The sequence below is a fragment of the Leuresthes tenuis genome, unplaced genomic scaffold (genome assembly GCF_036924035.1).
Source record: "Leuresthes tenuis unplaced genomic scaffold, fLeuTen1.0.hap1 SCAF_7, whole genome shotgun sequence".
NCBI classification, from domain to species: Eukaryota; Metazoa; Chordata; class Actinopteri; order Atheriniformes; family Atherinopsidae; genus Leuresthes; species Leuresthes tenuis.
This window is the reverse complement of record NW_027325361.1, coordinates 33,188,054-33,289,301: the sequence shown is the minus strand read 5'-3', so window position 1 is coordinate 33,289,301 and position 101,248 is coordinate 33,188,054. Positions and strand designations below refer to the sequence as shown.

The 101,248-nt window shown below is 40.5% G+C and overlaps 2 protein-coding genes across 2 annotated transcripts; one reads left to right on the top strand and one right to left on the bottom strand.

The window, feature by feature from the left end:
• Nucleotides 1-38,463: 38,463 nt before the first annotated feature.
• Nucleotides 38,464-73,965, top strand: slc1a7b (solute carrier family 1 member 7b). Its single transcript, XM_072390202.1, has 11 exons — nucleotides 38,464-38,797; nucleotides 55,961-56,040; nucleotides 60,388-60,603; nucleotides 64,463-64,505; nucleotides 64,583-64,814; nucleotides 64,906-65,005; nucleotides 65,625-65,858; nucleotides 66,612-66,806; nucleotides 72,117-72,251; nucleotides 72,389-72,488; nucleotides 72,934-73,965. Exons 1-11 carry the CDS (start codon nucleotides 38,657-38,659, stop codon nucleotides 73,192-73,194), a joined length of 1,737 nt encoding a protein of 578 aa, XP_072246303.1. The 5' UTR covers nucleotides 38,464-38,656; the 3' UTR covers nucleotides 73,195-73,965.
• Nucleotides 73,966-79,211: 5,246 nt separating this feature from the next.
• On the bottom strand, nucleotides 79,212-93,817 carry podn (podocan). The gene is made up of 11 exons (XM_072390291.1): nucleotides 93,785-93,817; nucleotides 93,208-93,456; nucleotides 93,000-93,093; nucleotides 86,410-86,474; nucleotides 84,058-84,167; nucleotides 83,810-83,966; nucleotides 83,521-83,636; nucleotides 83,223-83,436; nucleotides 82,586-83,029; nucleotides 82,057-82,205; nucleotides 79,212-80,044 (listed from the first exon to the last, which is right to left on the bottom strand). Exons 1-11 carry the CDS (start codon nucleotides 93,815-93,817, stop codon nucleotides 79,888-79,890), a joined length of 1,788 nt encoding a protein of 595 aa, XP_072246392.1. The 3' UTR covers nucleotides 79,212-79,887.
• Between the last annotated feature and the right edge of the window lie 7,431 nt (nucleotides 93,818-101,248).

The window sequence follows — 101,248 nt, the reverse complement described above, 5'->3', positions numbered from 1 at the left end:
CAACTTTGGAAAGTTGCATTTAAATTAGATATATTTGTTAAGTTATATGCTACTGAATCAACTAGATGGCAAAGCATAGTAATGTACCAGCTATGGGGCAGATTAGATATGTTTATCTTTTTAAAGTTATTTTAGACTACCTCGATGCATTGTTACCCCACACTGTCCCACACAAACAGTCTTCGTCCCACATCTGGTGAATTGGAATCTGGTAACCCGAGCTCCACAGGGCACTGTTTTGGCTCCTTTTCTCTTCACCCTGTACACATTGGACTTGAGATACAACTCGCAGTCCTGCCACATACAGTATACGTATTCTGATTATACTGCTGTTGTGGCCTGTGTGCATGGTGGACAGGAGAAGGAGTACAGGGACCAGTTTGTCCAGGCTCCTACAGTTTTTGTCTGTAGTGCAACTCCCCCAGCAGACAAAAACTGTAGGAGCCTGGACAAACTGGTGAAAAAGGTCAGTTTGTAGTAGGCAGAAGACTAGACCCTCTCGGTGCTGTGGTGGAGCAACGGATGAGGAGGAAATTATATTCTGTTTTGGAGAACAATAAACATCCTCTCCATAGCATGCTGGCTACTTGACTAATTTGAATTTCCCCCTCTGGGGGTTGAATAATGTCTTTTATTCATCAGATAACAAACCCTCCAGTTTCACTGCCTTTAGAACTCATTTCTACATCTAAGTGTAACGAGTTTGCAATATTCTTTAATGACAAAGTTCAAGGCATTAAAAATGCAATAATTTCACAACACACAAATAAAACACAAATAACTACTCTGCAGCCAGGCTAGACTTCTAGAGCTGACACATTTCACACCTGTCACTGACAAAACAGTCGAAGAGATCATCTGCAGTCTGAGTTAATCAATGTGCTGTCTTGATGAGTTGCCCACTAGATTTCTAAAGTCTCTGATTAGCATTTACCACAACTCACTCATCTAGTTAATATCTCACTTCAGACTGGAACATTTCCAAAGGCCTTAAAAACTGCTGTCATTAAGCCTAAAGAAGAGCAGTCTTGATGCTACAGTACTGTAATAATATCAAACCTGCCATTCTTAGGCAAAGTCCTAGAAAAAGTTGTATACCAACAGCTTACTGACTTCCTCCTGTCTAACAATGATTTTGATACTTTCCAATCAGGCTTTAGTTCTGCTGGACCTGAGTGCTGCCTTTGACACAGTTGACCATGCAATCTTATTACAGAGGTTAGAAAACTGGGTGGGAATTTCTGGTCGGTCTTTAAAATGGTTCAAGTCCTATCTCGAGGACAGGAGGTATTTTGTTGAAATTGGTAACTGTGTCTCAAACCAAATAACTATGACCTGTGGGGTTCCACAGGGGTCAATCATGAGACCCCTTCAATCTGTACATCCATTAGGCCAGCTAATACGCAGCTATAATGTGTCCTACCACAGCTATGCAGATGACATTCAGATCTACTGATGGCAGGAGAACATGGGCCTGTTGATACATTGTGTCACTGCATTGAACAGATCAGTGTGTGGATGGACAACAATTTTATCCAGCTAAACTCAGACAAAACTGAAATCATTGTCTGTGGTCCACAGAAACAAAGGGAAAGTGTTATCAGTCACCTTGAGACTTTCTCTCTAAAACCTAATAATCAAGTTAGAAATCTAGGGGTAATATTGGACTCAGACCTGAACTTTAACAGCCACATTAAATCAATAACATCAGCAGCTTTTTACCATCCAAAAAACATTGCCAGAATCAAAGGAATAGTGTCTAAACCAGACTTAGAAAGACTAATTGATGCGTTTGTCTCCAGCAGGTTAGACTACTGAAACGGGCTGCTCACTGGGCTCTAAACGGGCTGTAAGACAGCTGCAGTACATCCAGAATGCTGCTGTCCAGACTAGCACCAGGAAATATGACCACATTAGTCCAGTGCTTAGGTCTCTGCACTGGCTTCCTGTCGCTTAGAGAATAGACTTTGAAACAGCTCTGCTTGTGTACAAGTCTCTTCATGGTGTAGCACCAAAGTACATCTCTGACATGTTACAGCCATATGAACCAACTCGGACTCTGAGAACCTCAGGGAGGGTTCTTCTGCTGGTGCCCAGCGTCAGGACTAAACAAGGTGAGGCTGCATTTCAGTTTTATGCTCCTAAAATCTGGAACAGTCTTCCAGAAGATGTGAGACAGGTCTCAACTCTGACAATGTTTAAATCCAGGCTGACCAATGAAAGTATTTTATCTGCACTCTTCACTTTTAATTTAATTAATCAATTATTATTTTTTATGTTTCATGGAAAGATTTTATTTGCCTTCTTGGGATTTTATGTAGCTGCAAAGCACTTGTGATGAATTGCCTTTACAAATAAATTTGCATTGCGTTGCCTATTTTTCTGTTCTATTCTACTCTTTGTCTGTTTAAGTCACCACCAGTCGGTGTGTAGCATTTCCCTTTAGAGACAGGGACATTATAAGCAACCACATAATTCATGTCTCCGGAGCACATCTCTGTGATCTCTGACGCTTTGCAGTAAGAGGTATTGCATCACTTCCTGTTACCTTGATTGTGTTCTGTGGAATTTCTTGCTCCTTTTGGACAACAAAAAAAAAGAAAATCACTCAATTTCTTCTTAAAACGTACACATTTTTTCATAGTCCTGAAGGTTTGCTGGGAAAGGCTGGCAGAGGAACCTGTCTGGAATGATTTCAACTCCCACCTCCGTGAGAAGTTCTCTCATGTGCCAGAGGAAATAGGGGACATGGAGTCCAAGTGGACCATGTTCAAAACCTCCATTGTGGAAGTGGCCGTGCGCATCTGTGGTCAGAGGCTTATTGATGCCTGTCACGGCGGCAACCCAAGAACCCATTGCGACCCTTGCGGTTTGAAGAAGGAGGCCTTCAAGGCCTGGTTGGCTCGGGAGGCCTCCTGAGCGCAGCAGATAGGGATCGATGGACTAGAAGGGCAGCGGTGGCGACTGTGGAAGCAAAATCTGTGAAAATGAAGCCATCAGAAAATGATGGCATGCCCTCTCCAGGTATGGGGAGATAACATACCCCAGGTGGAGTAGTTTAAATATGTTGGAGTCTTATTCATAAGTGATGGAAGGAGGGATGGTGAGATCAGCCGCAGACTGGGACAAGCAGCAGCAGTGAGGCAGTTGCTGTACCGAGTCACAAAGCAAAGCTCTCGATTGACCTATGGTCATGAACTCTGGATCATGACCAAAAGAATGAGGTCACGGGTACAAGCAGCTGAAATGGGTTTACTTCGCAGGGTGGTGGGTCTCACGTGTCATGATAGGGTGAGGAGTTCAGCCATCTGGGAGAGACTCAAAGTAGAACCAATACTCCTCCACATTGAGAGGAGCCACTTGAGGTGGTTCGGGTACCTGATCAGGATGCCTCCTGGTCACCTTCCTATGGAGGTTGTAGCTAAATGATATATAGCTGGCACACAAGGTACCAACAATAAATATTTATAGCGGACACACGTAGCATGATGTGATAAGATATAAGGATTTATCCGAAAGTTCTCACTATCTGAATAAACCTTATTTTACCTCGTTTTAGGGCACCACCTTCAATATAGTGGCATTTGCGGTTTCGAGCAGACTGCTGGTCATGTTGGTTTTGAAAAGACATACCTCTCTGGGAGTTTGACCGAACACTGTGGTATTCAGTATGGCAGTAAGACGGTTCATTGCGGGGCCATGAGGGTTTCCAGTAGTTATGCTGGAAGTCTTTCTTAGACTGTTGTAGTCGTGGCCAGTGGGGGACGTCTTTTGGAGGTCTGCCACTTGGTATCTCCTCTATCTCCGGGGACCAAGAACCTGAGTTCTGGGTCAGTGCGGTGATGTGTTCTGGCTGTTTGGCCTGTCTATGTTTCTGGAAACCTAGAGTGGCTCATTCACATAGCTGCTGAGTTGTAGCAGTGTGAGGGTTAGCTATAATGCCTAAGCGATAGCTGGCAGCCGGGTGAAGGTTTTGAATGAAAAGAGTTTTAAAACTCATGTCTTCCTCCATTCCTACCTCGTTGCGGAAACCAAAATAGGCCTTGAGGAGGCGGTAATAATACTGCTGAGGCAGCTCATTCCGTCCCTGTTTAACCATCATAGCAGCGCTTAAGCCAGACTGGGTCGACTCATCTGAAAACTCTTGTTCAAGAGTTTGGCAGAGCAGTTGATAGTCATTCCATATGTAATCAGGTTGACATTCAATGAATCTATTGACCTTGCGGCTGGATGTAACCTTAATCAAGTAGAATTTGTCATGAACGGATGCATTTGGGAACCTTTGCAGATAGAAATCAATGTCGTTCAAATATGCTCGGGTGTGATATCCCAGGAGTGGGTTCAAACCTTAGCACATTACGAGCAATCTTGTCAAGCTCTTCGTCAGAAGGAGCTTGTGGAATGTGGGGTCCTGAGGTAGGAAATTATTGATCCGGTTTACTTGGATCAAAAGGGATCTTTTCAGATCTGAAAAAATTTGTTGTCGTAGAAGACGGGGGTAAAACAGTTGGGCTCTTGTAGGCCCCTTTCTTGTTGGGAAAAGGGTTCCTTCTGTCTCCCTGGGGGAAACCATGTGTTTCATGCTCACGTCCAGTGTAAAAGGACTGAAGTAGGCCTCTCTTTACACTTTCTGATTTATCTGATAGGTGTTCCAGCTGTTAATGAACTGTGTTTTGTTCATCTTTAGTTTTGCCTAACTGTTTTTTCAACAGCTGCCTTTGTTCAATTCAATTTTATTTATATAGTGCCAGATTACAACAATTGTCATCTCAAGGCATTTAAGTAATATAGTCCAATTCAAGCCAATTGGAATTCAATTCATTGTAATCATAATCCAATTAATTCATATAGAGCCAATTCAAAAATGAATATCCTAGCTAAGGAAACCAACAGATTGCACCGAAACTTGTCTTCAGTCCAATCTCCCGTCCTGAGCGTGCCTGTGGCGACTGTGGAAAGGAACGACTCCCTTTTAACAGGAAGAAACCTCTGGCAGAACCAGACTCAGGAAGGGTGGCCATCCGCCTCGACCAGCTGGGGTTTGAGAAGACAGAAAAGAGGGAAAAGAGGGGGGGAAAACACCATAACGCCATTCAAAGGATATCTGTTGGAATAGGGAAACATAAGTTAATAATCACAATAATGTCACATGTACATAAAATCAATTGAGAAATTAAACAGGGGGAAAAAGAGAGCAAAGTGAGGAAAGGTGTGACAGATGAGGTCCCCCAGCAGTCTAAGCCTATAGCAGCTTAACTATGGGATGTTTCAGGATTACCTGAGCCATCCCTAACTATAAGCTTTATCAGAAAGGAAAGTTTTAAGCCTAATCTTAAAAGTGGAAAGGGTGTCTGCTTCCCAGACATTTACTGGCAGCTTATTCCACAAGAGAGGGGCCTGATAACTGAAGGCTCTGCCTCCCATTCTACTTTTAGAAACTCTGGGAACAACATGTTGGGATCAAAGTGCTCTGTTGGGGAAATATCCAACTATGAGATCTTTAAGATATGATGGAGCTCGGTCATTAAGAGCTTTATATGTGAGGAGAAGAATCTTAAATTCTATTCTGAATTTAACAGGGAGCCAATGAAGAGAAGCTAAAACTGGAGACACATGATCTCTCCTGTTAGTTCTCATCAGAACTCTGGCTGCAGCATTTTGGATCAGCTGGAGGCTTTTCAGAAAACCATAAAACCAAATATGCAAATAAAAATCAACAAAAACATGCACAATAAAAATTGACCCCATAACATAACTAACATGTGTTATGATATCTAAATATGTCACAAACAATTGTTGATGAGTGGAAAACATGTAAACCTGGCTCATTGGGGTCAGTATTATTTGACACCTTTACCAGATAGCAGAAATATTTCTGGCAAATTGTCTGATTTTTAGGAGAAGTTAAATTCTCTATTCAGACACAGGTCTCTGCACAACTACCACATAAAATGCCAGTCAAGACATTATCTTCTCCAAAGACGCATGCTACTACACTAGAAGATATGACACCTCCACCCAACATAAATGCAACAAAGGAGAAGCCGACAGCCCTGCCTCCTCCTTACCTCATAAACTCCTTATGAGGCATGCATGCTATTGGATGCACTCCAAAAACAAATGCCCCACACTAAGCTTACTACTTCAAAGGTATTAACCAACACTCAGAATATACCTCCTATGATGGGTAGATTAGTAGTTATTAAAAATGGTATACTGCAAAGAGCTTTATTTCCAAGAGAATGACTCACAAACACAGGCAGAAGAATAACTACCGTATTTTGCGCACTATAAGGCTTACCTGATTATAAAGCGCACCCTCAATTATGGGGTCCATTTCTGTACTTAAACCAAACATAAGGCGCACCTGATTATAAGACGTACGTATTACCTAATGTTCTCTGATTGGTTTATCGCACGCGTAGTGCATGTATTACATCCCTGTGTCAGCGGGAAATGGTCCGACGGTCAATGACAACACCATCGGTCGTTTTTACACTTATAAACTTATAAATTGCATGTTGATCTGCATCACCCATCTCAGATTGAAGGACAGGCACTCACTGGGACATGGGCAAAAGCATTAATGATGACACGATTCAATCGCTAAGTATGAGCTCAATACAATCTTCACCCCATTCAGAGTGAATGGCTGGGATCTGCCTGACCCTGGATTCACACCGAACAAGGCGAGCAACGGAAATGGCCAGTTGCCATTCATTTCCATTGTACCAGAGCGAAGAGGAGTGGAAAAAATTAACGTGGCGGTGAGCGGCACGAAGGGAGAGCGGTGAGTGATGCGGAGGGGGCTTAATGCCCCGATGAATGCTCGACATTCCCCACGGTAAATTGTTTTGTGTGAAAATTTAAGGCTTTTAGGTGCGCCTTATGGTGCGGAAAATACGGTATATGAAACGGTGCGACATAGTACTAATCCATTCACCACTAGTACTCTAGTGGAACCACCCATCTCCGAATACTCCAACTGACACATTTGAATCACAGTCACTAGAAACCCAATTACATGCAGCACCATCTGAACCTGTCTGCATGAATAGATCAGGGGCCCCAAATTGTGGTCCCTCTGTACATGGCCTAACTTCTGTATTTGAGCAAAACAGACCACGTAAGTGGACAAACCGTACTGACCAGTCACGATACCATAATCTGCCACATGTCCCTGCTTAGAAACCGGATAGTGATAACATTCACTCTTGCACAGACAGTCGCAGTCATCATCGGATACCATTGATAAAGGCAACTACTGTTGATGGTTGCACTACTACCACATAAATTCTCCTTGCAGGACACTAATGATTAAATCCCAGTTACCAGATATAAATAAAGGGGGTGCACAATGGACTAAAGCATTTCTAGAAGCATGTGCTGGAATAGTCCCTGCCCTAGATGATTTCACACCATTATTCGCCTCATGCACGTCAATGGGTATATTTGAAAGAAATTCTGATACGATCCGAGACACTACGCCCCAACATCAGCTTGTGTACTTGTTATGGCCATTCATATGAGAAAAGTTCCCTATACACATGAGGTCAGCTGAATTCTGTCGAATACCACCTAATGGAGCTGAGAGAGTGTCAGCCTATTTACTCCAGGTAAAAGAGCGATGGCAGGACAGAACTGGTGAAGATCCAGCTGTAAGTGACACCATTGAGATGCTATTTAGAGGAGCAGTGGAAGCATCACTGTCTCCCTCTGTGTAATCTATCTCAATTGGCCAATTCACAATTGAAATAAATAATAGACAAAGTAAATCACAACAAGGCTTATGCTAAACAAATGTCTCAGCAGGCCCCAGCTCCTGCTATGCATTCACACTCTCCACCTGTTTCTTATGGGCCATACCCAGGAGCACCTCCCTACCATCACCAACCTGCTGCTCTACAGAGCAGACCTCCATTCAGCAATAGGGAAAGAGGAAATCGCCACAACAGGGTCAAACCCACCCGAAGAATTGATGATCGGTGCTATCAATGCGGGGGCTATGGCCATTGGGCCAAACAATGTCGGGCCCAACAGTACTCACAACCACCAGGGGGGACTCCTCAAAATATGTACAACACTCCTCAATAACAGGTCCCCCTCAAGCCCCTCCACATTCAGGCCCATACCAGAATTCTTGGCATCAGACCCCTGGCTCCTACCAAATGACCAAATGCCTAAATAGGGCTCCCGAAGACTAACTGCAGGTGACTCACTGTGTTCTAAGGACTTGTTTCTTGTTTCTTGAGCCTCTAACTAACAGTCAACGACCAAGACTATACGTGTATGATTGACACAGGAAAAGAAGAGAAAAAGGACAAAGTGCTTTACAGAAAGGTTTAAAGTGAGTTAGATTATTAGGATATTAACAAAAACACAGCAATAAAAGGTGCAACGGGGGTCAGATATCACCATGGGCTTTCTTAAAGAGGAAAACTCTTTTAGAAAACTAAAAGAAATTTAAAGACAGCTGCAGAGAGTCTGAGTCATAACAAGTCAAGGTTTATTTTTATGGCTACAGTGATCAGAGAGCGGTACAAACGAAACAATATATCAATGCGATTAGCAGTTTCTAACCCTACAGATAAATATTAATTTAATTAAACAGTATAACATTGGATAGAATGAGTGAAATAGAAATAAAAACACTGATTACAGTTAAAGTGATGCCACTCAACCAGATTAACAAACTGAGAAAAGGAGTGGGTTTTCGAAAATTTTAAATAATTGGAGGTCGGAGCTGCTTTGATTGGAAAAGGTAGATCCTTTTATAAGAAAAGTTTTTGTGACCTCAGCCGGCACCCCCTGTTAAACACCTAAATCATCTCAATACGGATGAATCCAAGCACATTTCCTTTGTACATCCCAATCAACGTAGAATTGAGCGCACATGTCGGAGTACCCTGCTCCTCCCTGTCCACGCCCCTACTTAAATATGCAAATCATATTTAAATGAGTCCTGCACCTGCGATTCCCCTCTCTGCACGATCAGAAAATAAAGAAAAAAAGGATGAGAAAGTCGGGAAAAAATAAGAACTTCCCAGAAGGCGAAATGGAGGTGCTACTTTCTGAAGTGGAGACGCGCAAAAATGTGCTTTTTGGCACGCTGTCCTCCAGCATAAGCAACAAATGGAAGAGGACTGGGTGGGAGAGCATGTGTGAGGCTGTCAATGCTGTGGGGTCAGAGAAACACACACAAGCAGATAAGTAGTCCAATATTAAGGTGGATATGAAGCTGAGAATGGCTGCCCACGCTAAAGTGTGGCCAAAACAGGTGGGGGGGACAGGAGAAGAGGAGCCCACCCTGTTTGAACAGAGATTCTGCGCAATTATGGGTGACACTGCTCTCTCAGGGGTGGTGGGCGCAAATTTGGGTGACGTTGATTACCCCCAAGGTAAACACCTATGTATTTGTGTAACTCACAATAAATTTGTTCATGCAGTAATAAGTAAGTAAAAAAGTAAACCTTATTTATATTTATATAACATCTTTCAGAGATAAAAATAAAAAAATCACAAAGTGCTTTTCAATCAAATACATAAAAAATAATTATAAGAAAACTGACGTGGAAGCCGACTGGAGGGCCGGCACAGATGTGGAGACCGGCGGATAGGCCAGCTCAGACGAGGAGGAGCCCAGCAGAAAGGTCGGCGAGGACAAGGCTGCGCCCACCTGGGCTTCCGTGAGCGATGACGAGGATGACGGTGAGCCCACCTGGGCTTCCCTAGGCATCGGCAAGGATGACAGTGCGCCTATCCGACCCACCGCCAGTGATGCCCACAGCCCCCTCCTCAAGGAACAGCTTCCAGACGTTCATAATATTGGGTGGGTGGGAGGGAGGGGCTCTGTACGCCAGTGCAGGTTGGATCATGAGTGGGTCCGGCTTGGTCGTGGCAACAGGCTTGGTCGTGGTCGCAGGAACTAGGGTCCGGGTCGCAGGAACTAGGGTCCGGGTCGCAGGAACTATGGCTGTGGTCGCAGGAACTATGGCCGTGGTTGTGGCAACGGTTGTGGTCGCAGGAACTATGGTCATGGCAATGGTCGTGGTAGCAGGAACCACAGTAGACGGCTGGAGCCGTACCTCGGCGGCAGCGGGTGGCTGCGGCAGGACGGCCTCGGCGGAGACCGGCAGAGACGTGGAACCTGGCTGGAGGGCCGGCAGAGACGTGGAGACCAGCGGAAAGGCCGGCCCGGACGAGGAGGAATCCGGCAGATAGGCTGGTTTGGTCGAGGAGGAATCCGGTGGATAGGCCGGCTCTGGCGAGGAGGAGCCCGGCGGAACGGCCGGCTCGGATGTGGAGGAATCCGACGGGAAGGCCGGTTGGGGCGAGGCGAACACCGGCTGGAAGAAAGCCGGCGGAGTCTTGGCGGAGTCAGTGGACTGTCCCGTGGCGGAGTCAGCGAGCTGTGGGGGCGACAAGACAGGAGACAAAGCTGGGGAGGCAAAAGGAGAGGTAAGTGTCCCTCGGAGAGCGCAAGACACTCAGCAGACAAACTCACCTAAACAGTCCTACAATCACTCAAAATAAATAAATGAATAAAAAAAATAATAATAATTGCGGCTGTTGCTCAGGAGGAAGAGCAGTCGCCCATCAATCAGAAGGTCAGTGGTTTGACTCTGGCTTCCCTGGACTACATGTCAAAGTGTCCTTGGACAAGACACTGAACCCCATGAATGTGTGTATGAATGGTTAGAAAGCACATATAGATGTATAGACTTAAGACGGGCTGTGTGAATGTGGCATGTAGTGTTAGAAGCGCTTTGAGTGGTCAGCTAGAAAAGCACTATACAAGTACAGTCCATTTACCATTTAAAAATGCCTGCAAAAACAAGGCCATACAGGCCAACTCACCTAAAATGGCCGCCTGGTTTGAAAAGGCTCACATGGGCCCAGGGCCGTACACAGGGCCCAAAAAATACTGAGATCATGAGTCAGAACTTCTAGACGGATTCGGGGGCCTGCTCCCCCGGACACTTTTTTAATTCCGTTATTTAAATCTGGCCAGTGTCAGAGTCTGAAGGAGCAAAAACAACATCATAATGACTTTTAGTCTTATTTGTTTTGTTTGTTATCAGAGAACATCACCCTCAACCTAAATTATTTGCAAATGAGTTACAATGTAAACCTGGAGAATTAATTTCATCAAGTCATGGATTAGGAATAAAAAGGAATGAACTGTCCTGGGACAGAGGGATAATATATACAAATGCTTCATATTTCCTTCAGTATTTAAAATAGATACCCAAGCCCTATTACATTATCATGTATATAGTGCCTAATCTGTTCACTCTTGTTAATGAAAGCCAGATTTTCAACACATTTCTATTGTAATCTTACACAATACTTCAATTATCATGCATTATACATCTGACTTTTAAAACGTATACAGTTCTTCCTTTTATAGTACCTGCTCTCCCTCTATCACTGCTTCTCTTCTTGCTGCTTGGCCCAAAGATGAGCTTGGTTTGGCTCAGCCTTTTCCTCCCTATCCTGTTTTCACTTTAGTGAAGAATATAAACAGTCAGATACTAAACTGATAGAAATGAAAACAATACACCATTTCAACATCATGTAGATGTGTCAGAAATCTTAAAAAACATTGAGGGCGGTGCACAGCTTTTGAAATTTGAGGTAAAAATAGGGCATTCTGAGGCTTTTTGAAGGACCATTGTGGTGACTCATGAAGTAAGGGCAAGTTACCACAGAAATGTATTTATTATTATTTTGAAAATGAACTGGATGTTTTATTTTGTTTCTGCGCATAACTTCCGGTCCCACACAATCTGCTCTGTGCCGTGATGCTGCGTTGTGCTCCGGCAGAAATATATAACAGGTTCAGCATCCAACATTCAGAAATCAACACTGAATAAACATTTAGTTTTCAATCAAAGACGTTGCTGACATTTCAATCGCAAAATGAGTGTTGACTCAACCGGTGGAAATTGATTGATGACCGGTACTGACTGAGTTAACCAAAATTAAACTTTGATTCATGTTTCCTTGCTATCTGAGTACTACGTTGGGCTGCAATAAAAAAAATATTTCCACTTTAAAATGCTTTTTTTTCCCCTCACAGTCGTCTCCCACTTAAACTGCTCTCCACCTACATTTTTAGCTTGATGTGCTCCTCTTCCAGTGACTGCTATGACTGACTGACTCACTAACGGTAGCGATAACAACATCAAAGTCCGACTTGTGTGCAGTAGTTACCATAGATAGACAGTGCGTGTTGCTGATGACGCGCAGCACGTATGCCCAAACTGAGCCACTGTTTTATTAAACAGTCATGCTACTCTTGGCTCTTCAAATACAAAATCATCACAATTTAAGCAAAATAAATAAATAAATACAGAGGACACGACCTCAGTGTCCTCAATGGTAGATACGGCCTTGCATGCAGTGTTGCCAAGTGGGAAATGTAGTATTATCGTACCAGAGACATAAACTTATCGTATTTTGAGGGAAACTATCGTACACCTGTCATAACCAAAATAACAAGTCTATTGATGTTGATTGAATAGCATCTAATAGGCACTCACGGCTTTGCATCAGCAGCCCCACAGTTGCGTTAGGCTAAATGTCCCCAGTAAACAATGACGAGTGGAAACTAATGAGCCAAATCATGAGGAATGGAGGCCACCTTCTGTTAGGAACTTCTGAGGCAATCGCATGCATGTCACTCGTAGCTCACATAGAAAAGCACGATTGGCTTGAAACTTGTCACATGTAAATAGAAATGCCTTCAGGTTTCACAAATAAATCCAACAGACAGTTGCGACAGGTTGATTACAACCACATATTCACAGAATGGTCAAATGATTGTAATTTTGGCCTTTTTTGGGATTATTGATCATACAAAGGGCAAAATTATCATACAAATACGATAATTATCGTACACCTGGCAACACTGCTTGCATGGGCCACGCCCTCCACTTAAATATATACTGGATTTCTTCCTTGTTTCTTCCTAGAGTCTGTTTACCCTAAGTGCTCCCCCTGCTGGGCCCCCAGCTACTATTGCTTCTTCTATTCCAAATCCACTGACTCCCTCAACAATGAGACAACCGACAACATATCCTCTACATCCTACTTCCACTGGACATATCCTAACTCTCCATCCTCACTGCTCTTCTTCTGCCCCCAACTCCACATACCTAAGGTTTTTTCTTTTCATATGCTTCTGCCACTATTTCCTCCCAAGGAACAGTCAGCTTTTTGAAATAGACTTTCATTCTACTCCTCGACCACAAGACTATATCGGGCCTTAGATTTGTAGAGGCTAATTCTTGGGGAACAACAAGCTTTCCTCCTAAATCTACCTGCATCTCCCAATCATAAGCATCCTCCAAGCTGCCTTGCCTCTTTATTGTCATATTTCTCCCCCTCTTGAACAAACTGAATTGCCACTCTTTTCACCTTAGACCCTCCTAAATTCACCTGCCTTCATTTATCTTCAATACCTGCAGCTAAGCTTCTTAATACTTGGTTATGTCATCACGTATACCGGCCTTGTGACAGACTAACCTTACAACCTGATAGAATGTGCTTTAGAGTTGCAGTACCTGAACATAAGGAACATAACGAATCTCCACTTACCGAGAGTTTTAGGTTCTGGGGAGTTGGCAATACATCATATGTTGCCCCTATCAAAAATCTAATACTCCCTTCCTCCATACTCCGCAGCTCTTTCCAACTAAGCTTTTCTTCTCTACACCTTCCCAGTTCAACCACTGTCCCTGCTTAGCCTGAGCCACTGCCTTTGTACCCCTTAACGTTTCCTCCTGTCTACGAACCTGCTCAATAACTAGCTTTCTTTTCTTCATGGGACCTGCTCTACTCCACACCAGTTTGCCTGGGCCAAGCCCCAAGCCTCCCCGGCCTATTTGAACATTACCCACAGCTTCAACTTTCCTGGAAGCCCTGATTTATCTATTCTATCCTGTCCCTCAGCAACATCTTTCCAAAACTGCACTGTCTGCTCTCCATCATTTAAGTCTGCTCAGTACTTTCCTACTTAAACTCTTTACTACCTTTTCCCTAATTATTGGAATTTTTCATCTATTACAAACTTTCTATCACGTAATTTCCCTCTACTTATTGAGATACTTCTAGACTTAGTAGGTTTGATTTTGATACTAGCCTACTTTAGATTTTTATGAAGTCTCTCAAGTATTCTCTTCTTAGATGGCACTGTTGTAGTCACTGACATCATATCATCCATGTAGGCCCTAATTGGTGTAAGGCGCATGCCATCCTGACGTCTCTCTCCACCTACAACCCACTTGGAAGCTCTAATAATTATCTCCATCGCCATTGTAAATGCTAATGGAGAAATTGTACACCCTGCCATAATACCTATTTCTAGCCTCTGCCAACCTGTTGTGAAACCTGCTGTACTTAGGCACAGTCTAATATCCTGGAAATATGCTCTTATTAAGTTAACAACTACTACTACAGGCACTCTAAAATAATCAAATGTTTTCCAAATAAGGATGTGTAGCACTGAACCAAATGGATTTGCTAAGTCCAGAAATATAACACTTTTTTTATCACTCTTGGCTCTCTGAATGTGATGCCAAATCATGCTAGTGTGCTCTAAACACCCTGTGAAACCTGGTATTCCTGTCTTCTGCACAGTAGTATCTATTAAGCTTTTCCTTTCTAAATAACTAGTTAATCTCTGTGCAACTACACTAAAGAAAATCTTCCCCTCTACATTTAGGAGCGAGATCATCAGGAACTGACTCAGGTCCGAGGACTCTTTCTCCTTTGGAATAAGAACTCCTCCTGCCCTACGCCATGCTCTAGGAATAAACTGTTTCTCCCAAACTATTCTTAATTGCCAAACTTTAGAATATCAGGTGCACTTTTATAAACCCGGTAGGGGACTCCATTTGGCCCTGGGGCTGACGAAGCCTTTGTATGCCTGACTACTTCCTCAACCTCTTTCCACCTAGGTGGTCTAACATCCATCTTATGAGCTATCTCTCCTAATGGTGGCATGTCAGATGGAAGACCCACTACTCTACCCTGCTCAAGATCTGAATATGTATTTCTTAGATACTCATTTTTCTCAATTCTTCCTGCAAAACATTATTTCCCTCCCTCTCTTCCTCTGTTGCTCTTTTCCACTGCTTTCTTAATTTTCTTCTTTGCTTAACCAATTTCTCCATTTCTCTTCAGCATCTAGACTTAACCAAATGTACTCTTTCAACCCTCTTTCTATTTTGCACCCCAAATCTTTCTACACCATAGGAGTAAATTATATCTCCCATCTTCTCTAGTCTATCGCTTGCATTTCCTCCTAGCTTACTTATTACTTACAAATCTTTATTGACTGCTTCCGATTCTTTGTTGCTATTTGCCCTAGGTCACTTAACTCTAGCTTTCTGCTCCATATTTCTCTCTCTAACTGGCCTATTCACCTCAGTATCAGCTGCATTCCTTCTTAGAACCTCCTCCTCCACCACCTCCGTAGCTGTGTTATTGATATCCTTCGGACTGTGTTTTTCCACCTGCTGCTGGACTTCATCTGACTTACTTGATTGACTGATCGATGCAGCCACACATCCCTTTCTTTCCTGATGCAAGGCCTCTTACTGACGTTACTTTCTGCCAGCCACAAGGACAAACCGGAAGCTTATTTCCCTCTGATCTACCACTTTTATTTTGTCCAGTTACGCTCTCTTTGCTCTGAGGACTATTCAGCCCAGTTCTAGGCATAGAGAATAGGTTTGTGCCCCTATCCTTCACTGAGTCACATCTCCAACTCATAGTCATGTTTGTTCCAGTGTCAGTTGCCATGTAGTCTGCCTGTGAGTCATCTTCCGCCCCTGCTCTCGCTGACCCTAGTGGTATTCTCCTTAATTTTCTTGTAGCTTATGCTGGTTGTAACAAAGCTGCTAGGCCTCACTACTGCTACCATGGATTGCTAGCCCATGGTAGCACCTTTGGGGTCTTTGCCTCATGTCAGCTGTCTTTTCAATTTGTCACATGGATTTTCCCTTGTTGTCAGCTGCCCTATTCAAAGCAGTCACTAGCTAGGCTATATTTAAATTCAAAGTAAACACAAGAAACTTGTGCTACAAAAGAAAATGGACCAGACTCAGTGAATAATCCCTATATAGTCGAGTGAGCAGTACTGACCAACATGTCATTGGGATTATCAGGTGGGAACCTAGATACATCTTTGTACATGAGCCTTTGTACATACCCTTGGTGATGCTGAGATTTTTTTTTCAGGATGATGATACATGTTGCCACAAAGCAAAGCCCATTAAAACTTATCTTAAGGAAAGACAATTTTACTACAAGAAAGGAAAGCAGTCCAGATCTCAGTCTGACTGAAAATTTGGGTTGGAACAGAAAAGAAAATGGTCCGTGACAGGGTCCATCCTACAAAGCTTTTTATGAGTAAAGTCCAAGTTTTGTCTGGGGCTCTACATTGTACAAAGATTTGTACTGGTGGTGTGGATATATACATATGTAGGACTGTTGACATCCCAGATTAGTGAGATATTTCTGATAAAGGTCACTATGGAAATAGAGTACTGAGGCTTTAACAATGCGGATTTTACCTTGAGCTGTGTCAAGCTTTTATTTTGGTTGAATGTAATCTTTGGAGACAAAATTTTCAGTTGCTCCATAAAAAATTAACCTGATCATTGTGGTCATCAACAAAAAGTATGACCTGCTAAGCCAACACCTGCCATTTACTATCAAGTGTTTTTTAATGATTTTTTAATTTACTGGTTTAAGACTAAGACAATGATAATTCCAAAAAGATTGCTTAAAAATGAATGGGACACTAGGTAACTAAATGAAAGAGTAAAGGTTACAAGTTACAAACCCAGTGCATCAATATAAAAGAAATGTAAGTGTAATTTGTCCTCTCCTTCTGATACTAGTCAGTTTTCAGTAACCTGGCTTCTTTTTCGCTGGATTCAGAGGCACAGGCATCAGCAAAGCCAAAGCCCACAGTGTCAGTGTTCTCATCATAGTTTGCAGTACCATTGGTTTTTTTTTTTTTTTTTTTTTTTTAAAAGGAGAGATTACTGAAAGAGAGGGAGTGAAGAGAGAGGACAGGAGAGAGCTTGAAAAGACAGACACCAATAGCCAAAAAACAGGTAACCAACTGCAGCATCTGGAGAGAAAATAAAGCAAACTGTGGCGATACACGGGATCGTCAGAAGCATGAATGAAAACATGAATGGAAAGAAATGCACAACAAACAGCAACAACGTCATAGTATATGAGAAAAAAAAAAATGTATATCGCCATATATAAAGCTCCCACACCCCAGAGGGGTAATTCAGTTAGTTGATATTTTGAGAGAGCAGACATTGTATCATTACTGATGTGGTCTGACAGAAGATTTCTAAACTGATTAATACATAGATTTTTTTGTTGTTTGTTTCCATTTCATGAGAATAGTTTAGTAATGTGACTTCTGAATAATTTGTAATATGTGAGTTACTTTTTTGGGTAAATAGACGAGCCTGCTGAATGAAACCGGGGGTTCATGTCAGATGACTCATAGTCCGTTTGTAACGCGTGTGTGAGAACCCAATTGCAGTAACCCAAACCACAGGACTGTTTAGTAAAGTCTTTAATCTCTTCTTTAATTCCCAGTAAGGGAAAAGGCAGGAAGTCAGGCAGGCAGTGAACCAGAGAGGTTTAAATACAGGCTTGATTACTGATGAGGAGCACCTGAGTGCACAGGTGAACAGAGTTGGCTGATGAGGTGGGAGTGTCCGCCAGGTAGAGTGGAGCAGAGGGGTGGAGAGTGGAAAATTACTGGCAGAGCAGCAGAGGAATGGGTTGTGACACAGTTAGAATAAATTCAAAGCTGTGTGTCAACATATGCTCTAATGACAAAATCTCAGATAGAGGGTAGCGGCTTTTCAGCAGTTTCATGAACAAACTTTATTTTTGTTCAAAACCGTCTCTGCCACATGTTAATGCTCATCAGCTGAATGCAACAATTCCACACATGCACTCAAAAGGGATGTCGATATAAAACTTTAATACAAACACATTTTGTTGAGAATACTATACACTATACCTGAATAAATACACAACTTTAAGAGCAAAATTCTATATTGTGGTATTTTAACAGAATTATTTCACACTGTACTCAGCATACAGACACAAAACAGTGATTCATGGCAGAAAATTATGATAATAAGCAAAATGTAACTTTTACAGTGCTGCCACAATCAGAGGGAATGGTCAGACTAGCAGCTACAGTTGGACAGTTGATAGATATTCCTATATTAAGGCAAATGGTGTCAGGGAACGTAGGTGAAGGTAGGACCCAGATGCAGTTCTTTAAAAATAACAAGATTGATTAACAGAAAAGGGGAGCAAGAACAAAAGGCGCGGCAGAGCCGGATCTAAAAAAATACTAAACTTTAACAAAAACAAGACTACGGATAAATAACTTAACTGTGGCAACTGTGGCATGAAGGGTAGGTGAGGATTCCACAATGAACATGGGTGAACCAGGACACTAAATACTGAGGAGGGTAATTAGTGAGTGAGTGCAGCTGAGGACAATGAAACAGATGACATGAGTGAGACTAAGTGACCAAAAACATGACAAAAGACCTGAAACAAGATTATCAAAACATAAACTGTGACAAATGGCATATTTGAGTTAAATAATCAACTTCTATAGTGATCTTCCTTTTTCTTCAATATATATATATATTTCTGTCCATTAATACTTGAAGTTCATACACTATACTGAAATCACTCTCCCCCCACAAAGAAGAATTTAATTTAGTGAATTTAAAGAAATCCACTGACAGTCCTTTGCACATTTTGACAAGAGAGTTGGTATTTTTCAATAAAAAATTATCATAAAAATTGACCTTGTAATAGAGCATTAAAGCTTTCTCTTTGTTATTGAGTTATAAAGATATCTACACTGTTACCCTGACCATCGCAATCCTTCATAACCATAAAGACACGCTGTATTCTTTTTGGAATCAGTCTCACACACACCATCCATCTGCCTTGAATATTGAGACCAGAGGACTAAAGGCTGAATATTCTTTCACTAAAATGAGTCCCAAACAAATGTCTCCCTAAATGGAGAAAATGCTACATTCCCCATCTGAAGCAGCACGCTGCAAAAGCATGTTGCACTTGCAGACCTCCTTGTTTAAACTCAAACTGGCTTTAAGCACCAGAAAGGTGAGAAGACATAATCTTAAATGGAAATACGCACATTACATGTTAACCACATTAGAACCCAACTAAAAACTTTGTAACTGTAGTAGTCACCCTGTTTTTCAATATAATGTAAGTGGCATTGAGTTGTACGTTTAATTTCCTATACAGTTCCCTTACTATAGAGTATATTTACTTTTGAAAGTTGATTTTAATAACTGTGTTGTGTTTCCAAGGACACTTGTAATGTTATTTAATGGCACTGTTGTTAATTGACACATTTATTAAATGACATAGTTATTAAATGCAGTGATTTCTGTGCACTTACTTAATCTGAAACATGCTGTTTTTTAAGCATGTTTTTTTTTTCCCTTCTTGGCTTAGCCACCATGCTTCAATGCTGCCAAAGTGAAGTGTTGCCCGTGATCAGCCTTAGAAGCAGAAAGCTGATGTCCTATTTCTTAACAGATCAGTGCAGCTTTTGACTGTTAAAGGAGCTTGAACAAGAATGTGTTCAAAAAGTTTGAATTAGTTTTTTTCCAGAATATCTGGTAAAATAAGACATATATTGTATATACTATATATTTTCCAAGTTATAATCACAATCTGCACCGCTGTACATACTTTATAATTATATTCTATATACATATTTATCATATATATATATATATTATATAGTTCACTGTACAAACCTGTAGCAAAAAGCATTCATGCCTACAGATATTTATATATCATTTTACATACCTGCACTTGTTGTATATATCATATGGTGCAATGACAATGAAGTTCCATCGAATCATATCTAATAAAGGCTGAGTTGGTCACAACTTCTTATTTCTTAAAATCCAGAAGGCATGACAAAAGTCTTCCTTTTCAATGTCTGACTTTATTGCCTTTGTGTTGATGTCTGATAGAAAACGAGGCCCGTCACCTGATGCAATTTCTTCTTAAAATTCTAAGCAGATGCTTAATGAATCTTAGAAGAGCACAAGAAAGAAGACAACATGTCTGAACCCAGTGTGCATCTAAACTGGTTCCGTCTGTATATTTATATATCCTGTTCTTCTGAATGGGATATTGCAAATATGCTGCACAGGATGCTCTTCTAAATTGGTACAAACATCCACTAGAAAAGAGATGAACTCAAAATTTTATGACCAAAGGTTAAGGCCGCTGTGACATCACAAAAGATCTTTCTATGCTTTGAATCTGAATCAAACACCGTGTAACATTTACTTTCATTACAACAGTGGCGATCAGAGCATGTTAGGTCTGAACCTGTGGTTTGTGTCAGTACAGTAGGTCTCTGCTATAGCTATAGCTTGCCAGTCTTACCTCAATTCATTTGCACAGAGAAGCAGGCAGATGGATCACACTCTGGAGACTGCTGACTGGAGGTAAAGGGCAGGCAAAGGTTTCTATACTGCAATTTCAACAACGCTCCCCTCCTGATGACATCACGACCACATTCTGTCATCTCTATCATGTTATATAATCATGGAACGCATGAAACAACAATCAAGTTAAAGCAGCTATGCCTCATGCAAACAGTTTTAAAGAAAGCACAAAAAATCCATTTCTGTTACAATCAACAGCCTTTCTTTTTTTTGTTTTGGTCATTTCTCCCCTCTCACTCTGCTTTTTTCCTGCTCTCTGCATCAGTCACTAATTATCTGATCAGTCTCACCTCCTCTCTCTTCTTAAGCAGATCTACCAGCCCAGTTTGCTACCAGATTGTCTGCAATTCTGACCTCAGTTAGCATTGCTCCAGTATTCCGTACCTGATTCCTGTCTTCAGTTTATTGTTCCCGGATCTGGAGCCTCAAGTACAAAGACTTGCGTGAATTTCCTACTGAAACATGGCGTACGCTCAAACCAAAATGCCCTCCAACGTACAAAAATATCCGGATGTATCAATGTGTGCGCACGCATGAATCCAAGCACATTACTTTTGTACATCCCAATCAACGTGGAATTGAGCGCACATGAGTACCCGACTCCTCCCTGTCCACACCGCTACTTGAATATGCAAATCATATTTAAATGAGCCCTGCACCTGCGATTCCCCTCTCTGCACGATCAGAAAATAAAGAATAAAGAATGCGTAAAACGGAAAAAAGAATAACTTAACGGAAAGTGAGATGGAAGTGCTACTTTCTGAAGTGGAGGCCCGCAAAAATGTGCTATTTGGCACGCTGGTCTACGATATAAGCAGCAAACGTAAGAGGAGTGGGTGGGAGAGCGTGAGCGAGGCCTTTAATGCTGAGGAGTTGAACAGAGAGGCGACACAACTATGGGTGACACTGTTCTCCCTAGGGTGGTGGGAGCACATGTGGGTGACTCTGATTACCCCCAAGGTAAATACCTACATTTGTGTAACTCACAACAAACGTGTTCATACAGTAATCTAGAGCAGAAGTGCACCGGGGAAAAGGTGAGACTCATTGAGACATTTCACAAGCACGAGGTTATTAACATGTGCACACAGAGATGATCAGGGGCTTGTTAGAAAGATCTTAAGCTGTTGTTCAACCAGCAAAAAAACAGCAAGTTACTAACTTTAACCACCAACTATGATGCTGTGAAGACGGGATAGACATTTTCTGCGCACATGCTCAATGCACTTCATGGGGAATAATATTAGGACAATTACACGAATAAAGTTACTCACCAAGAAGCCCACCGTCGCGCACAGTGCCAGCTTGTAGTCTGTTCCCAACAATGCTGTTACTCAGAATGTATGAGTCGTGCGTTGAACCAGGCCACCTCGCCACAATGTTTGTTAAGTGCATTTGCGCATCACAAATTATCTGTACATTGATGGAATGGAATTGCTTGTTGACATACACAAATTCATCCTGTGATGGCGCTTTTATATGTGTGTGCAGTCGATAGCTCCGATTACATTAGGAAAACCGGCTGTCGCTGCAAATTGCGCTTTCATGTTGGCCTGTTCAGCTGCCTTGTGGGAATTTGATATACCTGGCTGAGATGCGGATAATCCCGTCCACCACGGCTGGCATGGCTCGGCTCAGGGTCGACTGGCACAGTCCCGATCGGTCGGCCAGCTCCCTTTGAAATGCCCCGGTTGCCAGGAACCCCAACGTGGTCATCACCTGTATGGGAACAGGCAGCGCATGGCTCCTCGCTGTGTTGCGCCCCAACGCCGGCCGCAGCTCTGCGCATAGCTCCAGGAGGATTGCCCTCGGGAACCTAAAACGGCTGATGAGCCACTTGTTCTCATGTTCCAACAAATCATGCCTGTCTCTAAATACACGCTCTCTCCTTATTGCACCATTTGCTATGTCTTCCAACACCGCTAAAGCAGCCTTTGTTTTTAATAGTATGCATTGCACCACTTTGCGCATACTTTTATATTCACTCTAACTGTAATTGCAAACACATGGGTCTGTTAATTGTTTATCAGTGATAATTGTTCATGTGTCTCAGATGTGCACATCGCTCATTCTGAGGACAAATTGTGTTTACATTTATTCATTATAGCAGTTTCCCAACATCACCTGTAAGTGTCGCCAAAGAAACAACCGCTGTAGAAAAGTGCGTACGACAGCCCTGAAATTTGCGTGAGGCACCGCACATTTCCACGGTCATTTCGCTCTTGATACATCTGATCATTGACGTGAAAAATTGTGTACGCCACTTTTTTGTGCGTACGTACCCTTTGTACATGAGGCCCCTGGACCTGACCCTGATCCCTGCTTATGAATTCCTTGTCTTTGAGTTCATGAAAACCTGACCCCTCAACTATTACCTCTCTTGGATTTTTTGATCACCTCTTTACACTTGGATGTTCAGTGGATCAACCTTAACTGAGTTATCTGACTGTTACTGTTTGCAACTATTCATCGGCCTCACCTGACTTTCTGCCCTGATTCTTTCTGAAGGAAATAGGATTTGGAGTACCCTGCATTCCTCTATATCTCCCCTACCATAACTTGTTCTCATTCATGCAAGCCAGGATCCACAGATCTGCCCCGTAACCTGATCACTGTTTGGACAATTTCCCTCTCCCACTAGCCTTTGCGTCTGCTCACCTTCGGCTTCCTTCCTCTCCAACCCCTGCTGCAGCATCACAACCTTTCAAAAATACCCATCTGGTTCCCCATCCTTCACTCCCATATACTCTGCTGGGATTATCCATCTCACCAAGTCATTGTTACTCCTGCTGGCCACAGTTGGATCCTGCTCAATAGTTCCTGAACTCCTCTCTTCACTTCGAATCCTATTAAATCCATTGCCCTTTATTTCTGTGTCACTGGCCTTCATAGTCCATCATACTCAACTTTCACAGTTTCAACATGTGAGCTACAGACACTGTTGGTTTAGGTGTAATTGGTGCTTTTTGGCTCAGTCGGAGGCATGTGAGCAACTGCATATGGATTTTTAATGAATGAATGCATGTCAGCCTCTGAGAGGTTTTCTAATCTTGTGTAATCCCTGCCTGATGAAACCAGATAGACTGGAAATATTGGCAAAAGAGAAGGATTAGTGACCATGTCTGGCAAAACATGTGATCCCAGCATGAGCACATACTTTCCTCACATATATGCAGTTTGCACACAGAGAGAGCAAGCCAATCAACTCTTATTCCGTTAGTTTTCCAAAGCTTGAGAGGAAGTGAATATCTGAGTTCTTAAACGTGTTTAACAGCCATAGAGATATGACACTTTTCCTGATCAGCACTATCTTTTTTAAAAGGAAATGATTATTCAAAGTACACCATATGCCTGATTGTAGGGAAGCACTAAAAATATTCAGCAAATATATTCTATGAGACCTGACAACGGCATGATCTCCTCATGAGGACAGAATGTGAAGGATAGAATACGTGAATCACTTGAGTTTTAGGCAAACTAAAGATTAAGCTCCCCTCTGGGTGAAATTATTGAATATGAAAACAATATCTGCAGTAGAGAAGTCAGGGGTGGACTTGGCAGTTGGGCGTGTATCTTTTCAACAAGTATGCTAGCTAGGAGACACAACTGTGTGCTCTCTTCTGTACCCAGAAATCTAGATCATTAGAATATAGGTAATTTTTAAGCACAAGCCGCAGAAAAACTTAGTTGAGTTTTTGAGAAATATGTTGATTCTCTTTCTCAAGACATATGAAAAGACAGATATTATTTATGTACTCTCAATGAAGCAGATGAATAACACAAAAACAGATGACTGTAATCTGAATCTTGGTCCATTTGAAGTGTCAAAAAATTAATTCCTATTGTCTTTTCCCGGAAAACTTGGGATTGGTATGGGTTAAGGAAAGATGGTTGGAAAAATTCTTAGAAAAAGATAACCACAATGCACTGAAATTAAAACTCAACCACATTTACACTAAGCTTTGATGTGGGTCTGCAGCAGTGACACTACAAATGTTCAATAAATATAATATAAAAAATGCTTTTGATACTTTGTCTAACACAATCTTTTCACATTGTTACACCATTGTTATCTTGTATATATCCCATTGAAAATAAGATAGAATATTACTTTATTATTAGGGTTTGTAATTTACAAATGAAAAAAAAAATTTAATTAAAGAAAATAGTGAAATACAGCGCTGTCACAGAATGCTTAAACACACCCTACATTTTATCCACAGAAAACCCAATACAACTGGATGAAAATAATCTAGTGCCACTATCAAATATGTGGCGGCAGGGAATTGTGGGATGGAATGAACCTTTTTTTTTTTTTTTTTTTTTTTTTTTCACATTAGCATGTTCTTCATAAAGATGTAATTTAAAGATGTTTACAGTTTAACTTATGTAGTCATACACCTTGTTGGCAGATTGCTGGAACATCATAAAGGAGTTAGGTAAATACTTATTAAAACTAATAAAACTTACAGCTGAAATGCACATGTACAAGAGCTTTTGTGTGGCATAAAAGTGTTTACTTGTTAATCATCTGGCATGACTTAGGAGTTCGATCTTCAACTACTAAACACACAGTGTCTGACCACCTGTACCACATGGCTGTGTATATAAGTAAGTTACAAAAAGCACTAGTAATGTGAAGGTCTATATTATACTATATATATATATATATACTATATTATCTATTATACTTTTTTTTTATTCATACTGCCAATCTTAGTGAAATCTAGGCTAAATGTGAATGCTCAAGGACTTCAAATAGATGTCAGTGTACCAAATTTACATCTTTAAAATGTTCACTTTTGATTTGTTAAACCTTACATCTCTTCATGATAATCTGTCTTCTGCAAGAAAAAATCTCAAGCCTTTGCATAAGGCTATAGAGTGAGAACTGGCTGTGATATTACAAAAACTGGCCTTAAACAAGAGTGGAAATAAGATGTTAGAAATGAGGAATTGTATGAATGGAGAATAATGATCACTTTTCTAAATGATTTAGGAAGAGGGCCTCTACTAAAATTTCGATCTAAATAAATTAGATTTTAATTGCGAGTTCCATCTATCCAACCCAACACTTCATCCTACAATAAACTTGAATTGAATCCAGTGAACTTTATGAATCAAAGAAGTCTAACCATAAGCCTTATCATGGTGCACCAATCTGTGAATCTTACATTCATGTTTTGAAGAAACTTGAAAGTAAACTGCAAGTTGACTGTAGAGGATATCGCAGTTAGAATCAAAACAAAATTACAAATCTTATATTTGCAGTGTAGCTGGTAATACAAGTGCTGCTTGGCTCAATGGGCTAAACATTTGAGCTTTTAGTGTAGAAAATGTCATATGTGCATATGTGCAGTAGCAATTGCTCTGGTTGGATTTTATGACTTTGTTGTTTTAACCAACTATTAATTTCCCCAATATTACACAATGACAAAAACAAACTAACAGATCAAGGCTGAGATTGCAATCTTTTAAAATGAAAAACATTGTTTAAAAAAAAATGTTTCTATGCTTGTTTAAAAGTTTTGCTGCTTGAATGATTTGTCCTTAGAATTCAGAAAGTTTTCAACATCTGCTCTGAAGACTAGAAAAATGGGAGCAGCTTAATGAGCTTTTCAAATGTCAGTTAATGTCCAGCAAAAAAATACCCCAAATCTCTACTGAGAATGAGGAAATACCATCGATTTAAGGCAAGATGGAGACATAGGTGGAGGCAAATTAAACAATATCTTCCCTCAGTCACCAAGACCTCACAGCAGAAGTGTATAAGTAAGGAAGTAAGTAAGGAAGTAATCTTTATTTATATAACACCTTTCAAAGATAAAAAAAAAATCACAAAGTGCTTTACAATCAAATACATAAAACAAATTATCAGAAAACACCACCAATAAAACAAATGAATAATTATAAAGTCATAAAAGACCATAACAAGATAAAAATAAATAAAATATAGGTGGAGACATAGGTAAGTTCACAACTGTCTAACTAAATGCTTGCATAAATAAAAAAGTTTTCAGCTGCTTCTTAAAAGAGTCAGAGATTCAGAGCACCTCAGTGAAAGAGGCAAGACGTTCCAGAGTTTGTGGGCCACTGCTTGAAAGAACCTGTCACCTCAAGTGTGGAAGTGTGAGTGAGGAACAACCAACAACCTCTGAGTCTGCACGTGTTTTTGCCCATTCAGTGTCTAAATGCAATGCAATGATCAATGTTTCGGTCTTATTGGAGTTGAGTTCTAAGTAATAATAATAATAATTAATTTAATTTATATATGTCATCATCTGACTTGGTTTGGAGGTGTGTTTCTGAGTTTCAGGCTGGGTGAGCAGGTTTTCTTGTTTACCAGGGCGGAGTCTGGTTGCTGCCTGCTGGCACACCCGTGCTTCATCTACAGTCATTAAGATCCAGACTTAAGGAGCAGCAGGAGCACCGGTCTTCGCAAGATCGTTGTACCAGTTTCCGGGGTAATCAGGCCACATTATTCTTGCTTAAGATTAAGCTGTTTCTGTGTTCTTACCTTGCTTCCATCATTCGAGCGACGTCCCCCCGTGAGATTCTGTCGGATTACCTGGTCGCCATTCTCAGCTTACCTGCAAACTGTACCTTCATCGAACCCACCTCCGTGTCCACTTACCACCTGCCTGCTCACCCGCCGTTTCTCCAGGATCACAACCTCCAGCCAGTCAGATTCTGCCTCCCCCTTCAGTCACAATAAGGCAGTCCTCACTCCTGTTCTCTCAGGAAACTACTCAGTTTAGGACCATAAGCTAACTTCTCTTTCTCCATCCAGTTACACCTGCCACATAGTCTCCTGCGCCATCTATTTCTTTCCATTCCCCAGACGCTGGACTCCACGTTTTTCCACTGGCTTACGAAAAAATAAAATAATTGATCTTTTCCATTGAATCTTGCTATTGAGTCCTTTTCCTGTTTTGGCTAATGCCCCATGACAATATAGCACTTTTCAAAAACCCAAAGACACTTACAAAGGAATGGGGGAGAGGTTAGGGGAGAGAATTCCAGAGTCGGCGTGCTGTTCGGGAGAAGGCTCTTTCGCCAAAGGATTTGAGTTTGGATGTCGGTACTGTCAGAGAGAGAGTGGAGGAAGATCGGAGGGCATGGATGGAGTGGTGGGGGATGAGGAGGTCAGACAGGTAAGGGAGAGCCAGAGGGTGGAGGGGTTTGAAGGTGAGGAGGAGTATCTTGAAGTTTATGTGCTGTTTAATGGGGAGCCAGTGGAGAGAGTGGAGAACGGGAGTGATGTGTTCACGGGACCGGGTTTTGGTAAAAAGGCGGGCAGCAGAGTTTTGGACCAGTTGGAGTCTATTGAGGGAATGGGAAGTGATGCCAGTGAGGAGGGAGTTACAGTAGTCGAGACGGGAGGAGATGAAGGTGTGGATGAGGGATTCAGCAGCAGGGGGAGAGAGGCAGTGTCTGATTTTGGCGATGTGGCGGAGGTGAAAGTAGGAGGTCTTGACAACAGAGCTGACATGGAGATCAAAGGTGAGAGTGGGGTCCAGGATAACGCCGAGGTTGCGTGTCAGGGGGGAGGGAGTGATGGTCGAGGTGTTAATGGTCAGTGAGATGGGTCTGGTTTTGTTGAGGGTGGATTTGGTGCCTATGAGGAGGAGCTCTGTTTTGTCACTATTGAGTTTGAGGAAGTTGGTTGTCAGCCATGTTTTTATTGTAGAGATGCAGGTTTTGGGTGGATTTGGTGCTGATGTAGATCTGGATGTCATCGGTGTAACAGTGGAAGTCCAGGTTGAGTTTGCGGATGACCAAGGGGGAAGAGGTAGCAGATGAAGAGGAGGGGGTCCGAGGACTGAGCCTTGAGGGACCCCCTGCTTGACTGGAGAGAGGGTGGATGTGTGGCCAGAGAGGGAGATGAACTGTTGCCTATTGGTGAGGTAAGAGGGGAGCCAGTCAAGTGCAGTGCCCTCAACACCCTGTTGGTGCAACCTTTGAAGGAGGATGGAATGGTTCTAGAAATAACAGGATGTTGAGGGCACCGGAGTCTGCAGAGGTGAGGAGATCGTTGATGACTTTGACAAGGGCAGTTTCGGTGCTGTGAAGTGGGCAGAATCCAGACTGGAGGGGTTCGTAGAGGTTGTTGGACTGGATGTGGATTTGGGTGGGGATGATGTGTTCCAGGGTTTTGGAGAGGAACAGGAGGTTAGAGATGGGGTGATAGAGAGGTTGGCTGGGTCCAGGGTGATCTTTTTGAGGATGGGGGTGATGGAGGTGAGTTTGTAGACAGTGGGAAAGTGACCAATGAATAGAGACTGGTTGAAGAGGGTGGTGAGGTGAGGGAGGAGGACAGGGAGGCAGGCCTTGGTTAGTGTCATTGGAATGGGGTCGAGAGAGCTGGTGGTTGTTTTGAATGCGGTGATGACGGCCAGGATGTGGAAGGAGTAGAAAGGGGAGAAAGCAGTGAGAGGAGGGAAGGGCAGGAGGGAAGGAAGGGTGGGCGTCAGTGGTAGGGGTGGAGAGGTGGGGGAGGAGGAGTTACTGACGGTAGCAGTCAGGGAGCTGTTGATTTGAGAGAGTTTCGTGTTAAAGATGAGGAGGAAAGAGTTAGAGGTCAGGGGGGCAGGGTGGGTTGATGGCCGGTGGCTGGAGGAATTTGTTGAGGAGTCAACCCACTCCTGGAGGAGTCAGCCCACAGGATGTTCTCCTGAACAAGGAGAAACTCACTCAACCAGATTAACAAATTGAGAAAAGGAGTGGGTTTTAGAAAAACTAGACTTTCCTAATTCAGTGCAAGCAGAGGGAACTTTCAGTGTGAGCCAGTCCTTTGAGTTTGTATAATCTAAAACTGACATAAAAGTTGCCTTGATGAGTTTCTTCCTACAATGCAAGGATGCAAAAAAACCCTTATTTTTTGTGTTAGTTTACTTACTAGATTAGATACATGATATTTGAAAGTAATTTTGTCATCAATCCAAATCCCAAGATATTCATAATCAGTGACTCTTTTAATGGTTGTACCATTACTAGTGGAGATAGTTTGGTTAATGTAGGGGATATTTTTTTATTTAGTGAAAAGTATAGTGACACATGTAGCGTGATGTGATAAGATATAAGGATTTACCAGAAAGTTCTCACTATCTAAATAAGCCTTAAAAATTAATAATCAATCAGTTTTTACTCATTAGTGCTTAGTGCTACTAGAATGTTGACTGAAGTGTATGGTCATACCCAGAGCTATAGAGTATATAGAGTTACGACACTCTTTGATGTCGCTGCTAGGGCTGTCACGTGGTTCATGTAAGCCTCAATAGTTCCAACCAAACCGCAAGCTGTCATAGCTGCCATTGTCTCGTATGGTACAGCGTAAGCTATTGCATGGTAAATATCAAAGTAAATGTATGTTGTATGGAATGTATTTTCATGTCAATTATGCCATTAAGCTGTGGGGTTGACAATTGAAAGTGCTTTGATTACTTTTGAATAATAATAATAATAATATATTTTTGGAGGGAAAAGTTTGTGCTAGCTTCGCAAGGTTACTTATGTGAGTGATGCTAACTTTACAAGGTTGGTTGTTCTGCAAATAGATCAACAAATTACCATTTAATACGTTGGAGGGCATTTTGGTTTGAACGTATGCCATGTTTCAGTAGGAAATCCACGCAACTCTTTGTACATGAGGCCCCAGGTGATTGCCAGCGGGTCCGAGTCGGTTCCGCGTCTCAAGGCCTTCCGTTGTCGTGGGTGACTTTGAGGACATTCAAGTTGTCTGAGGCAGGTCGCTGATTCTACACAGGAGCTTTTTTTCGTGGAAGGGGGGCGGAACGGGGTGTAGAGGAATTCACCGCAAAGTGACAAAAATTGTCCAAGTGTTGGAATTGGTTTTGGTTACTGACCAACTCTGATTAGCTAACTTAAAGTCACAAAAGATTGACAAAAAGGTTGACAAGCTTAACGCTGGCTGTCTTGATGACCAAAACTAGGTGATGATATGTGCAGCAGTGGAGGAAAGCGTGTGACGCAAAACAACCATGGAGACAGATAAGATGGACGAACAAAGGAACACAAAAGCGTCATTTTTCTACTCCTTCATTCTCTTTCTTTCTTTGTTTCAGATCCTTTTCTTCCTCTCCTGCCATATTTCTGGTTGCTTCATTTCTCTGTCTTCTGTCTCAATCATCTTTTCAAAAACTTTGTCAAAACTCTTCTGTCTATTCCATTTTCAAAGACTCTCTACAAAACTCTGACTTTGCATGGCAGCTTCCGCAATTTGACTTGCAGAGGCGGGGCATGACGTAGGCTTACGCTACCCTTTTAGGCTGTAAAGTGAACACAGAAAAAAGCTTCAAAAACAAGATTCTGTTCCACTCAATTAGATCTACAGGATCTTTCTTCCATGATAATATGCATATTCCCATTTGTCGGAAAGTAAGTCGTTCGGCGCATGTACCCCGCAAGAGGTTACATTACTCAACCTGCAAGACGAGAGTCACGAGACACAGAACGGCAAGTTAATTTTTATTCTATTTTGAATAGGACACACAATGAATGAAGCATTCTATACTTTCCTCCTCTGTTATGTGTATTATCATTGCACGACAGTGCAAACCATAACCATATTCTCTCGTCTTATTTGTGTTTTCAGAAATGAGCCAGCAATTGTTTCAAGTTACCAGTTGTTTTGCGAGACGGTCATAAAGAGGCACTTGTCGACTTCCTTTATGCAACATGAATGCAGTCAGATCTCAGATCGATCATAAAAATGTGATAATCAGGAGTCCAGACACAGATGTGGCAGTGATTGCTGTTAGTGCACAGGACAATTTACCCTGCAGCCTATTTGTTCAAACTGGTGCATCAAACAAGACCCGCTTCATACCTTCTCAGGATGTGATTCCACAAGTGCATTCTATGGAATTTTTTTCTTGCATGTGAGAATCAGGAGTACTTTAAAGGGGAACTCCGGTATTTTTTAACCTAGACCTTATTTCTGGCATGAAATACATTTATCTACTCACCGAGAACAGTTTGGTGAAAGTCGGCGTCCATCAGAAGCTATTTAGATAACTCGCGATCGGCGTATATCCATATAACGGAGTGAACAGGGCAGGGACGATGCAAATAGCATCTAAAGCCTCTAAATAATTCATTATCTGTCTTTATTTCACCAATACTTTAAGAAGAATGAATGAACAAATGTGTACTATAGCTCTGTTAGCTCATAGGTGCTGTTATGTGGCTTTAGGAGAGCCAATGGAGGGATTTCTACACAGGCACTCTACAGGTACGACTTGGCATCATCTCCACTGTTGAGAGCATTGAGCTCTAGGTTTTTCTGCCAGCACCAGGTCACCAGTCGATGAGGGAGTAGTAAAATGTCTAGAGAATGAGCTTACTTACTCCAAAGGAGTTGAGCTTCCTAAGGAGATACTGCCTCTGGTGACATTTTCTGAAGATCTCCTCCGTGTTGGCGGAGAATTTCAACAGACTGTCAAAGATGGTACCCAGGTATTTGTACTCCTCCACAAGCTCAGTTTCTCCATGGTTAATGGTGGTGACTGCTGTGGCCAGCGCCCTCCGCTGATTGGAAAATGTCACCACCATGTCCTTGGTCTTGTTGATGTTCAACTCCAGGCAAGACCTGTCACACCAATCCACAAACTCCTAGAGAGCCAATCCATGTTGCTGTGAAGGGCCTGACAGCAGAGACAGGAGGACTGTGTCGTCATCGTATTTCATCAGGTAGGCGGCCGGCTGTGTAGAGGATGAAGAGCAGCAGGGAGAGGACACAACCCTGTGGAGAGCCAGTGAAAATGTAGCGTAGATCAGAGAAAGTGGAATTGACTAGCACGCTCTGTGATTTGTGGGTTACAAAGTCCAGTAACCACAGGATGAGCTGATCTTGAGAGAGAGGAGAGTTTGTTGGCCAGGATGTGAGGCTGAAGGGCGTTGAATGCAGAGGAGAAATCCGCAAACAGGAGTCTGGCTGAGGAGTTAGGTAGTTCCAGGTGTCTGTGTACAGTGTCCAGGATGAAGATGTTGGCATCATCATCAGCTTTCATCACAAATGAAGTGAGGGCCTGTCAGGATGGGTGGTGAGGTAGGACCCAGATGCAGTTCTTTAAAAAAGGTTTATTCCAAAAAACACAAAACAGAGGGCGCAGCAGAGCTGGATTCAAAAACACTTCGCTAGAAAAACAAGACTATGGCAAAAACGAGGCTATGGGTAACAAGAAAATAATTTAGCTGTGGCAACACTATGAATAAATAACTTGAACAATGACTATGAGGCAGGAAACCAGACTTAGCTTTTGTGACGGTGGCATGAAGGGTTAGTGAGGAATCTGCGATGAGTGAAAGAAAAGGAGACTAAATGCTGTGGACGGAGTGATTAGTGAATGATGTGCAGCCGATGACAATGAAATGGCAGGGGAGAAACCTGGCAAGAACTGAATCTAAGAACATAACAGAAAACCTGAAAACATAACAAATGATCTGAAAACATGAGTTAACAAAACATGAGCTGTGACAGGGCCATGGGTCTAAAATCGTTGATTACTTTGGTGGTACTCTTCTTAGGGATGGGGATGACTGTGGAATGTTTCCATATCTGGGCAACTCTGCAGCTGTCGAAGGATTTTTGGAAGAGGATCTGGAACACTTCTTCTAACTGTTCAGCACAGTACCTTAAAACACGTCCGCTGATGTTGTCCAGGCCAGGTCAGCAGGCCAGGGCTCTCACCATGTCCTCTGTGTTGAAAGTGTGTGCAGTTGCTGGGTTGAAGTGTTGTCCTCATCTCTTCCAGCTGGGTGGTGTTGTCTTTCTCAAATCTGGTGTAGAAGGACTTGAGGTCGTTGGAAGGGATGCATGGCTGCTGCCGTCCACCTGGACGGTATTTTGGCAGGTGGTGGCGATACCACAACTAGTTAATGCCAGTAAAGCATGGCACAGTACCATGAAGAAAGATATGGACATATCAGCACTGATCCATTGATATCCAAGCTTCCGGCTCGTAGAGCAGTTTTTAAGGTGTTTCTGGGTTTTTTTTGTGTCTCCGTGTCTGGTTAAACCAATGTACATAGTGTACTTAGTCTACTTAGTACATCTAATCGTAGTCTCCAGCTTCTTCGTGTATAGTTTGCCTCTTATATGCCATGCCATAAGAGGCAAACCATACACTTCCTTGTCGTCGTACATGCCAGCCAACAAGTTCTTTTATGCATCATAGGATCTGTAAGCCTGGACTGGGGCCTTCTTGTGCAACCTTCCAGAGCAGCTATCTCTTCTGCTACCATGGCCTACACAAGATAAACTGTGCAAATAACTTAGCTGATACTTTGCTGCTGTTTTGTCTTTCCATCATTTTGGTTTTGATTTCATTTGCTTACTTTTTGTCAGGAACCTCCAGTACATAGGACGCAGATGCAGGATCAAGTTCAAAGCAAAGATGTTTATTTATAAAATAAACACACAGCAGGCAGAAAGGGCAAGGCAGGACGAGGATCTCTGCACAGAGCAGAATAGGCTGTGAAACGCCTAAGCTCTCTTCGCGATAAACTAAGGCAGAGATCAAGCACGACTGTAGAATTTAACAAACATACATTCACCCCTCACTGGGAGGAAAACAAAAGGCTATGAATAATTACAAAATCAAGTCACGCACTCCTTAATGAGGCGGATTTAAACCAAAGACGCACACTTAAGAAACGGAGGCACTTTGAACGTTAACTGTAAACTTCAGGCTCACCAAAATATTTTCAATAAATCAAAACACCTTGTGCCTTGTCACTTTCTGAACATAACCATACTTAATCCCGCATATAATATAACCAACCCCATCTATACCTTGCTACAAACTAGGAGTGATCAAACAACAGCTCCACAAGCATATGGCACAACATAGGGGAGCCTCCTCTTCAGGTCAAGACTCAGCAGTGCATCTGCACAAAAGTGCAGTAAAACAGGCAAGAACCCTCCATTTTTCAAATCTTATCACATAGAACATAAATAATCCTAAATTCCTTTTTAAAACAATCAATTTTTTAATAAACACAGATTTTAACAAGTCCTCCATGCCAACTACATGTGATGACTTTGCAGACCACTTTGGAAGTAAGATCAATGCTATTACATCCAGCCTTTTATCTCAACAAAATGTTGATTTGAACATTTCTGAAGCATTGTTTTTACCTGAGGAAACACTGGAGAGTTTTGTCCTGGTTGATGCCAAGATGCTTGGTTGAGTTTTCTCCCAACTAAACCCAACAAGGATGCCAACTTTAACCAAACTGCTCTCGGTGAGTAGATGAATGTATTTCATGCCAGAAATAAGGTTTAGGTTTAAAAATACCGGAGTTCCCCTTTAAACCTAGCAGAGCTCTTAGATCCAAGGACTCGGGTCAGCTGGTCCAGTCCAGAGTCCAGACTAAACATGGAGAAGCAGCATTTAGCTGTTATGATGCAAACAAGTGGAAGAAACTGCCAGTAGAGATTAAAATGTCACCAAATGTAGACATTTTTAAATCCAGGTTAAAAACATTTCTTTTCTCATGTGTCTATGCATGAAATCTGCACAGTATCTTTTAATTTAGCTAGACTGTTGCTTGTTTTAATTCATTTGAATTATTCTATTTCTTTTTTACATATTTTTAATGCTTTTATTTTATGTAAAGCACTTTCAAGCGTTTTGTACACGAAATGTGCTACACAAATAAATTTGACTTCATTTGCTATGTTTGTTACATACCTGAGATTAACAAACTTGTAAATAATTCAACAACAAATGTAACTCAGGCCAATCTGAAACATGTTAATGTCTGAGTAAACGTCACTGAATGTGTTCATGATTGAACAGAAAGTTCAGTAAAACCTGCTGATGTTTGTCGCTCAGCTGACAGCTCTCTGTAAGACTGTCAGTTACCAGGGGACTCAGGGTCGTTTGGATTCCAAGAGGGTTTTTATTATTTAAAGGCAGCACACAGGGCACAGCACGGCAGGGCGATCTCCCTGCAGAGCAAAAGAATGGGCTATGAAAAACCTAAGCGCTCTCCTCAGTAACTATGGCGGAGGAAGAGCGCAGCTATGAAAGTTAAACAAATCTCTCCAAACTGGGAGAGAAACAGAAAAGCTATGAACACTTTACAAAACAATGTCACGCTCTCCTAACGAGGCGGAATAAAACAAAAGACGCACTCTTAACAGAGGCTCTATGAACTTTAACGATAACTTAAAACTCTCCATTAACGGAGGCGACTAAGAAAAGTTACAACGAAAAATCTCTCCTTGAAAACAGAGGAAAAAACAAGGCTATAAAACTTACCGGATTAATAAATAAACTAAGACTATGAACAAGAATAAATTACAAAACAAGATCGTACTGCAGGAGGACCGCTCACAGCAGTCTCGTGGAACTATGGATCAAGGTTCGAGACAAATGGCTGGTAATGAAGCTCATGGCAAGAGGCAACAAACTGTCACAAGACAAGGGAAACGTAGACTATTTGAACACATGAGGGACCAAGGGGAACAGGTGGAAACACTTTGGGAATCAGTGAGACAGACAATGAGACGCTTGACATGGGAGGAAGGGCAAGATACCTGAAACGAGAGGGGAAGGTCAGTGCTTTCAAAATAAAACAGGAAATGACAAGACAAGACATGGAACAGAACATAAACCGTGACAAAGAAATTTTTTTGCATACAGAGCAGGTAACTGAGATTCAATCACAAGTTGTCACTCAGGATGCAGCTGAGGATGCATTGTAATTTCAGGTGTGAAGAGGCATACTAAGTTCTGTCTACTTGGGATTGGATCAGAGACTCTTAGAACCAATGCCACTCATCTCAATGTGGCCTAAGAGATCAGATCTGAATGTGTCTCCATCATCTCCATCATCATTCTGTTTATGCCTGTAAATAGTACCATCTAGTTCTAATTGGACCACCTTGGACACAAGTCAATACCAAATCTGAGCAGGGCCAGAAGTCTGACAAAATGTGTAATGGTGACAGTATTTTCCTTATAGCATAATATTGAATTGACAGATTTTTATTTTTATTGTTTTTACAGACTCTCCTAACCTCCTAAACTCTCCTTTAGCTGCCCCTACAACATGATGCTTATTTTTCTGTAACAAACTGTGCCACATTTAAGCCTGGTTAGAAAGAAATTCTTGTGGCGTTGTACTCTTGTGATGTTGCAGATTTTGTGAGAATCTATCTGCTGGTAACTAAAGCAGTACTTTAAGCACTTCAGTATCTATCAACTAAGGTGTACGGAATAATAATGATAAGCTGTCATTCTTTGACTTTCTTTCAGCTGGATGAGCACTAACTTTATAGATTTCAATAATAATCACATTCAACAAATATGGCATTTTACCTGATCTTTTATCTGTTCTGTCCAACATGCATTAAAACCTATCACCTCTTGTGGGTTATTACGTAAACACGCAAGTCAGACTAATTACAACAGCGCAGCACTGTCCGATGAGACTAAAATTACACACTCTGTAACTGAAATTACCAAAAGCTCTACAGTAAGTTTAAAGAATTATTTTAGCACCAGCAGCACAATTTTGTTACAATTTTCCAGTTCAGACTATAGCCATGCATGCGAACCACAGTTACCAAATGATGGATCAAAACTAGAGCTAATGTTAGTGAATTTCATTCTATTGCCAACATACTTTTGGAGGCTGAAAGTAGAGCATAACCCGTGGTTCACGGCAGCTTCTTCTGAAACAAAATGTTTCTTAGTTCCTCACGCACAAAGAGGAAAATTCAAACTGAAAAAAAAAAATAAAAATATATATATATATATCTATATATATAGATATATATATACAAAATAAATTTTTATAGACTAAGTTATGCTTTGAGCATTTGTACATTATTTTGGCTGTACCTGAACGTCTTTTATTCTTCCATCCATTTTCTAAACCCTTTCAAGGGTTAATGGCTTATCATCGCTAAGAGACAAAAAGACATGCACACTTATATTCATTCTGATGGCTACTTAATGTTTAATCACAAATGTATATGACAAGGCTATAAGAGAAAGCCTAAGCATCCACAAAAAAACAAAGAAGACACAGAAAGAAAACGCAAACTCCGCACAGACAGACTTCAGCCAAATACAAACCAGAACTGTCTTGTGCTTAGGTGATGGTGTTGAACCTTCAACTTTTTACTTTTTAAAGACATTCTGGCAGTGTACCAAGCAATACAGTGTTTCGGTTTTTATGTTGTCCCATTCTTCCTGCAATCTTAAGATGTGCAATAGTACAGGGTTGTCATTGTTCAGTTTTTTTGTTTAAAAAATCTCTACACATGGTTACAGTAATGGAAATAGTTACTAAGAGGGGGTCTGGCTTTCAAAGTAAATTATCATGAGGGAATTAGCCAAAATGGATTCATAGGAAAACTTGCTGTAAAGTCTGGGACATTTTTAAGTGAATTCTAATGTTGAGAATACTTTGAATTTAACCTTGATTTGACCACATAATTGAATTATTATCATGGTTGTTTTACATATTAGATGTTATATTACCATATAATGCAGCTCAATAAGGACCAACTTGGTTATCTTTTTTATAAAGCGCATAATCTACTAGAGACCTCAATTATCCCTCTGCCACTATGCCTGACTCAGAAGGTCTGCGAGGTTGCTCTGCTAACCTTTGTCAAATTGCTCAGGGATCTTTAATCCAGCTTCAGACCTGTTTAATACAGTAGCACTCTGACAGGATTGGGTGATGTTAACCCACTGGGACACGGTTTGCCAGCTGTTCCCTCCCCCTGGTTGTGGGTGAGCACATGAAGGGCTGTTGATGGGTGGGGCAGGGAGGGAGAGAGTGCCTGGAAAACATCCTCTTAGCTCACTGCAGACAGCCATATCAGAGGGAAGGATGAGAGAGATGCTTTAAAATATCACAGGATTGGATATTTCACATAGCTTCCCATTCTGTCCAGGAGTTTTTTTTCTCTTTTCTTTCTTAGTCCATTAGTCTGTTTTTCTTTGATTTCACCCTTACACCTGGAGTTAAAAGCTTTTGAACAGCCACATTTATGGGTTGCTGAGAAGACACGCGACAGGTAACTCACGATGGCCATGGCTTTGGATGCAGTGTGGGTGAGGGTGAAGAATGTCTGCAAACAGAATGGGCTCCTCATCATGTCAGTGTTAGCTGTGGTCATCGGGTGTCTTTTGGGATTCTTTTTGAGGACACGACGTCTCTCAGAGCAGGTCAGTTTGTCTCCTCCCCTTGACCCGGTGTGATGTCATACAGAGACAACCCTGTCCCTGGGCCTCATACACCTAAACAGCACTTTACAGATGTGTATACTTGTGTCTACATGCACAACAGTTCTTAGCTTTAGACTCTGGTTTCTGGTGACCTGTGTATCTTGATTTCTCACCTTCTCTGTCATTATGCCATCTACCAATTGAAAATTATCAAAATACAGGATAAGGTGTCACAGTTTACTGATGTGTAGCACATCCAGGTTTTTTTCTTTTCGTCACTATTAGCAGTTTTATACCAACTGTCTTGAGCCTTAACTGGAGTCAGTTAATAATATAATTAAGAAACTGCATTTAACAAATATGGTGGGTGTCAAGAACAACAAGTAAAAAATTCCAGGAGAGCCCCAACTGCTTATAGGATTATTTACATCTCAAATTAAAATCACATTTGTACTATTGACTGTACTGTGAAGCCCCACCTGCACAAATATGAAATTTGTGGAAAAACTATGTTGATCAGGAGTTGGGAGGATTTGTTTTTAGGGCAGCAAAAACAAATCCTCTACAGTGTCCACATTTCTTGAATAGTATTGTATGTTGGGCATGTTATGCTTTATTTATTAACACGTGTACGAATTACTTTTGGATCATCTTGTCAGAGTCATATTTGAATTTTGTATCATAGGATAATTAAGTACCTTACCTCTTTGACCAGTTGCCCCATTTACAGTGCTGGCATTGAATACAGTACTGACTTTCACAATCCTGACAAACCATCACTATGTCACATGTCCAGAAAATATAATATGATTCATTATTTCTTTAGAGACTAGGCAAGGATTTCCACCATAAAACTGCAGTGTGTCAGTAGCATTCTTAAAACACAGCTTCAAACTGTCAGAGTTTGAAGCTAATGAATCAGTCCCATCAAATTGCGGGTTGGGGGTAACCTTTCAAGGCTCGGAATCTGGAACACTTTATCTAATGTTAGAATTTAGCAACACATTATTAGCTATGTTTGAAATTAGTCAGTAGAAAGGGTTTTGTTATCAGTGGGCACTTGTTTCACTAAAGACCAGAAGAAGGTGTCTGTTTTTCATGTTGTGGTGTTATGTACGTATCCGTGCTCAGAAATTGCAACTTTGGCTCACAGTGTGTTTCCTCAAGCTCACCTCAGTATGTGCCCCTTCCTGCAGCAAATACAGCTACAAATGTGTTTTATATGTAACAAATACAAACCGTGATTGTGGAGGAGAGTGCTTTTTTTTTTTTTTTTACCCTGTAAGTTTGGGGCACTGTGCATAGTTGTTGGAGTTGAAACACACTTCAAAAACATCAATTTTCTGCACAAAATTTTGCTACGGTGTGGAAATAATTCCAAATTTGTCTTATAAACTAAATTAAGAACTGCACAGCTCCCCATCTTCTGTTGTTTGAAACTGTTCTTGTCAGAGGCAGAGAGTCCCATATATCACCCATCAAGTACAGGTGTTTTTGCCTATTTGCATTATCATGTGAATTAAGGGAGGGCTAGATCACTCTCATTCTTAAGGAATTGAAGGACTGCTTTTCAAATGCTAGCTGGTTTGTTGTCCCATAGAAATTTTAACACAGATTTGTCAAACTTGTCAGAGGTTGCTTTAGTCATGAGTACATTGATGTGCTGGAAGAGATAAAGAATTCTGGGAAGGACAAGCATCTTAACTAGGTGAGCCAGCCCACAAGGGATAGTGGCCAAACAGACCAAGAGTGAAACTCTTTCAGTCAAGGATAAGAGCTCCCATATAGTGAAATCTATTATCAGACCACTTGTAGTGGTGTAAGCAAACGGTGGTGACACTTATTCAGTGAGGTGATTAGTAAAAACTTGCTTTTTTGGTCAAGGTTGTTACCGGAGTATATGCTGAACAGTTCCAAGGCATTGAAAATGACAGGGAGTAAGCTATCTAGATTGAAATGTACAAGAGCAAATCATCAGTATATAGTGAGACAAAGACTGTATTTCCGACACTATGCAGCTGCATGTGCTGTGGAGAAAAACAAGCACTGAATGGAATCATCCAAAACAGACAAAAGAGCAGCAAGAAAGAGAGGCAAAAGTTACTAAAGCTTCCAAACAAGTGACCTCTGTAGTCCCAACAAGATGCTCCTCCTGATTTACAAATAAAGCACAAGGGTTTTTTCTTCTTTTTGAAAAAGGAAAATACTACACTACTGTTGACTGGTATTATGTCTTCCCTTTTGGCACAGCAGGCCACAAACTGCCCATCGGCTACATGCAGAAAGAAGAAGGGTGGCGTGGGGGGTAGCAAGTACCAGAGGGAAAAGGCACCGCTTATTTGCATATTCACATATCTCAGAATACTAAATAAGGAGAGAGTGTAGAGTTGTATAATTTTAAGACACAAAGGGTATTTTTTTTATGGGAAATAACTAATCCAAATGAACCGGAATAAGTGTTTTTGTTCATTTGTTTAATCATTCCCCAGAGACTATTCTATAGCTGCTATATGGTAGAAAATCCCAGATAAACTGCAATTCAATTCAAGAGGGTATCCCCTAAACTTACTCCCAGTTTTGGGGCAGATTTCCAAAGGTTTGACGCATTTCAATTAAATTAAATTCAGTTTTATTTATATAGCGCCACATTACAACAAATGTCATCTCAAGGCACTTAAATAATATAGTCTAGTTCAAGCCAATTGGAGTTCAATTCATTGTAGTCATAATCATATCAAATCCAATTAATTAAATAAAAAATTAGTCCAGTTTATACATACAGAGCCAATTCATACACGGAGTCAATTCAAAAACAATATCCTAGCTAAGGAAACCAACAGACTGCACCGAAACGTCTCTTTGGTCCAATCTCCTGCCCTGAGTGTGCCTAAGGCGACTGTGGAGAGGAACGACTCCTTTTAACAGAGGAAACCTCTGGCTGAACCAGACTCAGGAAGGGTGGCCATTCACCTCGACCAGCTGGGGACAACAAACACCATAACACCATTCAAAGGATACCTGTTGGAACAGGGAAACAGAAGTTAATAACCACAATAATGTCACATGTACATAATATCACTTGAGAAATTAAACAGAGGGAAAAAGAGAGCAAAGTGAGGAAAGGTGTGACAGATGAGGTCCCCCAGCAGTCTAAGCCTATAGCAGCTTAACTATGGGATGTTTCAGGATCACCTGAGCCATGCCTCACTATAAGCTTTATCAAAAGGAAAGTTTTAAGCCTAATCTTAAAGTTAGAGAGGGTGTCTTTTTATTTTTATAGTTTATTTGGAATGCCAGAAGAACATGTTATCCAAATGACTTTCAAGTCATGTTATTCTTAATGGAATGAAGAAAATATAAGGCAACTTGGAATCTCTAATCAGAAGGAGTCATACAAAACCTATTCTACCAAAACTTTTTGCACCTCTTTATGTTATGTCTTTTTGGTTGTATTTGTTTTTTATAAATGTATGTACCATAATGTATTTTGCTTTAACATCTATTGATGGATATCATCCACATTGTCTTTGAGTGCAGACAAACTTAACATTACTAAATGGTGAGGACATGATGCATCGCATCTTTATGTTTACATGCTTTCATTTTCTGATATCCCAAGAGTGAGCAATTGGCTGGGGTGCCAGTTTGGGTGCAATTATGTAAGTTTGCAATTTTGTAAGTTCAAACGGTTTTCCTTACTATTGTTATTTAGCTACATGTTAGACTTTAATAACTCTTTCTCACTTATGCCTTTTGTGTGATCCTGAAATAAAATGTTTATTTATCAAAGTAGACCTGATAAACATTTATTTTTTATATTTCAGCCAAAGAACTTATCTTAGGACTGGCCACTATTTGTGATTTGTGACCACACACTTATCTGTCTGGTTCAGTAAATCTGGGCCTTAGCATGAAATCCTCTGTTTTGTGTTAATGCCCTTCAGTGTTGCTCAACAAGGAAAAAGCTGAACTGTGGAATTAATTTCACGTCACTTCCACTGAAAGCACGTCAGAAAGTAATGTATTTGTGGCTACCATGCCCAAGTGTTCATATAATTTTAGATGGACTATAAGAAAAACATGAACACATCGTGTGAGGCTTCATAAAGGAAGATAAGGGAAGAGGAAAGATTCAGAGTATAACTTTCATGATAAAAAGCTTTGCAAAACATCTGAAGTTACAATAAGCACAAAGCAGTGTTATACATTCCTCCCATCCTCTGACTTGTGTATCAGTAAAGTAAAGTAAAGTAAAGTGTGCATAAATGTTTTTTTAAATCATTAAAGAATAAACAAAAAAAATCAAGCACAAGCTTGCAAAAATAATCTGCTGTTTCAACATTTGCAGCTTCAACACCTTACAACACACATCTTTTGTATTACTATGAATATGGTCGTTTTAGGTAGGGGCCCAATAGACAAAATGCAGCCGTTTCTTTCTTATTACCGCTGTGACTAAAGCCTAAAGTCATATTCTCAAATAGACCTAAAAATAGCGTGTGGCTCCTTTACTCTCACAATAGGGGATTACAATCCAATCAAACAAATGGTTTCTCTAATTGTATATCAAATAAAAGTGCCTGTCAATGTGATTTATCACAGGGTACATGGGATGCACAGACCTTTGTGTTTCCAGACAGCTTGTAGACACCCAGATCCCTCTGTATTTTAGGGTCTTGGTCAGAGCAGGGAAGTACCAGTAATCTGTTCAATCGTGTTTATGTGTTTGTGGCTTTAGAGGTGAGATGAGAATTGATTTATATCGAAGAGACATTTGACTGTGCAGTAGCAAAATGCTACAATTATTCAAAATAAATAAATAAGAAGAGATGTTGACTTCTGTAAACAGCTAAGATCGTGCTGGTGCTAAACAGGACTTTTTACGGACTATATTGAAGAAGAGTGGCTTCAGAAGTGTGTGCTCCAGCATCCCCCGAACACATGTTGAAGTGTTCTTGGGCAAGACTTTACCTCATGTTGCCTTTGATATATTCATTAGTGTGTGTGTGTGTGTGTGTGTGTGTGTGTGTGTATGACAGAGAATAAAATGACTGTTAGTCTGTATAGGTTAAGCACTGCTGAATGAATGTATATGTAAATGGATAAATTCGGCTTGTTTCACAAAAGCACTTTGAGTAATCAGCAAGATAAAAATGCACTACATTTATAATCATCATCTCTTTCATCGTCTATAAATATGAAATCTATAAATGCAGTACATTTACCATTCAGTGACACAAAAGTTGACACCAACATGTCCAGATTTGGACCAGACCCAGTCTGACCTCAAGTTAGTGGGATAACTTAGAGAATAAGGTGGGGTTTGCTGAAGAATGATGACAGATTTTTATATGTCCAGGATATTGCTGTTGCATTTGACTGAACTGATGTTAACTAATGCAAACACTGAAATGCAGGAAACTGTATGAATTCCATGCACACTGTAATACCAATTGTGTCTGTATTTTCATGTTGATTTTTATTTTTACTAAAACCAGTCATTACCAAATTCAGTTATTTAGATAATAACTTTTTTTAGAAATAATAACACTTTTTTATTATTGTTTTCAATAAATGGAAAGCAAGATGATTGAAAGAGCCATGATGAAATCTGACATTTCTGTCGGTTTGATCTATTAACAATGATCCTCTAACGAGGTGTCACAGAAAATAAAATAGTATAGACCAGTTTCAAAATGTTTTGTGCTCGAAGTATCATAAATATTGTAAATATTGACATTTACACATTGTAAATATCGACATTTAACATTTTATTTACTGATGGAAAAACTCTACTTCTCATTGAATATATGCTGCTGACCTACAGTATCTGTGTCAAATGTTATTTTCTGACAACGATTCTTTGTACGACTTTTTTTGCCAGAAGAAGGCACTTTTGATAATGCTTTAAAGCTTCTGAACTTTGCATTACTCACAGTTTGACAGAAAAACTGGCATTTCTTTTGTTATGCTGTAAGCTCTGCTGCCCTTTAGCTTGCCTCTACTGCAGCTCTTTCAAGCACTGAACTTGTCAAGTGTTATTGTTAATGTTACATCGATTTTGCCCTTTCCAGCATATTGCAAATGTCTTTCAAAGTTCAGAGATTTTGTGGTTGGTGGTTTGAAATGCACTATTGTACTCGTGCATTCACCAAAGAGATGGCAGTGACTGAGGTAGTACGTTGAGTGGATTGTCCATTAATCACAGTGATGATGGTTCAATCTTTAGCCACGCTACATGGCACTCTGCTTTGTGGGCAACACATTAAATCCTGAGGTGTGTTTGATGTCACGCCACTGACAAAAAATTTGTATGCATTGAGATTTAGACCTGTGTGTTAGTTTTTGTCTGTTCTTCCTATGTTCTGGGCAATGAGCTTTATGTGTAGTGCATATTAAGATGTATCTTTCTGACAATAACGCATTTGTTGTAAACACACACACACACACACGGCCTGACGCTGAAGTGTGAAATGTGAAAAGCACAACAGACTTTCTCTGCTAACTGTATGCAAGTGTTGTTCCACTCATATTCATCAAACTAAGCTCTGTTGCTTAATGCCTTGCAAAAAGATTCTTTAGCTGTCTTTATGCATCATCCTGCAGGTCTTCAATCTACCATCCTCCCATCTCCTTCAACATCCATCACTTTTAGCTCTATGAAATACAAATACCTTAATAATCAACAAGTGGTTACCATAAAAATGCTCTAACATTGTGCCTGCCTTTTGCTTATTCAGCCTTATCAGTAAAAAAATATATACAATTAAGGAGCTAGAACTAAAGGTTAAACCATTTCAAAGAGATTTCAGTATTCACCAATATAGTGAAAGCTGCAAAGTCTTTTGATGCATTAAGCTATCAGAAATTAATAAATTGATGATGATGTTTATAGCAGAGCTCTTTGCCTCTGTGACTTGTTATATCTCTCAAGGCTCACACAGGGTTGGACTCAAACGCAGGACTCGAGGATAAAGTTCAATGAGGTTATTTCCACAGGGGTGAGTTAGCAATTCAATGGCAAGAACAAAGTGAGCCACGATGCGGGTGAGTTCACTGGAAAGTCACTACTAACATCCACGAGGCTGGGGTCAGTCCAAAGTTGCAAAATCCTCACAAAACATCAAGGTATCGTAAACGGGAGGCCAAACCACACTACTGGGGCTCATGCAACGATCTGCCGTTGATTTCAAGTTTTCGTCAGCCTTAAGTAGCAAGTGGATGATGGTTGATTGAAGACAGCTGAGTGATTGCCAACTGCAGAGACGTGAACCACTGAGGAGGCCCACACACACGAAAGGGAGAAAGAGTAAGAGGGAGATAAACAGAGAGAATAGTGTCCTGTTTGTTTGTCTGAGAGAAGCAATGGTTTAGACTTGGCTGTCCCTGATTTGTCCTTGGTCTGATATCAGTCTCGTACCCTATCTCCCTGTGTGGGAGAACGCCTCCTTATCTCCCTGTTTCCAGTCATTTTCCACAATAAGCTTCATCCCACCTGTTTTGACTGTCCCTGTAAGCATGTAGCAGTTTCTCTCAACACTCAACTCAGTCCCTTTCCTGCTTTAACCCTTATCACTGTGGGGTTAATGCTTGTTCTCTTAAAAAAGGAGTGTATCAACTCTGTATAAGCACAATGCATAAATATGGACAGTAAAAGGTAATATTAAACTCTGAACAACAGCAGGCTGTACAGGAGGACTGAGGACGATAGTATCTGCTCACAAGTTCCATGTTTATATCCTAAAGTGACTGAAGTTAATTTCTATTGTATCTTTCTCAGATTTAAATCACAAAGAGATTCAAAATCAAATACAATACGATAAATAAAAAGATTAACAACAAATGACAAGAAGAAAATACATGAAAACTAATTAACACACTTTCAAAAAAAGCCAGAAAACAAAACAAAAAGCTTGTCTGAACAAAAGTTTTAATTAACACTATCAAGACAAAGTAAAAACAAGAAAATGCATTCCATTGTCAAGGTGCAGCAGCTTGAAAGACACAATCTGCATCTGGATCTCTGTTCAGATTATCAACAACATAGCAACCCAAGGTCAACTGGCTGTTAGCATAGCATTGTGGCCAACTTGGCAAATGCACAGCTAGATTCAGTTACTTTTCAAACCCCCTTATTGACTTGTCTATTCTTTTTAGCAACCTGTAAGAAAATGTAGCGATTTTTAGGAAAAGCATCCAAGGAACTGTTCTAGAAGGTCGAGATCTCTCTCCATCTGTAGGAAGACATCGCTCTATTGCTATTCTCCTAAATCAGCCACAAAGAAAAGCAGCAGCTGCTGCTGAAAGTTCCTTCCACATGCCCGATGATGTCTTAGTGGGTAGTTTATAACGAATCTACGAACTGTGTGGGAAAACATTATAGTCATTCTGTTACCTCTAATACTCTCCCTGGGTGACTATTGTACTAAGAATACATTGATCCTGAACTGTCTGCAACAGCTCACCTAAAGTCTAGGTATGTAGTTCTGAACATGAGGAGATCACCATAAGAGGCCTTTGCATCTGCCCAACAGTCCACCATTGTTGACCAATCAAAGTAGACAGGGTCTTTTCAGGAGGGGTCCTCTAAGAGACAGGAGCTCACGTTTTTGAAGCACTCCAAAAGAGAATTATGAATCTCTAAATTAGAATAATATGGGTGACATAATAAAGAGAAAAGTAAAGGTTATGAAGTCTTTCACATGTGTACTTCTTTCCATTAATCTGGTAGCAAATTAATGTGTCAGTGTCATGTGTGAATGACACTGACACATTCACACATGACTGCTTTTTTTATTCATTTTTGGGACAAAAAATTTGTCTTGGTTTGACCTAGTAATATATGTGTCACTTTCACAATGGCAAAAGTGAGAACTGCTGCAGTCATGTCAACAGACCAGCATGCACAGCAACAAAGGTTATTTTGACATGTGATCATCCATTAGTTAGTTGTAGTCAAAGTTTCTTTTGTATGACAATATAATTAAAATACTCCCATCCACCACCTTTTTGTGTAATACAATGCTTCATGTTTCTTACCTTGTAGAAAAATACTAAACTGTTACTCTAACACGACTAACAGAGTTTTATGACGCAGCTTCTCTTCTTACAAACAGTAGTGTAATCCAGAGACAGTGTCCTTAGTGGAACCATTGCTTGAGTTGATAATTGCATCCATACTGTAGTGCAATTAAGATAAGATAAGGTAGAACTTTATTAATCCCAAAGGAGAGCTCCAACATTGCAATTATAATATAAAAAGAAGTGAAAAAATAAAAATAAGTGTAATGAGTAGAAAGCAAGATACATTAAATACAAAGTAACGCAGATAATGACAATTTTTGTTGACGGTTGAAAGTGAATAATATTGCACATACAGTTAAAATATTGCACATGTGGGTTTAAGGCAGAATTACACTAGGTATTAGGTGGGCCCCAGCTGGGCAAAACAGACAAGACCCATCTTGGTCCTACATGGGGACAACATAGATAAAATATGGGTTGTAAGTGGGATTACCCAGGTGTGGGTTTAAGGCAGGATTACACAAGATGTTAAGTGGGCCCCAACTGGGGTTACTTTGCTTTTCAAATAATCTGGCTCCATAATAGTACTTCTTAGAGTAAATTTTAAAGCTTGTAGTTTTAATTATACTTATGCATTACACAAAGCAACCTACTCAGTTACTTTAAAAAAAAATCCGAATTGAGTACTGAGTACAGTAAACATCCAACCTAGAACTGCAACAATTAATCAAATTAATTATTAATCACCAACCAGTTTGAGTCAGGCCTATCCAATTTTTAAAATGGCCACATTCTCTGATTCTCTGATTCTTCTGTTTTCTGGGACCTCATGTACAAAGGGTGCATATGCACTTTTTCATGTCAACGATCAGATGTATCAAGAGCGAAATGACCGTGAAATCAGGGCTGGCGTATGCACTTTTCTACAGCTTTTGATTCTTTGGCGACACTTAGAGGTGATGTTGGGAAACTGTTATAATGAATAAATGTGAACACAATTTGTCCTCAGACTGAGTGATGTGCACGAGTAATTACAGACACCGCACAGCCGTCCGTCAAGTGTAGAGCAGGATGTGAGAATCCCAGCCAGGCGTACTACCGGCAGGCATAAAAAGTGACGTTTTTGGCCACCAGTAGGTGACGCTATAAGCATGTGTAAGTTTGGGCATATGTATGCATTCCTGGTGAAGCCCAAGTGCAGCCTACGAAGTGTGGGGTCGACTGGATAATGCATGTGGGAGGTTTAAGCTTATTTTTGTTTCCAAATAGGTGGCGCTATAACCATGTGTAAGTTTGAGCATATGTATGCGTTCTGGGTGGAGCCCAAGTTTTGTGGCGAGCAGTAGCGAGTTGTCAAAGTGTGAGGGTCTGCCACGGGCACACCATTCAGACTTTGGAAAAGTTGAGCACAACTGTTAATCCCCCATGATTGAAGGGTAGCCACATCAAGTTTGAAGCTGTTAACATTAAATCTGTAGGAGGAGTTTGATCATATGCGACATCTGAAAAAAGGCAAAACGGCACCAATTGGCATGTTCAACTCAAAATTAGCGACTTCCTGTGGACGATGTCAAGAGGCTTTTATGTGTACCTGGGCATGATGAAGGTGTGTAGCGATTCTCGTCCGGCTACGCAAAACTAAGCCCCATGTCACAGATATTTATAAATTTTCTAAGGGGTGCAATAAACTACAATAAAACAAAAGCAGCTCGGGCCCTAATAACGCCTTCAGATACAATAGGGCTTTGCTGCCTTGCAGCTTGGGCCCTAATAAAGAGGCCTAGCCTCTTAGCATGTAGCAACAACGTCTTACAACAAGGTCTTACACGGTGAAACAGCTCCTCTTAGCCAACATAATGCACAATACTTGTTAAAATAACTGCTCTTTGCTGCTGTTGGTGCTGCTCCGAAGAAATTCAAAATAAAAACGTGCAGTGTGACCATTACTGAGAGCGCCACACCAAAAGCTACAAAATCGCCTGTGGTCGCCCACACCAAAAGCGACTGAAGTGGCGGGTCTTTCAAACAGCAGGCATATATAATAATCCAGCTATTCATCAGGACCACATGACGTCACTGTATTTTCGCGCCTGCAGCACCCATGTCACAGGTTACAGCATTGTCACGTTACCAGAACAAGTGGAGTAGGAGGAAAATTAGCGAGAGACCGAAAATTGACGTTATTTGAAAGATGCCAGGAATATGTTGTGCTGTGATAGCAGTCGACAAAGAAACCCTAAAAATATGCTTTATTCCATCCCAAAAGACGTAGACCAGCGGAATAAATGGTTGGCTGCAATAAGAAGATACCACTGGCATGAGCTGAGTTAGCCACAAACAGTCTAGTTTACATTAAAAGTCGCACATACGTTTCCCTTCATGGATAATAAGGCAGGTATGTCAGCTGGCAACGAACTAAAGTGGGAATGTAAACAAACTAGCGAGTTGTTAGCGCCAGAGCTAACAACTCGCTAACAAGGGAAATTTAACGGTAAACCACTACCTAAACCACACGTTTAGAAACACTTTCTATTTATCATAAAAACACCTATCTTAATAATGGCCTGTCATTTTAGGAAGGGACATACTAAATCCTTCATGAATGGTAATTTGGTTGCAGGTTACACCCCAATTCCAATGACAATTTACTCTGCCAATCTCATAATGTCAGAGGACAGAAGACTGAAATTAGTACCCCAAAAATCACAATTTCAACTTGGAAAACTACAAACAGACAGTATAAATAAATGTTTGTTTCACACAAAGAAAAGCAGGCTCACTACATTCTATACAAAGCACAGAAATGTAACATACAGTTCCCCCATCTAGCGGTTTCCACATTCCCATGGTGAGTCTTTCCTACATTTGCCACAGGTGTATTTGCTGCAGCGTACGCAAAGATCGGTGCTTCTATTATTATTGAAGAGTATGCGCACCTGGCACTGTGTCTTTTTCTTCTGAGAAACCTGAAACGCTGTTGTTTGTGTTCTTCCCCTTGTGCCTTTTCCTGCAAAAGCCTGTTTTGAAGTTCCTCTACAAGCTCCAGCATGAACAATTGGCGACTTTCTTTGGATCTTGTACATGCTGTGTACAAGACATGCATTTGTGACAGCCATGTCAAGCAGGTTGTAAAACACAGCCATGGACCATCTCCGTGTTGGGTAGTTGGGTGATTTCTGGTCCATGATATAAACACCACATTTGAAATGGTTGTAATTAACAACAGTGTTTCTTTTTTGTTTTTGGGAGTCCGCAATTTCCACTTTCTGATGCATGGTGCTCAGAAGACAGACTTATTTTTTTGTTGCAAACACTATCAGCAAGGCACTTCCAGATGCACCAGTCAAAATTTGTAATTCGGCACGCATGGAGAACGACAAACCGGATGTACCAATTCAAAAACAGGCTCAGCGAGAACATGCATCGGTACTTAAACAGCATAAGCAAGTAAACCAGCGAACCGATCTATTATTATTATTATTATTATTATTATTATTATTATTATTATTATTATTATTATTATTATTATTATTATTATTATTATTATTATTATTGTATCCTGAAAGGCAACGATAATTCCCAAGTGTGTCCATTGAAGCACACTATTTCATAACAAACAAACAAAGAAAAGGTAATGCAATACACTTAAAAGTCCTATAACAATATTCTAAGTACTATATCAGACTATAATGGTGATAACACATCTATTGAAATTTCAGCTTCTGCAGGCTCATCAGCTATTATGTAAGCATAGGTGAGAATGCTGATCATTGATGACAGTGCTACTCTTCCTGCTCTTAATGGGGGCATTATTTTCTTCTCCACTTTCATCATTGTAGAGTAGTTAGTGGTAACCTTCACGTAGCAGCAACACCTCTGTGACAGAGAAGATTGCAACTACTGCGCATTGACTTGCGCCACTATACATGGCCAGCACAACACCGTGACGTCATCGTGCCAACCATACTGGGGCCTTAAGCCTTGTGCAGCAGAAAGATGATGGCATCTTCCACTCCAATATGGGTCTGGTATGCAAACTGCAGGGTAGCTATATGAAGGTGCTTCAGGACGAGCCTCTCCAGTGACTTCATGGCATATGATGTCAAAGCCACCAGTTTGTATTCACTGTGTATTTTCGACTGTTTCTTCTTTGGCACAGGGACAACCATTATGCTCAGACTCAGGCAGAATATAAATTGAAAAACAGCACACAGCTGAGAAGCACATCCCTTTTGGGACTGGCATTTTGGGACTGAGGCCATCCGGGCCCACAGACTTTCCTGGCCGAAGGTGACAGAACTCTCTTCTCACATCCTCCACCGTGATTGCAAGAGGCCAGCGGCTTGTCAGAGAACCCCAGTGGGGGAGGGGGGCAGGGCTGAGGTGAGGTGAATAGACAGGAGACAGGAGCGTCGTTGAGGAGAGATGGTGTGATGAAGGTGCAGTGAAACTGAAAGGGGGAGGGGAGTTGAGGTGGATGGTGAAGAGGGGTAGAGGGGTAATCAAGGGTTGAGGGGAGGGGGTGGACAAAGGTGAGTGTGTTGGGGGAGAGGAGTCATGAGAGGAGCTGGGGCGAGGGTGGGCAGCGGTCATCCTATCAAATCTGTTAAAGAACAAGTTTAACTCATTGACCTCTTGTAGATCTCCTTCCATCCCCAGGCCACTCTTTTTTTCATGGCCAGTGATAGTTCTCAGACCACTCCACACCTCCCTCATGTTGTTTTGTTGGAGGTTGCTCACCAACTTCCTCCTGTTAGACTCCTTGCCCTCCCCAACCTTCTCCCTCAGTTCAATCTGCACCTTCTTAATTTCCTCCTTCTCACCACTCCTGAATGCCACCTTTTTCCTGTTCAGAATTGTCTTTATGCCGTTTGTCACCAATGGTTTTTTATTGAGGAAGCAGTGTATAGTTTTAGTAGGGATTACATTGTCCATCCATCCATCCATTTTCTATATCCGCGTCATCCGTCATACGCTGGAGCAGGTTATACATTGTCAGTACAGATATTAATGTATTCAGTTATGCAGTCTGTACGTCCATCTATGTCCTCCCCATGTGCATTGCAGAACACATCCCAATCAGTCACCCCGAACCACCCCTGCAGAGTCTCCTCAACCTCCTATGACCACCTTCGTACCGTTCTGGTGACATTGAAAACCACCACGGTCTTCCCATTCAAGGCATCTCCTCCTTCGGATGCCAAGACTTTGTATTTATTAATTAAGCTTTCACTGACTGTATCACATCTGATCACGTCTTAAAACACGAAAGGAACAGGAGCAGGACCCATGCGCTTTTGACTACACTGCAGTGTCGTCAAAATACAGGAGATTAAAGCTGCAGTGTGTAACTTCTGTCGCCCCCTAGAGGAATTCTGCGTTATAACAATGTTATAACACAGTTATAACGATGGGGCCGGCACCGCAATATGACGTATGGCTCAGTGTAACCCCCCCTTCCCTCCCCTCCCCTCCCCGGCCACAGCGGTGGAGCCGATACATCTCTATTGTTGTCAATGTGTGAGCTTACACCAGCTGCAGCTCCGTTGTGTCACATCTTCGGAACAACAGGCAGCCATATACGCAGAGCTTCCATCTGTCAACATAACGTTTAGGCAACTAAATTTACCTATCACAGCACACAGACTCCCCTCAGTAAGTTACACACAGCAACACAGGCTACATACCTTGTAACTTACTACTCGTTAGGCTAACGTTACACAATGTGGCGAACACCAGGTTGTTAACAATAAATTACATTCATAGCACTATTTCCAAGAAAACAATAAAGTACTCGGTCCAGTACATGTAACAGCAACACATCCTGCTTGTAATGAACAGAGTCACTTATCCAGCAGTATCAGGGCAACATTGGTGTGGGACCTTAGTCCAATCTCCTCCTTTAGGGCTCTCCATTGAGGAAAAGCAATGCCAATGCAAACTGTGCTCAATCTTCTCCTTTAGTCACTCACTCTCTTTGACAACAGACCTTCTGCCGAACGGGAAGGCCTTTTCTTTTTGGTGCGATCCACTTCTGAACCTCTTTGTCGCTTCTTCGGGTTCTCCGCCAGGTTGCTTTGAGCAGCGCTCTCCTTCTCCCTCCCTTCTTGTTTTCAGGTAAAACCAAGTCGAATGCGTCATTTCCTGTGCGCCAGCACGGCAATGTCGCCCTACGACACCAAATACAAAAAGAACAAATCCTGAAAAATACTGCGAGGTGTTAGAGGAGCCGAACGGCTTAATCAGTGTTGTATCATCTCCTCTTGTAGTGGCTTGAGCGAAACAAATATGTATATTCACGTAAAAGTAGACTAGTCGGTCTAATACACTGTCGTGATTACTGGAGTCAGAACACCGGGCATACTTAAGTCGGGGAAATGGGAGGTCAGACTAATGTACGAAAAATAATATTGAAATGTATGGTCGGAGAAATGGGAAGTTGAACTTTTGGGTAATCGGAGAAATGGAGAGTCGGACTAATGGCTGCAAAAATTAAGAAATGTATGGTCGGAGAAATGGGAAGTTGGAGAAATAGGAAGTCGGAGAAATGGGTAGTCGGAGAGACCCCGGCTCGTCTCCGCCAGGACAATCCGGCACAATAAGAGTACTTCCAATGCGAGAAAAATGAGAAAAAACGCACAAAGCCCCTTCGTTTTACTTATGAGATAACTTGTTACTTAGTTACTTAATCTACTACTTAAAGTAGAGAACAATTAGGAAAAGTGAAATAATATAGAAAAAGTAAGGACAGATTCTGGCAGGCTGTCACCTGTGACGGGACCAGAAGTAACTGTAATTAGAACTGTAATTCTCAAGCTTTAACATGTGGAAAAGGGATATATTAAGTTGTTTTCATCAGCTGCTACCATGTTTCACACATTCACTGCATGCTTGGCATGCTAAAGTTAATTGCTATGGCGACACGACATCTTGTTTTTAGAAAACTGTGACTCCATAAGGACAGTTATGTTATTCTGCTCTTTATGTACTGTTGAATGTCATGGCTTGTTCTGTCACTTTCACAGGCATTTATGTAAAACATTAAAGGAAAAGTGTCTAATGTGCAAAGGACTGAATGCCATGGCTTTAATTGATTGATGAAGCCGTTGTTGTTGTTACTTTGCTGATTTGTGAAAAGGCTTTAAAGACGATTTTTAACTTTATTCAAAATCAAGCGCAATAGAAAATACTTAATATAATCATAGAATTCAGTCCAAAACAACTTAGCAATGGCATATTGTGGTGTTTTGCAATAATAAAACTGCATTATTGAGTTTGTCCACTAGAAGCGCTGTTATCTAGCTGTTGTATTGCTATGTTGATATGGAGACTGTAGAATAAAATGGTCTTTGTCTGACTACTCCTGCTGGTGTCACATTGATTAGAACATTGTGATCGTCAGCTACCTGGCAGATCATGGCAACATGGTACACGCTGTAGGTAAGTTGTTTGTATTGATGGATTGGCAAAGGATACACCATCGGCATGGTAGAATTAGCTTATGCCACTGAACCGAGTGTGACATGCCATTGATTGATGGACAGCCTTGATGTTGCCATCTATCAATACTTTCTTGTTTTTACTGTTTTCTGTTAATATTACAATTATTAGTGTTGTAAAGTGTATGAATTTTCATCAGGGATGATGGTGTCAGTCAAGACTTGGGGATTGGTTTTTATGGCTAACTCCATTTATTAATCATTTATGAGTCCTCAGTGTTTATATCCCTGATAAAACATAGCCACAGATTTAAACAATAAAGAACCCTCGAAAAATAGGAGAAGAGGAACAATTAAAATCATAAACTTTGCTTTTATGTTGTTGCATGAGAAGATTTGTATAAAACAGCCTGAAGATTTTTAATCGAAATGCCAACTGATATCTGTAAAGCAGTCCAGTTTAGTGGCCAAAATATGGCAACAATAGTACAAAGTCTCATTGTTGTCCATGTACCTAAGGTAATTGGTTTTATTTTGAGAGTCTGTAGAGGCTCATCAAAAGCTGAGTCCATCATCCTCCAGCTTTGTTCCTCTTTGTACCATTATGTTCTCCTAAATAACATTAATTTACTTTTCAGTTCTTATCTAATACTCCTGAAATTAGCAGTAACCATTATTTCTTATTCATTCTTTCTGACAGGAGGTGAAGTACTTCCAATTTCCTGGAGAACTGCTTATGAGGATGCTGAAGATGCTGATTCTACCACTCGTCGTGTCCAGGTACTGGCAGATCATTACAACCATCACTGCATGACACAATTACCTTTGATTCAATTAGGAATTTCCAGTCATATGATCATGTGAGCCCTGTGATGGACTGGCGACCTGTCCAGGGTGTACCCTGCTTTTTGCCGATGAATGCTGGGATAGGCTCCAGCCCACCCGCTACCCGATTAATGGATTGACGGTATAGAAGATGGATGGATGGATGATCATGTGAAAGCCATAATGCGAATTATGATATTGTATTATATTAAAATCCTTCTGTTCTGTTTCACTGCAGTGCAGAACTTAAGTGGCACGTCCACATTGTAATCAAGTTTGAGTAAAGGAATAAAAACAATCAGTTATTACTTACATGATCTATATGGCCTTAAATACACTATTTAGTGAAACAGTTGAAGTGACCTGACCTCCTTCATAATATGAATAAATACTTGATTTTACATCTTGGTTCATAGAATTCAATGGTTTCAAACAGTCAAAAGACTATTTCTCTTTTTAATCCAATTTTAAATCAAGGGCAGTGAATATTACACTAGATCAGGACAGGAATTTGCTAAAAAAAAAGTACTTAAAACCTGTGGAGATCCAAACAAGACCTTTATCAATTCAACAAAGAAATCTGGAGAAATAAAAACAAGGATACAGCATCAAACAAAGATGAAAAGAACAGCTGGTGCAACAAACATTGTCATTCTACATCTGGCAGTTATAACCCTACAACACCCTTGAATAAAAATCCTAGGATCGACCCTAAGAAAAAAACACGCAAATCCAAACTGAGTCTAGTGCAAAGAGGAGTACAATAACATTTTTAAAGCGGTCCACCTACATCTCAAGGATAACAGACACTCTTTTGAGGACAGTAATGTTTACATTTTCTTCAAGGAAGTGAGTTGGTTTGACCCAGTTTGTCTCACAACCATTTACACCTTGACTGACAATTTTCAGTGTTCCTCTGTGGCAACTTATTCTGAGAATGTGTTTAACATTCTCACTCTCACACACATGCACATACACACAAACACATAGAACAATTTAGCTCTCTGTCTTCCATCAATTTAAAATCTCCTATTCGACGTCTGTACTTGCATGGAGAACAGCAATGTGCAATAAATAAATAACAGTCCTTGGACATGCAGAGTAAAAAAGTGAATGTCCCAACAAGAGCTTATAAGCCTAAAACTTAAACTTGAAAAGATTCCCAGTTCGTCACAGGACTAACACTAAGCATGTATACATGACAATAGAAGAAAATCATTATTGTGTTAGTCTGACCAAAACTGGACTAATAGAATACATATAAACATCTTAATCCAACCAAAATTGTAAAAAATCAAGCAGATATGTCCCTGCATCTCACCCAATGGTGGCCAGAAAATGGGTGGATGGATTACTAAGACAGCATGTAACCATGATGAAAGAGACAAATGAGAAAAACAGCTGTTATTGAACTGTTGGAGGAAGATGGAAAAAAACCCATATCATAGCTATGTATTTTCATATATACAGTAATGATCTCCATCTTAAAAAAGTAAAATGTCTGAAACCCAACTCAAACTCAGAACTTGTGCCCCCAAGCCCCTTTTTATGAGGCGCCGTCGCCTCACATCAAGAGGGCTCCAGGTTCAACTCCCGGCTGGGGACTTTCTCCCCGTGTATGCGTGGGTTCTCTCTGGGTACTCCAGCTTCCTGGACAATATATTGGTTTAGGGCTGCATGGTGGGTGTGGTGGTCAGCACCGTGGCCTCACAGCAGAGGGTTCCAGGTTCAACTCCCAGCTGGTTCTTTCTGTGTGGAGTTTGCATGTTCTCTCCTTGTATGCGTGGGTTCTCTCCAGGTTCTCCGGCTTCCTCCCACCATCCAAAAACATGCATGTTAGGTTAACTGGTGACTCTAAATTGTCCTTAGGAGTGAGTGTGTGTGGTTGTTTGTCTTGTTTGTCTCTGTGTGGCCCTGTGATGGACTGGCGACCTGTCCAGGGTATACCCCGCCTTTCGCCCAATGACCAGTGGGATAGGCTCCAGCCCTTCCGCCACCCGACCAACGGATTAAGCGGCTATAGAAAATGGATGTATATTTTCTTTTATTTTTCTTATCAACTCAATTCAATTTGTTTGTTATTGTCAATTTATACTTTTAGATATTTTTTTTATTTCAAGCTTGCAATGCATTCCAGATAAAGAGGTTGTGGAAGCAATTCAGAGCTAGTCTTGAGGTTTAAACAATAATAATATAATAATAAGATAACAGTTTTTTTCAGATGATGTCAACAGGTGATTTTAATCATATCAGAAGCTAGAAATCATCTGCCTATCTCTGCTCCACACAGGGCAAATACAGATCTCCATTTTGCCAGCAAATGTGTGGGAAAATCATCAAACTGTTTAGAAAATATGATGCTCAAAAACAATATTAAAGTGATTCGCATATTTCTCCTACTATAGTGTAGACTACCATTTACATATTCAAGCAGTCTTGTGAAATTTCACTGCAGAAAGGGCAAGAGCACAATCCCTAAGATGGCACTGCATAAAGAACCATCATCAACATCTGATAAAAAGAATATGGGTAAAGAAATAATGTGGGAAAAATAGTCAAGTAATCAAGTCAGATTTGTTGTCAATTTGCTATATATGCAAGACATACAGCTAATTTGAAAATTCGATTATCACGGACCCACGGTGAAACATTCAGAAACAGTGGAAAAATAATAGAATAATAAGAGGGAGAGAGTTGAGTTCCCTGCCAGCCTGGCAGATGAAGCTGTCCTTTTGCCTGCTGGTTCTGCCCCAGAGGCTTCACAGTCTTCTTCCTGTACTACAATACAGGATTACATTTTCAAACTTAACTGTGCAAAAAAGAAGCCTTATGTTAATCTTGTCAAGGAGCAGAGTCAACTAACGTCTCTGGGCTTGGAGGTCTCTGGGATGCACCATCACACAGGGAAAATGTATATTGTTGGCAGGCCATAGAAAGAAACCTTTTTGAAAGAAATGTATGCATACACACACACACATATATATATATATTTTGAGGGTTCTTTATTGTTTAAATCTGTGGCTATGTTTTATCAGGGATATAAACACAGAGGACTCTTTATAAATGGATGATTTATAAATGGAGTTAGCCATAAAAACCAATCCCCAAGTCTTGACTGAAACCATCATCCCTGATGAAAATTCTTACACTTTACAACACTAATAATTGTAATATTAACAGAAAACAGTAAAAACAAGAAAGTATTGATAAATGGCAACATCAAGGCTGTCCATCAATCAATGGCATGTCACACTCGGTTCAGTGGCATAAGCTAATTCTACCATGCCGATGGTGTATCCTTTGCCAATCCATCAATACAAACAACTTACCTACAGCGTGTACCATGTTGCCATGATCTGCCAGGTAGCTGACGATCACAATGTTCTAATCAATGTGACACCAGCATGAGTAGTCAGACAAAGACCATTTTATTCTACAGTCTCCATATCAACATAGCAATACAACAGCTAGATAACAGCGCTTCTAGTGGACAAACTCAATAATGCAGTTTTATTATTGCAAAACACCACAATATGCCATTGCTAAGTTGTTTTGGACTGAATTCTATGATTATATTAAGTATTTTCTATTGTGCTTGATTTTGAATAAAGTTAAAAATCGTCTTTAAAGCCTTTTCACAAATCAGCAAAGTAACAACAACAACGGCTTCATCAATCAATTAAAGCCATGGCATTCAGTCCTTTGCACATTAGACACTTTTCCTTTAATGTTTTACATAAATGCCTGTGAAAGTGACAGAACAAGCCATGACATTCAACAGTACATAAAGAGCAGAATAACATAACTGTCCTTATGGAGTCACAGTTTTCTAAAAACAAGATGTCGTGTCGCCATAGCAATTAACTTTAGCATGCCAAGCATCTTGGAGGCCTTTGGGATGCACCATCACACAGAGAAAATGTATATTGTAGGCAGGCCATAGAAAGAAACCTTTTTGAAATAAATGGATGCATACACACACACACACACACACACACACACATATATATATATATATATATATATATATATATATATATATATATTCGGCAACCTAATGTACGTCTGCTGTAAGAAGGTTTCTTTCTTTAAAAAGATCTCAGGAGGTAGTTGAAGTGATGGAATATATATACATATTTATATATACAGGCCTCAGTTAGTATGTTAAATCCTGAAAAGGATGACACGGATGCACATAATAGAAAAGTATTATTAACAATAAATGTGATTTATTTTCCATGGAAATTAAGTTATCACTCGCTGTCCAATTTCTGTCTAACTCAAATTTCTGTCTTCTTCCAGTTTGATGTCAGGACTGGCAGCTCTCGATGCAAAGTGTTCCAGTCGGCTTGGTCTAATCACGGTGTCATATTATTTGTGGACCACATTTGTGGCAGTGATAGTGGGGATCGTAATGGTCTCCATCATCCACCCAGGCGGTGCAGCCCAGAAAGAAGACTCTGAGGACAGCGGCAAGCATATCATGAGTTCTGCTGATGCTCTGCTGGACCTGATCCGGTAAGATCGCAGTATTCACAAGGGAATCTTGAAAAAATCACTGCGCAGGTAGAGCACATGGAGTTCAAATGTTTGGTTCAAGGAAACCTCTATTCAAACATAAGTGCAACAGCGTCAGCCATGATGGGTGTTTTTTGTTTCATAAATCTGCAAACTGCAAGCAGAGAGGTGATTTGTGAGAAATCTGTGAGGCCAAGCTCAATGACAGTCACATTGGGTGAAAGAGAACTAAAATATCTACGTTTTGATGTAAAATTTATCCAGATCAGGCAGATGTTTTGGACGTGAGTGGCATTTGTTTGAGAATTTTTTTTTAAAAGATTTTTAGAGTGGAAGTTAGAGTGTGAGAGGCATGAGATGAGCTCCTCTGGCCACCTAAAACGTAAACTGCCGTTGTGTCAAAGCTGTATAAGCTATTAACAAGCCCTTTACCACAGTTAAAGTTGAGTCTTTCCTGTCACATACAAACTTTGAATGATGTGTGTGTGATGCTGTATGGCTGAGTTAGGAGGCCTTTAAGGCCTTCTCAATGCATTTTCCCCTTGGGAATTTGCCCGCTTTTTCCCAATTTTCCAGAATTCCTTTCGAGTAATGAGAGAGAAAAGTCATAGCACACTTCTCCCGATCGGCGCGCACGCAGCGATGTGATTTTCATTCCGGTCGGACCATCGCTGCGGGAGGAGTAGCGCGCCAAAATTTGTGACGGAAACGGGAGAATAATAAGAGTCCAACACAATAGCAATATGTGTGCCTTGCCTTTGGCATTGGCCCCCATAATTATGTTTAAGTGTAACCAAGACAACCAGTAATATGGTGTTGACAGTGACAGTCGCATTGTAGAAACAATGTATTTTATCTCTAACCATAATTAGTTTTTAACCTTAACTAAGTGATGTTGTCATTTAAAGTCAACCAGGAAGTGATCAAATGTTTTAGTATACTGCAGAGAACTTTTGAAAATGCATAGATGATTCAAAACGTGGCACATAAGCGCACCAGCCAACTCTCTCTCCTACTTCCTTAAGAGGATTTTGTGGCTTTTTAAAGGAATCACTTGAGAATGACATTTGCTTCGATGTCGAGATGCTCATATAAGTTGAATTTCCTTCCTGCAGCTTAGGGGCAATACTTTACAGAATGTCCTAATGAGTGGTATGTAAGTCCTAGATGGTTGTTTAAAGTAGAGGACTTGTTAGATTTGTGTTGTGAGTGTTTAAAGTAAGAGAATGAGCTGGTCGGTCAAGCACAAGAGAATAACAGAAGGGTGAGAAATATGGCGGCTGATCAAGTGTGTGTTTGCATCCACTGAATTGGGAACATACCCACGCTTTCACTTTGAAATATGTATGTTTAAACTTTCCACAGGTTCTCTGCATATTGTTATTAATTCATTTAAACTTGATAATCATTTCCCTGATTAATAGTGTTGTTGAATAATGCAAATGTTTAATAATATGATAAAGGAGCTATAAAAAAAATTTCATATAAAAGCAGTGCAATCACAATCACAAAATGATTTCTCACCATTATTTTACAATGAGTTTATTACAAATTAGGAAGTTAATTTAAAAGCTTGTTTCAATGTGCTTTGTTCTGAATTCCACAAGATGAAAGCAAAAAGTACACTTTCCAAGCTCCGTAGAGATCTAAGGCCAGTCATTTGGGTATGGTCTAAAGTACCAGACTAGCAATTGTCTTAAATATGATGGTTGCTTTTCAGTTTATAGATGAACAATAGTGAATGTTCATGTATCACAGCTTGTCCATTTTGATTTTTCATCAAAGATGCAGTGTTGAGTCTTTTACGAGTCCCCTGTAACAAACCCGAATCCAGAATGATAAATTGAATCTAAGGGCTTGAGAGTGGAAGCAGCGTGTCTATAGATGACTTCACTATAATATAGAACTGATGGTGAACAGCCTCAGTTATTTGCCTATAACAAAACATGGGCAAGTGGATCCTGATTCTCTTTATCAAAAAAATAAAAAAATAAATAATTTCTGAACATCATCCACATGACATTTGAGCTTAAGTTATTCATTGATTCCAACGTATGTATATTCTGCAACTCTAATGGATAATAATAATGAATCCTTGAATTGAGGTTAAGCACTGGCTATGGGGAACAGCATGATACATAGAGGATAAAACAAATGATTTTTTACTTGTTGGTTACATACAGTAGATATATATGAGCATTATTATGCTCAGGATATTAACATTTTATGAACGAGATGAAAAGACAAGCTTTAGTATTACTTTCAAGTAAAGCACATTAAGAATTACAATATTCTGAGATAAAGATCTGATGCATCAGGAGCAGCAGTCATTGTTACTGTCAAATCAGTAAGGAATGCCATTTTATTCCATACTAAAAAGAAATTTAGATAAATATTCAAATTAGAATATCCTAAGAAATATTCTAAAAACATCCCACATGCTCATACACATGCTCTCATGCATTCTCATGCACATCAGTGAACATGGGTACATACACATTTGGAATGGACTGCAATTAAAACTCATCTTGGTTATAAAAAAAACAGCACCACCGTTCTTCTAACAGTTTACAAGCAATGGAGTTGAATCGAATTGCCTTAAGCATGTCTAACGTCACGACACAAAGGATTCTGTAAAAGCAGAGCAGTAGTCCAGAAATGCTTTAAGTGACCGTGGGCTACCTGTAATCTTACTGTCCTAACTTCCAGTAACAATTTCTGATTTGTTTAGCCGTCTGACAAAAGAAACAGAAAAATGTGTGAATGAGAGAAGCTTTATTGGGAATGCATATGTATTAGTATACAGTTAAAATTAACTGTTTTCCAAAAAAGAGGAAACTTTGAGGCATGTGAGGATCAACTTGAGGATCATTTGAGCTTAGTTGAGCATAGATCTGCAGAGGTAAATCAAGCTACAACTTCATTTTCTGGGTGGGTTAATCCAGTCTGGAGGCAGTTTATGTTTACGTGGATTTCAACTTTTCACTTTTGGTAGGGCTAAAACTACCATTATTATTTTTCTTGTGTCATGGAAATGTAGTTAGTGTAAATGAGTAATGTGGGGTAAGGTATCTTGTTCCTGGCTCTGAAAATAATTTTCCTTCTTGCTGCATTTTGGTAATTTTTACAGAATGTTTTGAAGTTTTAAAGATGCTTTCAGAGATCTTCAGTATCTTTTAGTGGCCACTGGGACACCAAAGCTGATTGGTTGTGTCTTATCCAGCTCATAAATATCGCTGTTTATCGCTTAAAGTTATTTGCTTTTAAAGAGAAAAATGTTTTTAAAAAATTGGGAAAAGAGTTACAGTCCTAATCTAGCCTTTTCATATTTTGTGCATTCAGCCTCTCTTCAAATGACATGATGTGTGGTTCAAAATTCTCTGAAAGACTTTTATGAAAGTAATGTGAGGTTAAGCTTGCTCAGATGGACACTTGTAAATGTCACTCGATTGCAAGAATCTACAAATGGGGTTAGATGTGCTACTCTGTAAGCACAATAAGATTATCTGTTTTTTATCATTTGCTTGTTTATCTGTGAATGTTTATTTCTGCTGCCACAACTCTCTTAATACAAGTTCATTGCGTGAAAGTTCACTATTGAAGATTTCTGGTCTGCTTTATGTTGGCTCATCTGCACCTCTGACTATGACTCACTGAAGTTTTATTTACAGCAATAACATTTTGTTTGTTAAAAGATAAATATAGGAGACAAATGCCAGAATACAGATAGAATAAACTGACTAGAGAGCAAATGCACTTAGGGTCTTTTTATGTTAAAGCAGATATGTAACAGTTGCTAGTCTTTCTTATTTTTCTTAAGCCATGTTATGTGTGTGTAATAGTATTGTTTGTATTGCAGCAACATGTTCCCATCAAATCTGGTTCAGGCCACATTTCAGCAGGTAAGATATCACAAAGAACACCAAAGCTTTTTTATCTGACCTCTGTTAAGACTTCTCTGTCTGTCTCTTGTTGACAGTATCAAACAAAGAGTACGTACATTTTGAAGCCCAAGCCCACTGTGAGTCAGGCCCAATCAGAGTCCACCACAAGGCGGGCACTCATCTATGGCATCCAGGATGATAATGGCACTGACATCCAAAACTTTTCTCTTGACTTAACTCCACCTCCTGATGTGCTGGTAAAAATACGTGAGGGAACAAGCGATGGAATGAATGTTCTTGGAATTGTCATATTTTCAGCCACTATGGGTAACTATTCTTATCAATTCTATTGGATGTATTGATGTAAATAAGAGGCTTTCATCTGTGATTTCATGGGCATTGTAATATGTTTTCACAGGTATTATGTTGGGACGGATGGGGCCAAATGGCAGCGCCTTGGTAAACTTTTGCCAGAGCCTGAATGAGGCCGTCCTTAGAATTGTTGCCATTGTTATATGGTAACCATTTCTTTAAAGACATTTTTCACTTAAAGGAGCAATATGGCTGTAGTTCTTTTCTCACAAGAAGGGTGCATGGGATGCAAATGGTCAAAAGGATTCTTTCAGCAAGCATTACCATGGATGGCTAGTAACCGCAACTTCAGGGCCACAAGAATCTGTCAAAGTAAATGGAAAAAGAGAGGACAAAGAGCAAAAAGCACAAACTATGAAATAGTGATACAAAATGAACAACACAGCAGGGATAGGAGCATAAGGGAGGAGTACTTTGTACATTGTGAGAGGTTGCCCAGCAGCCTGGGTCAATCACAGCAAAACCATGGTTAGTGCTTAGAGCAGCCAAAGGGAAGGTCTACTCTGCTGTCATTGGCTGTTTGGCTTCATGACTACGATTATTTCTCTTGCTGTCAGTCAACTGATGTTGTCCTATGAATTTAATGTGCCATATTTAAGCAACTTCAATGTGTTTTCATACTGATGATGAATCACCTAAATATGTAAAAATGTAGTGCAGTTAAAGTATGAAATACCAGAAAGTGTTAACATGTTTGACATCCTGACATTAATCTTTAATATGAAGACTCAAACTGCCTGACTCTGACTGTCCTCACTCTGCCAGGTACTTTCCATTTGGCATCGTTTTCCTGGTGGCTGGCAAGATTCTTGAGATGAGTGATCCATCTGCCATGGGAAAGAAGCTGGGTTTCTATGCCGTCACTGTGGTGTTTGGTTTGGTGTTGCATGGCTTGTTCATCCTGCCTTCCATTTACTTCTTCATCACCAAAAAGAGCCCCATTGTTTACATACGAGGAATCCTCCAAGCCCTCCTTATTGCTCTAGCAACTTCCTCCAGGTAAAGAGAAAAAAAAAATTCTATGAGTGAACAAATTGAATTTATAAAACCATATTTTACATTTCTGTCTTGAAAAACAACCAGTAGATGATTTTATTTTATCGTCCTCTGAGTCCTTGCTCCATAAATTCTTTCATTTTCTTTTTGTTTTATTAGAATATTACAAAGAAAAGCCTCAAAGGACATTCAAACATTGTTAGATCAGAATGTGTGGGAAGAGTTGGGAGTGTTAAGGATCGTTATGCACTTATTCAACTTGTGTTCGCGTGCCAGGCCTACATCTGTGCATGCACATGTTGAGAGAGAGGAACGTCAGCTCTATAGAATCAAACCAGCTTTAAATTTAAGTGAACATGTAAGTGTTTGTGTTTACTGTGATACATTAGAGCCTGACAAACAAACTAAAAACAAAGTAATGTTTGTTGGGAAATGCTCCTCTGTGATCTCGAGGGATATAACTGGTTTAAAACATAGAACAATTTGACATTTTCAGATGTGAAAACAAGCTTTCTTCTTGTGGTAATATTGAGGACGTGCTTGCAATGCTTTGATCAGTAAAAAAAAAAAGCATAAGCATCAATGAAAGTTTAGTGTCTTACTTTTGGTCAGCATTAAACAGTTTTTCTGGTTCCTTTCCATGTCTTTCTTGCAAACCATTAACTGGCTTCACATGTTTGTGCGTGCCACATGTTTATGTGCTGCTTGTTTTCTGTGGTGATCTGACCTCTTTGTTTTATTCTCTTTCTTCCTCAGCTCTGCCACTTTGCCTATAACTTTCAAGTGCCTCTTAGAGAACAACCACATTGACCGCCGCATCATCCGATTTGTGCTCCCTGTAGGTGCTACTATCAACATGGATGGTACTGCTCTGTATGAGGCTGTGGCAGCAATATTCATCGCACAAGTTAATAATTATGAGCTTGATTTTGGCCAGATCATTACTATCAGGTCAGTGGAACATGCCATCTGTGCTTTATAAAATCCTTAGCATTGTAAAATAATTGTTGGAAATTCAAAGCAGAGATAATATAGAGCTGCAAAAACGTTTCTCCAGGTTCAGAATTTCCTGTGTATTTCTATCATAGAAAATGTGCAGTGACTTACAGTTGGAGCCTTTCTGTATCTTAACAATATAAACTTGCATGTCAGCAAAAATTTTGGGTGACTCTCAAGCTGCCGATTTTCAAAAACATCCAATTATCAGGGTAAACATTATGGTGAGGGGAAGCAAAATATTACGGTGCTAAAGAACCTAAAATGCATTGTACAGCCTTTCACTGTACATTGTCAAATGTCACTGATCTTAATGATGAGTCTGAGTTGCTGGTGCTGAAGTAATGGCCCACTGAGAAAATCTGAAGTTCAGGTTATGGAGACCTCATAGGAATTCGGCTTTTTTTCCATTTTCTTTCTCTGCAGAGTATCTAAGCCTCTCCTTTTCACTAATGGCTCTCCATTTGTAACAGCAACAGCTCTTTTTACTGCTCAAATGGTAAAGCTACAGACGGAGGAAAAGACTCACCTACACAATAATCTGTTTTAACGTGCAGAAGCCCATCTTCCATTAAAGCAGCCCTCAGTAACTGCTTAATTTCCTTCAACTTTTTCTCTCCAAGTTCAATGTCATAATGTTTAGCAAGCACCAACAACTATTCAGAAAATCCTCAGAGGGGAACTGGACAAAATCAGCAATAGTAGTCATGACTAGACAGTATTAATAGCAGAGGCGGGATTCAAAAAAATAAAAAATAAAAAAAATTTCCATTAACTTACCTAGCCAAAAGACTTACTAATCTCACCCCTTGTCTTCATGTAGCTACTAACAGTGGGTACTTGCACACTGGAAACCGCTGGAGCGGAAAGGCAACTGTTTACACAGCGACCCCCTCAACTTCCAGGGACGTGCCCCTGAGACAACTGCTCTAACGCTTTCACTGCAATAATTTCAAACGAAAACCAAAGGGAAATGTTTCCTCAGCCTACAAGGGAAAACTTTAAACAACCACACTGTCACAATGGCTTAAATGAACTCAAACTGTGTTCAGCGCCCCTCATCAACACTAATGCTCTATCCCTGCTTGCAAAACTGACCAAACAAATAAATCGGAACAGAAACACATCTCAAACTAACAAAACGGACCTTATTCAGGCCTCCCAAAACCAGAACCTAGCACATTCCATATCCAGACAAACAAACTCACCGATAGAAATCACCCTCTATCCTCCAAAGAGAAGCCCAAAATCTCACAAATGCACTTTAGTGCCAAGATAGAGGTGAAAACATGAGTCTTAGACAACATAAGAAACTCACTCAAGCAAGTAATGAAGCGGACGAGCCCCCATTTTGTCACAACCTGGCTCAAAAGTGTGTGACAAAAGGGAGACCACACATAGTCTGCAATGATTTACAATATAATTTGATTACATAGACAAAGATAAAGCCAGTCTGCAGGTCAGGGCAAGAGAGAGACTGCAGTGCAGCTCAGCTTTTAACACATCCTGAGCCCAGCCTGCTCAGGTGTGCTGCATCACTAACAAGCTCACTTAGATAAAGCTCCACCCACCGCTACCTGCAACAAGAAAACAGAACCAGCAAAGAAGAAAGCAGAATATACCAAAGGCCAACCCTTTGGCCATCACACTGCTGTACAAATGAAGAATCTTGCCGGTCTCAAAGGTATTTTGGAGAAGAAAAAAAAAAGACTAGATTAGAACTTCCAATGATCCTCCCAAAGAGCCTGTTTGGCTTAAAATACTAATGGATGAGATTGTGTTGTTTTTTTTTTCCTTTTTTTCTTTTGCTGTCCTGGTGAATATTAGAGCCAAGATTAAAAATATCCGCTTATCTGTCTTTGAAAAGAGCTACATGGCTGCAATAAACAAACATATTCCACTTATCCCACTGGTGGCCCTTTGACCAAAAGCCCATCTCACCATCTCTTTGTGATGAATGGTGGGACCATCTCTTCCTCAACCTTTGGATCTGCAGCAGAAATCACATGTACCAGCATGTTGTATGTTTGTGTGCTTCTCAGTCTGGAGTTCAACAGTTGACAAGGAGACATTGTTAGATAATTTGATAGTGCAAAAAGCATTAGCCTGACTCAGATAACCTTTACTATATCTTTAGAGTAAGATTCTTCATCAGTTTCATTTGAAACGTGTGAACGTCACATCATCCATAGTGTTACAAGGATTCCTCAAAATAATCCACAGGAAAAGGACTGTGAACACCTGTGATCTAATAAGAATCCATGATAGTTGATCCACAATCATTTGCAACATTTTTGATGATGGCAGGTAACAAATAAAGCCACAGTGTGTAGAATCTTGTTTGATCAAATTCTACAAACTGTTCTGTTGTCATGAGAAATTTTCTATAGAAAATTGATGTAGTCCATCTTTTTTTTCCTATTGGTTAATCGATCTAATTTGCTATCAATAAACAGTTCTCATTTTCTCAACACAATAACACATGAGGCCATCAGAAATATAATATCTTATCAGAGAAGAAAAACAAAGACATTTTATAGATATATTTCTTCAAAAACCACAACCTTAAGAAACGCTGCATTTCCCTTTTACAGACAGGTAAAAAGTATGCAGTTTTTTTGTTTCTGATGTGGCAGATGCAAAGTTGGCAACAGCCTGATGTCATTTCCTATCTTGAGAATTCTCTCAGGAGTCCACAGCAAGTTAAGTGAGCGCTAAATATACAAGGTGGAGACAGTCCATACCATACAAGCCTGACATGGAGTATTTTATCATCTAAATCTCTCTGTCCACTTTCCTGTTCACCATCCTCTGTTAATAAAGACCAGCAAGAAAGAAAAATACTTCATAAATATGTACATTATCAAAACCTTTTGTTGTGATTTTATTCTCATGTTCCATCCTGCTCAAATAATGACACTACTGTGAGAGGGTTTAATCAACATGAATGTCTTCTTCTGCCTGTTTTGTTATTAGGGGTCTAGCAGCGTAGCTGCAGAACCCTATTGTTTTAGTAGCTTTTCTTATTATTAGGGGTCTAGCAGCGTAGCTGCAGAACCCTATTGTTTTAGCTGTTTTTCCTATTATTGGGGGTCTAGCAGCAAAGCTGCAGAACCCTATTGTTTTAGTAGCTTTTCTTATTATTAGGGGTCTAGCAGCGTAGCTGCAGAACCCTATTGTTTTAGCTGTTTTTCCTATTATTATTGATCTACTTTCCGCTGCAATTGAAGTCTATGGCAGCCCATAGAACCGTATGGTAAAAAGTTGTGAAATTTGGCACATATATTTAGGACCATCCCATTAGCAAACTCAACAAATTTGGTGCCGAAAATCCAAACTCTCTAGCGCCACCAACATGTCAAAGTTTGAAGCACATTCAGCTAAATAACTTTTGACTCGTTGGTCCAAATTTCAAAAACAAGGTATCGTTGGAATCCTTATATCATGACGTCATTTTCCGTCTCACTAGATTTTCCGCCATCTTGGATTTTGTTGAAGACCTTAAAAAATTTTCACAGGTCACAAATTTTGACCAATTCTCATGAAAATTGGCACACGGTATCTTTGGACCAATCCGCACAAAAGTTGCTCATTTTTTTCTTCAATTTCGACTTTGTTCACTAACTACAACCAATCAAAGTTGGCGGCGACTACACCAAAAAGGACGTGAGGCCATATCTCAGCAACAGTTTAATCTTTTGACATCAAACTCATAACACATATTCATAACTCAATCTTGAAGAGGCCCAAGAATTTTGGAAAACTTTGACCTATAGGTGGCGCTATATTTAGCAAAAATGCATTTTTCCTCATAACATTTGACCCGTTTGTCCACATTTCACAAATCAGGTACCGTTGGAGTCCCTGGATATAGCCGAGGTCAACCAACCTCATGACGTCATGCTTGACGTCTTGGATTGTCCGCCATCTTGAATTATATCAAAAACCTTCAAAACGCATTACAGGTCACCCAGATTGTCTGATTTCCACGGGACTTGACACATAGAATGTTCAGACCAAGCCTCACAAGAGCTATCATGTGGAATTTTTTATTTCGTTTTCCTTTGCCCATAACAGCCAATCAAACTCAGCGATGACGCGCCAAACAGGACGTGAGGCCATATCTCAGCAACCATTTGCTCTTTTGACATCAAACATCTAACACAGACTCATGATCAAGTCTGTAAGAAGCCCAAGAAGTCTGGTGCACTTCAACTCAGAGGGGGCGCTATAAGTAGAAAAACTGCATTTTGCTCATAGCTTTGGAGCCGTTGGTTCAAATTGGACAAATGAGGTACCGTTGGAATCCCTGGATGAAGACGAGTTCATCTCAAACACCAAACTTGGTGTGTGGACTCATGATGCCTTCCTGAGCAGCCGCAGGCTTACCTGCTGTTCTGCTAGACCCCGCCATCGCTGCTTGCAGCTATATTTAAACTTGAATTTTTTGTTTTATTTTGTTTGATTTTAAGTTAATTCTGTTATACAGAGTAAATGTTGTTTGGCTGATGACTGTTTCTTCAGAAAGGCTAAATACAGTCATATAAAACATTGTAAATGACAACATGCAATCATGTGAAAAGGAAAATGCACCTGATTTCAGTTCCAAGGTTGTATCAATCAAGGCATGATAAAGCAAATCATCTGGTTATTACCTATTGTTAAAATTGGGCTGAAAAAAGTCAAGAATAAATTAAATACTGTAAAAAAAAAATACCACAGCATATTACATTCTGTCATTCATTTATCAAAAATATAAGCCAGAAATATAGAAACAGTAAGTCCAGCTCATGAGTCAATAGCTTGTAGAATCATCTCTAGCAGCAATAACTCGAAGTCTCTCACATCACAGGAGATTAATTTTGGTTTGTGGACATTCATTTATGCACAGCTCTCTTAAGGTCTCACCACGGCATTTTAATCAGGTTGAGATCTGGACTTTGTCTGAACAAATACAACACTGATTCTTCTCTATTTCTATTTGTATTTTCTGTTGTCGATGAGCTGCTTTGTTTGAGATCATAGCCCCTGGGGTGATTTCATTTCATACAAGCTTTAACTGTTGACCTAAAATTTGACTCTAGAATACCTTGATAAAAAAAAAAGAGGAGTTTATGGTCGACTGAAAGACTGCAAGGTGCCCCAAGTCCTGTGACTGCACAACTGACTAATTTTTTACACGTTTATCTGTGTATATACATATTTGTCTTTTCCTAAGTGTTCATACTAAAGTTTGAACCAAACTGGCTTCCCAAATCTCTCCAGCATCACAGCCACTGCAGCCAGTATTGGTGCGGCCGGGATTCCACAAGCTGGACTGGTTACCATGGTGATTGTGCTGACATCTGTTGGGTTACCAACTGACGACATCACCCTTATCATTGCAGTAGACTGGGCGTTGTAAGCTGTACTTAATTTAATTTTCATTATTTGTGAAGGATCCAAACTGATAACTGCAGAGGATCAGCTCATCATCTTTGTTTCACATTCATTTTCCCAAAACTTTCCTCAATGTCTTCTTTTTCCCACTTCTTCAGAGACAGATTCCGTACAATGGTGAATGTAATGGGTGATGCTTTGGCCACAGGCATAATGGCACACATCTGCAGGAAAGAATTTATGAAAGAGGGAGATGGGGTAAGTTTGAATCGTTGCTCCAGTCCTGTAAGACTCAAGCTTGATTTTGAAACTTTCACTACTGTGGCCCTTTTTAATTCTGAGTTATCCAGCTGCATTACTACTGATTGGTCTCTCACTGAACTGTACTGCCTCCTTAACTTAAAACGGCTTGATGATACAACACACTGAAAAAGGGTGGATGTTTGTAATTCTACAGAATTTCTTTGTACATAAGAATAATTATATTATATAATAATAATAGATACAATTTACAAACAATCTTGAAGATATTCAATTGGAAAGGAACATAGAAAGAAAAAAATTTTTGCCCTTGCAGTTTCTTTTGATATATATATATATATATATATATATATATATATATATATATATATATATATATATATATATATATATATATATATATATATATATATATATGTCAAAATATCCTGTTGTCCCACAGGTACCGTTGATCTGTGAGACTAAAATGCCAATGAACACCCCACCTACAGTGAAGTGCCACAACAACAATGGCAACTGCCAGCCTCCTTCATCAGGAGTCAAACACAAGCTTGTCCCACCTGATGTAGCCCGACTAATGCAGTTGGAGGAAGGCGTTCGGCAGGTTTCGGACAAGAAGAAGCCTCCAATTCCTCCACGCCACCTCAAGAAGAGCAAAGAGCACTGCACTATTGACATGAATGGCCTTGAAACCAACGTATAGCCCCCTCCAGGAGTTTTATGGGCTGTCTGTGTAGTTGTGCTGATGGGAGCAAAGGACACCTGTAGTGGCATCTTAATCTCTCAGCTTATTATTGTCAGAACGTTTTAGTAGCAAACCTTCCTGAAAAGTACATGGGAAGCATTTTTATGGCACCCAAAAAGACATCAGTATGATTTTTGCTCAATTAAAATTGTTTTTGCCGTGGACCTGCATGATGAACTCGCAGTTGAACTCAACGACTTCTCAATACAGGTGTGAGTTCTTGCATTAATCAACAGATTTTTATTATTGACACATTTTTTATGTCCATTTCCATCTACACACACACACTTGCATAAATGCATGCAGGAAAACATGTATGAGTGTATAATATATGTTATATTACTGTACAGAAAGCTGGCAGTTGCTTGTATCATTAGGGATGAAACAGGACAGCAAGTGTCTTGTTTACCCTGAATGATCAGAAGGCAAAATGAAATGCTTGTTTAATTGTTTAATTTTGCCTTAACACTGCTGGTGGTGCTCGGCTGACAGGAAGGAGAAACTGGAGTAAACCGATTAAATACATCAATAAACTTTACTTTCCATAATATTCATGTTCTAACTTTGATGTGTGGACAAAGTAGAAATTTCAATGGCTGCTTGACTTCGAGCAACCTCTGGGGTACTTGGTGTCATTAGGCTTTCTGGAATGAAAACAGACTCAAAACAACCACTCATACTTCATTTAAGTGTTAGTTGGTTTATACTTATGAAAACTGGAGATCTTAAGATTTGAATAACTATAAAGAGTTTCAGCTGTTATATACATATACATATATGTGTATATATGTTTCAACACATTTCTTTCACTGTTACAGTGACATATCTTAGTTGAATGATCTTACTGCCTATCTAACAACAGAGGGGGGAAAAGCAAGTTCACTTTTCGACACACAAATACATCCCAAAGGCTTGTACATATTTGTTTGTGTTTTTCCCAAAATACAGACATGAACACCAGCTAGTTAACAACATGACATGACTTATCCATAAAGTTCAGACACCTCAGACTTGGACTTCCTATTCCCACAAACATTTGTTAAATTGGGAAAGAGGAATAAAGAGGAATTTCCCACATTGTTAGTGTTGTACTGTGTACATGTGTATCAGCTGTGGCCTTCTGACCAGATGTAAACTTTAAATAACTAGCCTGATAGCATGTTTATCAAAGAAATGATTGGCATTTTATTACTGTGTTTATCACATTTCTGTTATTCTAATAGAGTAATTGATTAAATCAATTTATAAATCTACAGACTATTCACAAATCATTTCCTCAATCTCAAAGTGGCATATCAGCTTTTGCTAAAATGTCTTCACCCAGGGTCATTTGTGAAAAAATTTGCCACAAAAAGTTTTGCTTTTTATTTCACTGTAGGATAGGGTCATGTACTGGCCTGTGTGATCAGAAGCTACAACCCCAATTTTAAAAAAAGACTGTGTAAAATGTAAATAAAAAGATTATTATTTGTAAAAAAAAATTAAATTATTTGTAAATTTCATAAAACAAAATATCCATCCATTTTCTATACCCGCTAAATCCGTTGCGGGGGGGGGGGGGGCTGGAGCTTATCTCATTGGTCATCGGGCGTCCAGGGTGGCGGGGTACACCCTGGACAGGTCGCCAGTCCATCACAGGGTCACACAGAGACAAACGAGACAAACAACCACATACGCTCACACTCTTAAGGACCATTTTAGAGTCACCAGTTAACCTAACAGCATGTTTTTAAACGGTGGGAGGAAGCTGGAGAACCCGGAGAGAACCCACGCATACACGGGGAGAACAGACTCCACACAGAAAGAACCAGCCGGGAGTTGAACCTGGAACCCTCTGCTGTGAGGCCACGGTGCTGACCACCACATCACCGTGCAGCCCTAAACCAATACATTGTTCACAAAATAACTAAACAAAATAATGCACATGTTAAATGTTGAAAGTGAGACATAACTCTATTTAATGAAGAATATTAGCTCATCTTGAATTTGATGGCAGCAACTCATCTAAAAATCAGGACAGGACCATGTTGACCACTGTATAGTGTCACAATGTCCAAAGAGTAGTTTTAAGGGCCCAAATGTGGAAAGCAGCTGTCCAACAGATTGGACAACCGATTATTATAAGGTTTTATTGAAAGAAACAGAAAGTCTTTCTGAGATTAAAAAAAAAAAGCAAAAACTTAAACTTGGAAAACAAGACTAAACAACATGACATGGAAAAAATACCAGAGCATCAAGGAACTGGAAAACAGAGATCTAGAAGATGAAAGAACAATGGTCATGGCAGTAACAGCAGAATCTGACAAGGACTAAGTATATACACTAACATCAACCTCAAACCAAAATACTAAATGATTAAACCTCAAAAAGACTAGAAACTCAAAAGACAGGAAAACCAGAACACAAAAAATCTCAGGTCATGACAATATAGCATCCTCTCTTCTTTTAACAACAGTCCATACACCTCTGAGAACTGAGGAAACCAATAGCTTGATCTTTGGGAGAGGAATGTTGTCCCATTCTTGACTGATATAGGATTCTAGATTCTCAAAAGACGTGCAATTTATTTGCTTTGCAGTTCATGATTCACCTATTGTTTTTAATTGGTGAAAGGTCTGGACTACAAGCAGTCCAGCACATCTCTTCTATTACAAAGCCATGCTGTTGTAATAAATGCAGTAAGGTGTTCAGCGTTGTCTTGCTGATATATTCAAGGTCTTACCTTAAAAAGATATTAACTGAATAGGAGCATGTGTTAGGGGTTGCACACTAATGCACCCAAATACCATCAGAAAGGCAGGCTTTTGAATTAAGAGCTGATAGCATGCTGGGTGGCCCCTCACCTCTTTAGTTCATAGGATAAGGTGTCAATGATTTCAAAACAGAATAGAAATCATAAATTCATCAAACAACAAAACAGTTTTCCACTTTGCCTCAGTCCATTTCAAATGAACTTTAGTCCAGAGAGAATGGTGGCATTTTGGGATCATGTTCCTGAGCTTATGCAGTGATTTTCATGACACACATCTGTTTTTAATGAAGTGCCAGATGAGGGTACCCAATATTGATCTTCAGCCATGTCCCTTGCCCACCTGATTTCTTAAGATGTTCGGAATCTTTTGATGATATTATCTTTTGATAAACATTATTCTGAAATTGCTCCACAATTTGCCGTCACAGTTTTTTGTAGATTGCTGAACCTATACATCTGAGAGACTCTGCCTCTCTTAGGTGCTCTTTCTAACTATAACATGTTATTGATCTGTTGCTAATTTACTTAATTGTTGCAACATGTTCTGCCAGCTACTTCCTTCTAGTACCACTTACTTTTCCAACCTCTTGTGTCCCCTTACCAACTTTTTTTAAGTATATGGCTGCCATCAAATGCAAGATACCCGAATATAATTCCATAAAGTAATAAATAGTCATTTCACTTTTAACATTTGATGTTTTCCATGTTTAATTGTGAAAAAGACATTGGTTAACATGATTTGTAAATCTTTGCATTCTGTTGTTGTTTACAGTTTAAACAGCTTATTTTTTTACTTTTGATTGGCTTGAACAAACCTGAAACTATTTTGTAAATGAATGCTTAGATTTATTTGCAGTACATTTCACTTACATAAAGGTTTTAATTTGTTTCAAATATGGTCAAATAATTGTTCCATCAGTGTAACTGTAATTCTGGGAGATTTTCAAAGCTTTTATCCACACAGAAAGTTTATCTCAAATGATGAAAACAGGTGACATGTGTTCTTTCTTTGAACACATGTTTGGATTATTTTCATTACATCAGCACAAAGTGTATACTGGAGACAAATGGAAGATGAGCATTGTCACTGCACTGTGAGGAAGAACCTGCAGAAATGCTAATTGAATGTTCTTGTTTATTGTTAGGAACTCACAGTCCTCTTAAGCTTTTTCCAGTAATTTATTGCTGTGTTCAGTGAACGTATATTATATGTGACAATACAATAACACTGTATATGAAAGTGACACTGTATTCATAGCAATATAGTGAGCGCAACAGTATTTTAATGTCATATAAAAATACTGGATATCTGTAGAAAATGAGAGTGGACTGAACGATCAGCGGCAGCAGCGTGGATTTAAACTTCAAATTGTTGACTTTGCTTTTAAGTTTGGAGTATGTCATTCACAAGCACATGGCAAATTGTGGCAAAGAATAATCATATGCATGTTTATCCAAGATTTTGGACGTCATTAAAAAAACTCACTGGCTGCATTGGTGTGACTTCTCAGCAACTTCTGGTTGACTTGAGATCAGTATAGAAACAAACACGCTCAATTCAATCAGTCAAATCATCATAGAGAAAATTTAAATGATTTATCATGAAAACTGATGAAAAATATAATGGCTGACATTACAATGCTCAATATTTAACCTTCTTATTTAAGTCAGTATTCAAGAAAAGTTTTAGAATGTGGAATTAACTTATCATTTATGAGCCTTTAAAGTAAACTCTTTAAGTTAGAGTTTGGAAAGAGTTTAGGAGGGGTTACTCTGAAAATGTCACTTTTGTTGTTCCAACGTTAGCACCCTCAATAAAAATCTGTGTGTTTACCCAAGTGTTGTGCTCCCATTGATGCAGAGGAAAGCTGAAGCTGATTAAAACCTATGGCAGTCATTTGACCTTGTACTGAGGGCCAAGTAAACATTTTCACATTACACTCAAGAGCCAGATGTTAGCAGGTGTTTACATGTTTTTAAACCAGTGCAAAAAGGGACAACATATATTCCACATGATTCCGCCAATTATAATAAAAACACAATAACAAGGGACAAACACGGTAAATGGCTACCACTAAAGGAAGCTTGCTAACGTCCATCCATCCATCAATTCATTTATTTTCCAGATTTCCAGATTTGGGTTGTGTAGGTGTTGGAGCCTATCCCACCTGCCATCAGGCGGGAAGTGAGGTACACCCTGAAAAGGTCTTTAGGTCAAACCATTCTCAGTTTGGAAAATCAGGTAGGAATTCTAATGGGTTAGCTAAGCTAACAGCTACTAACAAGTACAAAAAAGACAAATGTTTGTCATCTAAAATAATTACATTCTCAATCACAGCTCTTCAAGCAGATGCTACGTATAGTAAATTTTACACTGCATCTGCTCCACACCAGGCAGTTACTTTGTATGTTTTCTCAACCTAAGAATGTTTGTGTTGCTACACATTGCATGCACATGTCAAGTCAATATATGCTGCTGCTGATCAGCTGTAAATCAATAGTTCACTGGTCTAATACCAAAATACCAATTATGAGACAATGAAAATGAATGAAAGCATAGAAAAGCACAAAGATATTCTTTTAAATCTTTGCAAAAAGTAATGCCCAGCGGTAAGCTATTCATCATGTCTGACTTAGCTCCTGATGGACTCTGATCAGCAGTAGGATAAGTTATTATTCATTTGAGCATAAAATCGAAAACTGAAAAAACGAGTCGTTGTCCATTTTTTCATTTTAGTTTTGGAAACGAATACTGAGAAAAAGAGTTGTTTTTTCGTTTTCTTATTTTTGAACTGTTGTGACTGATGCAACAATAAGATAGTGTAAATAGTTACTGATGAATAGCAGTTTGATAATAATTCAACTTATCAAAATGTCTGAGGTTTGATTTGTTTTAGATGGCGAAACTTCCCTCTTCTGTTCCCCCTTGTAGGTAGCGTTAGCTCAGCTCCCTGTCAGAATTCTTCCGATTCTTCAAAATGAGAGTGATCTGCCTGATTTCTACTGCAAGTAAAATTCAGCAAGATAAAATACTTTACACAACCCCATTTTGGAAAAAAAGAAACCAAAAATCAGATATCCATCTACTGTCTAGAACTCCATCTACTATGTTTTAGAACTTTTCAAGATTTTAAATTACTGCTTTCAACAATATTTTTTAATGAAAATTAAATCATGATTCTTTTGAATTATGTTATAAACCTGCTAGAATAAGCAAATTGAAAACTCCCATCAGGCGTGTGCTAGTCTGTAATCAGTAACTGACATATAATATTAAACATTCACTATTGATTAAATGCAATTGCGGGGCTATATCCTGTATCTGAACAGCAACTGTGGTTTTTGTGGTTTCTGTGGGAGTCAGAGTGCTTTTCTTACCACCTACTACTTATAAAAATATTTCACAGTAATTCAGGTAAATTAAATCTAGGTATAGAAGGCAAGGCAGACATCTCCAAATTGACAGAGAGAGAGAGAGAAACAGAACGGGCGGAAAGGCAAGCTTAGTGGGGTGGAAATGTATGCTTTTTCACTCTGCTCACATTCTTGGTGTTAATTCAGAAACGTTCGCATAGAAGATTTCACATTGAATTTCTGTGATTTTATTTAATTTTTGATAAAAGCTAAAAAAATTTAAAAAATTGAAGTAACAATTAGGTGACAGGTGTCGTCTGTCAAATGTTAAAATGTGACACTTAAATTGAGATATAAAATATGCCATCGTAACCAGCCCACAAAATGAGAAAAAAAATTCAGCTGGTACCCTGCACCAGAAATATGTGAGTCAGAAATTCCCACTGATAAGAAAGGGAAAAAAAAGGACCTGAGAGATGAAATTCAAATGTTCGTTCCCCATTAAAAGCCCTTTCTATCCTTGGCACAATGCAGTCCAGTGTTTCCTATGTTTCCTGCTCTTCTTCCACCATCTTGTCACCCTCCATCTCATCTTTTTTAAGAGGAAGGTCGGTGTTCCCTGTACCACAGTCCAACACTTGCAAGTTAGATAGATGTGCGAAAGAGCTCTCGTCTACTGACTCCACAGAGAGGCGATTAAACCTTCAAAGAAAGAAAAAAACAGAGGCACTTCAGCATTCTACTTTTGACAGTTCAGTTTGTCAGTTGCTGAAAGCAAAAATCCTATCACGCAGAATAGAGATATAAATTGAAAGTAGGTGACATTAAAAAATCAGGCGGAGCACTAGACAGCTACTCATCGATAAGTGTAGTGGAACCCATCTGTGCACATGCCTTAGCCATACTCATACTATTGTGTAAGCTATTGTGTAATTCACATATTATTTGTAATTAATACACATATAACTCTTCCATCAACTATTCCCACTGACGCAAACATCTTATGAGCACTGAACTGGCTGAGACTTAAGGTCCCCTGCTGCATGGGGATTTGGGTGGGGGAAGAGGAAAAGTGGCAATGATGCTGACATAAGAAAAAAAAACAGGAGACGCACAACAGCCTTAAAAGGGTCAAGACCCACAAAGCAACAAGGTTGAGGTCATAGAGACACTCAAACAGAAAATAGCCTTAAAAGCGCGTGTCTGACTCCTGCCTTCAACCACAGGAGCTCTGGGTATGAGCTTGCACTGTATGGAATAAACCAAAGCTAAAAAATAGCTTAATACACACAAGTTAGAGGACATGGAGAGATTAGATACTATATTGCAGTACTCTATTAAATGAAGCACTGCTAGAAAGTCCAACAAAGTCAATTTTGTTTATTGGGAGCAAGCGCATGGGATGCTTTTGAAAAAAATGTTCTCTTTTACGAGAAAAAATGTAATTCACCTAACAACAAAACCCTTTTTGGAATGATTGAATATGAGTTGGAAAAAGGATTCAGTTTTGCTTCAATTTTAAATGGTGAAAACTCAAGCTCTTACAAATCAGGTTTTTTAAACCTTCCGTGCAAACATGCATGTTTAAAAACATGCCGAGATTCATGCATGTTTCTTTACTTCCACCATTTACAACAGTTAAATAAACTTTTATATATACTTTACTTTAACTTTCATATACTTTAACAGAGCAGAGTCCAATAAGTTGGATTAGTTGTATAGTGCAATTTGTTATATTCCAACACCTCCTCAGTATAATACAGCTGATGAAGTTCTAGCAGTAAACTATTATCAAGGCTCTTCCACTAACCAAAATCTATTCCTTGAAGGTGATAAAGATGCTGCCAAATAGTGAGCAAAGCTTGTGGCAAAGCAGACAGAATCTATATTCAGAATTTGAGATTTGAAACATATTTTACTTTGTTCTTTTTCAACACAATTCCATGTGTGTTATTTCATGGTTCTGATGTCTTCAAATTGTAAAAGGAAAGTTCACATGTCACATTGGATAAGATGAAAAACTCCACTTTTACTCTGATGTATTCATTAGCATTTAAGTGTGTCTGATAGAGATAAAGCACTGCATAGCCTGATTAAAGACTAGGAAATGCTGTAGGACAAAGTGTGTTGTTGGATGAATGTGGCTAGTACTGTAAAAGGTGCTTTAAGTGGTATAGGTAAGTTTCATAAAGAGGAAAACATTGCATAATAACCTCAATGCCCCATTCCCATGCTTTGTGTCTGCATATGTTTTTATTTTGATTTGCTTTTGCTAGGAAAAAAGCAGTGAAGGATGGTGTCAAATGGCAAGTAAAAATATATAAAGGTTAAACATTTTCTCTTACCCAAAGTTAATATTCACTCTCTGATAAATAACTGTGTTTGTTGCTGACAGAAACAGATTCATCACTGCATATTGAGAGTTTTGGAGACCATTTATGCTGTGATCTGTGGTTAAGTTATCAGTACGTCACAAATACCTCTACTGTGACTCCAGTAAAGTGGCAGATGTGCAAAGAAAAGTTCAGAAACATCAGATCTAATGATTTTTACCAATGGAAAATAAACACATGTAAGGAGCCATACAGCACAGCTTTACTCAAATGCTTATCCATACAGCTGCTTGCAGCAGCAAGCTGTTTGTTGAAGTAGTGCAGGGTTTGAAAAAAAAAAGAGAAAAAACATTGATGAGAAGAGTTTTCTGCGCCCCTTACCGGAGGAATATGCCTCTGATATTTGGGGTGCCTTCAAAAGCTGAAGCAGAAACACTGGAGATGCGATTACTTTGAAGGTAAAGGTACTCCAGAGACTCAGGGAGGTCAGAGGGTATGTGTGTCAGCTGGTTACCAGACAGGTCAAGTGTCTACAATCAAGAGAAACATAATTGATAATTAAAATAAAATACCTGTGATATCTGTAAGGTGTACCCCATCTTTGTTAAAAAAAAATGAAGACGGTAGATAAGATATCAACGTTGGCACATATTCTGCTTTTGCCGACCAAAAAATAGGCAATACGATTTAAAGCAATATGGAGTTTGCATGGTAGCATGAAGCAGTTTGTGTTATAGCATGGATTCAAGAAAACAACAAAAGTTTAGCACCACTGAACCAACTATTGCCTGTCTATAAATATAGGAATCATAACCTCAACCTTAAGTGAGATGCTTTGTTGCATCTGTCTGAATGTTGGACCAATCTCTAAGTGAAGGGGCAAAGTTGCATGTCTCTCCAAGCCACTCACTGTTAGGGCACTGAGCTCCATCCAGGCTCCCTGGTAGACTGAGTTCAGTTTTAGATGGTTATCACTTAAGATTAGCTTTTGTAGCTTCTCCATGCCTGTCAGTGAGCCATCTGGTATGGAATTCAGCTGGTTATTCTTGATTTCAAGAAGTTGCAGACTGCGAGGGAGACCCTGGGGCACTCTGTGAAGGGCATTTCCTGACAGGTCGAGAATTTCCAGCATTCGAAGTTTCCTGAAGGCCTCTCGATGTATCTTGGGACTGGTCAGCTTGTTGTAGCTGAGATTGAGTTCTGTCAGGGTATACAGCAAGGCCAGATCATTGCGGCCAATTTCGGAAATAGAGTTGTGGAGCAGCATTAGGGTTTTAGCTCGGCGAGGCAAACCTCTTGGAACACGCTCCAGCAAGTTGTTGTACATGTGAAGAGTGTGTAGTTTTTTCAAACCCTATTAAAATGCAAAAATAAAAATTCAAGAGGAGATTTCATGTTATACTGAATATGCAAAGTGTTAACTGCCAAAAAGCACCTGAGCATATGATGTTTTTCTGTCTCTTATTACAATGTTACATGACTAAGATGTCTTAATTTCTGTTATTTCTAAAATCCAAAAATAGATATAAAGTGGAAAAGATACGTACCTGGAAAGCAGCTGGATGAATAGAACGGGAGCGGAGCTTGTTATTATGAAGGAGCAGGTATTCAAGGTTCCGTACAGAGTTAAGAGCATCTCCAGGGATGCTGTGGATATAGTTCTTCTCCAAGTGTAGCAGCATTAGATTGCGAGGCAGACCCTTAGGAACAACGCTCAGGTTGTTATTTGACAAGTCCAGACACTCAAGGCTGCTCAGTTGGCTGCAAAGACAGAAAAAGAAGAAATCAACACTTTGATTTTATATCACACAATATTTAAATATATGTGGAATCAAGATGTTTTGCCTGAAGGTCTCATTGTCCATGCCCTCATTTGTGAGGAGGTTATTCTGGAGATACATTTCTCTGAGATTCTGCAAGTTGTCAAAGGTCCCGGCTGGAATTTTCTCCAACTTGTTATTCTGTAATAAAAATAGCAATCCTTGTGTTATTATACTTTTCTTATTCATAATTTTAAAAATGTATATATACGTCATCCACTGAAAATCCAGATGCAAACTTGATCGGTAATATACTCCTGGGTGTTATCAGATGTTGTGCTTTTTAAATAAAATCAAATAAAAGGGTGCAATACCTTCAGATGAAGGCGATAAAGACTGGATGGGAGGTTGTTGGGGACAACCCGAAGGAAGTTGCTGGACATTGTGATGATCTCCAGGTTGTCAGAATCATTGAACATGTGATCAGGAAGCCCTGCATCAGTCAACTTGTTGTTATGGAGATACACAGACCTGCAAGTCATGACGATTAGAAACTTGTAAAACAGAAATAAGACCAGGGAAACCCAGGGATAATGTACAATACAAGCGCACACATTCATACCTTAGTTTTGGCTTATGACCAAATGTATATGGGTAAATCCTTGTAAGCTGATTAGCAGCAAAATCAGCACTAACCAAAGATGGCGGTAGGACCTTTGGTGCTGAGGTGAGCTGCAATCACATTACACATTACATCATTACAAAATTATAATTCCACTGATAGGGGTGGGAATCAAAACTCTATTTTAAATAGAAATGGATAAGAAAATAAGAGCATGGAAGTTCTAGAACTCCAATAGAAAGGCTGCTATTCTGCAAATAAATAATACATATCTGTCATGTCTTGTCTTGTCTTCATGATTACATTGGACCTGCCTGTGTCATCTTTGTTAGTCTTGTTAGGTTTTAAGTTCCTGATTTAGTCTTTAGTTTTGCCATGTTTTCCTCAGTTTCTTCTGCACTGCCATCAGCTCCACCCACATCACCTGTGTTTTTCCCCTCAGCTGCCTTCACTCACCAATCACCTCCCTTCAATATTTAGTCTCCAGGTTTTTCATGTTCAGTGTCAGATCTTCACCATCATTCCATGCCATGTCACAGCTACTCATGTCCATTCAGGTTTGGTCCCATGTTTTTTGTTTAGTCATAGTCAGGTTTTTGTTTTGCCAAGTTTTTTCCCATAGTTTAGATTTGTGTATTCCGCCTCAGCCGCGCTTTATGTTGTTTTACTTTTTAAATAAATCAAGTGTTTTTTGTTGGAAATATCTGCAATCCTGGTCCTATCACCACGCCACGCACCGCACACCACCCAACGTGACAGCCTGCGTGTTTATGTGCATCTACATGAATAACTAATGATTTGAAGTTTCCTAACAGTTTCCTAAGGTGAAACTATAAATTGGTTAGAATCTTAATCAACAAGAATAGTTGGAACCCAAACTGATCAAATTTAAAAGCTTCTCAACCATTGGCATTAAATTGTTTTTTTTCTTTTGCATTTACTTAATCTTCTCTCAGAACTTTCATCATGAGATGATGATGTGACATAGTGCTGTCTTGTTTCACCATGGCAAGTTAACAATAGTGTATTTACAGTATAATAACCATTTTAATCCAAGTTCAAAGAGGTACAGTAAATAAGCTAAAGGGGGATGCAGAGAAGCCAGTGTCCATCTGTTGTTTACTGACATTGTCAGATCATCACTTTGGTCCAGAGTTGTCTCAGAGTGGTTTTGATCTCATTCAACTGACTTACTGTCTTACCCTTACTCTGTGTTGGACCTGAGATGGACTGGCAACCTGTCCATAGTATACCCTGCTCTTTGCCCTGTTATAGTTAGGATATGTTTAATTCCCCCTGTAACCATTAAATCAAATAAATGAAACAGGATAAGATATTGCACAACCTTCCAGGAATAGGCAGGCCACCGGAAACTCACAAATCAGACAAGGAGGGCATTAATCAGAGAGGTTACTCACAGGCCAATGGTAGAATAAAAAGCACATTTTGAGTTTAAAGGCATTTAGAAGATGTTCCAAGCAACAAATCTAACACTTTGCACAAAACACCATCCCAATAGTGAGGTATGGTGATATCAGTATCGTGCAGTTGGGATATTGTTGTTTTTTTCCCTATTTCTTCTGTCATTATCAAAATGGTGCAAAATATGGTGTTTTAAGCAAATGATACAAACCCAATCCGGTTTATTCAAAGTGGTAAAGCAACCATTTGTGAAATATGTTACACAAAGTTAGGCACTGTAACTCAAGTTGCTTGAATTCAGTAAAACCTTGAAAACCAGTGATGTGACTGATCTGAAAATGACCACATGATAGAAATTTTGCCTCCAGAGCAGAAGTATTGCATGGAAAATTGTGTCCCTTCATGAATTTGAGGCATCCCTCACTTTAGATACATATACTGAAAACTAGTTATTTTGCATTCTAACAAAACAGTGGAGAATATAGAAATCAGAGAAGCATTGCTGAGATTAGATGTTCATTTAGAGCTCTCTCCTTAATAACATGGTTTATGCATTAAAGTAGCATGTGTGTCTTTAAGGCTTAGTGAGCACTTAAAATCCTCTATTCTTCCTGTATATTGTTAGTCTATTCATCTACATGAAGGCAAAAACAAATCTGTCCATCCTTTCTCTCTTGCCTTTTGTGTTCTAAAGGTCAGCAACAACTCAGCTTTGACCAGCTGGCACAGCCATACTGGAAGTGATTACGAGCATAAGCTCATACAGAGTACACGAAAGGATACTGCCACCTTTCTTTGCCAGCTAACACATCAGTCAATCAGAATAAGAAAGAACAAAAATTTGTGAACAAAACAGACTTGCGAGAGCATTGTGAGCAAATTTGAGGTTGGCATCTTGACAAACATTTAAAAGTCGGGTCTATGACTCACCTTGTTATTTGCCAAGTATAAATAAGCCAGCTGTTCACACATCTCAAACCCTTCATCTTCAAGGCCTGTAAAAACATATTATACTCTGAGTCAAGATAGGCTTATTATGACACAAGCCAAATCCTTTTCTACTTGTCATCAAACACAACACACTGCGATATGTTTAAATAGAGAAGAAAATAACATGCCAACATTTTCCAGATTTTCCCTTACTCCTAGCTAAACCGTCTTTAGACCACCTCAGATTTGTGGGAAAAATACAGAAAACAATCTGTTATCAGAATATGGTGAAGGAAAGCTACATAGCAGGTCAAGACACAAGACAAGGGTAAAAAGGTGGCTTGAGAAAGGGTTTTATGTAAATGTTCTAATTTATCTAACACTATCCCAGTTTGTAGATAAAGTTTTTTCCAGGTTTGTAAATATGTTTCTTTCTACTAGCTCTGACCCTACATTTTATACACAAACTGTTGTAGAACCAACACTTAAGAAACCTGTTTGGATCCCTCCCAACCAAAGAACTACAAGCCATCATCTTTACCACTTTTCATTTAAAATCTTTTAGAAAAATAGAAGTAGCAAAACTGTGGAGGCTGATAGGCCATGCTTGAAATCTTTTTTGAACATCAATTTTAGATTACAAATTAATTTTATCATTATCCTGAGATAACAAGAATTGTTTTGTTTTTTTCATGATAATGGGTAACTTATTTAATTTTCTCAAAATTACAGGGCTAGTCTTCTTGAGATAATGGGTTAATGTATTTTGTTCACTCTGTCTTGAGAAGTTAATTTCCCAGTCACCACACAGGAACTGCTGAGAGTGTCATTCCTTAAGGGAAGGTACTGGCTGAAACTTTTGGAGTTGGTCAAACTTCTTTGTATGCCCACAGATGCCACGACATGTGCTGAAGAGCAAACATTTACTACGGTCAGTACAGGACACAGAATTACACATGTACACCTTAACTTAATTTCATAGATCCTCTACAACTGTCATAACTGCTTTATGATAATGGTGATTGCATGGCCACGTGAGTGGCGGCCAGTTGCAGCAGCTCCTGTGTTTAGATTCTTTATTTCTGTTATTTAGTCGTATGTGCCCTTTTCTTTCCTCTTTTTTTCACTTGGACTGTGTGATAAGTCTTTGGAATGGTCCACGCTCACTTTTTCTTGACCTTTTTGGTTCTTTGCATATTTTTTCCCATACTTTCTGTGGTTGGGAGAGGTGCTTAGCAGAGCGCCGTGATGATCTCCTACACACGCGAGCAGCTGTTTGCGCTTTCAACAGTGAGACTGCCCAGAGTCAGGCCCGCGGTACCAGAGCAGATCAAGAGGAGAGGTGAGGGTGTCGAGCGGGTACAAGGGTGAAGGAGAAGTGGAGGATGTACAAATTTTTAAATCAGTTCCTTCAGTTACCATGGGAAATGTCAGCTCCTTGGCAAATAAAACGGACGAGCTGTGTGCGCTTCTACGGGTCGAGAGGGAGTATTTGGCGTGCAGTGTCATGTGTTCTACGGAGACATGGCTTCACGCGGACATCTCGGACTGGAGCGTATTCATACCCGGCTTTAGGATTATTCGGGGGGGACAATGACGCAATATTAAGTGGCAAAAAGAAAGGCGGAGGGATTGCGGTGTTTGTTAATGAGAGATGGTGCAACCCCGGACATATCACCGGGAATTTTCCTCCGCTATCCTGATTGGTGTTTACATCCTACCATCAGCGTCTGGAGCAGCAGCATGTGACACTGTACACACCACCATTGCTAGGCTACAGACTCAAAACCCGGAGGCATTTGTGGCCATAACTGGTGATTTCAACCATGTACAACTGGACTCAACTCTCCCAACTTTCCACCAGTTTGTTGATTGTCCCACTCAGGAGAACAGGACACTGGACCTTTTGTATGCTAATGTTGCAGATGCATACAGAGCCACAGCCCTGCCCCCACTTGGAAGATCACCCCACAACCTGGTCCTGTTAACACCTCAGTATGTTCCTGTAGTCCCAAGGCAGCCTGTCTCCTCGAGGACTGTGAGAAGGTGGACTCAGGACTGCTTTGAAACCACGGACTGCACCATGCTCTGTGAACCACATGAGAGCAAATGAGCTGAATGGATTTTTCAACGGATTCAACTCAGGACCCCCTGCTGGGCCATCCGACACAGGAACTGCCTTCACATCTTCTCAGTCACTGCTTTCCTTACAACCACCTCTTGTAGTACCCTGAACTACAACCCCCCAACTCCAACAACCTCTTAGAATAGAATGCCTTTTATTGTCACTATACACAGTACAATGAGATTGAAAGCAACTCGTCATTCAGTGCAAACACGTAGGCAAAAAAAATATACATATCAACATCATAGTGCAAAGATATGTGCAACATAAAAACTGCTAGTGCAGAGAAATATGCAGTTTGTATTTCAGTATTGTGCGGAAAGTTTTATATACAGATATTGCACAGTTATGGGTTCAGTGTTTTCAAGTGTTATTGAATATCAAATATTAAGTATTTAAATATTGCACAGTACATGGGCAGAAGAAATCTGGGGGTTGAGGGGGTTTGGCTGAGAAATCAAGTGCATGTGTGAGTTCAGAATGGTCATGGCTTTTGGGAATAAGCTGTTTTTGAGTCTGTTGGTCTTTGTTCTGATACATCTGTAACGCCTCCCCGAGTGCAACAGGTCAAACAGATTAAAGCCAGGGTGGGAGCTGTCCTCTGTGATGTTTCTTTGCTCTGCTAAGGCAGCGGGAGGGGAGAGGGCAGCTAATGATCCTCTGCACTGTATTCACTAATATCTGAAGCCTCTCCCTGTCTGCCTTGGTACAGCTGCCGTAACATACTGTGATACAGTACATTTGCAGGCTCTCAATGGTTGAGTGGGAGAAGGTCAGCAGCAGGTTTGAGTCCAGATTGTACTTCCTGAGGACTCTCAGGAAGTGTAGCCACTGCTGAGCCTTCTTGATGACCGTTGTGATTTTGTCTGTCCAGGTCATGTCAGCTGAGATGAGTACGCCAAGAAACCAGAAGGTGTGGACCCTCTCCACACACTCGCTGTTGATGTAGAGTTCATCAGCTACGACCCCCAACATGACTGTGACATCTGGCCAGGTGATGAGATAGCTGGAGAGACTCCAACATGCCAAAGCAGCAGGACATGACTGCATCAGCCCGAGGGTCCTTAAGTCCTGTGCAGCCCAGCTATCTGATATCCTGCAACACATTTTCAACCTAACTTGCAGGAGAGGTTATGGAAAACATCCTGCATAGTACCGGTACCAAAGAAAGCCAACCTATCTGGCCTCAATGCCTTCAGACCAGTCGTGATCACGTCACACGTGATGAATGTCCTGGAGAGACTGGCTCTGTCCCACCTGAGACAGCTGATGAAACCTGCTCTGGACCCTCTTCCGTTTTCCTACCAGGTGTATTAAGGATAGACAGGAGTCAGAGTACAGGGAGTTGGTGGACAACTTTGTGGACTCGTGCAACCAAAATCACCTGCTCCTGAATGTGGATAAGACCAAGGAAATGGTGATCGACTTCAGGACGACAAGAGTCATGAATGAGAGTGTTTACATCATGTGCGAGGAGGGTGGAGTTGTTGAGAACTACAGATATTTAGGTGTGCACTTGAACAACGGACTTGACTGGACTACCAACACCAACGCTGTGTACAAGAAGGGGATGAGCAGAGGGAAGCAGAGGGAAGCTCAGATCCTTCAATGTATGCAGCAAGATGCTGGATATCTTCTACCAGTCTGTGATAGCAAGTGCCATCTACTTTGCTGTAGTCTGCTGGGGGAGCAGCATCAGTGCTAGGGATGCCAGCAGGATCAACAAACTAATATGAAAGGCTGGCACAGTTATTGGACTGAAACTGGAGATGTTTGAGTCAGTTATGAGCAAGAGATCACTGAACAAACTGCTCTCCATCATGGACAATCCTTCCACTCCATAAAACACTGCAGGGACAGCGGAGCTCATTCTCTAACAGACTGTCACAGACTGTGAGGTCAAGTTGGGTCTCCATGTCTTGTCTTGTCATTTTCTGATTTATTTTGAAAAATGAACTCTCCTCTCGCTTCAGGTCACTTGCCCTTCCTCATGCGTCACCATTTAGATTGTCTTCCCTGATTCCTGATTGTGTCCACCTGTTTCCCATTGTCCTCATGTGTCTTATAGTCTGCGTCTCCCTTTGTCTTGTGCTTCATTCTATCGTTCACCCAAGCCTGCCACCATAGTCAAAGTTGTCTTTGCCTTGCTTTTCCAAGATACATAAGCTTGAATTCTTTTGCCTCCTTGCGAGTGATTTTTTTTGTTTTTTTTGTAAGTGTCTAGATTAGTGTCAAGTTTCATAGCCATTTTGATAGCCTCCTTTTGGAGTGTTTTTTGTTGTTCTTGTAGATAAACTTTCATAGAGTTTGTTGAGCCTCCAATTTTCAGGAGAGCACTATTCTGTTTTCTAGTACTGACTTTGCTTTTCTTCCTTAGGGAGTGATTTTGAGTTCATAGTTCTTAGCTATTTGTTCTCCTTATAGCAGAGTGAGTTTCTGTTTTTTCCTCTTTTCAGTTTTTCTTTAAGTTTTATAGACTTCATAGAAATAATTTCATAGCTTGTTATTTTTTCTTTCAGTGTTTGAAGGTTGGAGAATTTAAAATAAAGTCTGCCTTAACGGCCATTCCTCTGCATCTGGGTCCTCTTTTAAAGTCCAGGTCTGACACAAACTGATTCAGCTCCGCTGTCACAAAGAACAGTTTAAGAAGTCTTTCTTACCATTCACCATCAGACTTTTTAACAGTTCTCCTTTGGGCCACAGTTTGCACAGTTCATTACTCTGTTTACATCTATACTATTATATTAGTATATATATACTATAATATTGGTTCCACCAATAATCAGTTATTGATGACTTTTTTCTGTGAATATATATTTATTAATCTTATACTATGTATATATATATCTCTTCGGCTTATCTTCTATTTTTGTTGTCTATAATATAACATGGTTTATGTGTGCTTACTGTTTGCTGCTGCATCAAGAGACTTTCTACTTTGATAACATTCAAATGTTAAAGTAACTGCAGAAACCAATAACTTTTGAGCTCACCTTTAGTACCTTGTTATCCCCTGAAACCAAAGTTTGTGTTTTAACAGGTTATGTTGTGATCTTGAGAAAACAAAAGGGTTATTTCTTGAGAAAACAAGATGAATTAACTTCTCTGAGTTAACAGATAACTACCTCCACTTAATCTCAGAAAGTAGAGAATGTCTGATCATTGCCCCTAATAGCTTGATTCCACAAATTGGCTCTTAAGGTTCCTCTGATCTGTTGAGCCTGTGAAATTTCAATATTGTATTTGACCAATCAATGTATTTAGAATGATATTTAATCAGCTGGTCTGGAATTACTTTTTCCACTTGAGGAATATGTTAATGTTACAAACTGAGATTATTATCCATCCTATCCAGTCCTCTCATGTTTTTTAGTGGTTTCAGAAAAAAAAAGCCCCTGATTGTCTTCAGCCTTTACAAAAAGATGCCATAAGGCTCTTAACTGGGTCTTTATGGTATATTTATTATTCACATGTTGATTATAGAAATGTATTTTAAAATTTTTGTTTCTTCCAATCAGTAGCACCTCCTTTACATTGGTTTGTTTAGTTATATTCCTGTTAGAGTCAGCTGATAACTTTTCTTTATATAGACAAGCTTTTAAATAAGGAGGATTTTTGTTCATATCTTTGTTCTTACTGCTTTTTTACCTGTCATCTCATGTCTGTTTTATTATTTTAATTTTTAAAAACTTTATTTATTATTCATACTTTATTCAAATGCTTTGATGGAACCCAACATAATAGTCAGGTGCATAGTCTCAGAATACATTGTTTTACACTGCTCTAAAAGGTGCTCAATTACAATAAAATGTACAGTGATAAGGGAAACTGTAGCTTGAGCTTTAGTAACAGAAAGATAAGATATCTGCTGCGACTGCTTAAAAAGGGCGAGTTTCATGGTATACATGGCAAATATCATTAATCTTTTCCTGATTTTTAAAAAGAAAGGTTTCTCTGAAACACAAGAAAATTCATTCTGATGTCCCTATCTTTTGCTGTTTATTTGCTGTGAGCAAATTGTTGTTTTTAAGTGGGGTCAGGTAACCTGGGAAGCAGCTGACATTGGGCAAAATGCTGGTTAGTGTTGTAGATGGTGGAATAAAGTATTTTGCAATTTTATATGTTGGAACTATAAGTTACTCCACAGTTTGTGAGATAACCTTTTACTTCTGAGGGATCGCTTTAAGGTGCTGTTTTTATATCATATTACTGACCTGTTGTAATTTAACCCAAGGGGTTGTGACATGTTCCTCCAGATGTTTCTTTTCAGTACCACTTACTTCTCCATGATTTTGAGTCAAACTCTGTACTGAACCACACACACAAACCATACAGCCTGGTGGCAGAGACGCTACTGCTTAATTGCTCTTTTTTTAGAAAATAATACTGGAAACATCTTTGCAATGTGCTTCCCCTGTGAGTTCCAAGGTCCTGCTTGGTGTTTATATTGGGTTACTGTGTTTACCGTCTGTGGTGAGGCAGTTGTTCTGAAGGTTGAGAGTCTCAAGCTGATGCAGATGGGAAATGTGCTCCACTCTTATTTCTTTGATCTTGTTGTTCTAGTGTCAGGAAACAAAACATACAGTAAATACAAGGGAAAACCAGAGTTCTGTACCTAATAATCTGAGCATAATTACAAAATGCCTAATCCATTTAGTTTTTTTCTGAAAGACCTGAAGAGAGAGTTGTCGGGTTTTATTAGACAGCTCTTCAGGAAACTCTGTAAGGTCGACTCCTGCACAGTCCACAGCCCCCTCTGCTGTACACCTGCATTCCAATGGACAGTCGATTGATTCTTCCTCCTCCTCTTCCTTTGGTGCAATAGGAGTTTGGCAATGCACCAACACCCAAGCCAAGAGCAGTACACTTAGTGCCTGAAGGATGAAATGCTTTGGAAAATCCATATCCACTGCTGGGCCGTCCTGCTGCACAATCACATAGATTATTATGTTATTATATAGATTTTTTTTCTTTGTTTTCATAGGTCACAGAGTGATATGTTCCTGATAAAAGGATCTTGTAAGATCTACGTACTACACCTTGCCCATTAAAATGGTGGTAATAGGCTGTTGACACTTTCTCCATTTATATTTACTTTCACACTTCTGGTGTGAAAGTTGCACATTGCATTACTGAAATGGATTAAGTGAGAAGTGGGAGTGGGATCATGGTTAGCACAAGCCCAAGTTTTGCATGGAATGAAGAGCATCTGTGTCACACAAGCACAGCTCAGGCTGATGTTTTTTTTACCTGCCACTTGATTAGGCTGCCAGCTGGGGCCATGCTAATGTCAGCATGCTAACATTCTTAGAAAAACAATCATTCTAACTGTGCAGCAACCTTAGGTACATTTGTTAAGGTCCACCAAAAAGAAAATGCAATTTAGGTGCAAATACATTAATTGGTGAACATTTAATGAATAAGTCGGTGGTGTTAAGGGCTAGGTTACACACAGAGTATGAGACTTAGCAATTGTTAACTGGACACAACACCTCCAAGAAGAGGACATAAAGTAAATCATAATCTAAACTTGCCAATTTAGCTATATATTTGAGAGGAAGTGAGGTCTTCTGGATTAGCTCCTTGAGGATTATATCTGAGTTTGAATTCTAGAAGTGGAAACAGTAGATCTTTATGTGATCAGTCATGTATTGTATAAGTTACATGGTCACAGTGTCAGAATTTCCATATCCACCTCCATGCATTCACTTATTTTTCAAAGCAAGCCAAAAAGTGTTTTTTAAAATTGTGGGAATTAATGGCAATGTCAACATTTTGATGTCTTGCTGACTTACTTTAGAATGTTAGTATGCTTATTTGCTCATTAGAGCAAAAAAGCAATCCATAGACACATTTCTGTATAACCTTTTAGACATTGGCATAGTGAGACAACAATGTCATTGTCATGCTGAGGATACTTTGGTGTCATGAGTATATCATATACTTATAAAATAAATCATTTTCATCATTTATTTACTCAGAGCAGAGCTTATGTACAAAATATAATACTGAGTTCTGTATTCAGTTGTAAATGAAAATAAATCAAAGAAAGATGACTTAGGGAAACCCCATTCATTGAATCAATTCCACAAAATGTTGAACAGTTTGTCACAGTGTATGCATTTGGAAGTTAAAGACAGCACAGTGCACTATGTCTGCTTACTAAAGCTTTATGTAAAGCTTGAGGATAACTGCATCTTTTAAAATCATATATTTTCAAACCACTACCACAGAATTATCCCTCCCGTTTATTTTCTTACTGGTGCAGAGAGAAAAAAATGATCACAGTTTTTATGCACCTGGGAACCAACATCAGAATGCTGGCTATGGGTCTGAAAGTTTAGTCCTCACCAACTGCAAAGACTAATTTGAAAAAGAACATCTTTCATGATTGCTGTATGTGTTTTTATTCAAACCATTTCTCACACAAACATTCACAAAAATCCATATTTTTTGGGGGGTCAAAAATTCAGATATAGTGATAAAAATTATTATGTGTGTGCAGCCGTTTGAAAACTCAAGGTCATAAGTCTTTATTTCAGGCTTATGTTTTGTTGAGGAAGGAAAAAGCCTCCAACATTGTTAATAGAGATACTCCTTAAGCACTCAGAGCTGATCTCAAGGCAAACATCTAAAAGCCATACATCAAAAAAGTCCATTTGCTTGTCATGGCACAAGAAATACGAGATATACTATGGTAAAAATGCACTCGAGACATCCACAAAATACATACACCCACAGCAGAAGCACTTATTGTACAATGACAGCCTGATAAAAACACAGCATACAGGGTAAGAGAGAAGTTCAAAGCTATTTCTAAGTCAACAACGCACTCATATTAGGTCATAATGTAAAGGCTCAAAGTAGAAATAATCTTTATAGACAGAGCTGCTGTACGTTTTAAAAGGCATCGTCCTGATTTTCATGCTCTCTCTCAGCAGAGCTGAAGTTGTGAGCGGCTTTACTGCACTATTCAACAAACTGGATTGTCTGCAAAGCACATGTCAAAATAGTCATGCATGATGAATGATGTTGACATTTAAAAGACAGCTTAAGCTTCATATAACAAAATAGCCACCCATAAACAATGTAGCAGTAAAAGTTTGAAAAAACAAAATTCTGCTCTACTGCTGTACTTTACCCCCTCACAGCAACATTAGCTGAAAAGTGGTGAAGTCTGACGTCCAGTCCGAACGCAGGCTGTCCCGTAACAGGCGAGGAGTCACACAGCCACACCAGAAACCCTCCAGATGTGAGAGAGAAGTTGGAGAGGGAAGGTTAAGGGGAAGAACGGCACTCAAGAGTGAAAAGGAAGGGAGTGATTGGAGAGTCCGCTTTAACCTGACTGAGAGCCAAAAAACAAATTCCTTCCTCATTTCTGACATTTTTCCCCCAGAACTGTGTATTTTTCTCCTCAGTGTAGGTTCTCTAGCCACTTTAATTGTGATGAATATGTTTAGTTGTTGTGTTGATAAATTTTTACTCAGAGTTTCGCAAAAACTGAAAGGGGGAAACGAGTATTCCATTAATAGCTTTCAAAAGTGGAATAGCAGCCCACAACAACAGGGGCGACAGGATATGATCTAATATCTCATGTGATTCTGAACTGTACATTGTTTCAACGAGCCCACTTCCCATTAGAGACAAGTGTGTGAACATCTGCTGTTACTACAATGCATTTGCATATTTAGTCCAACAGTAATTGTGGTGACTTTTCTGATGATCCATTACCACAAAAGAAATGATTTTTTTCCATTGTCACTTCTTGTTCTGTACCCTTTATTTTTGAGAACCTTGGGTTAAATGAAGCAATGTTTTCTTGTGGTTAACTTAATTGTGTGGTCAATATGTTCATGAGGACATGAGGTTTATGAATACATAGTCGAGACTGAATTGAGTTAGGGCACATTGTCTTTGATTTTGTGGTGGCAGCAGAGACGCATCCCACAAGGTACTGTGTGACATATCCAGGACATCTGTGGGTGCCAAAGTTTTATTCCAAAAAACTTCATACCCTCTTGAAAGGGCATAAAATATGACTGACTAAGTTTCACAGACACTAAATGCCACAATCTGTGTCTCTCTGTGTTTTTTCTGTCTTGTCTCAGTTCTGTTAACTTCCTCAGTCACTCTTCAGTCCAGTCATCAGCTCCACTCCCTTCACCTGTGTTATTTCCCTCAGCTGTCTTCACTCACCAATCACCCTCCTCTGTGTTTAAATTACTGGTTTCATTCATTCTTGGTCAGATCCTCTGTTTTCTTCAGGTTGTCCTTCCGAGTTTCCGTTGCTGCTACTACTTATTGGTTTTGTTTCCCCAGTTTGTTCTTGTTCTCAGTCGGTTTGTCAGTTCTGTTTGTGGGGTTCACCTTTGAAATTAACACCACAAGAAAAATCTTTCCACTCTGATGATGGGAACTTCAAATTAACACATTCAGTTTTGTAAACTCAACTAGACTTTTAAATTGAAAGTTACTGTACTCTCAGCCACTTCCTACACTGGAAGCTGCAGCTAAAGATTTGCAAACAAACTACAAGCATTACATTTGCAGGTTCAGCTCAGCTTTCTCAGGTCAGTCAGACAGGACAGATCGCTGTGCTATTTTTCTCCTCACCAACCCTTACTCAGGAAAGTTGACCAGGCCTGATGATTGTTGCCTGCCAGCAGCCCCCTAACTTCTCATGTAGCAACATACAAAGCTTGTATGAGACTTTCCTTTGTAAGCCAGATGTTAGGGTTAACTATTGAAGGATAAAGAAGTGACTTCTATCCTTTCTGAAAAATAGCCTGCCTAAAAGATTCTAAATGGCCAATAACGGCCATTCCTTCAAAACGGGTCTTTCATGAGCAACCACACATCAAACCAGTAAGAGAAACATCTCTTGAGGATTGGGGTGACAAATACATTGGGTACCATAACTAGTAAGAAACACATGGCATCCTGGCAGGTCAGAGGAGCAGCTGCAGTGAGAGGCTCATCTCACTGCACTGCAGGACCGAGAGGTCTCCCGATTTGACTGTTATCAGTCTATTCAATGGACGTTATCAGCACACATCAGTCCCATTTATATGTGCTAGTAGGGACCTACTAAACCTACCGGTAGGTTCAGGAGGCTGTTATTGACCATTTCTATCAGTGGGCCATTATTTCAGTGAGTCAGTAGGGGGAGAAGGCCTGTTATCAGGCATGTGCTTTTTTTGTTTGTTTTTCAACTTTATTGACCAAAAGTGTATCTCTCATAATATATTCATCATAATATTATTTGATCATATTGTAGGTTCTGAATCGTGTTGGAGTAAAACTGTGTTTACAGATTATATGTATATATATTTCGTGCGTAGCTATATATAGTGTAATTATTATGTGTATATATAGTGTAATTATTAGTTCGGCTGTACTACATATTTGATATATTTCTAAGAAATGCCTTCTTGCGACCCTATAAACAACCCTTCTTTGCAAACCGGAAATGTTACATGGTGCGGCTCCCCCATGAGCTGTCACCTTATCGTGGTGGGGGAGTTTGCGTGCCCCAATGAGTCTGGGAGCTATGTTGCCTGGGGCTTCAAGCCCCTGGTAGGGTCACCCAAGGCAAACAGATCCTAGATGAGGGACCAGACAAAGAACAGCTCAAAAGACTCCCTATGATGAAAAATAAATTTAGACCTCGTCATCCCTTGCCTGGATGTAGGACACCGGGGCCTCCCCCCGGAGCCAGGCCCGGGGGTGGGGCCCGGTCCTGTGCCCATGGGGCTCGGTCGGGTATAGCCCGAAAACATGACGTGGGTCCCCTTTCGGACGGGCTCACCACCTGTGGGAGGGGCCAAGGGGGTCGGGTGCCTTGTGAGATGGGTAGCAGCCGAAAGCGGAGGCCTTGGCGGTCTGATCCTCGGCTACTGAAGCTAGCTCTTGGGACGTGGAATGTCACCTCTCTGTTGGGGAAGGAGCCGGAGCTGGTGCGCGAGGTTGAGCGGTTCCGGCTAGATATAGTCGGACTCACCTCGACGCACGGCTTGGGCTCTGGAACCAGTCCTCTTGAGAGGGGTTGGACTCTCTTCCACTCTGGAGTTGCCCGTGGTGAGAGGCGCAGAGCAGGTGTGGGCATACTTATTGCCCCCCGGCTGTGTGCCAATACATTGGGGTTTACCCCAGTGAACGAGAGGATATCCTCCCTCCACCTACGGGTGGGGGGACAGGTCCTGACTGTTGTTTGTGCCTATGCGCCAAACAACAGTTCAGAGTACCCACCCTTTTTGGAGTCCCTGGGGGAGGCACTAGAGAATGCTCCTACCGGAGACTCCCTCGTTCTGCTGGGGGACTTCATTGCTCACGTGGGTAATGACAGTGAGACCTGGAGGGGTGTGACTGGGAGGACCGGACCCCTCGATCTGAATCAGAGTGGTGTTATGTTGTTGGACTTCTGTGCCAGTCATGGATTGTCCATAACGAACACCATGTTCAGGCATAAGGGTGTCCATATGTGCACTTGGCACCACGACACCCTTGGCCGCAGTTCGATGATCGACTTTGTGGTTGTATCATCGGACTTGCGACCGTATGTCCTGGACACTCGGGTGAAGAGAGGGGCGGAGCTGTCAACTGATCACCACCTGGTGGTGAGTTGGCTCCGCTGGTGGGTGAGGATGCCGATCAGACCTGGCAGACCCAAACGTATTGTGAGGGTCTGCTGGGAGCGTTTGTCGGAATCCCCCGTCAGGAGGAGCTTTAACTCTCACCTCCGGCAGAGCTTCAACCATATCCCGGGGGAGGTGGGGGACATTGAGTCCGAATGGGCCATGTTACGTGACTCCATTGCCGAGGCGGCTGATCGGAGCTGTGGCCATAAGGTGGTCGGTGCCTGTCGTGGCGGCAACCCCCGAACCCGCTGGTGGACACCAGTGGTGAGGGAAGCCGTCAAGCTAAAGAAGGAGTCCTATCGGGCCTTTTTGGCCTGTGGGACCCTGGAAGCAGCTGATAAGTACCGGCAGGCCAAACGGGCTGCGGCTTCGGCGGTTGCCGAGGCAAAAACTCTTGGGAGGAGTTCGGTGAGACCATGGAGAACGGACGGCCTCGAAGAGATTCTGGTCCACCATCTGGCGTCTCAGGGGGGGAAGCGGCTCACAGTCAACACTGTGTATGGTGGAGACGGGGCTTTGCTGACCTCAACTAGGGATGTTGTGAGTCGGTGGGGGGAACACTTCGAGGAACTCCTCAATCCTACCAACACGTGCTCGGAGGAGGCAGAGTCGGAGAGCTCGGAGACGGGGCCTCCCATTTCTGGTTGCGGAGGTGGTCAAAAAGCTCCTCGGTGGCAAGGTCCGTCCTGAGTTTCTCAAGGCTCTGGATGTTGTAGGGCTGTCTTGGTTGACACGCCTCTGCAGCATCGCGTGGACATCGGGGACAGTGCCTCTGGACTGGCAAATCGGGGTGGTGGTCCCCCTCTTTAAAAAGGGGGGCCAGAGGGTGTGTTCCAACTATAGCGGTATCACACTCCTCAGCCTCCCTGATAAGGTCTATTCGGGGGTACTGGAGAGGAGGATCCGCCAGATAATCGAGCCTCGGATTCAGGAGGTGCAGTGTGGCTTTCGTCCTGGCCATGGAACAGTGGACCAGCTCTATACCCTCGGCAGGATCCTGGAGGGTGCATAGTAGTTCGCCCAACCAGTCTACATGTGTTTTGTGGACTTGGAGAAAGCGTTCGACCGTGTCCCTCGTGGAGTCCTGTGGGGGGTGCTCCGGGAATATGGAGTGCCGGACCCCTTGATAGGGGCCGTTCGGTCTCTGTATCACCAGTGTCAGAGTTTGGTCCGCATTGCCGGCAGTAAGTCGGATACGTTTCCGGTGAGAGTTGGACTGTCCTTTGTCACCGATTCTGTTCCTAACTTTTATGGACAGAATTTCTAGGCAGAGCCACGTCATTGAGGGTGTCCGATTTAGCAACCTCAGAATCGGGTCTCTGCTTTTTGCGGATGATGTGGTTCTGTTAGCGTTGTCACTCTAATCACTGGAGCGATTCGCAGCCGAGTGTGAAGCGGCTGGGATGAGAATCAGCGCCTCCAAATTTGAGACTATGGTTCTCAGCCGGAAGAGGGTGGAATGCTCTCTCCGGGTCGGGAATGAGATCCTTCTCCAAGTGGAGGAGTTCAAGTATCTCGAGGTCTTGTTCACGAGTGAGGGACGAATGGAATGTGAGATTGACGGGCGGATCGGTGCAGCGTCTGCAGTGTTGCGGGCTCTGCACCGACCCGTCGTTGTGAAGAAGGAGCTGAGCCAGAAGGTGAAGCTCTCTATTTACTGGTCAATCTACGTTCCCATCCTCACCTATGGTCACGAGTTGTGGTTAGTGACCGAAAGAACAAGATCACGAATACAAGCGGCCGAAATGGGTTTCCTCCGCAGGGTGTCTGGGCTCTCCCTTAGAGATAGGGTGAGAAGCTCAGTCATCCAGGAGGGGCTTGGAGTAGAACCGCTGCTCCTGCGCATTGAGAGGAGTCAGATGAGGTGGCTCGGGCATCTGGTTAGGATGCCCCCTGGACGCCTCCCTGGTGAGGTGTTCCGGGCACGTCCCACTGGAAGGAGACCCTGGGGAAGACCCAGGACACGTTGGAGAGACTATGTCTCTCGGCTGGCCTGGGAACACCTCGGGGTCCCCCCGGAAGAGCTGGAGGAAGTGGCCGGGGACAGGGACGTCTGGGTTTCTCTGCTCAAGGTGCT

Excerpts from the sequence above, each read along its gene's own strand:
- slc1a7b (XM_072390202.1), top strand. The coding sequence starts at position 38,657 with ATGGCCATGGCTTTGGATGCAGTGTGGGTGAGGGTGAAGAATGTCTGC. Across the intron at positions 60,604-64,462 it reads GCTCTGCTGGACCTGATCCG|CAACATGTTCCCATCAAATC; the intron begins GTAAGATCGCAG and ends TTTGTATTGCAG. Across the intron at positions 72,489-72,933 it reads TTATGAAAGAGGGAGATGGG|GTACCGTTGATCTGTGAGAC; the intron begins GTAAGTTTGAAT and ends GTTGTCCCACAG.
- podn (XM_072390291.1), bottom strand. The coding sequence starts at position 93,817 with ATGGCCCCAGCTGGCAGCCTAATCAAGTGGCAG. Across the intron at positions 84,168-86,409 it reads TATACTTGGCAAATAACAAG|CTCACCTCAGCACCAAAGGT; the intron begins GTGAGTCATAGA and ends ATGTGATTGCAG. Across the intron at positions 83,637-83,809 it reads TTTATCGCCTTCATCTGAAG|AATAACAAGTTGGAGAAAAT; the intron begins GTATTGCACCCT and ends TTTTTATTACAG.